A 144,179-nucleotide genomic window follows, 5' to 3' on the forward strand; every position below is an offset into this window, starting at 1 on the left:
ACCTTTTCCTCTTCTAAAAATGCCTGAACCAATCTGTGGTTTGAACAGCGTGCACATATAAAATGAACTGTTTTCACAATGAAGTCCATGACTTCCGTGAATTTCAAGTGTTTTGCACATAATGCCTCCGGATGTATGCTGCAATGATACATTTTTTAAGGACAGCTTTCGCACCCAAATGTCTTTTCAGGAAACTAATAAAACCATTTAGCTCCCCAACCATGGCTGGCACCCCATCAGTTGTCACACCTACTAGATTATCCCATGGCAAATTTAAATCATCGATGACTTTTTGAAAGACATTAAAAATGTCAACATCAGTAATTCTGCCGTGTTAAGATAACAGGGAGACAAGTTCTTGAAATACTTTGAATTTTCGTTTTTACCCCACAAATGAAAATTAAGAGCTCGGCTGTGTCACTCGCATCTCTGATCTCATCAAGGGCAGCTGAAAAGACATGTATGTCCTTACATTCAATTTTCTGTTGGTTGCAACACTTGTCAGCCATATCTACAAAATGTTGCTGACTGCTCATCCTTGAAAGGGGAACATTTGTAAAAGCCTCTTTTTTTCCATACCAACTGCCTCGCAAATCTCCATAAGGCGGTCTTTTACAAAATCCCCATTTATGAAAGGCCGTGCGAACATAGCAATAAGCTGCACAACCTTATAACTGGCACATTCAGATTCTTTTCTTTTCTGCTCAAAAACACTGTGTTCCTTGCTGAGTTGTGTTTTTAGCTCCTGCGCTTTCTTCATTCTTACGCCCCCCTGCAAATCCTTATATTGTGAAAGTTTAATTTCCCAATGCCTGAGGTTATTATATTCCTTGTGGACTGCAATTCGCTCGAGGTAAATAAGGCATGAGTTCACATTAGGTTTGGACTTAGTGAAAAAAAAGAAATTCTCAGTCCATTCAACCTTAAACTGACGGTGCCCCTGGTCAATTTAAATTTTTTAACAATCCTGGACATTGGAAGTGATATCTTTGGAGCACAAACAGTGATGCAACGCACCCTGCGGCCTGTGTACTGAGATGGCGTAACAACGGTAAATGGTTGGTACATAGGGAAAGATAGGAGCTCCACGTTTATGCTCCCACTATGACAGTAGACGTCTAGAGTACATAAAAATCATATGCTATGTAGACAAGCCTAGAAGCAACACAAGACACAATCAGATTAAGAAAATAGACTCACAGTCATTCACACCTTTTCATGCACTTATTGATGGATAGGTGCTTCATGAATAGTGGGCTGCATAGCATATGAAACGGCTATGTAAGAGAATAGGATTGTGAATGCAGGGAGTGCCTGGGGTTACTACAGTAGCCATTCATAATTCTGGAGTGGCAGAGCTGTGCCGTGCAAATGTCACCTTTGAAACAAACATTGTCCCAGAGCACAAAATGTACTAATCTGTTCATGTGCATTGTTGAAAGCACCTACTTTGGAGAGAAGTCACTTTTCGCAAATTTACAACCACGATAAGATGTACATGCCCTGGAAAGTTAGTGCTCAATGTGGGAGGGCAGTTCCCGGGGACAGTGTGGAGCAGCAGTAGTAGCACCATTCTGTGTTAATGCTGCAAACTTACCCAGACAGTGTGAGCATCTGCTTCAGAGATCTGGGTGCTGCTTGGAGTTTGCAGGACGAAATGTATTCTTCAGCGGAACAAGAGTGAACTGTCACACACCCGAGTGAAACAATGGCTGTCCAGTATACTTAAATGGTTTACAGAGAATATTTTTCTTGATTGCTCTTTTAACACCCCTTGGCACCTGCTGCATAAGAGTACAGCTAGGGGGAAATGGCATGTAAAGAGGGACACACAGCTTGCAGGTGTTTGGCTATTTGCCCACCCATTGACTGGCCATGGCCATACAAATCTATTGCCATTCCAAACCAGTTTCTGCCCCTCCCTACCTAAAACACCTCCTCATGGGAATCAGCCTGCTTTATTCAAGCCTTACCATCAAACTTTGCACTCAAAATAACTGTCAATGTTTATTTTTTAAAGCAGTCATCTTAGAGTTAATTTAATTTGAGCACCAAACCAGCTACTGGTGTAATACAAATGTCTTTACCAGGTCTGCCTTTGCAAACCATTTTGCACCGGCTACCATCAATGGCCTGCTAGTACCACTACGACAGTGTGTGGCAAGTGCCTTTACCATGCCTTCACAAAAGCCCAAACCTTTGGCATTGCCAATGCTTGCTTTGTTTATGTTTAGCAACTGCTTTGAAGTGTGATTCACCATTTACATTTGATTTTCCTCTTTCACAATAAACGTTATCCTTTCAAAAAGGCTCCACCCAAAAACTATCCACAAATATGCAAATAGCACAGAGCTCTGCCTGAATGTCAAATATGTCAGTGACAGCCATTGTTTGATATTATACCTTGCTGTCGTCCAAAGCTGGATTTCTAACACCTGCCTGAAGCTGAACCCCATGAAAACTGAGTGGTCCAAGCTTTCAACCACATCTCTGCACACCCTTCATGTATTGCACTGGTTACACATACCGAAAGAAATACGGACCCTGTCCTTCACAGCACACCTCGAGGGACACTGAGTACTTCGCTGGTGGGCTCCATTTCCTTCACCCCCAGCTTCTTTTCTATGCCACCCAGCCCCTGACACAGAGACCTCCTGTTCCGCACGTCCATGTCCCTTGCTTGGCTCGCGTTTGGTCCTAAGTGCCAGGCCAGAGCCCCCGGTTCGCCCCTAGCCAAGGGACCCCTAGTTCTGCCAGAAATAATTAGACACCAGTAACTAACGACAATGCACAAAGGAAATCAACTGCAACACTCTCCATGGCTGTTTAACATATGTTCAAAAACCTATAAACCACCAACAAGATCCAGTAGAATACTGGGATGGAAAGGAACAAAATGTAAATGGGGATCCCACAAAGGCTGGGGTGGGGGTAGAGTTTGGAGGAGTGTGTGCAGTTCCGAGGAGGCAAAGCTGGCAGCTGGACTCCTCTGAAAGGAAATGATCAGAATAATAGTACTGTTGGTAATGCAATAATTTGTAGTACATGAAGGGACCCATAGACCCGCTATACAATAGAAGACTATCAGGGTAGCTCAGCAGGTTTACAGATCATTCCTAAGATGTTATATGTTCAAAGGTTCTTGTTAATCGCATGACTTTTTGCAATTCCTTATGAATAGAACTTGCTATAAAATATGTTTTGCCAGGGGATGGGTTGGGCTGGTTGCTTGCTTATATTCAGGTGAGGTGGGGGTATCTATGCCCCTGTAATGAAAATCAAAAGTTGGCACCCATGAACCCACAGTTTAATTTCCGAATAACAGATGTCAGCACAACAGAAGCATTTATTTGTGATTAACCAGTTTGATAAGCATTTAACATCTTTATAAATGTGACCTGTGATAAAACACAAAGCAAGGGGCACACAAATTACAGAGGCGTTGTGTGGTAGTCCAAAACAAAAACAAAAAAAATCAAAGAAAACTATGATTGCAAGCAGCATTTTTGCATTTGGGAATGTCTTTTTTTTTATGAAAGTGTAAAATGCACATTTGGAAAACATTAATGTGCCAGGCATGCAGAATGCCTGCTTTTAGCAGTGATGGCCCCAACCCCATTGATATTCATGACCCATTGACCACCGTGGTTTCCATTTCAGAACAGAAGGAAAACGGGGTGAGCCAACTGAGCCAGAAAACACGCCAGTGATGGCTGGGGAAAGGAGCACAGCACAGATGAGGTCACCGAGCCCCCAGCTTCCCTCAGTGAAGCTGGGGGCTCTGTAAAACCGGGTCAAGGCTGAAGCAGGACGGATTCAAGATCCAGCTAGACATCTCAAACAGCTTCTCGGACCCGGCAAGAAACCAGCCCATTGACCAGCGCTGGTACAATCATGCGGTGCGGGGCAAGCTGCCATGCAGTGTCCCGCCCACCTGGCTGTTGGCCCAAATTAATGTTTGTTTGTATTTGGACATACTGGGTGGGCGAGCTGGAGGGTGGGTGAGCTGGAGGGCAGGCAAGCAGCTGATGGCAGGATTGATGACTTCTAGTGCAGCTGGTGTGGCAAAGTTGAAATACCTTCCGGCATCAAGCTTTATTGGCCACATCAGCCGCACTGCTTGCCCCCCATTGGTGCAGCACACACATGCACTATGTGACTCATAAGAGTCACTTAGTGTGTTTACTCTGAGCCAATGAGGGGCAGTATTTTTCCCAGCCGGCAAGGGAAATAAAGACTTTCTTAATGGAGGGCGTCCGTTGCTGTTTAAAGACTTTCTTAATGGAGGGCATCCGTTGCTGCTTGTGGGCCGCCTTCCATTAGGAAACTCTTGAACCATGCGGGCTGCATCCAGCAACATGCTGGGCTGCACTTGGCCGGCAAGGCGTATGTTGTGCTCCCATTCCTTACAATGTCTGTGAGAAGCTAAGAAATAGAAGAGCAGTGATTCTCCTCGCAGGGTAACATATGTGTGGCAGGTCTCCTCATGTTCCGGGTAGAGGACATGTAGAAATGTTCACAGGAGGATTATGGGTACAGCAGTGATTAAGTCTTCCTGCATGGTGGCGGTTACTGTGCGAAAGATGGAGACTCACAAAAGTAAATAATATGGCCCCGAATCATGAAATTATTTGCACGGCTCCAAATGACTTTGCACTGCTGAAAAGTGACTTTGCACTTCCGACACTACCCTGATTCATGGAAGTGTGCAAAGTGTATTTTTGCAGTGCAAAATCAGTGCAAAGTAATTTTATTTTGTACTGCAAAAATGAATTTGTCCTGACTTTGCACGGCAAAAATACACTTTGCCAATTCCATGAATCAGGATTTCTGTTGCAGTGCAAAGTCCTTTTCAGAAGTGCAAAGTCACTTTGAACCGTGCAGAATATTCCATGACTCGGGCTCTGAGAGTATACTGGGAGGAAGAAATGGCAAGGGGAGTTAATTCAGGATTACAGTATGGACATTTATGTTCTCTCTGTAATGCCAACAGGTTCTGGGTGCAGGTCACCCATCGCTAGAGAAGGACACATTTGAAACAGGAGGAAATCTGCAAAGACATCTTATTTACACGTTATTAACATTTGTTCGGCTGTGCCTTAAACCAATATGAATCTCCCATCTATACTTCATATTGTTGCAAACTATGAAATTATCAGAATTAAAAGGAAAACGGGGCATACAAATAATGCAGTCCATCTCACACTGGAGCTTTAAAAGTGGCACTTAAAAACTCGAACACAAGCATTACAGTCATTTCTTTAGAAAAACATGTATTTCTGGAAAGCAATGTTTTCCAGCACTTATAGAGGAAAGATGATAAGTGGTTTGATGGGTTTCTTTCAGCGATACCTTTCACAAGAACGTGCGTCCTCCTACACCCACTTATAACTAAAATATACATTGAGAAGAAAATTAACTATAGCAGCAGTTGAAACCTACATCTGGTTCACTGATGTCTTCATGTATATGGAGGGACAACAAGTTAACGGCTGCTGTCCTTCACTAAATGATGGTCGAAGAGAGGTCAAATAAGTTCATATAACCCAACATTTAGGCATTCTGTCTTTAGTCATTTAGTATACTGTATACAGATATGTTAAGGTTCATAGCAGGAACGTCATTTCACCAAAATGCCTGGCGTAGCGGAAGTGACATCACACAACACTTTACATTTTCGGACATCACAGGAAGGGATGTATATTTGACCCCCAAGTGGCATCACGCGAAGGGATGACACACACCTTTCACCCCTAGACAAAACAGGCATCACATAGCATTGTTCCAGTACACTAAGAAAAATATAGTTACCATATCACTGTGATATGATAAACATTTCATAGAGAATGGATCAGCATATGTAGCATTAATAACAGTGTGTATAGCGCCAACCAATGTAAGGCAATAAAGTGCTGTCAACCTGCCATTAACAAACTGTTGTTGCTGGAACTGAAAACAGTATATGAGGAACCAATATAGTGAGAAACTCTGAGATCAATATATTCCCAGAACAAAACAGTTTAAAAAAGCTTTTTACAGCCTGAAAACTCAGCCTCTGCCCAAAGAGAATACAGAAGTTGATCCCAGATTAGGACGCCCACTTTCGCCAGGCTTTTACAACCTGCTGACAGCAGACCTGCCATGCAAGTCTCCAGCAACTTGTGGGATTTTCAAACTAAACTAGGCTATCTCCTGCACTGCTGTAATTTAACATAATTCTACACCAACAATAGCCTTGAGGGAATGTCCATGCAAATCTCATTCTTTCTTGGGATAAGTTAAATGACTTCCCCAATTAAACACTTGTACCTGCTATTAAAATGTTTCTTACAAAATGGTGGATGGGGCAAGGAGGAAATCCAACGTGATCAGAAGGCATAGAATACAGAAATTGCAAGGGGCATGACTCACTGCTTCTGCTAATGTGTGTTTCTGCACAGTGGTATTGCGCACCTTAGAGCATCTGTGAAAATATGCTCCTTTCCATTTGGAAAAAAAAGTAGTATAGCTCTGTTTTTTTTTCTTTGTAATGCATTCTGGGAATTGTAGGTCTGCGTTTAGAATGGAGAAATCCAAGACTATCAGTCAAAGAATGCACGTAAAAACACATGACTGGAGTTACATCTCCCGATTGGAATGTAGCAGGTATATCAACCATTCTGTGAGGTGGCATTAGCAAGAAGGTGACGGCATGCTCTAATGCATAGTGCACACATTTCACTTAGAGCACATGTTGCACAATGCCTGTGAGCTTGAAGCAGCAGCTAACAGACACTATTTTTTACAACTAAGGCTAAAATGAGTGACAGAAGCAGCAAAGAAGTCCGGCCTTACAATGCCAGAGGGAAGCTATTTAAAGAGGAGTGCCTTTCATAAAGAAATGTGTGGAAAACATTGCCTGCAAGTAGTCATGGTGCACTTTTAGTTGCAACAGCCCTTTTGGCTATGCAATTCAGAAACACAGATAAATGCTAAAACAACCATGCAGGGTTTTCAGGAAATCACGACCAAATGGATTTGTCTAAGATCGTACCATTGGCTCAAGTGAGTAAGCCAGGATTAAAGCTAAGGTCTGTTTTTTCTACTGCCAGTTTTGCTATTCCTCTGAAATGCGCATATGGGTTATAATGCCTTGTGCTGAGGACCTTAGTGCTGAACAAAATAAAAAGCTAGAAATACAGTTTGGGAGCTGATTATTTGAGGTGTCGGCTGGCAGTGGTATTTGGTGTCACTATGAGTGAAATAAACAACCTCTAGCAATATCAGTTCTTGACCTTGACATCACTGCACTGACTGAAGATTAAACATCAGTAAAAAAGTAAGCATCATCCTTGACCTACGCAGTAGTATGTGATGGTTTATGCCACATATGCACACCAGGAAATTGATTGGGTGCGGGAGGGTTGATACCTTGACACATTTGAAGACAATGGTGGCAACCTCAAGTTTAATTCTAGCTGGTAGTGGGAGCCATTGAAGGTGGTTCAATATTTGTGTAGCATGGGTCCTGTAAAGTGCATTGTCAACAACCTTAGCAATCATGTTTTTAGCACCTGGAGTGGAGCCTTTGGATTAGATTTTTCAGGGCACTCTTACAGATGGAGTACAAGTACAACCACAACTACAATATTGGCCATGTGTGAGGTTGCAAAATGCAAATGTTGCCACCTACTTATTCTAGGTTGCCTGTCTCAGGCTTGTGGTTGACTTATGTCGGTCATCTCTCCACCCTTGTTCACTGGCAGAATTATGTCACAGTGCTCTGCGTTTAGCTCAACTAAACATGAAACCATGCCTTTTCTCTTAGGAGGATGATATTGTATCTGCAATCACTGGTTCCCTTTAGCGCCAACAGAATAGTCAAGGAATTAGCGCCACTGCGGCAGCCCCGGACGTCATGCATAACTATACATGTGGCTCACAATAACAGTCCTCTCTGTTCCCTCACAAGGGTCTGCAGAATTTCCCATGGGTCTATTGTGTGTGGGGGAAAATGGGGCTATTTGCCTACCTATCCCCCATCTTCCCTAACCAGTAAAGTCAGCCAGTCTGACTCACCTCAACAACGCACGCAGCTACGTCGTCTCATAAACGGCTCATTCACGCTACGCTCACCACCACCCACCACCACCTCACATGCTCTCTCTGACTGTGTCATCCTCACGAGTTAACTTCTTGGGGCCAGTGAGCGAGCCAGGCCGGGGAGCCACAGCATGCTGCACACACCCAATATGGGCATGGGACAGCAGGCAGGCCGGCAGGTGAGGGACAGGAAGAACTGGAACACTGCTGGTCCCTGCTAGGCAGGCCACACTGTAAAAGTAAGGAAATATCGAGGCTGAGTACCCCAGAAGGAAATACACCAAACACAGGCTTATAAAGATTCACAGATCTTTATTCTATTACTGTGCAGTTACAAAGAAACGAACAGATACAGATAGCTATGTGGCCCTCAGGACATCACAGTGAATACCAGCCATTCAGTGTGAGAAGTGAGAAGTACTGGACGTCTAAACTGTTGTGCATTTTATACATTTTCGGTAATAATGTCAGCCCCTCTGCAAGTTAGTAACCCATGGTCTAGAGTTCGTGCCGAGTTCACTTATGGTTTGTACGACAATATGCACATGGATCATCCTCAGTTTACATACAAACAAATCACAACGGCAACAGTGTATTCTTGGACTTAACAGTAAGCCTTAGCACATGTCCTTTACAATGCAGTTCAGCCAGTGTCCACGTTCGGTATTTGCTCAACATTGTGGTCAATGTATGTCCGTGGATCAGACTTATTGGCACAAACAATCCTTAGACTACATGTCAGACATGGGACAAGGTCTCTTTACTCAACCCAAACATTCGGCCAATGGACAGTTTGAATATTAACTATAGTACAAGGTTCAGGACGGCTCAGTTACAAGCGGGAATCACTGCCCACCATTTTAGAACATAAAGTTACATTGGAATGGAAATCAAAATGACGGATAGACCTAAAATGGCGGCAAAGTCGATCTAAAATCGGAACTTTGCAACGTGGTTTTCTTCGTAGAGCGACTGGGTTTAGGCCAATATATACAAGAAAGGAGGCACAATATGATATCCCGTTTAACAACACGTGTATCTTCCAGGATGGGGGCGGGCCGCATGGCGAAATTGCTACATTATAGCAAACGTACCCTGCGCGCCTGCGTGTAGCAACCCCCAAATGACATATCTGGTTTAGAGAGAAACTTTCTCCACTCTACTGAATGCATATGCATGAAAAACAAAACAAAAAATTATATATAGTAGTTCAGTGGTCATCGCCCTATAGTTAAAGTGCATCGGAATCCCAATCGAACCCCCCAAAAAAATGCTAATAATGTCAATTAGGGACTTGAGGCCCTCCCAGGCTGCATATTCTGCTAAAGATACGCTAAAAAATCCAAAACGTATTAAGAAAAAAAAAGAAGAAAATCTGTTTCATTTGTGATGTCATCGTTGATGTCCTCTGTGTTAGTCTTAGCAGTGCACAGTGGTGGCGCGAGGTATGGTTGCTTAGCTTACCACAACTGGTGAATTTTGGAGTTTTTTTGGTTTTAATTGTAACCATAAAGTCCCTTTAACAACATTTTTTCATTGAATTTCATAGGTATTTATTAGTGCAATTTAACCTTAATGTCCCTTTAAAAAAGTGTTTTCAGTGAAGTTCATGGGTTTTTACAAGTGCATGCTATTTCCCTACAACTTACTAATATCATATACAAATATAGTTTCAAACTCACCCCAATAGAGCAACATTTTTGATACAATTACAAAGTGTCACCTTAAAACTAGCATCATTGTTAACACGTCTACGCACGTTTTGCGACTTTTTACACTGTTTTTGCATCCGGCGTGCGATGTTTGCGAACATCTGAAGTCATTGCGGCCCTTCCAGACAGTGCCAGGTGACCATGCACTTGTGCATGGCATGATGACGTGTCTGCAAATGTATTCCTACTTTGCATTTGGGTCTGTGCTTTGAGGACAGTTCGGAACTGCATTTTCTACTGATCTAGGAACTTTCAAGCTCAAAATGTACCCTTGCACAGCTCCCACACATTAACTTATTAATTATCCATTAACAATCTGGTACAAAGCACATGCTTGGAAGAATAATAGCAAACTGCTATTTACCTTAAAAATGGCACCAGCTATTGTCATTGCTCCTCCCCAAGATCCACCACCACCAGCAGCTGGAGGACCTACAAAACAAAAAAGCGCCATACTTCCAAAGACAATGAAGACGACCAAGAAGATGCGGTAGAGAAAGTGCCTACCACTAGCAACCAGAGAATCAAGTGTGTGGCAGTTCTTTACCACTGTTTGTAATGTACCAAAGGCTAAAGAGACCTAAGTGAAATGCGCTGACTCAGTTGCAAACTACCTGGACAGTACTCCGACAGGACCACCTGCATGGCCAACTGCACCAAATCCAACCACCCCGATGTTCTCAGAAAGTTTTTTCCTTTCTTAGCAACTAGTAGGCTGTCTTCATCCACCTCATCTTCCTCGACGAATACTGTAACCACACAGCCTACTTCTGTGGGATACAAAATCCCACCAGCTACCTTGCAAGCAATAAAAGAGGCTGTTGATCCACATCTTTCGAAGACAGCAGTCCTCTGTATATACTGCAACACACCACTCTGCAGGGGAGTGCAATTTCAAAGCGCTTTGGAAGCTGTTATCAAAGAGCATGCGAAACACTGCCCCTACCATAGAAGTAACACACGCGCAACATCTCCCCCAGTCCACCTACCCTTCCATATTAATGCTTGGTGCTGTAGGGTATTTTGTGGAGATTTGGGGCCTGACGGTATTTTCTTAACGCCGAAAAATAACTTAGCAACAATCACTCCTTGTATTTAGATTGGGCCATGTACAACAATAATACAGTGGACATGCATTATTTCAGCACCCAGACATGCATATTTGGTATGCGTGGTTGGTATGCGTGGTTGGTGGTATTTTGGTGAGCATAATTCCCTTGTTTTATTTGTGGCCCCAATGTCCAGAATCCCTTATTTTTGCTTAGATTTTTCGTGTAATCACTAGAGAGACCTCAGGCCTACATTTCAGGAATACCACATTTTCAGTGTTAGTGTTAGTGTGCCACCATGGGCGATCTCACTGACTTATTTACGACAGAGAGCTATATGTGGTAATTTTGTGGTAATTTCCACTACCTTATATACGGTAGGGAACTATGTCCAGAGAGTCTCTCTTCCCGTTGGCTCATGTACCTCCAACGAGCTATGCTACAAACAGTCACTCACAACTGTCCATACTGAATATGATCATGCACACATCTGTCTTAAAATGACAATTGCACTGTTTAAAAATCTCCCCACATCATCAGCACTGTATTGGTAAATATAAAACACACCACCCATCTGCTTTCAAATATTTTTCTGTATTATAAAAGTTGCATTTAAACATGATCTCACTCTTTACAGAAATAAATAAAATAGCACAGTAACAGCATTGTCTGTGATACACTGAAAAGAGAGTGGCGGAGAAAAGAACTCAATTTGCAACATTAACATGTGATTAAATCACAGGAATCTCCTTTCCTACACTGACTGAATATTCTCGTACACACTCAGCCCCCACACTTCTGTAATTACCTTATCTGTTCAGCCCGAGTTTTCTTCAGCTGTTCTCTTTCTGAATGTGGCTCCCTTGAAGATTAACCCCGGTGAAAACAAGCGTCTTTCGTTCTCAAACCGGGGTTATTGCCTCGAGCTCTCAGCTTTTTCATCAGAAATGCTCCAACCAGGAAAACAGGTCCTTCTCCCAGCTCTCCAAATCCCGACTGTCCTCCCTCTCTCTTCAAACTCCTCCCAGCAAAACCCTCATCACTGCCTCTAGCATGATACTTGCTATGACGCTGCTCCAATCAGAAATTAATCATGCCACATCCTCCCTCTCTACACAATGGCTCCTTTTTACAGTAACCATTTGTAACCAACTGATTTCCTGTATCTTCGGGCCCTTGGCTTCCTAAGTTATGTGGACAGAGCAGCAGAGAAAAAGAAAAAAAAATTAATGTGTGTTTAAAAGTTCACTTTCAGAGTAGGCCTATTTCTGCAGTGGAGACACATTTTTATTAGTGGGTTATGTTAAATTCAGTTTTATTAGTCAGGTTAGTTATGAATAATGTTAGTTATTAATTTTCAAATGTGTCTCTTGCACCATAGGCATTTCAGGTGAAAAATAGTGTGCATTTTTGAATGTGCACGTGTGCTTTTAACTGTAAAAATAGATTTGCATCTTATATGTTAAAATCGTTTTTGACTGAATAGCCTGTCTTTCCATGTTAATCTGGTAACACATATAGCAATGCACCGCACCCATGTGGTGCTGCTGCATAAAAAAATTGCTACCTGTGCAGTAGTGCTGTACTCTGTGCTGTAACACGCCAAATATCCTTACATACCCTCCTTTTGTTTTTAGAACTTGGCTACAATCCAAGCCAATTCCTAAAAACAACTTGTTCTTTCTTTTTTCTTTTAAAATGCATGTGTATTGGGATATCTTTCTCTTCCTGACGTAGCTAGTAAAATCAGTAACATTTTCATTTTTACTGATAGCACAATCAACCATCCACCCATGATTAGCACCAGGACAGCCAAACCCACTATTGAGCGTTCCCCCCAGGTTCCCCAATTAAATCTTTCCACTTCTATTATCCCCAGATTACTAATTGTAATATTGTTTTTTCTCAAATTCATTTTTATAACATGTCTTTCTTTGTGATTCAATAAATATTCCACATCCGGGTCTATTGGAAAAGTATCCCTTTGAAAAAATCGATATTTTCCACTTGGCTTTCCCAAACATCATTTGTTACATGAAACAATGTTAACCCCCCAATTCACACAATTGTATCCTTTGGAACCTGTAAATAAAAAACATTATATTTCACCTGTTTAACCACGTATGTTCCATGGTTTAAATGTACTACCGTCATGTTCTTTAAACAGGTGCTGATCAACCATTTACCTCTGACCATCTTAGCCTGTGCCATTTCTTCACTCCCCATATTGCTAATAATCACTTCACATCCCTCTGATATACTTGGGTCAGATTTCAAACCACAAATAGCATCTGTGGCATCAGGAACAAACGGTTTACCTGGACACATATAATTTTGTTCTTTAAATTTTACACATGTTTCCAGGCTTGGTATTAAATAAACTTCAGGTTCCCATGACTGAAATGCCACCACTTCTGGAGTCTTAATCTTAATAAATTTGTCCTCTTGCCAAAATCCCACGTTGTGTACCCACTTCGTTTGATAAATAAGTTCAGGGGCTACATATGGGATGCATAGCAAAAATCCGATCTCTAGTCTTTCCAAGTCCACATATAACGGCATTGCATTACCCATTTCGAATGCAATTTTTACCTGTATTATATCAATTTCCCTCCTGGTCAATCTTTCTATCATTTGTCGAATATTATCCTGCGAAACAAAATACAAGGGGATATGTCCTTGAATCAATTGTGAAACTGCAGTTTGAACTTCTCTCATATAATTCGTTAATAGTCTATCAACAGGACTCATTATGTTCAATATTTCATTTAAAGTTCTGTCATGCTTAAGTATTATTTTAGTCGCCCGTTGCATTACATCCGCTTGTTCATTTAGAATGATTGCAGTTTCATTTATGAATCTTACTTGTTCATCCAGTCCCCCTCTAATTCCATCTAATGTTTTTTGTATTATTTCTAGGTCAATACTCAGTTGTTGCGCTTTAGTACTCAGTGTTCCTACCGAAATAGAATTGGCTGTTGATATTGTGGTACCTATTATGGTTCCAACTATAGACATTACCATTGATATCGCGAGCATCACCGCACCTCTCTTTCCTCTCTTCTTCTTAATGTCTGCTGAATTCACAAATGTTTTTTCCAATTGCATTAATATATCTCTTATTGACTGCTTAGTGTCCTCTTTTCTTATTTCCAGCCACTCTTTAGTCTGTTCAATCTTAATTCCGGTATTGTTCAAGTGTTTTTCAATCAAAATCTCAGGATTCAATGGTATGTATATATTTTGGAAAATCATCCTTCTATCACTCATGATGAATCCTGGTGCCTCTTCCACCGCGATACCAGATGCTGGTCCAGGTTCAATGACAACCTGTGCTTCTGAATTCTTGAAGATCCCTCCAAATATCATCATCATTAACCATATCATCGGTATCATCTTCAATGCTGATCGCTTTGCAGCCTTGGTCTTCACCCCTCTTTGGGGCTTTCCCGGAATCCGTCCACGTGGGCTCCAGGACTCCATCGTCTCCCGTGGGCTCTGATCCCGGAACCTCCGACCAAATAATGTTAATTTTCTAAATCAAATAGAAAATAAACACATTAAGTACATAGCACAATACTAACTTCACCCTTTTGCCAAAAATAAAACATGCTTGGTAAAAATATTTCGTGTTTTTTTTTTTTTTTCTGAAATTAAACACAAGTTAAAAGAAAACAAGCACATATAAACAGCATTCAATATTTAATACATTTTCTCTCTGCACACCAACCATGAGCTTCCATTATATATTTTTATTTATTTATTTATTTATTTTATATTATATATTTTTACATATATTACAGTGTTTATGTGCCATTATAACAATCAACTTTTTAACTTCTTTGTCACTGCCTCCTGATTGTACCCATTTATTTTCTCTTTTTGTGTTCAAGGGACTTTATCTGTTTCTACATGCTCAAGCTGCCTGATCTCATGTCTGGGATGGCATGGTTTGATTTGATTTACATGGACAAACTGCTCTATTGCCGTTTCACCTTCATTTTTCAAAATTTTATAAACTACAGGAGAGACCTTATCTATAATTCGAAATGGCCCCTGCCAGGCTGCTAGAAATTTAGAATTTTTCTGTTTACTTTTTCCAAAATGAAACTTGTACACCTGATCCCCTACGCTGTATTCCTTTACTGATGTATTTTTGTCATAATAAGACTTTGCACTGTCAGCAGCTCTTTCCAGATTTCTCTGCACAAAAGCAAATGCATGTTGCAAATGCCTCCTCAGTTCATCAATATATTCATGAACTGTGGATGCACTCACAAGTGTCTGCTCATGTGTTCTGTATAGTAGGTGTTGTGGTAACACCATTTTCCTACCTGTCAAAACCCCATGGGGGCTAACACCTGTTGCCTTGGCAGGAGTTGATCTGATTGCCATCAAAACCATTGGTAAACGTAAATCCCAGCTGGAACCTGCTTCTGCCACAAATTTCTTTAAAATATCCACAACAGACCTATTGCTTCTTTCAACTGTACCTGAAGACGCCGCCCGATATGCGATATGTAGTTTCCTTTTCACACCTAGTATTTGCCATACCTTACTCATTAGAGTACTTGTGAAATGACTTCCTCTGTCTGACTCAATTCTTTGTGGCAACCCAAACCTTGAGAACACATGGTTCACCAGCAATGTGGCTGCTGTGTGCGCACTACAATCTGGTGCAGGAATGCATTCAATCCACTTCGACATCAAACATACCACACTCAAAATATAACGGTGTCCCCTGCTCAACCTTTTTAAAGGACCTACATAGTCTATTTGCAAATCTGACCATGGGAGAGTTAGGCCTCTTTTCATCAATGGTGCTCTATGCATTGGTGAAGCAGGTTTAAATTGGGCGCATACTAGACATCCTCTAGTATATAATTCCACATCTTGGGACATATGTGGCCAGTAAGCATAATCTTTTAGTATTTCTAATGTTTTTTGTGAACCTCTATGGCCTGCAGTTATGGCATCATGTGCATGGTGTAGCATTAGTCCTCTGAATGAAAGGGGTACTACCCACTGTATTTGTCCTGTTATGGACTCTCTAATCATGAGTCCATCCTGTAATCTAATTCGTGTTTTGTTCTTTAATAACACCCTCAACTCCTCTTTTCCCATACAATCATTTTCTGTCAAAGAATTTTGTTCGGGATCTATCAAATGATTATAATAGATTCCCAAAATTTGATCATTCTTTTGTGCCTCAATCAAATCTTGGTCTGGCGTGTCATGACTCCACTGCACCACCGGTTGACCTACCTCCTTTGGTGCTTTAGAACGTGTGACTGCATCAATTTGTATTTCACCCATTAAATAATCAATAGGTAGCAATTCTCCCATCACAGCCCCAATCCTAGCCAGGTGGTCTGCCTTATCATTTCCCTCCTTATCCTCTCCTGGTGTTTTTAAATGCCCACAAATTTTTCTCCAGTATATTGTTAACTTATTCTCTGACACCAATTTGTCTATGGCTTGTATCATTTTTCCATGCTTAAGTGGCTTTTTGTTATATGTAACCATGCCTCTTGCTTTCCAACCAGGCAAATACTCCACAAAGCTATTCCGTGCATAGTCAGAATCAGTCACCAGGACAATTTCACTGAACTTTTTATCAACTGCAGTAGCAATTGCTTTATAAATGGCTGCCAATTCCGCCACCTGACTGTTCCTATCTCCAATCCTCATCCCTATACTGGGGACATCTTCACATTTCAACCAGACATTTCCTATTCCTGCCACTAACTGTTTACTACTGTCATTTTCAATGTGAAAAGCACAACCATCCACATATACAGTTGGCAAATCCTTGCATGTTTTTTCATCAAAAGCTTTGTGTGGTGATTGTTCAAATTCCTACAAACTAGTTTCTACTTCCATTTCATTTGGTATTTGTTCAGCTGCAGAGTCATGTAAGTCAGCTAACCCTTGAGCAATTGGGTTCTTTTTATTTTGTCTATATCTCACTTCTACGGGAAAACCTTGTAATGCCAGCGTCCCTGAAGTGATTCTGGATTGCGCTAGATTACCTGATCTAATTCTTTTACTCTCTAAAAATTGCAAAGGTTGGTGATTTGTTTCAATAATCACCTTTTCTCCCTGAACAATGGGGCGGAAATGTTGTAGAGCCCACACAGTGGTTAATAGAGCCTTTTCACATTCATTAAATTTCATTTCAACTTGGGAAAATGCCTTACTTGCATATGCAATGGTTTTGTGATTCAAATCGTGTTTTTGTGATAACACTGCTGACATACAATGTTCAGAAAAACCTATTTCTATAAAGAAATCCCTGTCCTTTATGGGGTATGCTAAACATGGTGCCTTTACAAGACATTCCTTTAATTTAGCCACTGCATCAGACTGCTCTTTTTCCCATTTCCAGTGAGTATTCAGTTTAAGCAGTTTAGTCAATGGTTGAGTGATTTCTGCATAATTTTCAATGAACTTTCTGTTATAGCCTGTCATCCCTAATAAACTTTTTACTCCTTTCACATTTTTAGGATCTTTTAATCTTTGTATGGCCTCTATTTTCTTCTTTTGTGGATTTAGCCCATGTTCAGTCACTTCATGCCTTAGAAAGTTCACTTTTTTCTTGCACCATTGTGCTTTTTGCAAAGATACTTTGGCGCCTGCTTTCTGCAATTGGCCAAGTACATGTCTTATTTCATCAAAATGGCTTTTCAGGCTTTTATTTTTTATCAGGACATCGTCCACATAAACTATTGTTCCTCTTTCCGCTGCATCCGGCATTGCCTTTCTCAAAAATATGCCAAATTCACTCCCACTATTGATGTACCCGAACGGAGCTCTAAGCCAGGCATATTGAGTCCTGTCAAATGTAAAGGAAAATAAATGTTGTATCTCCTCTGCCAATGGCACGCACCAATATCCAGAGGTGAGATCTAATGTGGTAAATACATTTGAACCATGTATCTGAGCTAGGCCATGATCAATGAATGGCAGTGGCCATCTAGATACTGGTACTCTTTTATTTAACTCTCTCAAGTCTGCACACAGCCGCCATTGACCATTTGGCTTTAACACACCTAAAATAGGTGTATTGGATGTGCTATGAATGGGCCTGATTATTCCCCGCGATTCCAAATTTTTAATAATCTCTGCCAATGATTCTAAACATGCCAGCGGTAGTCTATACTGGCGTACAAACACTGGATTTCTGCTACACCCTTCTGGTAGAGTGGCCACATGTAAATCAGTTAAACCACAATCATAAGCATCTTTTGCAAATACATCCTTAAACTCCATAAATATCTCCCTCAGATTGTCCCTCTCTTCATTGCTTTCACACGCATTCGCTAAGGAGATCTGTTCTTCTACCATTTTGGAAAATTCTGGAAAATCTTCTGGTAAGGGAATCTCGGCGCTTTCCTCTAACTGTGTGGCTGTGTCTTTTTGTAAAGCTGCCACTTTTAAATATTTTGGCATATCAGCTTCCACTTCAATGGGCTGATTTTCTGTTTCATTTTCATTTAAATTAAATATTATGCAATCCTCTTGATGGCAGCACACTGTCTCATTTGAATCATAAGGATACACAGAATGAATTTTAAATATTCCTTTGGGCTGAGAGTCCAGGTGTTCTAGCAACTCACCCTTGGCATCTACATACTTTTTTCAGGAATATTTCCAATCACCATGTTATTTAAATCTGCCGTATAATGTGATTTTTGTATGGCCATTCCTAATGGGGAGTTTTCCTCTAAATGAATATCCTGACAACTTTTATTATTTACCATAATTTTTACAGATCCTTCACCAATATCTACCAATGGAATGTATTCATAATCCAGGCCTTGCTGTTTTATGGATTCATTCAGGCATACAAATGCATCAGAACCTTTCATCTGCTGTCCATTTTTGCATTTCAGTGTTATTGCAAACTGTTTTGTAAATGCAGGAATAATAGTATCTTTCCTCATTTGTAATTCGATTGTATAAGGAACCAGTTGTGCACAATGATAAGCCCTTCTTTTGTCTTCAAATTCAGGTGCCGGACCACCTAGGCGTGACCATATTTTTTGATTAAGGAAATCTAACACCATACACATTCTGTGCATGATGTCATTTCCCATGTAAAATTCATTTTGTGCTCCACTCACTATCCATACATTATGGTAAATTCTTTTCTGCCCAATGCTAATTTTAAGCATGCATCTGCCTGCAATTCGGTATTCAAAGTCTGGACTGTCCAAGCCAGAAACATATTGGTTTTTAATCCTAAATCTCGGGATTTCTTCCCTCTCCATTATTTTTTGCAACAATTTCTCATTAATGAAACTCCTTTCATGTTCAAGCGCTAAAGTGGCTTTTATTGTTTTAAAATAGTCATTTATACCAACATGAACCCATGTTTGCTCATCTTCCATGTGTATTTCTGCCAGAGTGGTAATGTGTTTTTCTGAATCTGTTTTAGGAGTAATATTCTGTTTGCATGTTTTCTCTTTTAAATAAAAACGTAATGTGTGCTCATCTATGGCAGTCTGCCAATTTTTCCTTGGGTCCAAGTATATTTGTACAGGTAGTTTTTCATTGTCGCTCTGCATTTTGTCTTGACACATTAATATAACAGTGACACTAGGTATGCAGCTATTCTGGAGATATACCTCCACAGCATCATTTGTTTTGGCAACGATGTGACATTCATTTATATTGCTGTTTTGTGATTTTAGTTTCTTAGGCCTCAATGGTTTTTTGGTTAAGGACCACAGCACTCCATTCACCCCATCTATTAGAGGAGACAATCTTTTCAGACAATCTGTCCCCATCAGAAATGGAATTTCACAAATAGATGTGATCAATACCTCTTGTTTCATTCTGTGCTTTCCTATTTGTATGTCAACCTCAGTTACACCTATGATGGGCACCTCCTCCCCATTAAAGTTATGCACTGGGCCTTGATTTTCCTTCACTGTGATCTGACTCCGTGGGGGTCTCCCTTCATTGATACTCTTTACCAGCTCCTTGGACATAATTGTGGCCTGTGCGCCAGTGTCAATCATAGCAAAGGTGTGGCATTTTTCTTCTACAGTGATGGGTGCATAATATCTGTCCTCAACTTCCTCTAGTACACATAAGAAATGTGAATTCTTACTGATTTCAGGGCTCACCTTTCTCAGGTCTTTTTCACTTTTGGCTAAACACATTGGTAAATGGAAAGACATTTTCCCTCCTTTTTTACCATTTCTGCGCGATAGACTTTATTCATTTCTCCATGATCAGAGGTTTTTTGGAGTGTGGCCACTGTTCGCCCATCCATTTGGGTAACATCAGAGACCACATTACAACCTTCCAACTGAACATGTGTAACAACATCATTCATCAATTTGTCATTTTTTAATTCTGTGCATTTGTGATCATTTAGTGTGATACCAGCCCTTTCAGCCTCTTCAAAAATATGTGGCTCAAAGAATTCTTCAGGTGATTGACTTGTACCCTCCTTGTGAGTATTTCCTTTTTCTGTCTGTGTTTGGTCATTGTTTTGCTTGCCCAGGGAAGGAGCTATAGCATCCCCACTTACTCCCTGTCCACTGGTATTCCCCATGCATGAGTCATTTTTCTTTTGGAATTCCTAATGTTTCTTTTTCATTTGTACAAATCTTTACTGTTTTATTTAGCTCTAGATTAAACCGTACCTCTTTTTTAGAATTATTTGCACTTTCGGTCACAAGTTCATTTACTGGCACTTTCGCATTTAATCCATTAGACATCTCAGAGTCGTTATGCAAAATTATATCAGAGCAATCTGTCAGTTTGGCACTGCAGTTATCATGAGTACTTAGTCACTTTTCGGAAGCCCCCCGGTCATTGCTATGGCCATCAGCCCCTCTTTGGAAGGTTGTTTTTGCGCTGTACAGAGCTTTCCTATTTGCTCAGCTAACATTTTCACTTGGGCCTCAAGGCACTGGAACCTTTCCATCTCTCTAGGATCCTCTTTCTGTGGTCTAGGTCGATATTGGTTGTTTTCCCCCTGATTGGATCTATTCTGATACCTCTCAGGTGAATGATGTCGGTTGGGATGGTTTTTGAACTCTTGATTCATTTGTGGAGGGGAGCGGGTTGCACCCATCCTTTGATTATAATCCCCTGGTGGGGAATCATTGTACTGACGTGGATTGTAGTTCACGTTTTGCCTCATGTCCTGTCTTTCAGATTGTGGGTACTGGCCCCTAGGTTGATTTCCATTATCAGTAAATCGATCCACATATCGGGGCCTATCCTGATTACCATATATCATGGTGTCAAATCTGCTCTGTGTCCCCAATGACTGGTAGGGACCATCATTTCTTTGATCTTGATTTTGTCTCTGGTTATTGTTCATACCTGCCATATCAGGCCGATATCCTACCCGGGGTCTGTCCCCTAAATACCTAGGGCTGATGTAGCTCTCTCTATTACTAGGATCATGTGATTGGAACATTGGTCCAGGAAATGGCGATCTTTGTTGATTACCCCTTTGTTCAGGTGTCACATTATTTTTACCTTGGCTTTGAGCAGACTCAAGGGACATTTTGGCTGACCTGATTTCCATTACTGTGGCTGAGGGTTCTTTAGATTTAGGTCTAGTATCTTTCATTTTATCACTTTCTCTACCCTGACAATAGAGTACCTCATATAGTTTTGTGCTTTGATGTACAATCCATTCAAGGGACTTGTCACGGTCAAATTCACGGACCAATTGGGATATGATGTCTTTCTGTAGCCCATAGAAGTATGCAGTTTTAAACTCATTGGAATTTGAGTCAAAAGATACATCAAAGCGAGAAAATGCTCTTTTTAAGTCTTGTAAAAAATGGCGAGGGGATGTATTAGGTCCAGCAGTAATTGTGTAAGCGACTTTCTTTGCTTCCTGCAATGACTGAAAAGGAGAAAAATGACGCCTAATTTCTTTTTCAAACTCCAACCATGTCATATTCTGCTGTTCATTTAATCCCCTTATGATGCTGGCCGTCGGGGCATCTAAAGTTAAATAAAAATATTGTCTGTACTGTTCCTTAGGTATCTGGAGTGCTTTAAAAATGTCATGCACCGCTTCTAAGTGATCCTCAATGCAGCATTCACCTCCCTTTTTAAATGGTTTGATCTGGGCTTTAATGGATTTCATTATTTTTATGGGGCTACTTGTTGCAATGCATGGAATTGCACTATTTTGTGATTCAATCCTGTTTTCAGGTGTATGAGATTGGTGGCTGCCCCCAATGGGAGTATCAAATCCCCCAAGGGCGCTGCAACCAAGTTCAGTCACCGGCCCAGTCACTGGAGCACTAGCTCTTTGGGCAGAGCTAGAATTCACCTCCACTCCATTGAATGTGGTACCCTGCCGCCTCTCCTGGGACCTGGGAATGCACATTTGCTGTTCTAAGTCCTTACACTTTTTAAGGAGTCTGTTGGCTTCATCTTGCAAATAGTTGTTTTCACCATTCATCTTATTAATCACCTCCTGCATGTCGCACATTTGCATTTGGCATTCATTGAACTCTTTATTTCTCTTGTCTCTTTCTTGAATCATTTTAATCATTTCTTGTTCTGCGGTCTGGAGATCACATTCTTTTTCACAATGTTCTTTTTGTAAAATCTGCATCTCTGAAACAACCTCATCTTTATCCTGTCTAATGTGATCCACTAAGGCTTTTAAGTGTGCCAATTCTTGCTCTCTATCTTCAAATTGTTTCTTGCTTTTGGATAACTGAGTATCAAAGTCTCTGCATTTTAATTGCATGTCTTTTTGGCATACATCCAATTCTGCTCTCAACATTTCCTGATTTTTACTTGCCCCATCTAATTCAGTCTTTAACCTGTTAATTAGCTGAGTATTATTCTCTTGCATTCACAGGGACTTGTTTAAAATAAACCATATTTTGCCGCATAGCCGTATTAAACAGTCTTTCTCTGCACTTTTATCGGCTGCATTCAATAATCTTGTAAGGCAGACCTGAATTATGCTGCCTTCTGCAAAAATATTGTCTAGTTTTTCTTTCTGCACCTCACCCTGAATGCGGTTACTCCATTCTAACGTGCTATTCGACGACCAATTCCCATGTGCAAACAACTTTGCCTCTAAATATTGCACTAGATCTGAGAATGTGGTTTCCCTTTGTGACATTCTGAAATTCGTTTTTAGTGGCACACTGCTATTATAAAATGGGTTCCCTTTAATGTGCAAATGGCAGTGTGAGACACGCTTGCCACGCCCAGTAGGTACTCTATGATCACTTTCCCGGCCTGCAACACACCATAAATATGTAGGGTATTTTGTGGAGATTTGGGGCCTGACGGTATTTTCTTACCGCCGAAAAATAACTTAGCAACAATCACTCCTTGTATTCAGATTGGGCCATGTACAACAATAATACAGTGGACATGCATTATTTCAGCACCCAGACATGGTATTTTGGTGAGCATAATTCCCTTGTTTTATTTGTGGCCCCAATGTCCAGAATCCCTTATCTTTGCTTAGATGTTTTGTGTAATCACTAGAGAGACCTCAGGCCTACATTTCAGGAATACCACATTTTCAGTGTTAGTGTTAGTGTGCCACCATGGGCGATCTCACTGACTTATTTACGACAGAGAGCTATATGTGGTAAATTTGTGGTAATTTCCACTACCTTATATACGGTAGGGAACTATGTCCAGAGAGTCTCTCTTCCCGTTGGCTCATGTACCTCCAACGAGCTATGCTACAAACAGTCACTCACAACTGTCCATACTGAATATGATCATGCACACATCTGTCTTAAAATGACAATTGCACTGTTTAAAAATCTCCTCACATCATCAGCACTGTATTGGTAAATATAAAACACACCACCCGTCTGCTTTCAAATATTTTTCTGTATTATAAAAGTTGCATTTAAACACGATCTCACTCTTTACAGAAATAAATAAAATAGCACAGTAACAGCATTGTCTGTGATACACAAAAAAAGAGAGTGGCGGAGAAAAGAACTCAATGTGCAACATTAACATGTGATTAAATCACAGGAATCTCCTTTCCTACACTGACTGAATATTCTCGTACACACTCAGCCCCCACACTTCTGTAATTACCTTATCTGTTCAGCCCGAGTTTTCTTCAGCTGTTCTCTTTCTGAATGTGGCTCCCTTGAAGATTAACCCCGGTGAAAACAAGCGTCTTTTGATCTCAAACCGGGGTTATTGCCTGGAGCTCTCAGCTTTTTCATCAGAAATGCTCCAACCAGGAAAACAGGTCCTTCTCCCAGCTCTCCAAATCCCGACTGTCCTCCCTCTCTCTTCAAACTCCCCCCAGCAAAACCCTCATCACTGCCTCTAGCATGATACTTGCTATGAAGCTGCTCCAATCAGAAATTAATCATGCCACATCCTCCCTCTCTACACAATGGCTCCTTTTTACAGTAACCATTTGTAACCAACCGATTTCCTGTATCTTCGGGCCCTTGGCTTCCTAAGTTATGTGGACAGAGCAGCAGAGAAAAAGAAAAAAAAATGAATGTGCGTTTAAAAGTTCACTTTCAGAGTAGGTCTATTTCTGCAGTGGAGACACATTTTTATTAGTGGGTTATGTTAAATTCAGTTTTATTAGTCAGGTTAGTTATGAATAATGTTAGTTATTAATTTTCAAATGTGTCTCTTGCATCATAGGCATTTCAGGTGAAAAATCGTGTGCATTTTTGAATGTGCACGTGTGCTTTTAACTGTAAAAATAGATTTGCATCTTATATGTTAAAATCGTTTTTGACTGAATAGCCTGTCTTTCCATGTTAATCTGGTAACACATATAGCAATGCACCGCACCCATGTGGTGGTGCTGCATAAAAAAATTGCTACCTGTGCAGTAGTGCTGTACTCTGTGCTGTAACACGCCAAATATCCTTACAGTGCCCCTCCCCACCTCACGTTCTAACCTCTTCTACAAAAATAAAAAAAAAATAAAACATCAAACAACAACAAAAGGAAGGTTCAGACCACCTTTCACAGTTAAAAAAATAGAACTAAATACAAATCTTATAGACTCCATCTACTTTACATTTCTCAATAAAGTACAAAGACTCAATACGATTTTGCAACATTTCCATTAGCATTTTGTGTTATGTTAATGGGAATAATGTGGTGTTCATCCACCATTCCAGGGACTCGAATGGGGGATAATGGCCCGGCAGCCCAGGTTATTGGCCCATGCGAAGCGAGGGCAGATAATGAGGGCTTCGGTCCGTTATCCCCCATTCCAGCCCCTGCAATGGGGGATGAAGGGCATTAGCACCCCGGTATCGAAAAGCAGTAATTCGGGGTGCTAAAAAAAATATACTTTTATTCGTACACTGGGATGCCTGCAGAGTCCTGCTGTAGGAAGGAAAATCCTTTTCCAAGATGGTCAACATGGAAAGGGACTCCTGCAGAAGGCCAAGAGAGAACCCTATGACCAATTTTCTTTCCCTTTCAAACCTATCCCACTTTCGAATAACTTTACCACATAGGTGACATGGCCACTTTAACCCCGTTTGTCATCCCTCATGGTCTTGGCCAGTAGCCAGATGGTCCGGGTCATGACCTCATCCCATGTCCCGTACAATCTGGCCACTGTCCATGGTCACAGGCTATACCTCAGTCACCAAAAGTATATCACTATTTTTTGTACGTACATTATGACAAGTGTCAAAAAATAAAACACGGCACATTTGCAAAACCATACCTTAAGGTTAAATAAAGATAGGAGCGATATTGGGATATAGTATTCTCATGATGAATGTAGATGACACCTTCAATTAATAGATCACGGTAGTCCTGGCAACGATGTTGCCACTGCACCATAAGAGATAACTCTCTACATAAGTTTAAAGTGATCCAAGGCCGGTAAATCGCTAGCATCAATATGTTGTGACAGTAATCACAACAAGATGTAAATCAATTAGGAAGACACTTACTTGTGATACCCGTGGAGCGGTGTGATTTCAAATTAACCAAGTGCAAACCAGTGCGAAGAAAGCTGCTGTCTTGCCATCACAATATTAGTTGTATGTAACTATGGCAACTGCTTGTAGTGGTAAAGGAAGGACCACTGTTATAAACGGCTATTGAAAGAGGACCGCATCTACAGCCATCAGTCTTGCGACGTGAACTGAAACAGCCTCACTAGTGACAGAGTTATTTGGAAAAGTAGCCACCCTAGAAAGTGCTACTAAGAGAATGTATTAAATAGTCACCAAAAGTGAAATGTAGGTAGTATAGAAATAGCACACAAAAAAAAGATTGATGGTAAAAATGTGGCACGTGTTTCAAATGGTTTATGGAGTACATTATGTAACAAAATCATATATAGTTATATCTCTAATTTCCCATTTTAGTGTGATGGTTATTGATTAGAGCTACCTGTAACAATTGAAGGGTAAACTAATTCACAAATTAAACAAATATATGTCTATAAAGGGTAAATAAAGCCTGCATTTTAAATAATGGAATGCAAAGTAAACATACAATGGCATTCGTGAATTTTCAATTCACTCTCAATGTGTTAAAAGAAACATAATTTTGGAATACAGTACACAAATATAGTACAGAGATACAATACATAATTTAAAAAGGAAGCCTAAAATGAATGAAGTGTGACAATTAGGTATTGGGTCTGATAAACTCAAATGATTTAAAGGTAACTAGAAATCACTAGAATAAAAGAAATAGTGAACTGGATTAAATTCATTGTTTCATAGGAAACATAGAGGGTTGAATTCCTTGTTCATACCTCTGGGATATAGGGGGTCATTACGAGGTTGGAGGTAAGTAACTGTCCTTACTGGCATGGAGCAAATACCGTGTCTGTGTAGTAAAGAGCCCTCTAATAGAGGGCTATTACAACTTTGCGGGCACAAGCTTTGTGCCATGCCGGTAACGGCATTACCGGCATGCTGCTAAAGTCCCGAAAATGGCCCTTATTGGCATCATGTAAAGCGCAGATAGCACTACCGGCACGAATCAAGACGACATTAGCGGTCACCACTATTAGCGGTGACCGCTAATAACGGTCACCGCAAATAAGCGGAACCAGAAGTAGCGTCATTGCACAGGAACGGGTAAGAGCACAGCAGCCATCTTTAAAAACACAATCCATTACCATCCTCAGCACCCAGGACCTGGAGTAAATTGCTGTGTACCCACATCAAACCACAACAGGAATATAATGCCCAAGGCAGTGAAAAAAGGCGCCTCCCACCTCCGCAAGGAGCACTTTAATGAAGAAGAGTTCGCCATGCTGGCCCGATACCCTGGCTGAGAATGCCAATGTTGTATTTGCTCAGAGCCTCAAGAGGGAGGCAGTCATCAGGAAGAAGGAGATCTGGGCACTAGTTGTACAAAGAGTCAGCACGGTTGGCAACACCCCAAGCACAACGAAGGATGTCAGGAAGAGTCAGGATGACCTGCGCCTGCGCGCCAGGAATATCCTGGCCACAAACAGGAGCCAGACCATAGCAACTGGTGGAGGATCAAGCTCCCCGATAAAGTTGCCCAGTGGGAGGAGATATGTGCCAGCACGATTGGTATGGAGGCCATCGAAGGCGTGGGTGACATGGAGTGTGGCGCAACATCATCGGCGGAAGGAGGTGAGTGTCCTAAGAAAACACTGTGATGCAGAATCTGATGATAGTGCACCAATGTGTCTGTCTGAAGAAGCAAGCCATGCCCTAATACACACACATTCCAAGCCTACTTGTCGTCCGCAGCACATACACATGCAGATGCATTGAGCAAGGCAATGCCATACCTAACATAAACCACACTAAGATGTTAATGGCATAAGTCACACTGCATGCAGGCCACAACAGATATGCATGTCACATAGCACACGTCCGCCCCAACATGAGTGACCCCGACGGATGCCTGCATTACCCACCTAAATAGCAAGCAACGTGATCATCCTAACTCCACTGCCTATTCCCCTCTATTGTGTGGATGAGCAATTATACAAATGTATGCATGATGCTTCGCAAACCATCACTCATGCCGTCCCTCTCTTTGACCCCCTTAGGCTCAGATCCTGACAGCGAGGCCCAGGACTCACCACCACAGCTGACAACACCCTGAAAGAGGTCCCGGGATGAAGGCAACAGGCCTTTCACCTCCAAAGCCCCACACAAGCCATGGCAGGCACCGAAGAGCAAACTATCCCAGGATGCCACGGCACTGGTGCCGCCAAGCCCCGTCACCACTGCACCCACAACTCCAGTGACACTGACACAGGATACATTTGAACGTGCACTCTCTGCAGACAACAGTTCTGTTGGGGAGGCTGCAGCTACCACACACCTGACTGATGAGGACATGTGGGGACAGGTGTGTGTTCCTGTGGAGGATGACTACCCCGACCTGCCTGCCACACCAAGTCCGGTACCATCCCCCAGCTCACATCGGTCCACTCTGACCACATCACTAACCCAGAGCAGTCGGGGGAGGAATATATCCAAGGGAGCATGAGTCCCATAGAGGACACAATTGAATTTCAGCTAACACACATGCACCCTCCACCTCCACTGGTGTACAAGCAGGGGTGCAGCAGGCAGGGCACCCTTCGCAGCGGCAGGAGGAGCTAACTGCCCTGGTGAGACAGTTTGTCAATGACAATGCCCAAGTAAGGCAGGAGTGGCGCGAGAACACCGCCTCCCTGGGGAAGATCATTGCGGATAGCACCAGTAGACTGTGTGAGGAGGTGTCAGCCCTGCAGATGCAATTGAGGCTGAGCGTCCGGCGCCCCAAATGGAGAAGGCGGCCACTCCATCTTCACAGAGCTCCATGCAGACCAGCCCACTATGCAGGTCAGCGCGCACCCTGCGCCGCCCGGACATGCCACCACCAGGTGCAGGGAGTGGCAGGATGTAGACTGGCCAGCCTGATGAAGGCACAAGACAATTGTTTGGACACCATGTGTGGGGGAGTTGTGGGAGGAGGTGAGGAGGGTGAAGGTGTGTGGGGGAGTTGTAGGGGGAGGGGTTGAGGATATGTGGGGGTGTTGTGGGGAGGGGGGTGAGGGTGTGTGGGGAGTTGTGGGGGGAGGAGGATAGGGGGTGTGTGGTGGAGGGTTAGTGCACTTTCATCTTTGTTGGACAATTGAATACACCTGTTGTGTGATAAAAAATATCTTGAGTGGACATTCCTCATTTGGCATGTGTCATTTATTCAAATACAGTGCATAGTGTACATGTACTCCCACACCCAATGCCCTCTGTCCAACCATCATGTCAGCCTCTGCAGCCATGTGTGTCAGAAATATTGTGCAATCACTGACTGAGGCACAGTACGTCCCTCCTGTGCATCAACACCACAATGATGTGCAGTCACATCTTCTTCATCCCCTTCATCATCACCAGGTGGTAGCAGTTCAATGTCAGGGGCATGTTCTGTCGGATACACATGTTGTGCAGCATTACACATGCCATGATGATCTTGGCCACCTTCTCATGCCTCTAGAGGAGTGCCCACCCAACCAGCTAAGGCAGCAAAACCGTGCCTTCAACAGGCCAAGGGTCTGCTCAATGAACACACGGGTACGAGTGTGGGAATGATTGTAGTCCTCCTTGTGCCTGTTCTGTGGGTTTCCGACAGGGGTGAGGAGCCATGGCTTCAAGGGATAGCCACTATCACCAACATGGGAGGCAAAAAAAGGTATTTGTCAGTCGATTCATGATGGACAGCTGTACTAGTCACACATGCCTGCAGATTATCGTTGGTCACATGCACATGTCCCTGGTTGTATGCATGCCATTTTTATGCCCTCAATGTGTCCTGTTATGATATGATATGATATGGTATTTGTAACGCGCCTATACACAAGTGTTTCAAGGCGCGACGAGGCAGGGAGGGAGGGAAACAAGGGGAAGACAGACAAACGATCCTACTAGGCCAGGTGTCATTCAGATCGCGCAAGTGCAGAGGTAAGGGGAAAAGGAGGAAGTGCAGGGGGAGGAGGTGGGGGGGAAAGTGCAGTACAAGGTAAGTAGCGTAAAAAATAATAATTAATAAATAATAAATAAAAAGGGCCAGCTGGTGGCAAGTGCGAGGTAAGTGCAGAGCAAGTGCTGGGAAGGGGGCTGTAGGGTACAGTGACAGTCCCACAGTGCACGGGGAGCCAGGGAGGCAGTGCAAGTGGAGAGTGGCTGGGCCCTGGACCGAGGTTGCTGAGAGTGGCCCAGATGCAGGTTTAGTGCTGAATTCAGTGGGGGGTTAAGCAGGTTTAGCAGGGGAGAGGGAGAGAGAAGGCAGAAGCGAAGAGGAAGGTTTTGAGGTGCTTCCGGAACCGGAGATGGTTCTCCTCAAGTTTCAGGGAGGCAGGAAGGCTGTTCCAGAGGGAGGCCCCTGCTGCGGAGAGAGATCTACCCCCAGCTCGTTGCTTCGAGAAGCGGCTGACCATGAGGGAGTTGGAGACGGATGAGCGAAGGGCTCGTGAAGGAAGATATTTAGGAAGAGAGAGTTGAAGGTATTTAGGTCCCTGGCCCCAGAAGGCCTTGTGGACAATGCAGAGGGTTTTGAACTTAATCCTCTCAGCCACTGGGAGCCAGTGAAGGGATTTCAGTCCTGGAGAGATACGGTCCCTGGGCTTGAGGCCAAGGACAAGTCTCGCAGTTCTGTTCTGGATAAGTTGCAGAGGGCAGAGAGTGGAGGCAGGCAGATTAAGATAGAGGCTGTTACAGTAGTCCAGCCTTGAGAGAACCAGGGCTCGGGAGACAGTGAGCTTCTGGGGGAAGGAGAGGAAGGGAAGAATACCTGTGAGGAGGTGCAGCTGGTAGTGTGACTTCTTAGAGACGTCAGATATATGAGGAGAGAAGGAGAGTGTGGAGTCGAAGATGACCCCGAGGTTTTTAGCCTTGCAGGTAGGGGCAGGAAGGGGGCCAAGGGAGGCCGGCCAGAGAGCTGCAGGGAAGGAGGGAGTGGGTGTACCGATGAGTAGAATCTCAGTCTTACTGGCGTTGAGGCAGAGGTCATTGGCGGCACACCATTCCTGGATAGCAGACAGACAGTCGGAGATGAGGGAAGGAGAGGAGGAGGCCGAGGGTAGCTTGAAAATGAGCTGGGTATCGTCGGCATAGCACTGGAAGTAGGGGCAGAGAGCGGCGATGCGGTGGGCAAGGAGTGCCAGATACTGGTTGAAAAGCCAGGGAGAGAGGTTGGAACCCTGGGGGACACCACAGGTGGAGAAAAAGATGTCAGAGAGGAAGGAGCCCATTTGGACCTGGGAGGGTCGACCGGAAAGGAAAGAAGTCAGCCATGCCAGAGCCTGACCAGTGATACCCAGGTTATCACGGAGACAGTTGAGCAGGATGGCATGGTTGACAGTGTCAAAGGCAGAGGAGAGATCGAGCAGAATGAGAACACAGGGAGTGTTGGAATCGAGGTTCAGGAGCAGGTCCTCACGGATGTTCAGGAGAGCAGTTTCCGTGCTTCTGGCCGCTCTGAAGCCGGATTGATGGTCATGAAGATTACCAACAGATTCAGCATGGAGGTTAAGCTGGGAAATGGCCAGTTTCTCCAGGAGCTTACCCAGGAAGGGATTAATGGAGATTGGGCGATAATTGGCCGGGCAGGAGGGGTCGGAAGAGGGTTTCTTGAGGAGGGGGTGCACAAGGGAGTGCTTGAGGGGGGATGGGAAGACTCCAGAGGCGAATGAGTGGTTGCAAAAGTCAGCCAGGGCAGGAGCCAGGGAGTCGATGTGGTCCTTGATGGTTTTGGAGGAACAGGGGTGAACCTGTTTAGACGAGGCTTTCATAGATCGGACTTGTCTGGAAACCTCATCAGCAGAAAAAGGTGGAAAAGCAGAGAAGGAGGGCGGAGGGGCGGCTGCAAGAGAGCAAGAGGAAGAGCCGGGAAGAGAGGGAGGGGGGAGAGAGGAGGAGAGCGAGGACAGGATGTCCTGAGTTTTTGAGATGAAGTGCGAGGCCAGTGCAGTGCAGAGGGCCTGGGAGGGGACAGGAGAGGTAGAGACTGCAGCAGGGTTGGCCAGCTCCTTGCAGATTTTAAAGAGTTCGGCCGAGTTGTTAGATGCCTCAGAGATGCGGGCTTGGATAAGGGCTCTCTTCTTGGTGAGAACGGAGAGCCGGTATTGCCTTTGGAGCAGGCGACAGGCCAGTTTGTCAGAGGATGAACATGAAGCACGCCATTTCCTCTCTGCCACCCTGCACTTGCGTTTTAGGGTGACGAGATCCGAGTCATACCAGGAGTTACATTTGGCTTTGGGCTTCAGGCGGATTCTCATGACGGGGGCAAGGATATCGAGAGTATCAGATATAGAGGAATAGAGCATGGAGAGGGCTGTGTCAGGGTGGGAGTCAGCCGAGGGGGGAGGAGGGGGCGAGAAGGTAGCAGCGAAAGCCTCAACTGACACGCGCTTCATGGGTCGGATGACCGAGAAGGTGGGTGGCAGTGAAGAGGGTGGCTTTGCCTGTGGGGAAGGGAGGGAGAGGTGGGAGGATAGGAGAAAGTGATCGCTCCAGGAGAGAGGAGTGGAGAGAGGGAGGGAGAGGCGAAGGTCAGAAGAGATCAGAGCATCAAGAGTGTGCCCTGCAGAGTGAGTAGGCCCAGACGGGAGAATAGAGAGTGAGAGAGAGTTGCAGAGTTCGCGAAAGAGACCAGTGGGGGGACAGGAGGCATCGAGGTGGATGTTGAAGTCACCGAGAAAGAGGAGTTGGGTGGTTGAGGACAGGAGTGAGGAGGAGAGGTCAGCCCATTCAGAGAGGAAGGAGGAAATTTGACCAGGTGGCCGATAGATAGTAGCCACGGTAAGGGAATGGCTAGGAGAGAGAGAGAGTCGGCAGACAAGGCATTCAAAAGAGGAGTAGGTCTGCGTAGGAGTGACAGAGGCAGGAATCCACTCAGGGAAGATAAGGGCAACACCACCCCCTGAACGGTTAGGCCTGGGCACGGAGAGGATCTTGTAGCCGTCAGGTAGGAGTGTGTCGAAGCTGGTGGCAGAGCTGGCTGTGAACCATGTCTCAGTGAGACCGAGGACGTCGAGGTCCAGTTCCTCAAGAAGGCGACAGATATCAGAGGAGTGCTTGATGGCAGAGCGAGCATTTAGAGTGGCAATGTGGAGAAGGTTGCCACCTTTGAAATACTTCCGGGGAGGGGTACAGATCAGAGGTATGCCCTGCGGAGGTGTTAGAGAAGGAGTTGAGGAGGGAGCAAGAGAAGGGGCAGGGAGGGAGGGGAGAGGCAAGGTAGCCGAGGACAGAGGAAGGGGGACAGCGGGAGCGGAGAGGAAGTTGATGAGGCATGGGAGGCGCCTATCAAAGAGGTGAAGGTTGGCCTGAGGGCCTTGGACCAAGACGGTCCCGTTAGCATAGACATTAATGATGGCCTTAGAGGAGTGGAAAGGGGCCAAGAGGACATCCCAACGGGTGCCACCATTAATGGGAGAGGAGGAGAAAGGAGAGAGCACAGCGACCATGTGAAGGGTCCATAGGTCAGGTGAAGGCACGAAAAAGAGAATGTCAGTAAGAGTTTCCTTGGAGCAGGCGCTCGTGTAGGTGTCAGCGATAGGGAGGCCTGGGTTGGAGACCAGGATGTCCTTTTTAAACTTTTTCCTACCGGATTTAGTGAGGAGAGCAGGATAGTCAATAGAGAAGCAGTTAGAGTAGATAGGTGAGATAGAGAGCACCATGGAGTAGGAGGGGAGGCGGATGACACAAGTATGCAGACAGGAATTGAGTGGAGGGCACTAGTTTAACACAATACAGAGCAAACAGTAATGCGTAGTAGGTCAGGGCCACCTAAGTTTGAGAATCCTGCGAGGGGAGAAAAACACCCTAGTTTAACACAATGCAGAGTAGGTCAGGGCCACCTAAGTTTGAGAATCCTGCGAGGGGAGAAAAACACCCTAGTTTAACACAATGCAGTAATGCGTAGTAGGTCAGGGCCACCTAAGTTTGAGAATCCTGCGGGGGGAGAAAAGCACCCTAGTTTAACACAATGCAGTAATGCGTAGTAGGTCAGGGCCACCTAAGTTTGAGAATCCTGCGGGGGGAGAAAAGCACCCTAGTTTAACACAATGCAGAGCAAACAGTAATGCGTAGTAGGTCAGGGCCACCTAAGTTTGAGAATCCTGCGAGGGGAGAAAAACACCCTAGTTTAACACAATGCAGAGCAAACAGTAATGCGTAGTAGGTCAGGGCCACCTAAGTTTGAGAATCCTGCGAGGGGAGAAAAACACCCTAGTTTAACACAATGCAGAGTAGGTCAGGGCCACCTAAGTTTGAGAATCCTGCGGGGGGAGAAAAGCACCCTAGTATACCAATAAATTGGAAAAGGGGGGGCGAGGCATCATGCGGAAGAGGTGGGCAAGGTGAGGAGGGGTGGGCCGGAGAGCAGAGGAGCTGGCGCCTGGCGTCCCCTGCGGACACCTGCAGACACACAGGGAGCCGCAGTCTGTAGGAGCCGCCCTTTGCCTAAGGGGCCCTTGGCCTAGGGGGCTGCCGGGCAGGGGGGCTGCCCAGAGGGAGTGGGATATAAAGCAGGGGGAGAGGAAGGGGAGGGGGGTGTGGGCGGGAAGGGAGGCGGGAAGGGAGAGGGGAAGGAGGACCAGGAAGTGAGGGGGAGGGAGGGGGCAGGGGGCACCACACAGACGCGCACGGAGCGCTAACAACAAAAATAAAAACAGGAGGCTTAACTGGAGCCCAACGGGGCTAGGGAGGCAGCCTCAGCAACAAGCCACACGGGGCTACGGCGACCGCTCGAACCCGCTCTGGCTCAACAAAGAAGCGAGCGTGGTGAGCGGTCGAGCCGTAGTCCCAGAGCGGCTGCAAGGACAGCCAATCAGAGGGGGGGTGGGCGGGAAGGGAGGCGGGAAGGGAGAGGGGAAGGAGGACCAGGAAGTGAGGGGGAGGGAGGGGGCAGGGGGCACCACACAGACGCGCATGGAGCGCTAACAACAAAAATAAAAACAGGAGGCTTAACTGGAGCCCAACGGGGCTAGGGAGGCAGCCTCAGCAACAAGCCACACAGGGCTACGGCGACCGCTCGAACCCGCTCTGGCTCAACAAAGAGCTGTTCCATCGACTGATGGTGTGGGTTGCATCTTCAAGATGATACATGGGGTGCACTGCCTTGATGTTACTCATGCATTGTGGACGCATACAGCTGTGTTTGTGTCAAATTTGTGATGTGTTGTGTTCTGTAAGATTCACTGACTGGTAGTGTTGGCAGTAGGCTCTGCAATATTAGGCATTCAGCGCTGATTTTTCCCCTGGTGACGTGCTGCACTCCTTTGGTTGTGGTGGCCCTGTGACAGACAGTGGATTCCCTTGTTGGTTTTGTTCAATGCACTCTGGTGTGGTGATTTGCTGGAGACAGCAACATAGTGCATATTCACTGCATGTTGCTGGATGGTGTTACGGGGGGTGAGGTCCACTGATCAGTGGTGCACGTGTTGTGGGATGTGGAGTGGTTTACTCTTTGGCATGTTGTGATAGGTGTCGAACTTACTTCAGTCCTATGGCATTTGATTGTCATGTTCTGTTTGGGATGCTTTGGGGCACAGTGTTTACTGATGTGCACATTGTGCTGTCACACCAACATTGACACCATGGTGGTGTGTGCATCTCTCCCCCCATTTCACTGCCATGTGCCTGTCATGCAACTTACCAAGCAGCCAGGCAGTCGTCCTGCATGTCACTTCATGTAGCGTGGTAGCGTGGAGTTGCGCAGGACCATTGAGTCATGAGTTGATCCGGGATATCGGGCACAACAATGTGTGATGATCTGGCTGGTGTTACATACCATCTGCACATGATGGAGTGGTATTGCTTGCGGTTGCGGTACACCACCTCCATGACATGCGGGACCAGCAACACCACGTGGGTGCAGTCGAAGGGCACCTATACAATTTGGCATGCCTGCCAGTGCATGGAAGGCAGCTTTTGTGTCAGAGATCTCCTGGGGAGTCCGTGGTAGGGATATGTAGTCCCTTGTGTGTTTGAGGAGATTGAGGAGAGCATCCAGCACTTGGGTCAGGATGCGAGAAAATAAGGGTTGTGATATGCCATGCATGTGCCCCACTGTGTGTTGGTAGGTGCCTGTGGAAAGGAAGTGGCGCACCAACACTACCTTGACTAGAGGGGGGATGGCGGTGTGTATTTCGATGAGGCTGACAATGTCGTTGTGTATCATGTCCACGATGGTGGTGATGGTGTCCCGGTCCAGATGGTACAGGGTGTTTATCTGCTCACGGGTTAGGTTGAATGGGCTGGCTATGATGCGAGGGATTGGGGGATGCCTGCATGGTACCACTGGCTGCACTGGAGGGGGAATGCTGGCCCTGTCTCATCCTCCTTCTCCTCCTGCGTCTCCTCTGTGGTGTCTGCTGTTGTTGTTGTTGTTGCTGGTGTTTCAATACAAGCATGTCCTCCAGCCCCAGTATTGCTACTACTAGTGGAATCATTTTGGTGTGGGAAGGGGTCTGGTGTGTGGGTGTTGCCTCCACCTGTGCTGATTGTGTGCACCTGTGGCAGTTGGGAACAATGCACATATCATTTTACGGTTGGGCCGTGATGCCGGTATTACCGGCATGCTGGTATCCCCTATTAGCGCATTCATGGTGCCAGTATTTGCATGTCCGCCTGACGTGTGATGTCCCCCCATTAGCGGCATACCGGTATTGCTGACATGATGGGCTGTGTGCGTGCACCCATGCCGCTATTAGAGGCACCGTTATTAGCAGTGCCTCTAATACCGTCTTGGGTCGCAATAGCCCGGAGCAGTATGCAATGCCGGAAATCCTTTACCGGCATCGTTTTTCCATTACCTCCAACCTCGTAATGACCCCCATAGTCTGTCCAACAAGTGGATCGATTGAATTTCCCTTTGTGGTAGTTTCTTCAGTTTATTGCCACCTCTGGATGGGGTGTGTACTACTGCCAATATGATAAATCTAATCTGAGATAGATTGTGTCTGTGATCTTTAAAATGTCTTGCAACCGGGGATTTAGTATTTTGTGTTCTTATGTTGGATTTGTGTTCAAGCCTTCTTTCCCTGGCTGATCTGTTGGTTTGTCCCACATATAATAGTCCACATGGGCATTTGATAGCATAAATCACCCCTGTGCTGTTGCACGTGGCAAAATCTCTAAGCAGTATCTTCTGACCAGTAAGGGGATGTTGGATAGTGTTCCCTTTAATCACATGGCTGCAATTTCTTCACTGTAGATAGGGGAACATCCCTTTCTTCTGTGTAGCTAGTGTCCTCTGTTTGTCTGGTAGACCCTTCTCAGTTTTAATCAATCTGTCCCTTATGGCCGGTTTTGGTAGGAGCTTTAGGAGAAGAGGATCATGGTGCAAATGTTTACAATTTATCAATATTATTCTTCTCAGATTTATACTTTGGAATTCGGATATATACAGTAGAGTTATCCCTTTATACTTGGGTATGGGGTATAGTAAGCAGTCTCTAGAGATGTAGTCTGCTTCCGTCAATGCCTCAGTTGGGTATCCTCTATCAGAAAACTTCTTATGTACTTCTTGATATTCATTCTCAAGTGTAACATTGTCTGTTGTAATTGTTTTGATTCGCAGAAATTGGCTGTATGGTAAACTGCTTACCATTTGTCTAGGATGGAAACTCACATAGTGCAATATGTTATTAACATCAGTGGGTTTGTGATAGATTTTAGTTTCTAGCCCAGTGTTGGTGAGGTTGAGTTCAACATAAAGAAAGTGTAAAATTGAGTCTTCTATATACAGTGTGAATTTGATCCTGGGATGTATGTTCTTAAGAAAATTATGAAAATTGTTGAATTTGGTTACTGAACCTTTCCAAATTCCAAAAATGTCATTGATATAGACTTTCCATATCAACAAGGGTTTGGTCCATCTTGTGATGTCCAGTATATGCTGTTTTTCGAGGTAATACATGAAAGTGTTTGCATATGATGGAGCCATGGCCAAGCCGATTGCCGTGCCTGAAATCTGAGCATAGTATTTATTGTCATACCTGAAATAGTCATTATGCAGGATGATGTAGAGTAGATCTATGATGAACTGTTTGTCAAATAATGCCAAAGTTATAAGCTGCCAAAAAAGTATTCTTTCTATAAGTTGAGCAACTTAACCAAAGATATTATTACCATTCATTACATAAAAAATTATCACAGACAAATATCACTATTGGTTCTGCATACATTTCTCTGTAGATGAATCCCTGTATATGGACTTCATGTCCATTTACATAGAGCAATATTGTACTAGGATAAAAGGTATACAGGGCGTATGTAATACCATTTTAGAATCTATAAGCTGCTCTATTCTGGATTTGGTGAATTGTCCAGTGAGAGAGAAGTTATCTTTGTATCAACATGACTTGATGCCCACTTTGGAGACATTACATTCTTCTCCATCCTTAGCACACTTGAGGAGTAATTTTAAAAGGAGCGGTGTCTTGGCCCTGTTCCTCAGTATATATTCTGATGAGCAAACTTGAGCATGTTTTCTTCACTTTCGATGGAATTTGATCTACTCCAAGCAAGTTATGGTAACATATGGTAAGATTTTGCCTGATCAAAGCTTCTGCAGTTTTTGCAAACAAACAGGAACTTTGGAAAGTATTAAACATTTGGTGCTGGAATGAGAAGTATTAGTCCATTTGCGAATGGTGTATTTGGGAAAAGTTTTCCAGCATAATTCGGAAATTGAGGAGGACTCGATCTGGTAATACTGTTTGGTGGGACATACCACCTCGATAGTGATTGGCATCCCCATTGGGTTCCCCCTTCCCAAAAAAAGATAGAGCTGTTTAGGTTATTTACCTAAAACCATTTATTTTTAGAAATGAAACAACCAACATTTTGTTTTTCTTTCGATGTGACCGATATCCGCGGCTATAGCCGAGGATATGAGAAAATGAAATGCAGTAAAAAAAGAAAGCTATTTGCAGGTCACAAAACATGCAAATGCCATCAGGGTAGAGGTGACTAGAGGGCACCAAGTGAAATTTGGGACTTGGAGGGGGTCTAGGGATTGAGTTTGCAATACAAAGCTTTCTGTAGCCTTGGCTGTAGCTATGAATAGCCAACATCTGAAAGAAAACTGCATCACAGAAACAGCTTGTGTTGTGGGGGGCAAGGGAGAGGGCAGGGGAGGTGAGGAGGCCCTCTGAGGAGTGGTAGGGGCAATTGGCAATGTCTGGGGGTAGGAAAGGTTTTATTGATTTTTTTGCCGTTTTGCTGATGGTCGTAGCTATATTAGAAGCTATGAAGGACTACGGTTAGCTGACGTTATGTGTAGTTTAGTATCTGTGGCTACATATTTTGGGGTGTCAGTGTTTCAGTACTTTTTTAAAGTACTTTGTATAGGTAAAGTGATGTGGGGGGTGAAAATTACTGGCTCTGGCCAAAGGCCGTGGCCAGTGACCTTGTAGATATTAGGGAGTCTTTTTATTTTGGCTGTGTGTTTTCAGGCTTTTGTATATGAGAGAGTTTGGAGAAAAAGAGAAGAAAATAGTTTGAGAAAATTAATATAAAAAGTAGGAATCATACTCTAGTTTTAGATGCCCCATAGAACGTATTTTAGGTTGTGTATTCGCACTTATGTATTATATTGCATGGCTGTGAAATGTTTTCCTACCCAGTTTACTGTTATGTATTATTCCCTGCTTTATTTATCTTTTGCTACTTTACATAAGTACATGAGTAGTGTTGTGCTGTATTGATCTTTTAAGTTGTATTGTAGTATAAAACCTCAAGTAAGCCCCCCTTTTAACCAATGTTTGTAACTGAAGGTAATTATAATTGTTTATTTATTGAGAGCTTATACATAGATGGAGTGCTTCAAAGCGCTTCAAGTCCGGATGGGAACAGGGAACAGGGGAATACAGAGTCATTCTTAGGCCTTGACATTTCTGAATGATCTTGCAAAAAAAATGACTAGAAAACTTGGGCAGATGGACTTACTACAAGTGCAAGTGTGAGACAAAAGGAGGAGTAAACAAGGAGGAGAGGGGGAAGAGCATACAGTCCTTAAGCTACCATGTTTGGCCAATGACGTTTCAAATAGTTTGTGAAAGATTGTAAGTCAATAAGGGAGGTGGGGAGAGGAGAAGACCTCACTGAAACAAAAAACTTCTGTACTAAGCCTGGCAGACCAGGCCCAGTCATTCTTTGTAACGTAAGGGCCAAACAAGGAGTGAAAGGGATCGGGAAGGGAACACATATGCCCAGTCCATGGCCCTGGTCTAAGTGCAGACAGGCTACCAGTCTCATGGAATGAGTAAAGAAGTGCAGAAGTGGTGGGTGGAGTGCAGAGGCCTGAGGGCAAGTGTGTGGACTGGGAGCCTGACACCTGTGTGGCTCTGGATGAGCAGCCGGTGACCGGTCAGCAAATGAAGCTGAGTGAGGGAGAGAGGGGGAAGGGCAGTAGGAATAGAGAGGGGGTTAACAAGGGAGAGGGAGACAGACCAGGAAGAGAAGAGGGAGGTCTTGAAGAGTTTCCGGAACTCAATGGTGATCAGGGTCAAGATAGCGAGAGGCAGCACAGCTGTTCTAGGGGGAAGCACCGGCAGAGGAAAGGGATCTAACCCCATATCTCTGTTTTGAAAATCGACTCACCCTCAGAGAGTTAGAGGAGGAAGAGTGGAGAGCTCTAGAAGGAGAGTATTTAAGGAGAGAGAGTTTTAGATAGTACAGACTCTTACCCCCAGAAAACCTTGTGGACTATGCAGAAGGTCTTGAACTTCACCTCTTCACCTGGCACCTCTCGCCCAGCCGCATTGCCGCTCTCTGCTCCAACTGTCAGTGCTCATGGATGACACTCAGCTCGTTTTCAGGCTCACCTCTTCCACCTCTTCTCTTTCCCTCATCTCTGACCATCTGTTTGCTATCCAGGAGTGGTGTGCCACCAATGATCTCTGCCTTAAAGCCAGTAATATTGAGATTCTCCTCATCGGCCCACCTGCACCCTCCTTTCCTGTCACTCTCTGGCCAGCCTCCCTTGGCCCTCTTCCTGCTCCCACCTGTGAGGCTAAGAAGCTCAGGGTCATATTCTAGTCCACACTCTCCTTTTCTCCTCACATCTCTGTCATCTCTAAGAAGTCAAACTACCAACTGCACCTCCTCAGAGGTATTCTTCCTTTCCTCCCCTTCCCCCGAAGCTCACTGTCTCTAGAGCTCTGGTTCTCTCTATGCTGGACTACTTGAACAGCCTCTTTCTAAATCTGCCTGCTTCTACTCTTCGCCCTCTGCAACTCATCCAGTACAGGACTGCAAGACTTGTCCTTGGCCTCAAGCACAGGGATCGCATCTCTCCAGCACTGAACATCCCTCCACTGGCTCCCAGTGGCTGCAAGGATTAAGTTCAAGACCCTCTGCATTGTCCACAAGGCATTACGGGTCCTGGGTCATCAATATCCCAAACTCTCTCTTTGTAAATACCTTCCTACTCGAGCTCTTTGCTCCTCCACCTCCAACTCCCTCAGCGTCAGTCGCTTCTCCAAGCAACAAGTTTGTGGTAGATCTCTTTCTTCGGCTGGGGCCTCCCTGTGGAACAGCCTCCCTGCCTCTCTGAAACTTAAGTAAACCATCTCTGGCTGAAGAAGCACCTCAAGACTTTCCTCTTTGCTTCTGCCTCCTCTCATCCTCTCCCCTGCTGATTTCCTGTCTGATACTACACTGGTCACCTGGCTATCCTCTAGTTTCGGGCCCAGGTCCCTACCCACCCAGTTGCACACCCGCACTGCCTCCCAGTAACCCTTGCACTTTGATCTGTATCTGCAACCCTACAGTCCCCCTGTCTGCACTTTTCGACACCTGCTGTCTGCACTTACCATTGCACCTGACACCTGCTGGCCACACTTCTTGGTAGTGTTTTGATCCCATGTACAGCAGTGCCCCCTACCCTTTCCCCTGGCACTTTTCCCCTCCCCTGCCCTGCACTTGCGCAATCTCAATGTCACTTGCCCTAGTAATATAATTCTCTGTCCTCCCTCTGTTCCCCCGCCCTTGCCTCATCGTGCCTTGAAACACTTAAATATAGACACGTTACAAATACCATATCATATGATATCAAACCAGGTCTAAAATTATCTTACTGCGAGATCAATCTTAGGTCTTAACGACCCTAAAGATGTCAATGCATCAGCACTGGCCAACAGGATATGTGAACTAGGCTTTCAAAACCGTATCATCAAACCTACCCATAACAAAGGTAGAACACTTGATTGGATAGTAGATTTAAACTGTAATATAAAGATTCTCTCGAATACCCCCTTTGCCTGGTCTGACCACCATGTGATTACCTTCACCATCCAGGATAACCCTATCACATATATTGGCCTCAGCATGGCACCATCAGCCCTTACCAGAAACAAAGGTAATATTACAGCCAAAAGATTATTACAATTACTACTCCCCATCATTAGCCAGAATAAATACAACTAAGACCCATCAGCGATGGTAGAGTTGTACAACTAAACCCTTTCACATGCTGTAGACAAGGTGGCACAATTAAGAATGCGCAAATCTAAATAGCTGGCTCACCTAAACACTTGCTTATGTTATGTTATGTTATGTTATGTTATGCTATGCTATGCTCTGCTATGTTATGTTATGCTATGCTATGTTATGTTAGGGTAACTTGTAAAGCGCAGCGTTCACCGGAAGGTATCTTGGCGCTAGAGAGGGCAGAGACTGAAGAATACATGAAGCAGATAGGCATGCGCTAGAACTAGATGGTTTTGAGTGCTTTCCTAAACTCTAAATGGTTTTGTACTGTCCTAGGGAGATCGCGCCATATCTGGGCGGCAACAACCGAAAATGCACGACCCACAATACAAGATCTGTGGAACTTAGGAACGACCAAAAGGCCGGCCTCAGCAGAGCAAAGGTGTCGGACAGGGAAATAGCAGGTGAATTTAGCTTATAGGTATTTAGCCCCCTGCCCGTGCAATGCTCTGTGCTTAATGAAGGCCTTATCCGCTGCATAATGGGGAGCCAATGAAGGGTGTGAAACACAGGGGAGATGTGAGCCCCAAACGGGGTTCCCGTGGCCACCCTGTCAGCTAAGTTCTGAAGATGCTGCAATTGTACTTGGTACACTACGTACTTAAAAAATATGCGTATTATCAAGAGAGCAGCAGAAGGGAATTGGAGAAAAAAAACTATGATAATGAACAAAGAGAAGTTCAATACTGCATCTAATAATTATAAAGTGGCCATCCACCGAACTAAAAGCAACACCTATAACGAAAGAATCACAAATTCAAACTCAAGCACCAAAGAATTATTTGCCATTCTCAAAGAATTAAAATCTCCTTTGCCACCACAAGAATCCTGCATAAAAGACTCAACTTGGTGTTCAAATATCCAAAAAGCACTGCTGGATAAAAACTCACTTCTTCAAACAAAAATTGAAGCAAAAAAACTTAGCCTTCCACTAGACTCCCAACTCTTTGAGTCAATAGAACCTACCACAAATTTGCTCACTCTATTTGAGTTTGCGCCCATTTCTGAATCTGAAGTTAAAAAAAATTATCGGAAGACTCAAACCATCAAGATGTGAAGGTGACATTTGCCCAGCCACTGTCATTAAAGATGTGGTAGAGCAGCCTGCTCCATTTATCTCTACCTTAATAAATGCATCCTTTCAAAAGAGTATGGTCCTGATCAACCTCAAAGATGCTTGAGTACACTACTAAAAAAACATACACCAGACCCTAACACCCCTACTCATTATCAGTCCATAACAACTGCACCGTTCTTACTCAAAATCTTGGACAGGGCGACTTACCTGCAAATTCAAAATGATCTAGAATCAAATAACCTCTTGGGCCTTCACCAATCAGGCTTCCGACCAGGTCATGGCACAGAATTAGATCTTATAGATTTAAAAATACAAATGGACGAGCTAAAAGACAAAGGCAACATAGCGCTCCTGCTAGACTTATCTGCATTCTTTGACCTGGTCAACAACAAAGTCCTTTGCAAACACCTGACATCGGCAGCACACTTTTCTGCAAAAGCCTCTTCTTAGATTGCATCTTTCCTCTCTAACAGAACGATGAGGGTATTCACCCCTACAGCAACGTCTGACCCTCCTCCAGTCTTGTGCGGAGTACCACAGGGATCCTGTTTCTCCCCCACTTTGTATAACATTTTTACAAAGCATCTATTTGACCACCTTGACCATTTTGGTGTCACCTACACTAACAATGCAGGTGACACCCAAATCCTTATTCCCATCACAGGTTCCTACGATACTGACTCTAAACTATTGAATGAAATATATCAAACCATACAGGCATTGATTGGCCATCCAAAGCCGACTGAACAATCTAAATGACCAATTCAAATAATTTGTTATTGATAACATCACCATTAAAGTCTCAAAAGATGTCAAAACTCTTGCTATCTACCTTGATTCGACTCTCTCACTTACCAACCAAGTTAATGCAACAGCCTCTGTGGCAGCCTATACTTCAAAATGTTTCACTGACTACATATTGGTCCTCTCTTCTGACAGTTGCATTACCTTGGCCAGAGCCCTCCCATCATCCAAATTGGACTATTGTAATGCTTTGTATGTTGGGACGAACAGCCGTAAACTGAAAAAAACTACAATTGCTACAAAATAATGCCTTAAGAGCGGCCCTCAATATCCCTAGAGCCAACCACATCACATCTGCCAGACACAATGTCTACTGGCTAACAGTGCAGGATTGAATCATCTTCACAACCCTATCACTAACCTACAAATGCCTTTTTAATAAAGCCCATAAATAATTAAACAGCATATTTACAAGAAAATCAAACCAATAGACCTACCAGATCCACACAGGTCAATCTACTAACGATACCTAGATACAAACTAGAAAAATCCGGAGGTAAGAGTTTCCCGGTAATATCCGCTAAACTTTGGAATTCCATACCTTCAGCCCTAAGAGTAGAGCCAGCCTTCTTTTGTATGTTGATGTAGCAGAATATGTTTATGTATCATAGCATTTGTAACGTGGTACATGTAAGGAACCTATTGTACAATAATTGTAGCTTGCAATGGGTGCCCATATTCCTGTGGGTTAGGTGTGCTTTATAAATAAACAAATAAATACATTTATCATAATTAGTCCTTAAAAGGACTGTTTTGGGATACAGAGAGTGTAGTATTTTATCACATCTGGAGCACTGTTTTGAAGGAACACCCCATTTTCTTCATCAGTTTGGTGGACTCTGTCATGCATATAGAAATTGGCCCTGTAGAACGGTATGCTGTTGTTCGAAATACATAATTGGTTGGCGCCTCTACCGAATGTTAAAACTGCTTTATTAACATTTCTCTGGGATTTCTTGATTTTACCATTAGAGCTGGTGGTCCAACTCCATTTTTGCCTGTCAGATTGGAAAAGATAAAGATGATGTGAGGAAATAGTTGTATTAGTTTTCCCATGTCTTGTTTCATCATTAAAGTAAGTGGCACACCTCATGCATTCCCCAAATCATTGCCTCCACAATGAATTAGTATCATGTCTGGCTGCCCTGTACTTCTCAGACTTAACAATTTTTGAAAAACCTTGATCCAATGCATTCCCCACAATCCAAACCATGTTATTGTAAAATCTCTTAAAGCTAGGTCCATATCTAGTGACACAGTTTTGCAGACTTGGCTATATTATGGCAAATGGGACGTTTTTTATTTGTAGCCGCTTGTATTAAAAAAGTATGTGAGAGGTCGCGTTGATACTATTCACCATTTTATTCCTTGTGGCTGGAATAGCAGGTATATCTAAAACTGCATCTATAAACATACATTTTCTGTGCAATAATCATATTCTTATGTGGATGATACAGTACATACAGGATTGTTTTCATTGTGTTATTTTATGTACTTAGTTGTTAACTTATTTGATTTGAAGGTTTGAAGGACAATTTAGTTTGATTTTGGGCTTGCAGAAAAATGTACGTATAGCCATGGATACAAAGCAATGTCTGCAGCCATGTCTAATCATTGCGGCTATGAAAGAGGCTGGGTGACGAAAACATGGATTTCTATGACTTTCATTGTTTGTTATTGGTAGTTGTTACTGTTCTGGTTGTGTAGCCCTTTGTGACTGGTTGTAGTGAAAACGTGTCATCCATTTTTGTAGTTGTATTGATATATAGCCGTCTTTTATGGCATTCATTTTGGAAATTCTAAAAGCCACCATTTTCTGCAGTTGTATCCTTTTGATTCCAGAACTCTCACTGTGCACATGGCACGAGTGTGGCTGATGTGAAAGTAAGTGATACTAAATATGTACATGTTTGAAGGTGTATGTGCAGTGTTGGGTGTATTAGTTATATTAATTACTGCTATCACATGTTGTTTATTATCAATTGTTTCACCTGCTCTGTCAATCAATGACATTTATATGTAGGCATTTAGATTGTGTATTCATGTTAGTGAGGTTTAAGGTTTCTTTGATTGTATGGGTTGTAATTTTAATGCAGTTTCAGTTATGCAGTACTCTTAGCTGTTTTGAGTTTTCTGTGAGGTAGTACAATTGATATGTATTGTAAGTTCATTTTAGTCATTATTTATTTTTGTATTATGTTTCACCTGTATCTTTCTCATCATCCCAGTGGATTTGCAGCAGATGTTGGTAAGTTAGCTTCTGTGAAAGGTCAACCTATACTGAAAACATAATGTTACCGCCGGAGATGGAGCAGCACATTTATAGACAGTTTATGAAAAGTCTTCTTTTTGAACCTCTCTAGCATTTCTGATGATTCTTGAGTAATGCAGGTGTTTCGAGTTTCTGATTGTTGGTGGCAGCACCTTTAATGTGTGGAGTTTAATTGTGCACAAACACTTCTCACACCTGGCTTTTACATTTTTCTTTTTTTTAAAATTCATGGTGGATTGCTTTTCCCAGTGATTAGTATGTGGAGAGAGAACAACAGTGTTGTATGCACAAATGGTGTATCTTATATAGTGCATACGAAGCACTGCATACAAGATAAGAGGGTCATACAAACGTGTGTATTAAATTGTGTTTCTTAAAGTGTGTGTTTTTCCTAACTGATTATGTTTTCTTTTTTTTTTCAGATAGAAGGATATTATTTTTTTTTTAAACATAGATGAATAACCACAGCTACGGTATTGCCCAATGGGCTGTTGAATTTTGGAGGTGTGGCTAACCGCAGCAACGACTGGGAAGGGTCATAGCTGTGGACCATACCCATGGCTATAGGCCTCAATGTGTTAAAAAGTAGACTTATTTGTATCAGAAACAGTCCCTTTAAACACTGATCTAGTATGTATTATATTTCTAAGACAGATCTATTATGTATATATTAATTAAAATAGGCAGTAACCAAATCAGTCAACTGTCTCCGATCAGCCAAACAGTTTTCAAACCAGCCATGATATCTGCAGTATTTCTTTGTTTCCAGGAAAAATTATTCTAGTTTGGATTTCCAGTAGTTTGTATGAGCAGGGTATGCATGATGTATGTGTTTTCAAGTATGTAATTGGTTGAGGGTACTGTTGTAAATATCTGAGGCTAACTAGCAGCCTCTCAGTGCACAGCATTGCTACCCACAGGTAAATGTGATACCATCTACCCACGGCTATATTTGAGCAAATGGAACGTTGTGTGTTTGTGGATGTGTGGTAACCGTGGCTATCCAACACTTTGAGTGGAGTAGCATCATAGAATCATTGAGTGTTTTAGGGAGTGGGAGAAACCAGGGGAGTGTAAGAAGGCCATGGGGATTGGAGGGGGGTTGGCATGTGTGTTAGGGACACTTGTTTGGAATTTTGGGGAGTGGAAATACATTTTTATGTCATAGTTTTTCAAAATAGCAGCGGCTACCAGCAAACACTGTTTTTTTCTATAACCTTGTGTATAAAAAGAATGTGTGTAAAGCGCATCAAAACTTTTTGTCACTTTATTGGTTGTGTAAATTGGCTTGGTTATATTTCTAGCCACATATAAAAACATACATTTTCTATGCAATAATCATATTGTTATGCGGATGGTATAGCACATAATTGTAACTGTGTGTGTTATTTTGTGTGCTTAGGTATTGTCTTTTCTTATTTGTCGTTGTCTTATTGTGCTTAGGTATTGTATTGTCTTATTTGAAATTTTGATGGTTGGGTAAGGCACCCGCTCGCACAACATGTAGTTTGCCGGTCAAGAAACAACAGTACCGGAAAACTTTCTGGTACCGTTGTTTCTGGACCAGCACATTTATAATGAAGCGCATTGTCTTTTATATATTTCCTATTTTCATCACTAGTTGGGCATTTGAATATGTCTATCATTGTGCTGGCAAACATTAAGATTTTCTCCTTCCAATTTTCTGTCAGAAAGTTCAGGAAAATAAATCATGATAAATCATTGGGAGTGAGTTTCCTGTGTTGATGTGGATGATGCATATTGGATATTGCATTAGATGGTCTGCACCATAATGGTCTGCAGCATTTTTTGGCTTATATGTGGTCTTATAACTTGACAGGATTGCAGCAAACATTTGTGAGGAGCATCAGCAAGGACCTCAAAGGATGGTTTAGGAAATTTGTCCTGTGTTTTACTTTTCTGAAAGTGTGAAAAAGTAAGTACAACAAATTGTGTTATAACTTTGCTGCCCGGGCAGTGGGCCTGGCCCTCAGCAATGACAAATATCTACTCTCATTTGCCTATTGGGGAATGCAGCATGGCCGAAGCCCATGCCCCATGGATTGTGGAGATTGGCCATGCAAGCCATGAGCACCTTTTGAGGGTATAGTGGACACTTAACTAGAATGCAGGGTAGGTTCAGTGGCTAACAGGGGTGGTTTGGTGAGGCTGTAGTCATGGTCAAACCTCATGCCCTAGGCAATTCAACCATGACTTGCATCCCCAGCATGTTCTGCTGATAATGACACACATCAGTATGCATTGCAAAATATGTTTGTTAATGGAGATTTTTTTTGTTTTTGTTTAATTGGTTTAATTAAACCTTTAAAAAAGGAAAAAACAGAGTACATCGCAATCACAAATCACAGAGGGGCCCTATCCCATCAATATCAAATCATCAGTTAATCGTCATATTGCTGAAACTTATCTTTAAATTATTTTTATAGAAGAATGTGTGAGGCTCACACAGTTACTGTTTTCAAAGGTTTTTTTTTCTCCGCGTCTAAGCGATCTTTTAGGACTCGGAGGAACATCACCAATGCACACATCAACGGTCTGTGTGAACCATCAAACAGAGCTTTCCACCATTCTTCTAAAGTTAGTGTTTGTTGTTTACTGATGATTGGGTCGAAGGTGGTTTTTCTGAGTTGGAGGAGCCCAGGGCAGATCATTGTCAAGTTTTTCAGAGTCTCTTTAGGGGCACCACAGAATCTGCATATTAGAGACATCTCAGCAAATTGCATCCAGGTGCTTAAGCGTTCCTTAGTTGGCATTATGTTGAGACTGAAGTGCCTATAAAGAGCTCTCGAGTGCTGATCAGGAAAACAAGTCAAGTAAGTTTGCAGCTTGCCGTAGGCTCTTGCTTCCCCAGGTACATCTGTCATCAATTTTGCTTTCAGCCTTAGATCACAGGTGTTAATCCAGTCGGCTCGCCACAGTTTCTTCTTGGCCTGCCCTGGATTGTCAACGAGAGTTTGTAAAGTAATGTCGTACTGCTTTAGAACATCAAAACAGAGTGCATTCCATTTTGAAAGAATCATGTACGTTTTGTCCAGATGCGGTTTGTGTAGAATACGAATTTGGGGCGCTGAGACCAATAGCATCGTTTTTCTATACAGGCTCAACAGGTTCCATGATACTCAGTTTGTATCTTATGCAGACGGTTGAAGAACTCTGGCAAATGCAGCACTTTTGTCCAGAAAATATTTTCAAGTGAGTTCCATAGTAAGCTTGAGCATCCAAAAGCGTTTTCCCTGCCGTAGATGAGGGCTGGGATAGCTTTTTGTTGGAAGAAGATGATAGTTGGCTTCAGTGAAAATTTACCATATTTTTTGTTTATCAGTCAGCTGACAACATTTACTTTTAGCGACCTCGGCCCATGGTGCATCATTACGACTTGCACTGAATTTCATGCCCAAATAGGAGGTGTTTTTCACAATCTTGACTAGTTCATTGGCAAGATACCAACTGAATTTATTCCTATTCATTCTAGTACTGTTGTTAAATAGGTTTCAAGAATCATGAACTTCCATTGGAGGCCTATTGGTGTGAGGTCAATTAAGATAAGGTAATCTGCGTATGCCAGATAATTAATGTAGGTGCTATGTATTTTTGCCGGAAACACATTTTCACCATTAAAAATGTTGATAATGTCCGATATGAACAAGTTGAAAATTATAGATGCCAAAGGGCATCCCTGTTTGACACCTTTAAAGGTGTTAATTGGAGCTGATAACGTGCCTTTTCTGTCAAGTCTGATCTTAATAATGGTGTTTGAGTGTAACTCCCAAATGGCGGCTAGCAGGATGGGCCGACAATTCCATGCATTCAGTTTTTTCCACAGCAGTTCTCTATTTATGCTGTTGAATGCATGTGAAAGATCAATTAAGTCTAAGTAAACTTTGGTGTTGGCTCCGTGAGCTTCCATTTTCAGCAGATTTAGTAGTAACAGGTTCACTCCACAGCCTACCCCCTTTACAAAGCCTGTTTGTCTAGGGTCCACGTGATTTGATTCTTTGGCCCAATGAAGTAATTTTTGTTGCAGGAGGGTTACGTAGAATTTCCCCAGCACGTCAAGCAGGGCTATCGGTCTATAATTTTTAGGGTTCATTCTGTCTCCTCTTTTGGAAATTGGAACAATCACAGCACTCTTCCATGATTTCGGAGTGGTACAACACTTGGATATTCTGCCAAACAGTGTGACACAGAAGTCGGCCCATTGTTCAGGATGTCGCTTAGTGGTATAATTTGTGAGGCCGTCCGGTCCTGGAGCTCGAGAGGCATTAGCGCCTTTGATCACTTGAAGAATGTCATCTCTTTCGAACACTAGGTCCCAGTGAGTCAGTGTTGGCGCTTTCCATGCCTCAATTGATTCATCCTTACAAAAGAGGTTATTATAGAACGACGCCCATTCAGTCTCTGAAACTGAATTTGACTGTAGTGCATCTTGTGGGGCTAAGCTGTTATTTATCAGCTTCCAAAAATCAGCAGAGTTTTTGTTAGCCATTTTCGATAACATAAGTTCTGAGTCATTTTGGAGCATAATGATCTTTTGCGACTTTATCCAATTCTTGTAAGTTTGTCTAATTAGTCTTTTGCACTCAAGGATGTTATCGCTCAGATTTTTTTGAGCTTTTCTTAGTTCTTGTCGCATCAATCTTTTCCGTTGTGGTATTTCAAGATCAAATTTATGCTTTGGCTTAAAATCCACATGTTTGGAGATGTTTTTATGTTCTTTGAATTGAGACAACAGGTATTCATATTCAACAGCTCGCAATGTCGATTGAAAATCTGAGGTGATTGTGTTTACCTCGTCATCTTGAAGATGAAGACGAAGCCTGCACGCATCGGTTCTGACGGCGTGTGGGCAAGACTCTTGATCACGTTGGGTATGGTAGGTGAGTTTTAGCTTCACCATATAATGATCACTGTGAGCCATTTTGATGACTTCAAGGTGGATGGTCTTTATGTGGATAGATTCTGATACAAATATGTAGTCCAGTATCAAACTTTGTTCAGTTCTGCACCAGGTCGCTTGGGCTGGGATGTCACCGGTTGTGTTTCTGTTCAGCATTGTGAGCCCACGCAAGTCCATCTCGAGACACCATTGATTTGCTAGCTGGACTTGTCGGATGGTCAATTTCCTGTTGTCACTGGCGCGGTTTTGCAGTCGAATGCAGTCAATGTTCAGATCACCACATATGATTAGCTCATCCGGATTCTCTTTGTCAATCAAGTCATCAATCGTGGCTGAGACTTGATCAATAAATGTCGTGCCACCTGTTGCCAAATGGTTCCGGTATAGGTTTATGATATAAAGGAAAGGAACCTGAAGATTATCAAAATGAGTTGCGCTGACCACAGAAACCTGAATATATGGAGAAATATTCACCGATCGATCCTAAATTCGGAAGCTTTCTTCACTGCCAATAGCAGGCCAGCCATGGGTCTGCCCTTTGCTTTCTTTATGGCTGGAGTGATAGCTGTCTCAAAGCCTTCAATACCTGGAACTTCGGATAACCACGTTTCTTGTAAGCATATTATATCCAGGTCTTCTGTCCAAGCAGCCGAGAAAAGATGCAAGAAGCCTCTTGTGTTCCAGGAGCCCATTGTGTAGTTCTTCAAACCACAATGGGCCTGGCATTACTTATCTTGGTTCGAATTCAGGGCTCCGGCAACCCAGGTCCAGTCGTTAGCTTGCATTTCTGAGTTGGCGACCAGCTCTGTTCCATCGCGTTCGGCGCTTGGTCTTTGAGCCACTTGTATTCTTATCCTTATAATATCTTCCAACTGTGAATTTGCAGATGAGACATAGTTTTTACTGTCGGAACTCAGAACTGTCGTCGAAAACTGTGCATTAGCTAGATCTTTAACTGATACATGTTTTGCCCTTTTGGCTTCACATGCATTTCGTGTGGATCCAGACACAGAACGGTCTGCCACTTTAGAGATGTAAAATCCCAATGACATCAACACTGGGCCAGCCTCCAGCAAGGTTTCCACAATCAATTTAGATTGGACATGTAAAATCACAGCGTCATTTTTATTTTCATTGAAGAATTCCACCACTTTCAGGTCCTCAGATTCAATCGCCCTAAGTGTAGGCACAAGATGACATAACCACAGTACATTGTGGCGGTTCAAAATTAGATCATCTGAGGATTCAATGCGTTCTAGTAGTACTTGATGCAATTGCTGTGTTTTTTGTGTAGCCAAATTAGCCTTCGTTCCTACAGTTGATTGGGGCGTGATTCTCTTAGTTTCAGATGAGATGGGTTGATTGTTCATAGAGGCTTGTGTAATGTCGACTAGTTTACATGTGTCGTGTCGAGCATTCCACCACAAGCCCTCACTCCCTTGTGCCTTTCTATTGTTGGAGTCCTTAAGGTGTTCATTTGGTACGCCAGTGGCTTTATACTTCAAAAATGAAGAGGTGGTCAGCTTCTTTCTTTTCTCATCAAGCGTCATGAACGTTGTGGGAAGTTGGGGACGATCTTCTTGTGGTGTAGTTGGATGATGTATAACTTGACACACTCTTCTTGGTATGTTAGATGGAGGTAGGCTCTTTATTTCTCTCGGCACGCCCTTCTCAGGCTGATTCGTGGTCGCTGGTTCAATTTTATCATCATTGTTCTTAGGCTTGGGTTGTTGCAATTCAACAAGATTTGCGCCTATGTTGTCAAGAGGTAGCCCTTTGTCAGCACTTACTCCCTTAAGTCTTAGATTGTCTTGAGGTTCAGTTACAGTAGGTTCTGTCGATGAATCGTCTTCAGTTGGATCAACAATATCAACATCCTCATAAATTGACATGTTCAACAGGTCCACAGAAGTGTCGCTGGAACTTTGGATGACAGTCGGAGCTTCAATATCCACTAGAGGTCCTTCCTTTACAGCTGTTTTCAATTTATCGCTTTTTTCCTTTACGACTGTTTTGTTTAAAGTCACATTTACTGTTTTAATGTTACGTAAAAATTTGCGCGAGTCAATTCCTTGTTTTTTTCTCTTTAGAGGTTGATTTTTAGATTTTTTTCAGACTCACACTCATCACTTGAGGTTGTATTAAATGCTGGTCTTGAGTATTTACTAGTTTTTTTAATATGTCATATAAATTAGGTATCTTGTCATTGCCATCCCTCATTGAGGGCAAGTTGAATGTATTAGAGCTCTGAGGATTTAGGCAGGAGTTGGATGTTGAGGCTATTTGAGGATCTTGCAAGGCCAAGTTCCCTGCGGCTTGGCTCTCTTTTAAGATTGTACTGAATTGAGAAGGTTGCTGATTCTCAGTCAGCGGTGTGTGAACTTTCAATGACTTAGGGGCTCTCACTTCTTTTTCAGCAACAGGTATCAAGATGTCAACTAGTTTTACGGTCGGTTCAGTTGGTAATGACTTATCTTGGATCAGAATTACTTCATCTGTGGGCGAGCACTCGGGCTTACCACTGTCTTTATTTGAGACCTGTTTCAAGGGAGACTTCCCTGACTTCTCTGAATCTTTGTTCGGTGTGACTGCTGGCATGGTCTTATTAGCAGGATTTGCTTGGGTTGACGGTGAAGAAGAGTGACAATCAGCACATATGCATTTAGCACACAAAAGTTTTTCCTCTTTTTTTTTTGAAAGATGTTCAGTAGTTCTTTGGCTACTTCTCCTAGCAATTCTTTGTCCAAGTTAGTTTTTTTAGTAAACGCTGCCATTGTATCCAAGGCCCAATCAGTCTTCTTGGTCATCCGATGTAGGGCCTCCTTCTGGGCGCTACATGTATTTTCAAAAGACAGGAGTTTAATGTTCATAGAAGAGGTCTTTAATATTCTAATTAAGCTGTTCATACATCTTAATGAAAGGTGCCATTGAGATTGACATGGACAATATTATGGTAGCTTGCAAGTCTTTTGAGTGTTGCGCTTTTCTTGTTAAGTCATCATGCACAGTCTCATAATGGATGCGTCGCCTCTGGTGGTGAGCCGGCTGTCTGATCTTTGGGAAAGGCCGTTCCATTATGGATGACTCAGAAGATGATGTCTCCGATGACGTAACGACAGATGCATTTCTGTCTTGCATCATTTCTTCACTTAAAGAGTTTGCTGAGTTTGTGGACTTTGGGTTCACCATTTTTTTTTTCCTGTGAGCATCTGATGTTGGGAGAAAAGCTTGAGTCGACTCTCCTTCGTTTGAGAAAAGGCGTTGCGTCCGTGATTGTCACTTGTTGGAACTTTTCCACATTCAGGTTTAAATTTACAGGCGGTTCAATGGGTGACTCTAACACAGCAGCAGAGATTTTATTAGAGTTAGATAAAGTCCTTTCTTTGTTTAACCGTGTGAGGTCAAACAGAACTTTATTTACCACATCCAGTGAATTTCTTATGTTTTCTATGCAGTATGACACTTTACATTCTGTTAAATAATAATAATAATAATAATTAGGCTTTTATATAGCGCTACAAACCCTCAGGTATCTGAGCGCTGCTTATTATTACCCACGGTGTGTGGTGCTCATTTATCGACCTCGGAAGGATGAAAGGCTGAGTTTGGCCCCGCCGGGATTCGAACCTGCGTTAACAGGCTCTGCACGGGTGTCAAAGCGGGCGCTCTACTCGCTGTGCCACTGTTGCAACTAATGGCAGCTGTGTGTGAGCAACACTTGGTGATTTGAGCACCCTTAATTCCAGCTGGTCATGCGAGGGGCAAAACACATTGTCCACATCCTCTAGAGCCGTCACGCCTCCTGTGCTGCTCAGTGGCGATGGTGCAAGATTTTCCACCGTGCTAAAGAAACGAGCATGCGGGGAGCCTGAATTTAGACAACTGTTCGTACTTAGACGTACGTTTGAAACATTCACCATGAGTGAAGCGCCCCTTTCGTCCACACCTCCCGCGTTGTCATGAGAGTCGTTCGCACCCCCAATGTCAGCTAGTGCAGGAGCGTGTCTGTTTAATGAACCCCAAACGAGATCACGCAGGGGCGCAACGTCATGGGACTCAAGCACAGCCGAGGTGGGAGAATCACTGACTCACTGACAACAGAACCCAAGAGCAGGGCTGAATGAATACTTTCAGCTGACGTATAAAGAGCGGGCAGTTTACATTGACGGACCCATTTGCTCGGGGTGATTTGTGCAAGTTGTTGTCATTTACAGCCACTGTGCTAATCAAAATAATGTCATCCTCATGAGGCGTGCACGCCATGTAATCACTTACTTGAGGCAGCTGCAATGGAGCGGACGCCGATGCGGTGCATTCGGAAATGCACTCGGATGAGGTTCTCTGGGTCCCCGAAGAGGCGGCTTCAAGTTTTCATTGGGCGCATGTTTTTGAGAACGACGCCAGTTTGGAAGCGTCTCTCATTCCTCCACGGAATCACGCCAAAGGCGCCAAAGGCGAACCGGACGGGAAAGCCGGCCGCCAGCAGCAGAGCACACAGGTACATGGGGCAGCCGAGGAGGGAAGGAAGGGAAAGGGAAAAAGGGGAGGGAGGAGGCCAGAGGGGGAGGCGGCGACAGCAAAGAGAAGGGACGGGACAAAAAAGAAGAAAGAGGGGGCAAAGGAGAGAGAGAGAGGGAGAGGAGAAAGGGGAGGGAAGAGGAAACGGATAAAAGGAAAGGAGTGAAAGGAGTAGAAAGGGAGGGGGAAAGTAAAAAGGAAAATGAAAATGTAAGGTAGGAGGGAAGAGGAAGGAGGGACAAGAGGCTGTAATCCACGTATGAAGCCAAATGAGGCAAGTCAGAGAAGGAGGAAGAGATCACAACTGTCCAGTACTCCAGTACTCCAGTACTCCACAGACTCCCTCGGACTCCTCAGACTCTACCAGACTCCGCGCCAGCTCCGCGGGGGGAAACAGTTTTAGTAGCAAAACACGCCCAGTGTGATAGACACAGAAGCATTGAGGCAAGGTATCCAGGAAAGCAGACTCCACTCCTTACACTCCTTACACTCCTCAGACTCTGCCAGACTCTGCCAGATTCCGCGCCCGCTCCACAGGGGGAAACAGTTTTAGTAGCAAAACAGGCCCAGTGTGATAGACACAGAAGAGTTGAGGCAAGGAATCCAGGAAAGCAGACTCCACTCCTTACACTCCTCAGACTCTGCCAGACTCCAGCTCATTCATATATGTAATGTTATGTCCTGGGTGTTAACCTTAGCAGTGCGCAGTGGTGACGTGAGTTATGATTGCTTAGCTTAACATAACTGGCAAATTTCTGAGGTTTTTCAGTTTACTTGTAACCATAACATCCCTTTAACAAAAGTTTTGCCTTGAATTTCCCAGGTTTTTATTATTGCAACTTAACCATAACCTCCCTTTAAGTAAAGTTGTTTCTGTGAATTTCAAGGGTTTTCACCAGTGTACCCTTAATTTCCTACAACTCACTAACATCATACTTACCCCAATATGGCAAAATGAGTGTCCAATTTACAAAACGCCCCCTTAAAACTCTGCCATTCATCACCTTCTAGCACCATTTTTAACACTTGTATACTTTTTTTGCAACTTTTTGACTGGTTTTGTGTGCGCCGACATTCGCGAATGTCTGACATCACCGGGACTTCCCGGGCAGCATCACGTGACCACACCTTCACAGGCAGCATGATGGCATGTCCGCGAATGCGTCAGCACTTTGCGGATGGATCCTTGCTTCCCGAACAGGTCGGAACTGTGTTTTCTGCTGATCTAGGAACTTTGAAGATCAAAATGTACCCTTGCACGGCTCCTACACCTATTTTTACCCATTGCCCATTAACAATCTAGCTCAGAACACATACTTAGGAGAATATTAGTACAACTCCTATTTATCTTACAAATGACATCAGTAATTGCCATCCCTCATCCCCAAGAGTTAACACCACCAACAGCTGGAGGACCTACAGAACAAAAAAATCACAGTACTTCAAAAGACAATGAAGAGAAACAAGAAGATGAGGTAGAGGAAGTGTCTTCTCTAGCACCCAGAGAGAATCATAGGTGTGGCAGTTCTTTACCACTGTTGTGAATGCACCCTGTCATCACAAACATCATAAGGTTATCTAACACAGAACGAGGAACTTAAACACACACATCCACAACAAACACAAAACTTGTATTTCTTTTCATGAAAATGATAGGATCAGGGTTGGCTCTAGGTATCGAAACAGCCTGTGCTAGGCTCCACTATTGTCCGAGACTAATAAATTGTTCTGGCGTTGCAAGATCACAGGAGCTGTTGGGGTCTAGCCAGTACTCCAAGTTGTTAAGTAGATAAAGGAAGTTTTTCTCCTGGCTATCTTGCTTCAGTGGATGAAATAATCGTTTTAACACTGTAGTTAATGCGATACAGGATTCGCTTTTATTAGTGATAGTGTTGGATTGTTTTTCACATTACATTAATAAGCGTCATATACACATAAAGGCAATTGTGCGCTCTGAAGGAGGAGCCACAACGGACCTAGGATTGCAGACGCATACAACGGCCCAACAGGAGCCACGCCTGTCAACAGGACAGCACCCATACCAGAACCAGGACCCCACGGGGGGCTCAAAAATGTTGACAATACCCTTGATAAAGACCCTTCGGGTCGAAACACGTGTCTGCTGACAAACAAGGCACACAATTTCCTTTAAGTGTATATGACGCTTATCAATGTAATGTGAAAAACAATCCAACACTATCACTAATAAAAGCGAATCCTGTATCGCATTAACTACAGTGTTAAAACGATTATTTCAACCACTGAAGCAAGATAGCCAGGAGAAAAACTTCCTTTATCTTTTTATGAAAACGATAGAAACATTTTATTTTGAAAAAAACAGCAATAGTCGGGACAATAACACGTACTTTTCATTTTGACACAATGAGGAAAACATTCAATTAAGTCCACAAAAACACGGTTAACTTTTTGGAACCCAGTTCATAGTGTGAGAAACCTGAAGGTCTCTCACCAGATAGTGGGTTGTGTATGGCAGAGGGACATGGGCTGTAGTGGCCAGGTGTCCGTGACAGTACAGTCAGTTTTCTATAACATTTGTTTTCTTCATCAGGCTCTTCCATATATACCAGACACGGATCATGCCTTGGTGGTCTGAGCTCTGGTCAACTCCAAATTAGACTATTGTAATGGACTTTTGGCCAGCGCTGAGGCCAAGCAGATCTATCACCTACAAAAGGCGCAAAATTCCAGTGTTTGACTGGTGTTTGGGGTATCTAAAAACACCAAAACCTCGGGCTTGCATTGTTCTCTTCAGTGGCTAACGGTGGAGGACCACATTAAATTCAAGATCGGGTGTTTAGTATTTAAATGATTAAATGGATTGAAACTAATTTATCTAGAAAACACACTAAAGAGGTACCACCCCACTCAGGCTTTAAGATCAGAGGATCAATACTTGCTCACTCTTCCTAGGTCAAACTGTGTGCAAGCGGTGATCACAGTTTTTCAGTTGCTGGCCCCAGGCTATGGAATAGCTTGCCTTTGAAATTAAGAAGGGAAAACTCCTTACTGACCTTTAGAGCAGGTCTAAAGACATACCTATTTACATAGCTTTTATGCCCCTCCCTGGCTCTTATTGGTAACTTCTGTGGTTGGTTATTAGTAACCGACTGATTCCCTGCTTATGCAAGTTAAAATTCCATCTGCCCCAGGATTCGATTCAGTTCGTTGTGTGCGCAATATAAATGCTTCAAAATTCCAAATTCCAAATTCATAGTACTCAGGGAACTGTCATCCATGTGGCCAGGGCACAGCTATTGCTATTGGATCCAGTTCCTGGAGGTGGACCAGTGCAGGAGGATCACCGGGATGAGTGGGTTCGGGGAGTGGTAGTGGGACACTATCAACGTCCCTGTAACACCTTTTCCCCATCCTAATAGATAGGATACTGGGAAGCCCAACCCCCCACCTTTCCTGACAAAAACACTTTCTCATGAACAGTTCATTGTGAGCCACAATGGACTAACACCAGAACTGTATACCTGACATGTCCCAACACAAGAATTAGGCAGAGTCAGGTAATTACTGATACTCACACACACACTTGACTTCCATCACACTTCCCAACATGGATAAAAGGGGGGACACTAAAGCACACTCTGAGCAAGGCAAAATGCATGAGAAAGCACCAATTCCGAGATGGCAGTGTCAACCGAGGAGAAAGGCAGTGAAACCAGAGAGGGCTGCAATGAGGGGACTACCCTTGACCTTTTCGGAGAAGGACCACAACTTTCAAGAGGCCTCAAGGAAAGGAAACATAAGAATCTGAATTACAGCTGAACAACAGTGCAATGTGTGTAGAAGCTACACACAACCCTCCCACATTGATAGCCAAGGCGGGGAGAAGTGATTGCCGCTATGGTACTGTCTTTGGCTGCAACAACAAAGTGCCAGTGAATTTAGCACAGCCAGTGAGTCGGAGAGACTGATAGCAGACCGGAGTGTGTTATGCTCAGCGTTGCAAGTGGCAACACTTTATGAGGAAACATGACTCATATGAGAATGAACTTTATGAAATGAAACAGGTGCCAGATACAGTGTGGCCCAGCGCCACGTTGGTTCTCATTCGAAGTTATCTGTTTGGTACCCCCAGAGCGTGTAAATATTGAATGGTGAAATTGAAGGGGTCCTGCAGTGGGTTAAGTTAAATCCTGTGCACATTCGAAAACCTTTGATTGTCTACAAACTGAAAATGGTCTGAGCCCAGGAGAGGGGGACTAATTGGTAAGAAGGGGATCTGAGCCCAGAAGAGGGGGTTCCAGGGTGAACAGTAAAACTCAAGATATTGTTGTGGTAATTGTGACCCCGACTGAGGGATGCCTGCAATTTAAAGTTGGTCTGAACCTTGCTGAGGGAGACTAATTGTGAAAGAAGGATCTGAGCCCGGCTGAGGGGGTCCAAGGCGAATAGAAAAGTGCCCTGACTTGAAGATTTGAAAGGAACTTTTCTTTGTTGGTTTTGGTGCTTCAGGCCCTCTGAAGCAAGAGACTTTGATTAAAAGAGACTTGAAAATAGAAGATCCTGATGTTGATAAAAGGAATTGCAACCTTGTGCCGAGAAGCCCATGAGTGTGCTGTGCTCGAGGGACCTGCCTTGTCCCATGCTAAAAACATGGGGAAGGGAAGCCAACGGCCTAAACATTCACATTTATCATTTTGTGAACACATTTCTTTTTCTGAACATTATTCCACACTGTTTTGTAGCATAGCGGTAAGGATTGGCAATCTTTTTTTTTGTTTTTAGTATAGGCCCTTTTCATTTCAATAGACTCCACTAAGACTGTATTATTGTTATTTTATGGTCGTAGCTTGCTCCCATCCTAGATTTAGGTATAGATTGGCAATTTACACACCCCTGATGAGATTCAATAAACCCCTTGAACTGTGGTCACTTGTGTCTGTCTTACTTTGATACCATGCCAAAAATGATGTTCCATGGCCGATAAGTAATCTACGCACATGCTGCTCCATTACAGAGGAGAAAAAAGTGCTTTAAAATTGAAACAAATGCAACACGTTCACATCCACACGTTTCTATATGGTCCCAGGTAGCTCCTTGCTACTGCAACTGCGAAAGGACATATTGTTGTCTGGTGATGTCCCAGATGATTATCACATATCTGTTGTTGATATTTATTGTCTAAATACTGTTGAAGAAGCCATCGCCGGTAGACTGTACCCATGACAAGCGCACATCAGTATTATATATCAAGAATACAAAAACATATTTCAGTAACAACTTTATAGTTAAATATACACAGTACATTCTTATTTTAGCTAAACATTTAAGTTAGAATTAACACATACAATGTCTTTTCTTTGCGTCAAATTTAACATTCATCCATCAGAATGTTCATCAATTGGCACACAGCACACTTTGAATCCCCACTTCAATACATATTATTTAAAATCTTTCTTACATTGAGTTTTTTTAATCCATTCTTCTGATGTAGTGGAGGACCAACCGCTTCAAAACACACTTTTCTAAAATAGAAAATGTACTTTGCGATTGTCACGCCCCCGTTAGTACCGCCCTCAGCCTCTACTTCTGACATACAACAAACACCCACACAGGTTTGGTCCCGCATACCCCTGCAGGTCTGCTGGCGAGAGGTTGGCAATGATCGCCGGCCAAAACATCTGCATCCACCACGTTCTCCGTATCTGCGCTGGGGAGCGCCATGGAGGCTTGCCACAGGTTTCCTGCAGCGCCTGCAGCGCCGACATCATGGGAATTCCTCGGATGCACCACACAGCGCCTCACGTGACCACTGAGACGCTGAGCGTCTGTCGCGCAACAAGGAACTACTTAATACGGAGCGCAGTCACGTGACCTGATCATGTGGTGTCTGCTGCGTTCAAAAGCAACGCGCAGACTGCAATTCAGCGCTTCACAGCTGATCCTGTTCATCACTGTTCGGTGTACTGCAGATTGTTTGTTTCTTGTTATATCGACCACGGACTGCTTTTGGATTCTGCTTCTGGATCTCCTCTTGGTACTGCTGCTTGGATCTTGTACTTCTCCGGACTCGACCACAGCCTTTTTCCCCTGGACTGCCTTTTGGATTGCCCTTCTGCTTTAACCAGTCATTCCGCCTTTTTGACCTCGGACTGTTCCTCGGATTTGTTTCTGGATTCCCCTGCCTTGTTGGCTCATAGTTCTAAGTATCCTTCATCAGGTGGTGACGACATCCAGCCGAGTGCCCTCTATCATCAACCTCTGCCGGCTGCCTCAGACCCCATTTCCTTACACCTCATTTTGGGTTTTCTGCCATTTATACTGGGTAAGCTCCATTGTAGGTACATTGTTTACACTGGTTGAGATTGTGTGCATTGTTTAACGTAAGTGTTTACCTTGCAGTGGTCAGGGGGGCATCATTCCGGCGTTCCTGGTTCCAGCCAACGGCATTCATCACCTGTGGCCTCAAGTATCGCACGGGCAGTATAATTATTGTCTGCTTGTGTGGTACTTGGGGACGGAGGTATCATCGTTTACACGACCATCAAGTCCTGACAGACTGTGAAGCCCCTTTTATGGTCGTCCAGACGATGGAACCCACTGCCGGGGACCCCGTGACTGCTCTAATGCAAGCTGTTGCGTCCCTTAGAACAGAAATGGCGGCTGCTACAACTGCAATACACCATCGCTTAGATTCTATACAAAGTGCCTGCAACCCCTTACCGGCTGATGCTGAATTCGGTGAACTTACACCTCCAACCCCGGGTCCTTCCGCACCTCCTACACCACCGACACCTGTGGTATTACCTACCCCATTCCCTCTAGCAGCTCTTGAGAAATACCAGGGCGACTCCAGGAAATATTGTACCTTTATCAACCAGTGTAAGCTCCATTTTCTTTGTCATCCCTAGGTATTCCATGACTCTACTACCAAGGCTGCATTTCTACTCTATCACCTGACAGGAATTGCCGCTACCTGGGCTAACCCCTTCCTTGAGAACGATCACCCTGTTCTTTATGATTTTGACCTTCTGGTGAACGAGATGGCTAAGGTTTTTGATACCAGGTATAAAGCCCAGTCTCGGGATTTGGAGCTATTGGATCTTGCGCAAGGAAGACAGACCCTAATAGAATACATCACGCGTTTTAACCAGTTGTCATCAGAGACTTCATGGCCTGAAAATAAGAAAGCCGTGGTGTTCTACAGGGGTCTGTGCAATACTATGAAGGACGCCCTTTCAGTAGTCCCTTCACTCCCAGCCACCTACTCTGATCTGGTAGATCTAGCACTTCAGGTAGACGCTTGGAGGTCTCAATGTCGTGCAGAGACAGGCTTCTCAGCCAATCCACCTCCTCCCTCCCTAAATAATGCGGGTGAACCCATGCAAATAGGAGGATTACGAAGCACCATCACCCAAACTGAAAGGGAACGCCAGAGAACTGATAATGCATGTTTCTACTGTGGTCTCAACGGACATATGTCAAAGAGTGCCCACGACGCCCAAAGAATAAGAACTGGGGATTTCCGAAAGCTCGTCCTGGAGTACGGGGGACAAGACGAGCTTGATTCACAACCCCGGGAAGGTTCCTACCTTCGGCCCTGAGAGACCAATTGTCGTCCAGGCGGTACTCCATCCGGCTAAGGATTGCTCACACTCAGTCCATATTGTTATCGATTCGGGGGCCACCGGTTGTTTCATCGATATCTCTTTGGCCAAATCCATGAATCTCCCGTTGGTAACCAAAACACATCCAGCGCCAGTCCAGACTGTTGACGGGTCCTCCCTCGTCTCCGGTCCAATTAAACAACAGACCGCTCAGATGGACGTGATCATCCAGGGTAACCACAAGGAACTGTTGTCTTTCGATCTTATCTCGACTCCACAGTTCGGAATAATCCTGGGCCTTCCCTGGTTAAAAAGTCATAACCCTTTCATAGACTGGGGTACTAGACAGGTCTCTTTCGAATCTGAGGTGTGTCAGCACTTTTGTTTACTGGAGGAAGAAGGCGTTACCAACCCTGCAAGGGAACTTGGGGGGCTGCATTAGGTTTCTATAGGGGAGGGTGGTCCTTCTGAGACAACACATACAGTGGGAGCTACTATATCTGGAGTGCCCTCAGAGTACAATGATTTTCAGGTGGTATTCGATAAAGCATCTGCCGAGGTCTTGCCCCCTCACAGACCATACGATTGCCCCATCAATCTGGTTGAAGGGGCATTGGTTCCCAAGGGCCATATCTATTCTTTGACGCCATCAGAAGAGACGGCTCTGAAGGAATATATACACCACGCTCTGCATCTGGATCATATTAGGCCTTCCACCTCACCCGCGGTTAGCCCCATATTTTTCGTTCCCAAGAAGGAAGGGGATCTTCGTCCCTGTGTGGACTACAGGCGGCTAAATGCAGTCACCATAAAGAACCGCTACCCCGTCCCGCTCATCTCGACTTTGTTAGACAAACTGACCAAGGCTTCAATATATACCAAGTTGGACTTCCGTTGGGCATATAACCTAATTCGTATGCGCTCTGGCGATTAATGGAAAACGGCTTTCTGCTCTCGACAGGGATTGTACGAATTTACGGTGATGCCCTTTGGCTTATGCAATGCCTCAGCTACCTTTCAGCGTTTCATAAACGATATATTTAGCGACATCTTGGACACCTATGTCGTGGTATACCTAGACGATATATTGGTGTTCTCTCATACACTTACTGAACACATCCTTCACGTCAGAGAAGTACTTACATGACTCAGGAAGAACTCTCTATATGCTAAACCCGAGAAGTGTATGGTTCACACAAAGGAGGTTGAATTTCTTGGGTTTCACATCTCACCTGGGGGGCTGACAATGAACCGATCCAAAGTCCAAGCCATTACTGACTGGCCGGTCCCTGTCACGCTGAAGCAATTAGAATCCTTTTTAGGTTTTGCAGACTTTTACCGGCGATTCATCGCTAATTTCTCCTCCATTGTGGCTCCCTTAACCACCTTGACCAGTCCTCAGGTATCCTTTGAATGAACTACAGAACAACAAATGGCTTTTGACACCCTTAAAACCTCGTTTACCACGGGTCCAGTCCTACAACATCCAGTTCCGGAGCTCCCTTTTGTTGTAGAAGTTGATGCATCCTCGTTTGCACTAGGTGCTGTCCTGTCCCAGCCATGTCCATCCACCGGTGCACTACACCCGGTGGCTTACCATTCCAGGAAATTCACACCAGCTGAAACACATTATACGGTCACTAAAAAGGAACTCCTAGCCATTAGAGATGCTTTCCAAGTCTGGAGACACCACCTCCTGGGGGCAAAACACCAGACTGTCATTTTCACAGACCACAAGAACCTGCAGGATCTGGCATCACTAAAGTGCGTAAATAGCCGACAGGTCCGTTGGCACCTTTTCTTTGCCGCTTATGATTTCCTTGTCAAACACAGACATGGGGTGGTTCACGGTAAAGTGGATGCCTTGTCCTGTTCGCCTGGGGTGGTTCCTCTTCTATTTTACCCTGATACGCTCTTGGGTAAAGGGTACGTTGTATGTGCATGCTCTCCACCACCATCTATGTTAACGGCTATACGCCAATGGGTAGTACACCACCCCCAAGCCATGACCGATTGGGATCCGGTTTTTCAGGAAGGGTTACCTTTTGTTCAAGGGAAACTGCTCTTGCCCACCAGTGACAACCGCAACCAAGCCCTGGATTGGTCCCACAATGACCTTATTAATGGCCATCCAGGACAGCAACGCACTCTGGAGTTGTTGAAACGCTGGTGCTGGTGGTCATCGATGCGGGGAGACGTGGAAACGTACGTGAACACATGCTCAATATGCGCACAATGCAAAACACGGAGGGGTCGCCCTCTGGGATTGCTACAGCCGTTACCCATTTCCCCGAAACCTTGGCATACGGTCTCGATGGACTTAATCACGGACTTACCTCGCATACAAGGTTACGATACTATATGGGTTGTTGTCGACTCGTATACAAAAATGGCCCGCTTCGTACCTTGTATAGGCATCCCTTCTGCTCCCTCTTTGGCTCGGATGTTCTTTAAGTCCGTATTTTGTCTGTTCGGTTTACCTTATGTCATTGTGTCAGACCGTGGCTCGAAGTTCACGTCTCGTTTTTGGGTGGCCCTTACCAAACTATTGGGCATTGATGCACACTTCTCCTCTGCTTACCATCCCGAGAGTGACGGCCAAACTGAAAGGGTGAATCAGGCATTGGAACAATACTTACGCTGTTTGACTCTGCAATTCCAATACACCTGGTTTAACTCACTCCATCTTGCGGAGTTTGCATATAACAATGCCTTACATTCATCTACTGGTTTCTGCCCGTTTTACTCACTTTATGGCCAGCACCCACGTACCCTGCCCTTTCCTGATTTTGCCCTTACCGGTCCCCCTGCTGCTAATGATTGTGCCCGGGATCTTGCATTCGTCCATGCCCAGACCCTCATCCATCTCCAGGAAGCCCATGCTTCAATGAGGACTGCCGCTAACAGAAAGAGGACGGATGCCGGGTTTGGCTCTCTACACGCCACTTACGTATACCAGGGTGCCGTAAATTGTTGCCTCGTTTTGTTGGCCCGTATAGGGTCTCTAAGGCCCTGAATCCGGTAGCCTATCACCTCAGTGTTCCAGTCTCATGGAGGTTGCACCCTGTATTCCATAATTCTCTACTCAAGCCTTGTCCTGGCCCTACTCGCATTATGTCCACTCCTGGCCCTGTCTCAGTGGTTTCCCAAGATGAGTACGAGGTTAGCGCCATTCTGGGTTCCCATGTTTTTAGAGGCCGTCTACACTACTTAGTGGACTGGTTGGGTTATGGGCCTGAAGAGCGATCCTGGGTCCCCTCTTCTGATGTTCATGCTCCTTTATTGGTGGCTCGGTTCCATAGGGAGTACCCTTCTAGCCCACGTGGTCATGGGCCTTTGAGGGGGGGCTCTGTCACGGCCCCGTTAGTACTGCCCTCAGCCTCTACTTCTGACACACAACAAATAGCCCACACAGGTTAGGGCCCGCATACCCCTACAGGTCTGCCGGCGAGAGGTTGGCAAAGATTGGCGGCCAAAACATCTGCATCCATCAGGTTCTCCTTATCTGCACTGGTGAGCGCCATGGAGGCTTGCCACAGGTTTCCTGCAGCGCCTGCAGCGCCGACATCATGGGAATTCCTTGGATGCATCACACAGCGCCTCACGTGACCACTGAGACGCTGAGCGTCCGTCGCGCAACAAGGAACGACTTAATACTTTGGTCACGTGTCCCGGAGCACGGTCACGTGACCTGATCATGTGGTTTCTGTTGCGTTCAAAAGCAACGCGCGGACTGCAATTCAGCGCTTCACAGCTGATCCTGTTCATCACTGTTCGACGTACTACGGATTGTTTGTTTCTTGTTATATCGACCACGGACTGCTTTTGGATTCTGCTTCTGGATCTCCCCTTGGTACTGCTGCTTGGATCTTGTGCTTCTCCGGACTCGACCACAGCCTTTTTCCGCTGGACTGCCTTTTGGATTGCCCTTCTGCTTTAACCAGTCATTCCGCCTTTTTGACCTCAGACTGTTCCTCGGATTTGTTTCTGGATTCCCCTGCCTTGTTGGCTCATGGTTCTAAGTATCCTGCATCAGGTGGTGACGACATCCAGCCGAGTGCCCTCTATCATCAACCTCTGCCGGCTGCCTCAGACCCCATTTCCTTACACCTCATTTTGGGTTTTCTGCCATCTATACTGGGTAAGCTCCATTGTAGGTACATTGTTTACTCTGGTTGAGATTGTGTTCATTGTTTAACGTAAGTGTTTGCCTTGCAGTGGTCAGGGGGGCATCATTCCGGCGTTCCTGGTTCCAGCCAATGGCATTCATCACCTGTGGCCTCAAGGATTGCACGGGCAGTATAATTATTGTCTGCTTGTGTGGTACTTGGGGACGGAAGTATCATTGTCTACACGACCATCAAGTCCTGACAGAGATATCAGCTTTCAATATAATAAACCTTATAATTTCTTTGCACATTTTTGACACATGCAGCGTTCACAGAGTGCCCAGGTCAGTTTCGTTTTTGGAAACATGTGCCACAAAATTAACAATATTACTTCCAATCAGTGTACCAAAAAACAACTACATATTTCAAGTAAACCACATGTTACAATATTTACTTCCACTTTATGGGTATCAAGGCGCCTGTTCCCAATACATTTACGTTGTCTCTCAAAGATAACCTCAGGCGCGGTACACAGAGGCACAGATTTTTCTATAGATAAATAGTGATCTGCCCCAGCTCTCGGCTATGAGAAGTGTTTCCCCAGCAGAGATTCAGAGCAAAGTGCCAGGGGGACAGAATGGGGAGAGTGCAATAAGCAACCTCCAGTAAGTGACGCCGAAGTGGCCAGCTCCAACTAAGTGCAAATAGGCATGACATCATGGGGTTCCAGATACAGTCCATAGTGCGTGTTGGGCCGGGGCACAGTGCAGGGGGCTACTGGTCATTAGGGAACCTGGTCCCCATAAGGTTTAGATGACAAGAACATTAGCAGGAGAGAGAGAGAGAGAGAGAGAGAGAGAGAGAGAGAAAGCAGGAGTATAAAGGAAAGTCTTCAATTAATTCTGGAACCTGAGGTGTTCCTGCTCAAGTTTGAGAGAGGCAGTGAAGCTCTGGCAGAGGGACTCACCTGCTGAGGAGAGAAGTTTAGCCCCCCAGGCTCTATCTAGAGAAGCGTCTAACCCTCAGAGAGTTGGAGCTGAATGAGCGAAGGGTTCAAGAAGAAAAATTCTTAGGAACATAACGTTGCATGTAGTGTGGTCTCTGGCACCAGAAAGCCTTGTTAATAATCCATAGGGTCTTGAATTTGATCCTTGCAGCTACCAATTAGAACCAGTTCAGAGATTTCAGGACTGGAGATATATCATCCCTTGGCTTAAGGCCAAGGACAAGTCTTGCAGTTCTGTTCTGGATAAGTTGCAGTTGTCGAAGAGTAGAGGCAGGAAGATTTAGAAAAAGGGTGTTACAATACTCCAGCCTAGACAGAACTAGAGCTCTTGAGACAGTGGGCTTCTGGGGGAAAGTGAGAAAAGCAACAATACCTTTCAGTAGGTGCAGCTGGTATTGGGACTTCTTAAATGTATCCGTAATATGCAGTGTCCGTGGACAGCTACGACACTTGCCCAACTTTTTTCAATCTACAAAAATAATCTCATATCATCTTTTTTCCACTCCCGCACCCTACCAGGCCCTCTTTCCACCACCACCAAATAACTCCAAATGTGTTTTCCAGATGCCCCCCCCCATTGTGGTGTCCGCGGGCGTGCCCATTTCGCTTCGAATCCAACATGGCGGATTGATGTGATGTCATTCATGACATTTGTGATGTCATCTTTGATGTTCTGGGTGTTAGATTTAGCAGTGCATGGAGGTGGCACAAGTAACTGGCAAATTTCAATTTTCTGTTTTACTTGTAACCATAACATTCCTTTTACAGAGTTTTTGCACGGAATTTCATGGGTCTTTGTTTTAATCCAACTTAACCATAATGTCCCTTTAACAAAGTTTGTTCAGTGAATTTCATCGGTTTTTACTAGTTCACTTTTAACCTGCTTCACTTTAACAATTACAATGATTCCAATTGTCTCACGGCCTACATTTTTGGATGCCCGCGGACTACCGTGCTGTCTGTGGACTTTGCAGGGTGCAAAGGGGCCTGCAAAGTCCACAGACAGCGCCTTATATTATACTTCCCGCCCCCAATATAGCAGATATGGAGTCTGCAGAGAGCACACTATTCCTCGGTCATAGGGGCAGCATTTACAAGGCTCAGAATCACAGGGAAGGCCCAAAAAAGATGTAGCCATCAGCCTTCAAACAGATGTACCTAAAATAACAACTCATTTTTACAACATGCAAATATACCTTTTTGTACAAACACTCAATAAAAAATACTCTTTTTATGTAACACACATTGCAATGCAATGCACCAATCACAAACTATAACTGTACACTTCATATAATCTCCTCACTGTACTCTGGATACAGATTAACAAAACACCAGGTGCTTATTGGACAAAACATTCTCACTAAATTGTAAGTGCATTGTATATATTTCTCTTTTATTAGCTTTCATTACATAAACAGGTTTTATAAGACATAAGCCCTTTTTTTCTCACGGAAATGGCAAGCACACTGGAATGGTTAGAGGAGAACTTCCCAAAAGAATAAATGAGCAGTGATAACACCTCCAATTATATGTAATAGATATTTTAATTAAAACAGATAATGTATTTTGTACACACCTTAATAAAATAATACATTCTATTTCCCTTACAGTACATAGCTTTCATGAAGACACTTTGCCCCAGTTGAATTATAACCAATCCCCAGAATCAGAAAGAAAAGCCATATCCCCAACTGTAAATCATCAAATCATGAACTTGTCTAAAAAATTAGATGAACTAAGTAATGATTTTAACGATCTTTTACAGTATGTGAAAAATCATGCGATTAAAAATGTCACCTGTCACGGTCCTTCTTGCAACTGTCCCCATGTCCCCAGTAATCAACCCCATCAAATTCTGAACATGTTAATGAAAGACCCTTTGATGAAACCTCACTCCCTTCCACCCTTCATAATCATTGCACAAAAGTTCCTGATTCTACCCATTATGTTTCTCATACCGATACCCCATCCCTTTCTTGAATAAATATATTTGTTGTAATATAAATGTTTTTTTTACTGTTGTGCAATGTTTCCTACTTTTTTTAAAACTCCCACTATGATTCCATAGACTACGCAAATGCCTGGGTTATCCGCACACAAAATGGAGGTGGCCCTGGACAGGCGAGATGCCCGGACATGTCCGTTTTTGCATGAAGCACTTTTAATTAGTTTGCGGACAGCATGCCTGTTCCCTCCTGGCGGCTTGATGAAGCTGTCCGTGAATGGTGTCTGTGGCCGCAGATAGTTTAAAAGTCCTTTTCCAGGCAATTTAGGGTTGTTTAAGCAGAACAGTAAGCTTGCACAGCTCCCAGACCCATTGTACGTTCTTCGGGCAACTTTTTACAATTTTTCAAGGCCTATTATTGACTCAGTAGTCCGTGGACAGTAGGACTGTCCACAGATGGCTCCTCAGAAAGGACAAGCCCATTACTTTTCCTCATTCTCATTCGGGCAATCCAGGAGAGGGCACCGATTTCACTGCTTGGCACATTTAATTTGCAGAACTTCTTCTTCTTCTAGAGCATGGCATCTCTTACGGCCATTGCTTCTTCTCAGCCACCCCCACAACCACCACCATCATCATCTGGAGGGCCTGCAGAGGGGAACAGGCACAGTGATATGGAAGAAGAGGAAGAAGAGGAAGAAGAGGATGAAGTGGAGGAAGTCCCTGTCACCAGTACTCTGAGTGAGGCCTGGGTGTGGCAATATTTCACGACCGTTGAAAATGTCCCAAAGGCTTGTGCAAGCAAAGTTGTACTCAGTCACAGAAAACCTGGCTTGTATTCGTATGGGACTACTTCCATGAGGCGCCACACCAAATCAGCCTACCAGAGTGCTCTGAGGAAGGTGATACCTTTTTCAGGTAAAAGCAGGTTGACTTCCCCCACCCCATCATCTTCATTTGCTCCTGCCACCATAACGGATTCTCCTTTGGGGCAGAGGATCCAAGCAGTGGCTTCACAGGCCATACAGAGCACTGTTGACCCCTACATGTCGATTGTCATAGTGCTATGCATGTACTGTGAAGCAACAATATGTAAGGGGAGCAGTTTCAGAGTGCTTTCGAGGGTGCGGTCAAGGAGCATGAGAAACACTGCCACCTACCTGATTAAGGCTCACCCAACATCTTACTCTCTCCAGCTACCCCTTCCGTCCCTGTGGTTGGTGCCCCTACCCTCCCTTCCATCCCTTACCTTGCCTCCCCTGAGAAAAAATACAAAAAAAACCACAAAATTGAAAAAAGGCTGAAAATAGGTTCCTTAACCAGCCACCTTTCACAGTTAAAAAGTAGAAGTTTTAGGCCCCTTTGCACCCTGCAAAGTCCACAGACAGCACGGTAGTCCACGGGCATCCAAAATGTAGGCCGTGAGACAATTGGAATCATTGTAATTGTTTTGCATTCAAAAAGGATGGCTCTTGAAATAACTTTTTGGGGGTGTTTTTGGCTTTCATATTTTTATTTTTATTTTTAGTTTTACAAACTGAACTATGAAAACATTTAACTGATTTTCATTATTTTTTCTCACTTTCACAAAAACGGCTTCAAAGCATTTTGAATGTTTCCCACAAAAATCTGATTGGCTACATCAGTTATATGGACTCTGTCTCCTACAACTCACTAATATCATACTTACCCCAATATAGCAAAATCGTTGTCCAATGTACAAAGTTTCGCCTTAAAACTCTGTCATTTCCCACCTTCTAGCATCATTTTTAACACTTCTATACACTTTTTGCAACTTTTTCCACTGTTGTTTGCAACTGTCAATGTTCAAGAACGTCTGAAGTCAGCGTGGACCTTCCAGACAGTGTCATGTGACCGTGCGCCCAAGCACGGCATGAAGACATATCCGTGAACGCATCCGTAGTTCGCGATCGGGTCTGTGCTTCGCAGATGGTTTGGAACAGCACGTTCTATTGATCTAGGAACTTTCAAGCTCAAAATATACCTCTGCGCAGCTCCTACGCCTATTCTTACTCATTATCCATTAACAATCTAGCACACAGCACATAGTTGGAGGAATATTACCAAAACTGTGATTTATCTCTAAAATGGCATAATATATTGTCGTGCCTCCTTCCCAAGAGCCACTACCACCACCACCAACTGGAGGATGTATACAACAACAAAAAAGCGCAGTACTTCAAAAGACAATGAAGAGGACCAAGAAAATGAGGTACCGCATGTGCAACATATTCCCCTGTCCACCTGCCACTCCATAGTACTGTTTGATGCTTCTTCCCTGATTTCCCTCACCACCTTACTTCTGACCTTTCCAACCAAAGGGACCACCTTTCACAGTTAGAAAATAGAACTAAAAAAAAGAATCTTACAGAATCTATCTACTTTACATTTCTCAATAAAGCACATAAACTCAATAAGGTTCTATCGGCCAAACTTTAAAGGCCCTCGCGGCACTGATTACATTTGCACGCCCCTAATGCTAATATAACTATATGCTTAGAATAAGCTCCACCTATTTCAATGATGTTAGTGGGCAGCATAGCCAAACGTACCGTTATCATCAACATCATAAGGTTATGTAACACAGAACAAGGAACTTAAACACAGACATCCACAACAAATGCAAAACTTTTGTGACTTTTTACAAAAATGATAGAAACATTTTGTGTTGCAGAAAACAGCAATAGTCGAGACGTAACAAATACTTTTCATTTTGACAAAGCGATAAAAACATTCAATTAAATCCACAACAACTTTGTTAACATTTTCTAACACAGTTCATAGCCACAGAGCTTCGCAACATTCACATTTTCAGTTAAACTGTAAAGGGTAATCTTCTACTGCCAAATCCGATCATCGATCCGTCAATACAAGTCTTTGAGTTTTTCACCAAAAATTATCTTCCATAGCCGACGAATAATCTATGCACATGGCGTTCCATTACTGAGGAGAAATTCCTGCTTTAAAATTGAAATAAACGTTAACATCCACACTTTTCTAGAATCAATATGCTCCCATGTTGCTCTGTCCTACTGCAACCATGAAAGGACAAATTGTTATCTGGCAATCATCCCAAGTGATTGTTATCACTTATCCGTTCTTGATCATTATTGTCTAAATACTGTTGAAGAAGCTGTCGGCCGGTAGACTGTACCCAGGACACGCACAGGAGTATATCACTACGTACAATCGAGAATGCAGAAACATATTTCAGTGATCAATTTATAATTAAATAAACACAGTACATTCTTATTTTGGCTATAAATTAAAGTTACAATTAACACGTATGGTGTCTACTCTTTGCGTCAAATTGACCAATCATCCGGCAGACTGTACATTATGAAATGGGATTCAATTACTCTTTTCAGATGTTGTTTCCTTATCGCACTACTTTGTGATGATGCTGCACTGGTGAGGTCATCTCTGGCCTTTCTCCAAGACGCTCTGCCCCGGTCATCGGTAAGCACCTCGTCTAACTGCTCAAAATAAGTTACAGTCACATTATTTTTCAGTTTGCCCTATGGCTTAAAACTTACTCTGCAAGCAATCTTGACAGAACTTAACACAGAACAAATTTATTTCAAACTAAAGATCTTACGTCATTATTTATAATTTTTATGTCTGCTTCCCCACTGGGTCAAGTTGTTGTGTTTTTTTTTCACCCTGAGGAAGGCCACTTTTGGAGTTAATTGCCAGACAGGTGGCTTATTTCCCAAAACGTGTCACAGATGTCTATTCAATTTATTCATTATTAAGTTTTGAAAAATGCTTAGGAAATGACACTTACACATAGGCAGACCTGTTCAAAATAAGCAATTCAATTTTACAGCCCATAAGTAGGTATTTCTTCACAATTTATGTTGGTTATTACATCCAAGCCAGATGCAGACACTGTTTTTTCTTTTTTTCACTTTACTGTCACCAGTAAATGACTTTTTAGACTCTTTTGCTTAACTTCAGACTTTTTACCGTCTTATTGCTTAACTTCAGACTTGTTCAATAATTTCAAGACTGTTTTTATTTGTTTAAATTTTGACCCCTGAAACACAATTCTCACGGAAATAAATGTAGCTTTTTTTATCATGAGACTATCTTGACTGCTTTCAGAGTCTGACACAGCCATTCATTTGTTGTTTAAGTGATATCGTTAAGATACACTCAATATTGAAATCATTATTTATAAATATTTACAATTGAATTATCAGCAGTGTGGAGCTTATTGTTTTTTACACTTCAAAAACTATTATTTAAAATCTTGCTTACATTGCGTTTTGCAAATCCATTCTTCTGATGTAGCGGGGGACCAACCTCTTCAAAGCAGTTTCCTGAAATAGAAAATGTACTTTCCGATGTCTGCTTTTAATACAGTGAATCGTATAATTTCTTTGTGGATTGTTTGCCCATCTACTCCTTCCAATTCTTAGGTGGTGTATTGAAGGACCCTAAATGAGACCCTTCATGTAGCATACATAGCGTGCCTGAGTCAGTTTCATTCCTGGAAACGCATGTCACAAAAAAGAACAATATTACTGGCAAACAGCAAAAACAACCAAATGTTTAAAGTAAATCACATATCACAATATATCACAATATTTACTTCTATTTTGCCGGTATCAAAGCACCTGTTCCGAATAATTTTACATTTCCTTTAAAAGATAACCTCATGCGCGGTGCACACAGGCACAGATTTCCCTATACATCAATAGTGAAGTGCCCCCTACTCTCAGCTATAAAAAGCATTTCCCTAACAGAGACTTGGAGCGGAAAGATTTATTGTATCATGAATAAAAGTAGTTTGTCAGAAACAGCTGCAGCTAGTGTGTTCCCACACCCAGACAGCCTTTTGGATAACACAATGGTCTTGAATTATATCCTTAAAGCAACCACCAAGGCCACAGACGTTGTCCAGCATAATTGCTGGAACTTGAAGCAGTAATAGTGCTAAAAAAAACAAGCAAAGTGATCACGTAAAAGTGTAAAAACACAAACAGTGCAGTACAAGCTTGTACATCTATTTCCGCAATCATATCCATTTCTGCATTCATGCATACACAACCATTCAAGGTTTCTTAAAATTATGATAATGTATTGTTTTAGTTTCCCTATACAAAACAAGAAATACACTCCCTTTTCATCTTGTGCATTTCCAATTTAGTATCCCCTTATAATATTTATAGAAGTCCAAAAAGTCCTAAATCTATTTGTAACCCACAAAAACAAGAGGTTTACTCTTTTCCTTTTCTATATTTGTCGTTCTACTGTAATAGTAGTATTGTATTGATATAGCATCTTAGCAGAAGAGTATTAGTTTAAGCTTTATTTTAAAGAGCAGGACTGTTTGTATTCTTGTTTGTTCACTTGTTGGTACACTTGGGGTTGTGTTCTGGATCCCTCTGGCTCTTTTCTGGGGCTAAACACTTCTGTGTTCTCAAGTTGTGCACATGGGCATGGTTCCCAGCATCATCATTAATGGCAGTTTTTATGGCCAACCAGCAAAGAGAGGAAGAAGGCTGGCAAAGGAGGAACTCTATTTTCTCCTTAGAAGAGGAATAGGAATTACGCATGAATGACAGGGGGGGTGGGCCTCATGCACCTTGTGGTTTCCGGTTCACAGATGTGAAGGGTCGGAAATGTGAGACAGACACACAGATATACTTTGTTGACAATTCACCATTTATATTAAATAAAAAAGGGGTGAAACAAATACCTATTGTTCCCTAATCTTACAAGGATGTTTCTACCTAACAATCTAATTCTGAAGAAAAAGTGCCTGACCCCCACATTAATATATACAACAAAATAAAACAAGATTTGGTTGGCTTTCGTAAATCCTACCAAAATAACAATGTTATATATATATATATAACCAGTAATTATTGTGACAAGGGTTGGATTTCCTTCCCCTGGATCAATTACAGAATATTCAGAACAAAGTTCAATTTCAGGAAAGGCCTGTATAGTAGCAATGTTCCATTCAATGCATCATACAAAGTCTTTTCCATTAAATGTCTACTTTCACTTGGCTAAGTGTGTGTTTCTATTCAAAAGGCTAACTCACAATGGCCCTCATTACGACCCTGGCGCTAAGGGGTCTGCGCCAGCGTTAGCTGCGCGGACCCCTTACCGCCAACTACGAGTTTCTGGAGCGCCATGGTCATTTTTCCGCCCGCTTTTTGCGGGCGGAAAAATCCATGGCGCTCTGGGACCTTGGTGTTAATTACGCCACCGTATTTTACGGTGGCGTAATTAACTCCTTCCCCACTCCCATTGAGCCCTATGGGGCCGAAATGGGAATGGGGAAGGGTAAATGGGTCAATGGGGACTTACCGCCCCGCCGACCTCGGAATGGGGCGGTAAGTCCGCCATCCGCCATGGCGTAAAGGGACTTTGCGCCATGGCCGGAAAGTCCGTCGATGGCGGAAAAAATCCGCCAGGGTCGTAATGAGGGCCAATGAAAGCCCTTTCACTTGGCAAAGTGATTGTCTCTCTTCCAAAGGTTTGGCCACAAATAAAAGATTTTGTAAATATTCAGAACTTCCTGTTTTGAAAAACAAAAGTATTTTCCTTCCAAACACAGAAATCTACTCTTTCAAACATAAATTCATACATCAAAAGTAAGTGTTTGGAAGCAACTGTTCTTTTCTAAACATTTTAGTCTGTATGGTTTCACCAATCACCAATCACTTTCTGAAATGCAGCAGTTTATCAATACAAAGTGAGGGATTCAACATTTCTTTTCCATCACAATCTTTTACCACAATCACAGTACTTAGAATCACTTCTTCTTCCTGGTCCACTCGCCTGGTAGGACTAACTACAATTGTTCCCATTCCTGGTTTACTAGCCTGCCAGGCTAAAACTCCTACTACTATGATTATATACTCTGTAGTAATGCTTGTTCCAACATCCCCACACAAGAACCATAAAGGAGAGGATATAAACCAACAACTGCTTCTCTTGATCAAAAGAGTTTACTTCTTTTCAAAATTCATATTCTACAGAAGGATAATTGTTATCTTGCTTGTCGTTCGGCAATACAGGTTACATTTCTCTCCTCCTTGGTCTCTCACAATAAGGAGGGTGTTGCAGCCTTTGTTTTCTGGTTGTACAGCTTCTTGGCTGCAGGAAATGCAGATTACAATTGTCTCCCACTTGACATCTTTTTCTGGGAGAGTTATACCCAATTTGCATTGGTATTACACTTTTGATGATTTGTCAATAAAGGTTATAATAATCTCCTAATTGGTATCCCTGTTCAGGAGAGTTATGTCCCATTTGTTTGTATATCAGCCTCCTCTTCCTTTGGCAATGCGGGTTGCAATGTTCCCCTATTTGGAATCCCACATTAGGAGAGTGCCGCTCAGTTTACCTGATGATCGATCTTCTCTGGTTCTGGCAATTTTAGTTACTATGTTCCCCTATTTGGAATCCCACATTAGGAGGGGTGCATCCAGTTCAAAATAATTCTAATCACTCAGCTGTCTCCTTCAGAGCTCCGCAGGATTCCCTGTTTCAGGCAAACTCACTGGTATGCTTTGGCATTTCCTTCTGACTCACTGGTGTTGCCTCTTCTGTCTACAAGACCTCTTCTGCTCCTGACAGCTCCTCTCAGTCTGCCGCCATGCCCGCCAACCTTCTTTGGAGCTCTCGCAGCTCTGCACACTACCTGGTGTGTATGAAGCACCGGAGCAGTTTACAGCGTGCTGGGAGCATTTCTCCCACATGGCGTGGCTCGCTTAAGTACAACTTCCGCTGTGCATCCTCTGGGCAGCCACATTGTTCCGAACTCTGCCAGATCTAATATAGAGCTTCTGCCTCTTCCTGCTGCTGCTTTTCTGGCTGTTTCCTCTCTCACACCTGAAGGGCCTTCAAGTTGTAATAGTATACCAGAGGACGTGGGGAGGTTTGTACAAATAATGCCACAAGTTAGCACAGTATTTGGTGCCCATCCTAACCCTTCCCCCTGGCAATAATGGAGAACTCAGCCATGGAATAAATAAACCATTTGTATTCTCCAAAAGATAGGGATCATACAGGAAACACAAAATCACTGGCAATCACAGCTCCTGAGCCTGCAGCGCTTGGTTTTGTTTCTGGCATTTTGCATCCGCTATGCTTCTTGGGAATTGGAGCGCTTCTATTAGTCTGTCCAGTAAGAGCGTGTGCTGCACTGGCAACCCATCAGCACATCAGAAGCCCCTCCTTAGGCAGCATGACAGTGCAGAATGGACTCTAGACATCACGTAGGCTGAATCTGAATATATTGTCACTTCCTTGTTCGTACTATTTTCTAGTGCTAGTATTAGAGCTACTAGCTCTGCAGCTTGTGCTGAAAAATGTGATGGTAAGCGTGTGCTTACTAATACCTTGCTTGTCCCATTCTCCTTGATCCTCAAAACTGCCATCCCACAATGTCTCTCCCCCATGGTCTGGTCTATAGTTGATGACCCATCAATGTAAAATACTTCTCCCACCTCAAGTGCATACTCTCTCACTCTCAGGATGTCTTTGTAGCTTTCTATATTTGCATTGCAGTCATGTACATAATCTCCCTCCTCTATCGGCTTAGCAATGAATGTCGCTGGGTTCACCAGTCGGCATTTTACTACTTTGATGGCTAGATATGATAGTATCACCTCATGTCCTGAATCCTGAAGCCCTTTGTGTAGTCAGTGTACTTTATGGGCATTTTAGTATTGTGAAGAGGGAATGGTCCACAAAAAGAGTGGTGCTAAATCCCATGGTAATATTTGCAGATTTTTCCACTACAAATGTGGCAGCAGCTAGTGCCTGCTCACAAGAATAGTGACCTCTCAGTGCTGGGTCTAGTTTCCCGCTACCGAAAGGTAATGGCTTGTGACCCATGGTTGTCTTCTGCGGTCATTACTACTCCATTAGAGTGAGAATAATTAAAATGTGTCTCGATAGTCTGGGATCCCTAACACTAGAGCCGTTCATATTGCTACCTTCAGCTCCTCAAATGCTCGGGTCATTTCTTCTGCGCTGTCCCTTCTTGGTGCTTCGTTTTTAGTGTGCTTAACAAAGGTCTTGTATATGTGCTGTAGTCGAATACCCATTCCCTGCAGCAATTGCATAGACCTAAAAACTGCTGTATTTGTCTTATTTTCATGGGTTTTGGAGTCGTGCGAAATTGCCTGTGCCCTTTCTGGTGTCACTTTTTGTCCCTCTTGTGATATCAGTTGTCCAATGTATAACACCGCTTTTTGGCAATGTTATAATTTGGCTTTGTCTACCATATACCCCTTTTCTGCAAACACAGTCAAAATGTATTCTGAGTCATTTCCACGTTGCATTTCTGTGTTGCTGCAGATCAAGATGTCCTGCCATTTTGCTGTGTTGTGTATGGTGACTGTGTATTATTGTGCATCTGCTGTGCAGATGGTAACTGTGAGTAGGGCTGTGCAGGCCCCTGTTTTTGGGGTGTCTGCTTCATAGGCAGGTATACTTGTGTGTGTGCGTCCGATGCCTTCACCGTCGCTGTGTTTGGTCTGTGGCATAGTAATCAATCTGTTCTTCCTGGTATATTGGCTGATATTGCATCCCCCCTGCTCCTACACACTTGAGAAATGTGCCCTATTTGTAGACACATCCACCCAACACTGGGATGGTCCTTCCATCTGTCTCTGATATGCCCCTGAGAATAACTCTTGACCATGCTGCATCTGACACCCATACCCTTTTCCCCTAGGTTGCCCTCCTCTTCCTCTAAACCTGTGGTACATGTCACTTATTCCACACTAACGCCACCTCTTCCTGTTTTCTTTCCTCCTGCTTCTTCTTCACATTATTATGCATTAACCTACAATAGTGCACTATAGTGAGTTGGATTTCGGACCATGGTTTAGCCTCCATTCCCACCAACTTCTTAATCTGCCTTTGTACCTGCTCCGGCAACCAGTGACATAGTATATGGTAAAATAACCCCACTGTTTGTCCCACAATTCTTGTATTTCAAGTCTCTGTTTCTCTTTAATAGCTTGAATATAATGAAAGGGGTCTTCGTCCTTCCCCATTTTGCGTGCGCTAAGGTCTGAGGTACTGTACCCACAGTGTGCGCCACACAGCTGACCAACAGTTGTTAAACAGTGAGCCATCGTGCTCCATATTTTGCATGATTACACCTGAGTAGCCAGCCCTTTTCCATACATCATCAGCAAACACCCCAAGAATGGCCGAATGTACACTTTTCATGTCACCCACCATTAATGTCTTGACTGCTGTTAGTCTTTCTGTCTCATATATCGATTTCCCCGTGGTCAACAAGGGTAACTTACACCTCAAGTTGTCTTTGTCATATGTTGCAATGGCATGTATTGAGGTTGCTCCCTCCCTTCTCTAATTGAGTCAGTGCAGTCTTTCCACCCTGTCTCCCTGTGTCTTTGGCGCCAATAAGCGCCCTCACCGATTCTCCCTTCCTTTGTGCTGGAAGGGCCATGAGACTTTGCATGTATGGGGTAATGCCATATGTGCTGCGCTATATGTCCCTACACTGATGTGACCCTCACCCCTGTCCTCTCTTAGCCCATCTGTGGCCTTGTCCTCACCCCAGACTATGTCTCGGTCTGGGCTCTTCCCTTGATGATGGTGGAAAGACTACTCTATTCCCTCATCCTCGCTCCCTAATAAATCACCATCGGACCCTGTACCGTCACCTTCGATACTGCGCCTTCATGCTGCTCGTCTTCTGTGTTATTTGCGCTTCCACATTCTCCGCTCATGGAGGATACAATGTCGTCTCTGTCTAGTAGTGGGGCCACACTGCTATGTCTACTGCCTCGGTTTCGCTCTCGCTTCCCGTGCTTCTCCCCTTCTTTGTTGTTGTCACTAAAAAGTGCTAAACCAACATTATTTGCACTTCCCTTACAGCACGCTTATCTTTGTCTCTGTGCTGTCTCGCTCTAAGGAGCCACTCCACTTCCAACTTCCTCTTGTCCTTTATTTTCACTTGCCTTTCCCTTTCTTCGTCGACTCTACTTCTCGCCATATCCTCAAGCTCTCTTCATCTTTGCGCCTTTCACTCCTCACGTGCTTGCGGTTCTGCCCTTTGTTTCTCCCTTAGTGCTCTTTCATGCTCCTCCTTTTCCTCTTTCTCTCGCCTCCCTACTTCTTTCATTATTGCTGTCCATTCTGTTGCTTCACTCATGTTACTTCTTGAATATGGTATCTCATTCTCCCGCTACCTTCCCATCTAGTTTAAGTAATATTTGTCCATCTACCCACTCGTTCAAAGCGATATTCTCTGGTCCCTCTTTGATTCCCTCTATTCCTCTATCCCAATGTCATTCTTTTTTATGCGTGCCTGGATCTCACTATGCTCTATCTTTTCACTTCCTAAATATTTAGCTTCCTTGACTACTTGTCCAATCTTGTCTAGCCCCTCCCTCTTGTTGTATCTGGAGGTGCAAATATTGGATTTGTATAACCCGCTGCTGCTCTTACTTCACTTGCTTGATATAATCCCTGTGCTCCCTCTGCTGCGCCTTCACTCTTGTGTTCGGGAGGAGGAGGGGTAGGGGCTGAAGGTCTTTGGCCCGTGGCATCCTGTTGTTTCAGCATCCAGTGATGCCGTGCTACATCCCCTCCATCATCCTGGAACATTTTCCACAACTCGAATATAGCCATCTGCGTGCTCAACTGCTTCTCCTTGTAAGTCTTGTTTATATGATTGTGTAATGGTTGTGGCATACATTTGGAGAAGTTCCCTCCTTTTGGCCATGGCTTAGGCAGTTTATAACCTCAAAAGTGATGGGTGGAAGGTTTTGAATAAATCTGAACCACTGAAATTGCTCTGGGCAACCTTCCACACCACCGTTTTTTAGCCCGTCTGTGCCATTGAAAAAGGGGTGCAGCCATATGCAAATCAGTTAGGTACTGCCGCCAATGTTAGCAACCCAACCCAAACTGCTAGGCCAGGTCCCATCTGCACAGAAACACAAGCAACCCAGACATGTTTCGGCCTTGTTGGGATTCCTCAGTGTGGTGCAGCTTGTTTCCCTATGGCGCAGCAGGCAAGGGACCCACGTCTGGGCATACCCTCTCTCACATGGTGAGACAAACTGTAACCACAAAGTGATGGATGGAAGGTTTTGAATGAATCTGAAACATTGGCATTGTTCTGGGCTTCATGTCCATTCTGCGCTATATTTACAAATGTTGTCCTCATATGGCGGAAGGGACTTGCACATGTGCTGTAGGGGGGTGTCCCCCATGGTTTTGCCACAGTACATTACTTTAATAATTATTTTACCCCAAATCTGGGTTTCTGACACTTCTGCTGTAATGGAACACGTTCACTTTATTTTTCCTTGATACGAAATGTTCAAATCCCAGTTTAAGCCACAAAAATCACAAGCCTCTTCGGCTCTCAATGAATGACCTTGGAGTACTCTGCGCACAGCCCTTCTGCAACTCTTCTCCTTCGTAGGCACACCCACCAAATTGCGCATGGCCTTCCGCTCACCGTCCCAAAACACAAACAACACCTCTACTCCTTGATCATCATAAAAGCTACTGCACCCCTTGTGCTTTCCAAGTCCTATACACAAACCTTACTGGTAACATCACCTCAATAATGCAGAAGGAAAAGGGAAAAAAACAGAGATTGCCAATACCTTCCCACTCACAAAACTGACCACAACATTTCCCTATAACACAGAGACCCCAACAAATACACACAACATATATACACGGCTGTCTTCCTGCCTCCTAACAGGGATACCAATACTTCACTTACTCAATCAGTACCTACAGCGTTGCCTTGTAGATAAAACACCTCTGCAAGACTTAACCAGAAGAACACCTTCCGTGATTCAAGCTAGCTCCATTTGCTAAGCCCTATACATGGTGATACAGTCATCCATGACCTGCGTTACAACGCCAGACTCAAAGGAAATTCATTATTTACATAGTTTTATCATCCATGCCGTCGAGAAGATTTAACTTGTTCAATTGGTCGCCTCAAGAGCAAATGTTCCCTAACCATGAACAATTAACATACAGCATGCGTCCTCCCACCCCACAATATTCAACACCACCCCACACCCAACATCTGTTCACCACGTCCCCTATTTTCTGTTTGGCTGAGTCTATACTTAAACTCCATGATCAGCTGACAGCCCTTGGACACCTGCTCTCCCCCAATGTGCCACTCTGCCCTTCTGGTCTGCTGGGCGTCCCATGGATAGCAGGCATGATTTTCTCCAAGATGGCTCCTGACAGCCTCTTCACGTGGTGCACCATCAGTGTGATTCTCGGTCTCCATGGGTCACCTCACAGCCTCCAAATGTTGCAACGGGAAGAGACGGTATTGTGCAGATCGAACATAGCCAAACATCCTGTGCTACCACTTTGTGGTAGTATACCAGAGGATGGGGTGTGTTCGTACCAATAATGTCACAAGTTAGCATAGTATTTGGGGCCCATCCGAACCCTTCCGCCCAGCAATAATGGAGAACTCAGCCATGGGCCAAATAAACCGTCTTTATTCTCCAAATGTTAGGGATCATACACGAAACAACAATATCTTTGCAATCACAGCTCCCGAGCCTGTGTCACTTGGTTTTGTGTCTTAGTGAGGTCACAACCACCAACCCCTCCCAAAAACCTAAGGGCCATATCCATTGCCTAGCTCGGTGGACACCACCTACGGAATTCCCCTATGTGAGTCGTTCCATTGGTCTTCTCATGTCAGGTGGGTTCACCTGAGATTTCCTTAAAAAACGATCTATTACTTTGTTTCAGGGTTTTACAATGATCATTGGCCCCTGCACCAGGATACACCACTCCCAGGTTGGAGTATCTGGATTGGCTGGAGTTGATCTACCCAGGCCTGGGACCCTGTTCTGTTCACAGGGCTCAGTGTACCTTTTCAAGGTGATGGGAAAGAATGTGTGTCCTCATTGTTGCCACTGATATAGCCACCTAGCCTGGTAGAGTGCCTGCAGGTTGCAACATTCTGTGGACAATACATGTATCAGTCTTGTCTGCTGTTAGGCAGAATCATATGAGGTACCCTTTGGAAACACCACATATAATTAAGACTATAAGTGTAAGTAAAAATTCACCTTTGGTACAAGCTTGTACTACACAGTAAAGTGGTAGCAATGGCTGAGCAGCCAGACATCGCAAGAGTAAAGTGAACAGTATAAGAAGTTACACAAAGGACAGCAATTGCAATGGTTCAAACAAACACTGACTCAATGTTTCTGAGTAAAAGAATATACATGTATTTACACCATCAGTTATAAAACAATCACTATTATAAAGCAGCAGAAAATCACAATCTTAATATACTACACAACCCCCAATCAATTCGGGACAAGTTAAGCTCAAAATGAAGTGTGAGCAAAATGGCACTCCAGCAATTTAAAAAGGGAGGGAAAGGCAAGGTTATTTAAAATCAAAGAACACCAACAAGTAAGTAGGCAGGGCAATCTAGAAAAGGCTTACTACAACTAGGATTCAAATCAATAGGCCTGAGCCAATGTTAATGGTTCAGAGTCTTTGCAGAGGATCACACAGTTCAGAGTAGTTTGCAGTTAAGACTTTGCCAAGAGTTCGAAATGAAGTTGGTCGGAGGAAAAGTTATTTAAAAGAGTACAGAAGGACAAGCCCTCAGATTGGCGAAAGATTTAAAACACTTTCACTGCGGTCAGACGGAACAAACAACCGGTTTTGAACAGTACCTTAGAAGAAGAAGAATGCTGTAGCTGAGACAGAAGTTCCTGGCAGGTGCTGCAGGCTCACGGTTCCTGAAGAGACTGTCAGACGGACACAAAGGAGGAAGACTGGAGGGTCCTGCACTGCCCTGGGAAGAAACCAGCAGCAGAGCAAAGCAACAAATAAAATTTGTGCTCCTTAAAACCCAAACAGGGTCCGGTCCTCTTGGTTATCTGGTTCACTGCAGTGATGCACAGCAAATTTGACCAGGAGAGGGAGGCCTTGCTTGGTGTTTGGCGAACTGTCTCTGTCATCGACGTTTAGGAGATTCAGACCCGCAGCAGGGCTTCACTGGGAGTTTCAGTAGTTGTAGCAGTCCTCTTCCTTCAGCTTCTCTTTGGTTCTCTCAATCCAGTGGCGACTCTGCCTTCCAAGTCCCAGAGACCTGCTTTTTATGCAGATTCCCCCCATTCACACAGCCTGGCTGTCAATCACACAGCAGGGTAGCTGTCCTGGCAGGACAGTCACCTAGCCAATCAAACAAGAGTGCGACTTGGGTATCCCTGGAGACCCTGTGCAGGGGTTCTCAAACCCTTCCCTCACATCCTGTCCACCCAGACATGCAGGCGCCTAAGGAGGGCTTCTGTGCAGAAGCCCACCAAAGGACGGCGAACAAAGGAACCAAACCTGGTTTGGCATGCAGAGTAAAACACGAGAAACTCCTTTACAAAAAGAAATGGTGAATAAACCCAGCCGGAACCATATAAAAGTAAATGGGGTCCAGTGGGTTGCAGTTTGAGGCTACAAACATAGCCTAAAACAGTACCAAGGCTATTTTCATAGACCGTGGTAGGATAAATATGGTAGATACCACTGCCACCAGCCAAATCTTAAAGAAAGAGGAACAAAATAATGTTCCATGAGAGACAGACAAAAAGAGATAACTATTAACCCTTTCCAGTACTCTATGTAAGGTTATTTGTACTGGGTCTGTGAATTTAAAAAGACTAATAAAGTCAATGGCAACTTTACATGTCCTGGGAGACAGTAGACAGTACCAGAAAATGGAGTTTAGAGTGGGAAGTTTGAAAAAGACAACCCTGTGTCACTGCACTAAAGGTGCTGTGTGACACACAGTAAAACGATGATGTCTATTGAGTAGGTGAGGCTCCACAGTCTATGAACACATAAAATGTAAAACACACAGCAAAACACATGTAAGAGTGGGTAAAAAGGCGCACACTCTTACCAGGTCGAAAGAATAAATCCTAGAAATCCAGCAAAGTTGCTGAGGGACTTTGTAGGTAAGGGAATTTAGCCATTCTGGAGAATTCTCCCTGACATCTGCTACGCTGAGAACAGCTCCTCTTCCCACCACGAGTATGTGGCCATTGTTCAGCTTGGCTGGGACCATGAAACTGAGCCTTTCGGTCTGCAATTATTGAGGTTTGTATTCTGTATTTCGCATGTGGCTCACTGCCTTGGAAATCAGGAATTTTCCACCCGCCCTAGTCCTTGGCTGTGAACAATGACTCTGTGCTTTGCGCTGCAGAGTCTGCATCTCTTCTCCCCTATTTTGAGGTCTATGGCTTCATGCAAAATCACTACAGTCCTTCTATGATTTCTCTATATGTTCTAATCTTTCCTTTAGTGATTAGTATTGATGGAGCCCTTATAGGTTCCTTATATGTCCCTGTAGCTCCTTATGGTTAGTTGTGATGAAGTGCCTGCAGGCTGGCTCCATCTATGCTTTGCTGTATTGCGTTTCAGCATTTGGCTAGTGAAATTGATAACCTTTTGACACTATGTATATGCTTCAGTCCTCTATCTATACAACGGTGTAGGCATGTTCTTCGTGTGTGCCTGTGTGTCTTTGTGACTTTGTGCAGGCGGCAAGTCTACTTCGTGACTAACCTTGCCTTGTTGTGTTGTCACTGGTGACATCAGCTTGGCTGGTTGATATTGATATTGATATTTTATTTCTATCGCGCTCTTACACAAGTGTTTCAGAGCGCGACAAGGGAGGGGAACAGGGGAGAACAAAACAGCGATCTTACTAGGCCCAGTGACACTGAGAACGCGCACGTGCATGGGAGAGGGGGAGGGGAAAAGTGCATGGAAGGGGGGAGAAGTGGAAAGTGGAGAAGTGGAAAGTGTGAAGCAGAGGATAAACAGATAAATAACAATAAATAAATAATAAAGGCAACAAAAAGTGGTATTGCAGCCAGCAATTTGCAACTGCTAGGTTTAAGGCAGCAGACAGGGTAGGTCTGATAAGTACAGGAAGAAAAAGGGGGGGCTGTATGGGTACAGATACAGACCCCATTGTAAAGGGTGGCCCGGAGGCAGTGCGGGAGGGAGGCATGGTGAGCAGGTACCTGGGCCCAGAGGACAGAGGGTAGCCAGGTGCACGGTGCAAAGAGAGAACAGATCAGCAGGGGAGAGGGGGAGCAAAGGCAGAAGAAAAGAGGAAGGTATTGAGGTACTTCTGGAAGCAGAGATGGTTCTCCTCAAGTTTTAGAGTGGCAGGGAGGTTGTTCTAGAGGGAGGCCCCAGCCGAAGACAGAGATCTACTCCCAGGTCGTTTTTTTGAAAAACAACTGACCTTGAGGGAGTTGGAGGTAGAGGAGCGAAGAGCTTGAGACGGGAGGTATTTGCGGAGGAATAGCTGAAGGTATTTTGGACCCAGGCCCCAGAAAGCCTTGTGGACAATGCAGAGGGTTTTGAATTTAATCATTCCATCCACTGGGAGCCAATGGAGAGATTTCTGGGCTGGAGAGATATGATATCAGGACCTGAGGCTAAGGGCAAGTCTTGCAGTCCAGTTCTGGATTAGTTGCAGAGGGCGGAGAGTAGAGGCAGGTAGATTTAGAAAGAGGCTGTTACAATAGTCCAAGCTAGATAGAACCAGAGCTTGGGATACCATGAGCTTCTGGGGGAAGGAGAGGAAAGGCAGAGTACCTCTGAGGAGGTGCGGTAGGAAATTTGACCTTTTAGAGATGTCCGAGATGTGGGCGGAGAAGAAAAAGGGTGGAGTCAAAGATGACCCCGAGGTTCTTAGCCTTGCAGGTGGGGGTAGGAGGAGGGCCAAGGGAGGCCAGCCAGAGAGTGAGGGGAAAGGATGCTGAAGGTGTGCCGATGAGGAGGATCTCTGTCTTGCTGGCATTCAGACAAATATTATTGGCGGCACACCAATCTTGAATGGCAGTTAGGCAATCAGAGATGAGAGAGGGAGAGGAGGTGGCAAAGGGCAGCCTGAAAATGAGTTGAGTGTTGTCAGCGTAGCACTGGAAATTTGAGCAGAAAGTGTCAATGCAGTGGGCGAAAGATGCCAGGTATTGGTTGAAAAGCCAGGGCGAGAGGTTAGACCCCTGGGGAACACCACAGGTAGAGAGGAAGATAGATGAAAGGAAGGACCCAATTTGGACCTGGGAGGGTCGATCTGAGAGGAAAGAGGTCAGCCAGGCCAGAGCCTGATCAGTGATACCCAGGTTTTCACGGAGACGGTTGAGCAGGATTGTATGGTTGACCATGTCGAAGGCAGAAGAGAGATCGAGGAGGATGAGGACAGAGGGAATATTAGAGTCAAGGTTGGAGAGCAGTTCTTCAGTGATGTTCAGGAGATCAGTTTCCATGCTTCTGGCAGCTCTGAAGCCAGAGTGGTGGTCATGGAGACAGCCAATAGAATTGGAATGAAGGTTAAGCTGAGAGATGGCCAACTTTTCTAGGAGTTTGCCCAGAAAGGGAGTAATAGAAATTGGGCGATAGTTAACTGGACAAGAGGGATCAGATGTGGGTTTCTTGAGAAGAGGATGCACAAAGGAGTGCTTCAGAGTGGAGGGGAAGGAACCTGAGGCAAAGGAGTTGTTGCAAAAATCAGCAAGGGCCAGAGCAAGGGTGTAAATGTGGTCCTTGATGGTTTTAGAGGAACAGGGATGAACCTGTTTTGATGAGGCTTGCATAGATCGGACTTGTCTAGCGACCTCGTCAGGGGAGAAAAGAGGAAAGGATGAGAAGGATGGTGGGGGGGGGGGCTAAAGGAGAGTTAGCAAGCACAGATGGAGAGGGGAGCGTAGGGGTGTGGGTGGAGGGGGTGGACAGGATGACCTTGGTTTTTTAAATGAAGTGAGAGGCAAGGGCATTGCAAAGAGCCTGGGAGGCAACAGGAGGGGTAGAGACTGCAGCAGGGTTGTCCAGCTCATTGCAGATTTTAAATAGTTCAGCCGAGTTGCTAAATGCCACAGAGACACAAGCTTGAATTTGGACTCTCTTCTTGGTGAGGACAGAGAGTCGGTATTGCCTTTGTAGGAGGCGACAGGCCAGTTTGAGTCAACCTGATCCAGTGGTGAAGCACCTGTCTCCACGAAGGTATCAGCTGAATATGGTTTGAATGGTTGTCTAAAAGAATATCTGTTCCCATATGTGGGATACAATGATTCACCAGTGTTTTGCCAACTAGCCACTGGCACCTCTTGCTTCTAATCCTTCGCCTGACATGCTCATAGGGGCCATGAGGGCCATTCCAGGGACCATCTTTTCAAAGTTTTTCAAGTTCCCACTCAGGTGTTCTACAATATAACAAATAGACCACTCATATCCATTCTTTAACACTGAGCCCCTCTTCCACATCTCAGTACTAAAAGCATTATGGGACTTGAAATCTATAATGTTCTTACTTGTTTTATTCTTAGTTAATCCAGTCTGATTGGGTAACAGAGTGTTCTGATTTAGGGAAGGGTATTAAAGGTGTAGAGGAGGAGCCAAGTACCCCTACCTCAACCATCTCACCCATATTGCCTATATGTTGGGAGCCTGGATGTGAAAATCGTATGGTACCAGTGAAAATACTGATATCTAAGAGAATCCTGGAGGCAAGGTTTCCATTAAGAAAACCAAACCTGCATACAAGAAAATATGATGGCCGTTTGAATGAAACCCCGGAAGAAGCAGGGCAAACGAATGGTCTAGATGAATGGTGATGGCATGCAGAGCTGGGCTGACGTTCCTAGAAACGATGCAGAGACCAGAAAATGCAGATATTCTATAAGGCATCAATAAAGTATCAAGGTTAATTGACATCTTTGGATCCAGGTATAGAAGCTTGTGCCATAAATTGGATGAGGATATCAAGTCAGTTTACACGTGTACAGATGCAAAAGAAACGCAAGCAGACAATGTATTCTTGAGGCTGGCTTCATGGTGAATAGACTGTGGCATGCGCCAACATATGCATATATGCATAAAGAGTAAATGATGGATGTTTCCACTACGTGTTATAGCAGAATTAGACTAAAAAAGAAAGGCCTCTTCTCAGTGTGTCGCATAAGAAAACACATTCATTAAAAGTGAATCTCGAAAAGGTGAGGCTGGATGAGCCATGAAGCCAAGCCAAGTGCCAAGGTCTTCACAGGATGAAGTTAACTAGCATTGGATACAAATCGTGAGAAAGAACTCCTGTTCAAAAGACATGAACAAACAAGAAAGATGTGAGAGGTCTATTAAAAAATTGTATTTTAAAGACAGTGAAAACTAAAATTCATGGCCCTCATTCACGTGGAAGGATGAAGTTGGACGAGCAAGATGTTCACACCTACGCATAAGGGCAGAGCGTGACTTCACTCCCCTGATTCTCCACAGTACAGAACACAAGGGCGAGCTTCAAAAAACCTAATTGACTACGCTGACCACTGAGATGATGATGGATTGATATGCTATTTGGTGGGAAGCTGGAGTTAAGACAAGCTCACCAGCACCTGGAAGTCCAATGTGCGTACTGCTAGACGTAGGTGGAAAAGTACTGACAGAGGTTAGAGTGCCAACCAATTGTAGAGGACCGCGTGATTAAGGGTCCTATAGTTTGTGTAGCCAATGGGATGTCATATATTAGTGATGTTCATAGTGGCCATTTTGAGGGGAGGGCTTAGTTGCCTCCCCTGATATTAAGCAACCAATCACTTTCACTCACTATCCCATACTAGTATAGATCATATGCTTAGATGCTCAATAAGAGTCTAACACAGTTGCTATAAGGTTTTTGTAGTTTGCCATGTAGGATGACGTTGGTAGTGACGCAAGTCAACGTCAATGACGATGAGTTTTTGATATATGAATCTCGTTAAGTAAGAGGATTGTGCAAATTCGTTGATGTTCGTTGTGCTCCCTGTTTTAGACAATTGCAAATAAATCAGTTATCCTTTTTACCAACTAATTGAGTCATTTTGATTATTAATGTTTGAGTAACGTCTGCATCCCCATCCATCTCCATGGTAATTGCTACTCATCTTAGAGGGCTGAGATTATTCAGTTCAAAAGGGTTGGTACTTTTCCTTTTGGGTTTGATCATTGATATAAGGCAGCAACATAACATCTAGAGGATGTGATTTTAACTTCCTGATCTCCAGTGTACCATTTTCATGTTTATAAAATGGATCTTTGAGTTTGGTACTTTCGTTAAACCCAGGACAGGGAATCATACAGTGACAACATGCAATTAGACAGTTATGCATTATGGAAATTGTCTCCTCAGAAAAGGATGAATACTGCAGCCCTCCTAACAGAATCACCACTTGACAGCCATCTCCTCCCATGTGATCCTCCCTCATGATACCACCCCAAGGGTTATAATCAGTTAGCAGCTGCATTCCCCTGGACACATGGGTTGGGGTTTAGTGATGACTCCACAGGATTCTTCACACAGGCCATGGCTTATTCTTTGAGTTGGTAGGTGAGGCTGAGGCATTGATCAAGGTCTCAGAAATTGTAGAAGTGTCAGGGCCATCAGAGGAAGCCTTAGGAAGGCAAATGGCACAAAAGCAGGGGAGGCAGGGCCACCTGTGGATGCTCCACGGAGGCAGTGGAAGAGCAGAAGGGTTTGTCGTCATTTGGAAAGACAGGATCACCACAGCAAGTGCTCCTGTCTCAGTGGGAGGCAAAGAGGAGGAAGTGGTCTCTACCCAGAAGGGCTGAGGTGTTGCTGCACTTGTAAAAGAAATCCTTCAGGAGGATGCTCCATGGGAGGTCTATCCTGCAGAGGTGCCTCAACAGGTTGAGAGGAAAAGAAGGCAATAGATTAAGGGTTAATGATACATGAGCCACTGAATTCTCCTGCCATAGGTGAGCAGTGACCTCACCCCTTACCCCCCATTTTGCTCTACAAAAAGCGAAGACCATCAGGGTTAAACTACTGTGGTTCTTTTCATGGTACAGGGCTATAGGAACAAAGTCATGCATGGGCAGAAGGGCATATGCACCCTAGGGTTTACAGCCATGAATTAATAGGTGTACCAGTAGCAAATGAATGTGTACCAGATGCTTGAGACCTCCTTGATGGAGTGAACTAGCAACCATGCAGCTAACACCACACCTTCCACTGGTGGAGAGTAGGTGTGAGAGGTTCCTACCACATCTCAGCAAGCAATTGAGTACAGCATGGCAGCAACATCAGGCACCAGGTGCCCACAACAAAGCATGTGTCAGCCTGCCTAATTGGTGCCAGTTGCACTGGATACCTTAGTCTGTGGCATGACCCTGTTGTAATTTCCACCTTGACAAGTGACTGGGTACAGTGCATCACCGGCAGCACCCATCTTTAGGCAAGACCCCCTTCTCTAGATCATGAGTCATGGGGGGACGCATGCATTTATTATAGGGACTCCATTAGCAAGGGGACCTGGACCATATATTCGTGGCATGACAACCTTAGGTGACATATATGACTCCACTGCTTTCCCTCCTGTAGGGCATTGTGTGGGAGGGGAGGCATGAGGCATTCATGGCGGGGCTGGACTCAGAGGGACACTCCATCAACAACAAATGTTTCAGCCGTCTGTGGTAGTCTGTGGGAGAGCTGGAGAAGCCAAGGGAGCACAATAACCTTTGTTGGTTCATATTTACTATGGTAGAGGTAAGCACAATAACCTTACTTGAATCACTGCATCCTCTGAAAGAGCCAAAGTACCTTAATGGGTGGACACAACCTGTGAAAGAGTTTGAGAATCGTAGTGGATGGCTGCACCCTCCGAAAGAGAAAGATAATCTTAGTGGGTGGATGCACCCTGTGAAGGATTCCAAAAATCTTAGTGGATCCCAAGAACATTAGTGAGTGGATGAAACCCTGGGAAGGAGCCAGAGAACCAGCACCCTGTAGGAAAACATGAGAATGTTTGATAAGTGTGTGATCATTATTCAAAAACATTACTTGCTCTTCAGTCGGTGGCGCAACGGTATGTATAAGCAGCAAGTGTCAAGGACCTCTCAGCCATAGTTACTATTACTACAACTATCTGTTTTTCAACCATACTCACAACGAAAGAACCCAATCCATTCGTCAGTGTCTCACATGGTTTGGGTGTGAAATCATTGTCATCATCAACATCATCATCATTATCCATGTGAGTGTCATTCCATAGTCTTCCGCATTTAAGTACTAGTTGTTTTTTTATGAATGTCAGCTGTTCAATGTGCAACAATCTGAGGCATCTCCTGCAGTTAGAGACAAATCCCCAACATAAATAAAACTCTCTTGTGCTGTACCATTGCAGGAGGGCAGCCCAAAAATGCTACAGCAAATTGCACAAGTGCTAAATGCCAGGTAGACGGCTTGTTATACCAATATTGTAATGGTCTTTCCTGCTCTTAAAGTGTAATGTAGATAGACATGCAGTATATGTGCGGCTGATGGTCCTCTGTATGTGCCTTTTGGTCAGGTTTGGCTTATTCAGGTATAGATCCTGATGCAGGGGAACGTTGTGATGGCTAACCGTCTTGGTGTTCTCCTCAAACGGTTTTAGTCACATTAGACATCACCCACTGTTAATAATGCCCATCTAGAGCTCTGATGTGAGTGTTACAGTAATCTGAAATTAATCATACCATTCGAAGGTTTACAATTGCTTATAAAGCATGTAACCATGAGGTTAATGACATGTGCAAAGCAGGGGATGAGTATTGTTTCACCAATGTGTAAGGCTGCAAGGACATTCACTCCGTTGCTTGGTGCAACACAGCCCTAATGCACACTATTTATTCACTGTGCTTCCATCTCACCCACCTTCGCCTGGATGCCAACTTTCCTGTGGCTTCTGCCCTAAAATATTTCATGCAGAGGGTTGCCTGGTAATAAAATGCATAAACTTGTTGCCTCCTTGAATTACTCTGTGATTCTTCTTAGATGTTGGTGAAAAGAAACAACACATCGTGTGTTGTGAATGCCATGTAGTCCGTGCTCTGATTACTGGTCTACATGTCCATGTTGAAGTGTAAATATGCCCCACATGCTACTATAGTACAAATCACACTGTAGCCAGAAACAGTGTGTATAGTTCTTGTGCATGAAAACAAATTTGGTAAAGAACTTCTTAGTGGTGATCAACTTTTCCCATGAAGGAGCAGAATCTTAGGGTTTCAACAAATGAGTAGGACACAATATCTGGCCTGTCTGATATACGACTTCACATATTGTGGGTCATGGCCAAATGCTTCCATAGCACTGTACTGATGCAATGGAGGATGAATTACGGCCACGGGTAATTTTCAGAACGGTTTCATTATGCGTGCCTGATGGCATGTGGAGGTATGCACCTGTGATCTTTTGTCTTCTTGCGATATCTGTACATGGGGCATCTGCATAAGGGATTGCATTGATGTGATACCCAAGTTGGTCCCTGCCTTCTACCAGCTCAGCATTTTCAGGACAGATTTGATTGCCATGTGTTCTCTTTAGAGTACTGCCACCATTTTATAGTGGGATAGTACATAGGCAGGGTTCATCTGCACAGGATGGTGCTAGTGGAGGTGGTGCTGGTGGTGTTCTGGCTGCCACATATTGATATGATGTGCTTTCTGAGTCATGATTTGAAGGTTCTCAAAGACACTGTAGATATATGCAGAATTGTCCTCTTCAGCAGCAACACTTGCTCCCATCTGGGCTCTGATAGAGGATACTCGTTGCACATCATCCATCTTATCATCCTTACTGTCTGACCCAGTTGTCCAAATATGTTTCATCTGCCTCCCCGATCTCTGCTGAGGCCTCCAAGCCAAATCGAGTAAGTGTGTCTGTCCCACAATCATGCCTCATCAAATCCCAGCTGCCCACGCTATTCCTCCCAGGTGTCAACTCATTGTACATGTCTCATCCACTTGCTTACTGGGTGCCCATCCCAATACCTGCCTCTTCCTTCCAGTAAAATCATGCCTATCCCACAAACTGCACTAAGGGATGATCTGCCCCTAGCATGCCTCTTGGTAGGTGTCACCCAATCTACTCACTTCATGGGATGGACAGTCACGAGTCACCTCTCCAAATCTCTGGTGATGACACTTGTGTTCACTGAGTGTTTCACTCACTGCTGGTTCAAAGTCATTCAGTACCTCTCCCTCACCTTTTTCCCATAATACCTCTAAATGCACTCCAGTTTATCAAGCCTTCCCTAACTTTCCCAACCCTGCCTCCAGAAATGCCCTTCGTTCTCTCTTAAATAAGCCTAAGACCATGTGTCCTCCTCAAGCATGTGGTCGAATTTCAGATATACTTTTCAAAGAACTTGTCAGATGTTTTTCCAGGATGAAATTTGGGATGTGCCTGAGCACTTCCAATGCAAAAGTATGGCTTCCATGAAGAGACAAATGCACTTCTGTTAGGAAACAAGTTTATAGCATGCTTTCAAATGGCAGGGGCTAGTCAGTTCCTTACAGCTGAAAAACGAATCCAATTATCCGATCAATACAAAATAGCAGCTTATTTACAGTTTAAACAATTTGCATAGTCACGGATATTTTGTTACAAAATCATCATCCAACCCTCCATTGGCTAGCACTAATACAATCGTAATCCCCCTGACTCTAAAATTCCCAATAAATATGTTCATAGGGTACACCGCTTTTGAGATGCAATCTTCTTCCATCGTCAGAAATGATGTATTTCTACATGATACATATATTTTTCATAAATAAACAAGTGCATTATTATTCATACCATGTGAATGAAACATATCAACTTCAGATGGTGATTGTACATGGCTATTATCCCTTTGTAACAACAATAAAACGTAAAACCTGCTTGCGTCTTTGTATTATTTTTTCCATTATTACCTCATATAGACTTACTTGTCACTGACATCTCTGACCATTTCATCTTGAACCCACAACCTGCTTATCGCCTTCGGAGCTCATAAACCCCTGGGCTCACATGTGGTTTATTAACTAACCCTTCCTTCACTCTGTCATGCAGGAATCTTTGTGAGCACAAGGAAACTGCCTCTTGTATCTACAATTCAATCGATGATAAAGACTCTGAAAACATGGTTTTGCATCCGTCTCTCTTCTTCGATATTATCACAGCTGGGAATATGTGGCTTGCTTCCATCCCGCTATCATGACCTGGCCTTCTAGGCCAGCCAAAAATTCCATTCCCTGCAAATTGACACATTCTGCAATTTACATGGGGCCTCATTACGACTCAGGCGGTAAGGGTTTTAAGGCGGCGTAAACAGCGCCGACCCTTACCGCCTGAGTACGAGGTCCCTTAGCGCCATGGAGGTTTTGGTGTTAAAATCCATGGCGCTAAGGGACCATGGAGTTCATTACGCCACCGTAATTTACGGTGGCGTAATTAACGCCTTCCCCACTCCCATTATGCCCTATGGGGCAAAATGGGAATGGGGAAGGGAAAATGGGAAAATGGGGATTTACCGCCCCGCCAAGGTTGGAATGGGGCGGTAAATCCGCCAACCACCATGGCGTAAACGTAGTTTACGCCATGGTGGTAAAGTCACGGCCCAGGCGGTAACTTACCGCCTGGGTCGTAATGAGGCCCATGGACTTTTAAACTAAGTGAAAAAACCCTTGCACGTTCCAAAATGTCTTAAAATACCATGTTTTTTACATTTTAAGCTTTATCAATCCCTTAAATGTACAATGTTCAGAATTACACCATCTCCCCACGTTAACTTCCTTTTGTTCCATGTGTGCGAACCTTCCGACTGTGTGCCTCAAAGCGCTACAAATGGTGCATTGTGGTACGGTACTGTACTGTAATTGTAATCTATGAATACAAAGTAATCCTCTAACTACATTGAATCACATGTGTTAGTGCCTACATTGCCTTTCAACTCTACTGCACTGGGACCATACACACTTTGAGCACTTAAATCTTTTTCCCGTGTTGGGACTTAAAATGTCTTCTCCATAAGAACCACCTAATATTTGAGTGATTCAAGTTTGTATTGGGAAAGTCAGTCAATGTCTTCTTGCTGCTACGGGATTCCATCCTGAAATTACAGCCCTTTCTTCATGAGTATTGCTTACTTAATCTTCTCAGACAGGTGGTGGCCCTATTTACCATGGATGATGTACAAATGTTGGCATCCCTTTACAGCATTGATGGTGTATCCCTCTGTCATTTTCTCCCTAAACATTTATATTTGCTGTTGAGCCTCTGTGGGCCTCAGACGGATGGCATACAAGTTCAAGGGCCTTTGGCTGGAAGGATCATAACGCACAAACACCAAGGAATCGTTGGACTGGTCTAAATTTGTCTCTCTGTGGAATAATCATTAGACCTTTCTCAACTGTTCTTTCCATGATTGTATAGGTGGCATACACATTTGATGGCATCTTAGAAAAGTCCTGTAGGTGTTTTCCTGTAAACCACATTCCTTGTCTTTGGGAGACTGACAAGCTGCGTTCTGTGTGCATGGCTGCCTGGGTCACAGCCTATTTGCCTTTTTGCTCTGGGCTCAAGTAAGTTTATAAACTTTTCTTTCTAAATTTCACAAACTCAGATAGTAACGTAATAAACTGTGTGCCTTTCTGTTGGATTACTGTTTTTGCATAGCATGGAATGTTTGTTACATAATGTACTTTGGAGGTTTGATTTTAAATACTCGTGATGGTAAGATTTTAGAGGTTGCTGATGGTACAAAGACTTAAACAACCTTGATTCTTTATTTACTATGCACTTATACACAAGTGTTTCAAAGTGCAACAATGCATGCAAGGGGAAGACATCTGGAAGACAAGACAAACAATCTTAATTGGTATGGTACATTCAGATTGTGTAGGTGCACAGAACAGGATGTTCGTGGGGGTCAATAGGGACCAAGTGCTCCCAGTCCTGTCAGAACACGGGTTTAATGCAGAGAGATACCACTCTCATTGGTCGCAACCTAAGTGCATTAGTGCTGCGACAGGCACTAGTACCGGGGGCAAGTGCAGGATACTGGTGAGGAAAGCTTGGGAACTGTGAGGTTCTGAAGGTACACCAGGCTGCCAGTCAGCGAAACTGAGCAGAAGTAGAGGACAGAGAGTGAGAGAGCAGAAAGAGGTGTTTATCAGGGGAGAGGGAGCACGAAGGAGGAGGCGGAGAGAAATGTCTTGAGGAGTTTCCGGAACTTAAGCAGATCTGGCTCCAGAGAAAGAGAGGCAGTGAGCCTGTTCCGGAGGAAGGCACCTGCAGTGGATAAACATTTCTGCTTGGAGAAGCGTATCACCCGCAGAGAGTTGGAGGAAGATGAGAGGAGGGCTCGGGCAGGAGAATATTTGGGAAGAGAGTGTTGCAGATAGAGTGGGCCCAGGCCCCAGAAAGCCTTGTGGACAATGCAAAGGGTCTTGAGCTGCAGCCGTAGGGAGTCAGTGAAGGGATTTCAGCACAGGAGACATGCGGTCCCTAGGCTTGAGGCCAAGGATAAGTCTCATGGTTCTGTTCTGGATGAGTTGAAGAGGACAGAGGGTAGAAGAGGGAAGGTTGAGAAAGAGGCTGTTGAATTAGTCTAGCCTAGAGAGGACCAGGGCTCTGGAGATGGTGATCCTCTGGGAGAAAGTTAGAAAAGGTAGAATACCGCTGAGAAGGTGCAGTTGGTAGTGGGACTTTATAGAGATGTCGGCGATGTGAAATGAGAAGGAGAGAGTAAAGTCGAAGATGACACCCATGTGTTTTGCTGCATTGTTAGGTGGAGGCGCAAGGCCAAGGGAGGCCAGCCAGAGAGAAAGAGGGAAGGCGGGAGCAGGGGTTCCGATGAGGCCAATCTCTGTCTTACTGGTATTTAGGCAGATGTTGTTTGCAGCACACCATGACTGAATTGCAGACAGACAGTCCGGTATGAGTGACGAAGAGGAAGAGACTGAATGTAGCCTGAAGGAGAGCTGCATGTCAACCGCGTAACAGTGAAAACTGGTGTTGAAGGTGGCTATCATACAGGACAGGGGGGCCATGTAGCCATTGAAAAACCAGCGGGATAGGTCTGATCCCTGGGGACACTGCACATAGAGAGAGTGATAGAGGACAGAAAGAACCCGAATTCCAACTGGGACAGGCAGTCAGAGTGAAGGAGGTTAGCCATGCCGGGGCCTGATCATTGAGGCCCAGGGTATCATGGGGACGTGTGCAAAGAGTGTTGTGGTTCACTGTATTGAAGGCAGAGGGCAGGTCGAGTAGAATGAGGACAGAGGGAGAGTTAAAATCAAGATGTGACAGCAGATCTTCACGGGTGTTCAGAAGAGCAGTATCCATGCCTCTGGATGCTCTAAAGCCAGACCGGTGGTCATGGAAGCACCCAGCAGAATCAATGTGGAGGGTAAGGTGAGAAATAACCAACTTCTCCAGAAGTTTGCTCAGGAAAGGAGTGATAGAGATTGGGTGATATTTTGCCAGAATGGAAGGGTCAGCGGAAGATTTTTTGAGGAGAGATTGCACAAGGGAGTGCTTAAGAGCGGTGGGTAAAACTCCAATGTTGAAAGAGAGGTTGCAGAGGGCTGCCAAGGCTGAGGCAAAATAGTCATTGTTGTCCTTGATGGTTTTGTGGGACAGGGGTCCACCTGTTTGGAGGAGGCTTTTATAGACTGGACATCTCTAGTGACCTCCTCCGTTGTGACATGGGAGAGAGAAGAGAAAAAAAGGGGAGCCGAGGGGTGGGGTGGCCAAGGGTGGTTCAAGAGATGTTGGTGCATGAGGTGGTGAGGAAGAGAGGATAGGATGTCCTGTGTTTTTGAGGTAAAGTGTGCAGCCAAGGCCGAGCAAAGGGCCTGGGTGGGTGCAATGATGGAGGAGGCTGAAGTAGGATTGGCTCGTAACTTGCAGACTTTGAAAAGTTTAGCCATGTTATTGGATTCCGCGGAGATACAGGCTTGGATGAAGACTCTTTTCTTGGAGCGGATGCCGAGTCTAAACTGCCTTTGAAGGAGGCAGGAGGCCAGTGTGTCAGAGGGTGCCTCTGAGGAATCCCATTTCTGTTCGGTTGCCCTGCACTTGTGTTTGAGAGCGGCCAGTTCGGAGTCGTACAAAGGGTTGCACTTTTTGGTCAGCTTCAGTCGTACCCTCATGACAAGGGGCAAGAATATCAAGAGTGTTGGAAACTGAAAGGTTAAAGTTAGAGAAGGCTGTGTCAGGGTGGGAGTCAGCCGCAGGAGTAGAAGGAGCAGAGTAGGTAGAGGCAAAGGAGGCCACTGACATTCCTTTCATGGGTTTGATGACCTTGTAAACGGGAGGCAGTGCCAGGCTTACCGATGTAAGATGTAAGAGGAGAAGAGAGCTACAAGTGGGAATAGAGGAGATTGTTATCAGTGCAGGAGAGAGATGTAGTGAGAGCAATAGAGGGATGTCAATTGAGATGAGAGCAGCAAAGGTGTGTCCAGCAGTGCACATTGGGCCAGAGGGTAAGGTAGAAAGAGAGAGAGTAGCAAAGATTGCAGAAAGGTTCTAAGGAATCAGGAGAGTTGAGATGGATGTTGAGATCACCCAGTAGGAGGAGTTGAGAAGAGAAGGAAAGGAGATAGGGGGCCAGGCCAGCCCTTTCCAAAAGGAAGAGGGAGGGCTGACCAGGTGGCCAATAGAAGGTGGCCAGCAAGAGTTAAGAGTTAGGAGAGAGGGAGAACCTGCAGACCAGGCACTCAAAGGATGAGTAGACCTGAGTGGGAGTGGCAGATACAGGGATCCACTCAGGGAAGATCATTGCTACTCCCCCACCTGCTCTTGGTCTAGGCAGAGAGAGTATATTGTAGCCTTCTGCAAGAAGTGTGTGAAAACTCATGATGAGCTATCCTTGAACCTGGTTTCACTGAGGGCAAGAACATCTAGATCCATGAGATCAAGGAGTTTGTAAATGTCAGAGGAGTGTTTGACAGCTGAGCGAGTGTTGACCGTGGCAATGTGGAGCAGATTGCAATCTGTGAGAGACTTATAGGGAACTAGGGACATTGGTCCCCCCATACGTTGTGAGAGTGCCTGGGGGACAGAGGTAGAAGGGGGAAGACGAGCCAAGGCTGGCAAGGGAGCTGGAGCCTCAGTGGGTGAGAAGGTAGCCAGTGCAGGAGGGGCCGCAGGGGGCAAGGGAGCCCCAGATAGGGTGTTAGTTGGTGGCAGGTTCACCGAAGAGGAGGAGGCTGACAAGGTTGTCAATGTGGGGGGTGGCAGAAAGGAAGCCGTGTCAAGGGTAGAAGGATGGTTAGGAGGCGGCAAGAAAGCCAAGGTGGGCACAGCCTGCAAGGGAGCCAGGGATGCTGAAGGAGCTGGTTCAGAGGGAGAAGGAAGGTTGATAAGGAGTGTGATGAGACTATCAAAGAGAAGAAGGTTGGGTTTAGGACACTGCACCATGGTAGTACCCTTGCGGTAGACACTGATGATGACCCTGGAGGTAGAGAAGAGGGCAAGAAGGACCTCCCAGCGGTGGTGTCACCATTAATGGGAAAGGAAGAGAAAGGATAGAGAAGAGGGATCATATGGAGAGTCCATTGGTCGGGTGAGGGAACGACAAAGAGGATGACAGTCAGAATCTTTCTTGCAGAGGCACTGACATAGGTGTCTGCAATCGGAAGGCCTGGGTTAGAGCCCAGTATGCCCTTCTTGAGTTTCTTCTTGCCGGACTTAGTAAGTGGTGAAGGGTAAGAGATAGAGAAGTAGTTTGAGAAGATAGGAGAGATAGAGAGCGCCATAAAAAATGACAGAGATTGAGGTACACTTAATCAAGCTGGCCATAGGGACGCGGGGAGAACAGTAGGCAGGGAGGGTGGAGACAGGGCACACAACTGGGAAAAATCACTGGGAGCTGTGGGGAGGTAATGTGCATGGAAAACAGTGAACACGCAGAGGAAAGGGGATAGCGGGTGTAGGGCTGAAGGGAACAACAGCTCAGCGAGACAATGGGAACTGAGGGGGATGAGGGAGTAGGTAACAAACCAGAGCAGAGGGCAGTGGGGGTAACCAGTCACTGTAATCCCAACAATGAACAATGTGAACGCAATGGGCGATGACGAGGGTGAGGGAACATACAGCAGACTAGACAGAGAACAGAGGGGGTGGTGGACTTGTCAACACATGTAAATACAAATGTATCCCACCCTAAATCAAGAATATCTGAAAAGAAATTTAAGTAATCACTCGGTGATGCATTCGCGGGTGACCTCTAAGTTCCATCAATCATCCAATTCAATTACTCATAGAAGTCTTGCATAATTGAGCTGGTTGGAGAGGGAAAACATTGTTTACTCATATGTGCTTTTAATTCACATTAGTAACGTGCATTTATACAGGAAATACAAAAAGAGTTAGAACTCAACAGTGATGTCTGTATAACATTCAATAATCAGTAAATCATAATAAAAATAAATCTTTTGTCTTCATGATTTATGACACAAAAACATTAAACAACATAACAAACAAAAATTAAAGTTTCAGAATGTGACCTGGAGAGTGAGTTTAAAAGAGGAAAATTTAAATACAGTTCCCTTATCGTACACCCTATTGTGGGTGTCATGGAAGAGTATCCCTGTATCTTTCCCTGGCAATTGCTCTGTTTGGTAAAGAGGCAGGAATTTGTAAGGGTACAAGAATGTCCTCGGGCTTCAATGTAGCCTGGTATCTGGGTCTTTATGGTTAAAGAATTCTTTGCCTACGTGGGGCTTGATCACCAACCAAGCTCTTCATGTTTCGGCGGTCATTAGACGTTTTGTTAGTCCACCTTCATCAGGGCGTCTCATTTGAAGACCCTGCCGATACTGAAAACCCAAGTCTTGGGTCGTGTCTGGTCTGGAGTACTAGGCCATCCCTCTACCTCCAGGGTGGCTGCTGCTGCGCATCGTTATTTCAACAGGAGGGATGCAGCTTTGTCTGGGGCCCTTTCCTAATGGTGTTTGGTTGGGTCCCTGGGTAAGTCTCCAGGGTTCTCATAACATGGAGTGAGCCAGAACCAACTGGTTGGGCATGCCAGGAGGTAAAGAAATCGTCTCCCGCCTTCGTTGTTCCTATGGCGTTCGGATGCAACCGCACATGGTTAGCCTGCGGGATGCGCTCTCCAAAACTAGTGTAGTGTGTCCGGCGGGGTCCCCTGTGGTCTGTCAGCCTTATTAGCCCATGTAGGTCCTGCAGGGATCTGGACACACGCGAATGTGTCTGTGTATGCCAGCGTCCGCGTCTCTGTGAGATTGAAGGCGTGCTCAACACATTCTCCTGAAAGGCAAGATGTGCACATCTACATCCGATTTTAAACAGCCGCAAGACAATCAGGATGTGCGCACAGCTAAATTCGATTTTAAAAAACAGCAAGACAATCAGGATATGCACACAGCTAAATTCGATTTACTTTCGAGGTCAGACAGGTATAATGCATAACAGTACAGGGGTGTGGCAGTGGAGGTGAAAGTCCAAGAAGGAAATGGTGTTAAGGTTTGGCGATTGGAGACATAAGAGATAACAGTCAGTGCCTTGTGAGGGTAGTTTATAGAGATTGTAGGGAGAGGCACAAAGTCCAGTGGATGATGTAAGTAGCCAAGATATGGGCCAAACTTATGTTATGTTATGTTATTTGAACTTTTATAGCGCAATGGTCCCCAGAGGTATCTTGGCGCTGTGAGAGAGAGAGAGAAAAGGAACACCAGTTATAGACCACCACTGGTTAGAATAACTGAGTCTTTAAGGACCTTCTAAAGGCCAGATGATTTGATAAGGCCTTAATCGAGAGTGGCTGATTATTCCACATTTGAGCAGCGGCCACCGAGAAAGCCCGACCTCCAATTTGTTCACGACGATAGTAGGGAACCACCCACAGACCCAAGGATGCTGAACATAGTGAGCAGGAGGAGTAGTAGCGAACAAACTTGGACTGAAGGTATTCTGCCCCCAGTCCATGAAGCAATCAGTGCACGATGCAGAGTGCCTTGAAATCAATTCTCCAACAGACAGGGAGCCAATGTAGGGTGTCCAGCACTGGGGAAATATGCGCGCCATAGGGTGACCCGATAGCAACACAGGCAGCCAGATTTTGTATGCACTGGAGACATTGGATTAGACCTATAGGCTGTGCAAGATATAATGAATTACAATAATCAACCGGCTGAGCACCATGGCAGCCACAACTGGTGGATGGAGAGAAGCTGATAGAAGTGGGAGAACCCTTTTCAGAGTCTTAAGATGAAAATGACCCACTTTGCACATGGCAGAGACTTGGTCATTCATTGATAGCGATGCAGAGAGGGTCACAACAAGGTTCTTGGCCTTCATCACTGGAACGGGTAAGAGACATAAGAAGGAGGGCCAAAAAGAGGGGAGCGCCCACCACCATCACTTCTGCCTTGTCCCCATTCAAGTACAGCAGCCAGGAACTGATGGAAGCATGAAAACACCTTAGTAGGATCACAATCAAGGCAGATCAAAACCTGGGTGTCGTCAGCATAGGAATAGAACCTTGCGCCGAGGGAGCGGCTGAGACTGGTAAGGGGCCAGATGTATATGTTGAAAAGAATGGGCGACAAGGCAGAACCCTGTGGAACACCACAGGTGAGGTGGAAGGAGTGAGAAAGGAAAGGGGAGAGAGAGAGAGAGAGAGAGAGAGAGTATCTGAATCTGAGTGGGGTCAGCCAGGAATGACGAGCACCAGGCTAGAACCTGACCAGCAATCCCAATCTGAGACAGCGGGTCAGCAGGGTGGGGTGGCCTGACAGCATCAAAGGCCGCTGAGACATCTAAAAGAATCAGGGCCCTAACCCCACCAGCATCAACCAGCCTGGTCATGTCATCCTGAACTGACACCAATACACTGTCTGAGCCCCGACCAGGCCTAAAGCCTGATTGGGCTTGATTTAGCAGTGTAGAAGATTTCAAAAAAGAAGAAAGAAGAGGGATACCAAAGATTCCAACAGTTTCATAGAAAAAAGAAGGAGAGAGATGGGACAGAAATTGGAAGGAAGAGAAGGGTCCAGCGAGGGATTCTTCGGGAGGGAGATCACAGTGGCAATCTTAAGTTCAGCTGGAATGATGCCGAGCTGACAGGAGGTATTCACAGCTGAGGTAAGTTCTACAAGTAAGTCACCAGAGATCCACTTCATGACCACTAATGGCACGACTTAATACTCAGTATGGCCAACATAACCATTTCCTCAGTGAAAGGTTGAAAAGTAGACCACTCTTTCACTTTAGTCAGGCCACGGATAACAATAGGTCCACCTTCAGGAACAGGGGGCAAAACGGATGCTTGGATCGTGGTACGAATATCCTCAATCTTTTATATGAAGAATTGGGCCAGAGAATCACATCGACCCTGGGAAGGCGTGAGCACAGGAGTACGTTTCTCAGATGAATACAGAGATCTGACCACTGAGAAGGGTCCCTTGGGCTGACATAGAGCCATCTCCACCTTCTGAGCATAATAGAGTTGTTTTGCTTCAAAGAAAGTGGAGAAATATGCAGCTGAACACTCTCTATATTGTGCTCTAGCATTAAGATCATAGGCCACGTGCCACTCGCGTTCGATCTGTCTGAGATTAAGGTGTGTGGCTTTAAGTGAAGTAGTAAACCAGGGCTGAGTGGGGAGTCGACGCGCTTGAATAAGCCACCGGGGAACCAATATGTCAGCAGCTGCCAACAGGGAGAGAGATAGGGTGGAAAGAGAGGAATCAGAACCTGCCAGATATTTAGTTTTGGCCAGCGAAGCAAAACCCTGCAAATCTGCAGAGCGCCAGCCACGATGCCAATCTTGCAAAGGGTGATTTATGGGCAGATCCCAGTTGTTTTTGATTGTGCATGTAACCAAAAAGTGGTCAGACCAAAGTATCTGTTCTATGGATGGGGCGGTGACTAGGTTAATATTAGCCAACACTAAGTCCAATGTGTTGCCCAGTTTATGTGTAGGTCCTACAGTGATCTTTACGTGATGTCTGAGGGTGCAATCAAGAAGTCCAACACCGCCTGGATAAGAAAATCAGCATCCAGGTGCATAGTGGAGGTTGGCAAAGTATTGGAGCCCACAACACCCAGCCAGGACCGGATAGTAGCTTTAGGAGTGGGGCCTTGGGAAGCGGGCCAGCATTAGCCTGCCGGTTATCTGTTTGGGCCTTTTAAGGGACAGAGGCCCAATCAGTGATGGACAAACTAAAGGTCAGGCACTCCACCCCCAGCAGAACGAGATGCCATGCTTGAAGGGGCGCCAACTGCAGCCTCAGAATGGATGCTAAGCACATGACATAGTTAAATGCAAATTCAGAGTTTACGAATATACTTTCCATTTTTATTTTTATTTTTATTTTTTATTGTAACATTAGTTTAATACAAAAGAAAAAAAATAACTTTAAGTTACAGTTCATCACAAAAAAAAAATTCCAAGATTGTCACTCCTTGTTATTTATCATCAAAGCATCCATGAAATTTATTATAGCACAGGTTAGCTGGGTATGCCTCTTGCCTGATCCTGTTCGTGTTTGATTCATGCTCCGGAGTCATCCTTAGATTCAGTTCCGCCTTTCATGTTGTTGCTTTGTTTGTTTGTTGTACGTTTCACAGCGCCTTAGGGTACCTGGTTGCGCTATATAAATGTTAATCATAAACATAAACATAAACATATTGAATCCTGCAATCAGATAACTCCACCATGCGTCCATGTTTCCTGACAATGGTGCAAAATGTGCTAAGTGCAGCGAGCGCTGTGCTGTGATCGCCTCACATTCGATAATTAAATGTTCATAGATTCTATAGCTTGTTTACAAAACCGACACTGTGAGTCCTGGACGAGCGGATCTCGCCTCATCACTTGTAACTCCTTTGTTTTGTAGAGGTTAAGACGTAAGCGTAGGAACATGTTCCGGTGGTAGCGTGATGGAAGTTTCTCCAAATATTTAGGGATCACGCCAAGTTTGTTCAAAACGCTACCAAAATCTAACGATGTTACAAGTTTCTTTCGGTTTTCTTCATTTATTGTCCAGTTTCTTAACCGCAATTTCTTTTTTGCTTCTTGGGGGCATAGCAGCACAGTATCTATGGAAACGTCAGCGTTGTCTAATACAAGAAGCAGTTTTTTCCCCCACTAATTCAACAGTGAGGCATAGGGATGCTCTCCAACTGAATGTAGTATTTCATAGGGTTTTACAACTCACTCCAAGCGTTTTCCGGTAGGTAGAAATTGATTTCCACAAAACTGATCCATAAAGAGAATCGATACATAACTCATACCGTATTGCAATGATTGAGGAATTGTTCGGTAATCTTAGCACCTTGCGCCAGAATTTCCCTTTAAGCTTGTCCCACAGATCTTGTGGAATATTCCAACTTGTTTCACTCCCATAAGTTATCGCCGGACCCACTTTTTGGAGATAAAATGCTAATATCGGTTTGAGAGTGAATTTTCCATAGGCTGCATGCAATTTCGCCCCCTGTAACGCAAACAGGTCTTGCGTCCATTTCCACTCACGTATTGAGGTGTTAAATAATACACCTAAATACTGTATGCTGTTTGTCACCTCAAAGAGTTCATCTTTTATCCTCCATGCAAAGTTGTTAGATCTCTTTAAACTGCCTTGGCCAACCACAATGATCTTAGACTTTTTTGTGTTGATTTGTGAATCATTTTGCAAGCAATAGCCTTGTAGTGCAGTGAACAATCGCTGTAGTCCAATTGGAGTGGAATCTATAAGCACGATGTCATCTGCGTAGATGGCCCAACTTTTTTTTTGCCCATTTACTGACGGGGTAAAGACCCTTTGGTCAATTAATGTCAGCGACAGATCTGAAATGAAAAGTTTGAATAGTTGTGCAGCAAGGGGACAGCCTTGCTTCACTCCTCTTTTTGTTTGAATTTCGTCAGACAAGTCACCTTGCTCGTTCAGCCGTACTCTGATGGACATATTTGAGTGTAAGGCAATCAGCGGAGACAGCAGCTCTCTTGGACAATTCCAAGCATTTAGTTTTTTCCATAAAAGATTTTGATTAATGCTGTCGAACGCCTGACTCAAATCTATGAAGGCGATGAACAACTTTCTCTTCCGCTTCAGCGTGTCTAGTTGCAAGCTATTCAAAAGGACCAGATTAAGCTCCACTCCCACTCCCTTTGTGAAACCTGTTTGACGTGAATCAACCACTGCGGCCTCCTCGGCCCAGACCGCAAGTCGTTTCTGAAGGAAAGATGCAAAGACCTTGCCAATTGTGTCCAAAAGGGCAATCGGGCGATAGTTGTTGGGATCGTCCCGATTGCCCTTTTTGAATATCGGCACAACCACCGCTTTCAATCAAGACTCAGGCAGCACTTTCTCATATGCAATTCTTTCAAAAAGGGTGGTCATCAAGTTAGCCCACAAGGTACTATGAGTTTTCAGCATTACATTTGAAATGCCATCTGGACCGGTGTAATAAAGTCTCTTATTAGTAACACGGGACACACAGACCAGCTGTGGACACTAATGTTGTTCCAGGTATGCTTTATTGGTACAATATGTACAGTTCCAGTTACTCTCAGGTATTTACAGTGTTCTGGATGACAGGACAAGGACAGGGATAGGTAGTACAGTACACATGAAGGAGAAGACCCACCGGCCATCCACTCACTCCAGCTCAGGCCCCCAACTGACTCACTCAGAACATTCATACACTGATGCACTCAACATTCTCCTGGCTGCATCATACATCACATTCTATTGGCAATCACTCCAGGCCAGTGACAATGTACAAGACTATATATAACATCTCCCTTTCTTACCAGATTCAACCACAACTTAACATCTCCCTTTCATACCGGATGTACCCACGCGTGACATCTCCCTTTCATATCAGGTTCATACACACAAACATCATCCTTTCATTCGGGGTGGAGGAAGGTCAGCCAAATGCACATCACTCGCCCACTCATAAATCTAAACACAACCACAATCTCACACAGATGAACTACATGTAACAGATGAGGTGCTCCTGGCAGCACCGGAGGTCTTAAGCTTAAAACTATAACTAAAGGAACAATGGTGAATGCTTAACAGTAACTAATGCAAAAGTGCGCACTATATATATACAGAATGTACATTTGCCGGCAATAAAAGAAGATTTTTCTTTTTTTTTTTTTTTTTAGGCACAACCCTTGTTCAGTCAGTTGGCCAAACTCTTTATGGTGCAACCGTTATTCAGTCAGCTGCCCAAACTCTTTCATGACGCAACCCTTATGCAGTCGGTTGGCCACTTAAGCATCTCACATTAGAGCGTACGCATATAACATATACCTCAAAACCTCAAAACCTCAGAGTATACATACCGCCACATTTTTCTTTGTGGCTCTGGTGGAAATTTAAAATTCTCACCTGGCTTCAAATATCTCCAAAACTAGTACTAGTACTAGTACACATTAACAGGAATATCCATTAATTAGTACACATTAACAGCACTACCCTGCACTGCGACCATGAACTACAACACGTGTGTCATGGCCGGGATGGAACACATAACAGTGGGCCACAACATCACACAAACTGAGCAAGACAATGGCCCAAAGTCAATTGCAGGGTATCTGTTGTGTTTTACCTATCCTGACTATGTGGCTATTCCCTGTATGTATGTGTGCCTGAGTCTGGAATGTTTGGTATGGAGTGTTCTGGTTGGAATGTTTGGATGCGAGTGCCTGTGTTCCTTTATTGCCAGTTGGAAACTTGAGCTTGGCACAGGGGGACCGGTGGATGCTTCTATCCTATTAACTTATCCTGTATTATTCCTAATGTACTTACCTGTGTTCCTGTGGACTTACTAAAGATACCTAAATCTAACAAGGCTCCTGAGTGGTTATTTATAACCCCAAACCCATAACTTAACAGTATCCAATGTAACTAATGTTTTGTTCAACAACTCTCCAAAGGGTAAATCAGACCCTTAACACCATAACCATAACATACATTATTCAGTATATAAACATTTCTTGATGATGGAGGAAATTTGAGAAAATAAAAAAAATTCGTTTTTTCATTTATATTGATAAGTGTTGCATAAGTCCATGGTGGCTTTTCCAGATTCATTAAGAAAAAAAATAATCAAAATAAAGAAAAAAATGTAAATTGTCATGTTTGCATTATTGCCAAACATAATTCAATCCAAAATAATGATGCCAAGGGAAGGGGTATCCCGTAGCTTATTTCACAAATATGCTGCTTGCTCACGTTGTGCCTTTAGTTCCGTTGATGTATATAATAATAAAGAAAATGTCTTGCACAATGTTCCTTTCAGCTCCCCACTTGATGTATATAATGATAAAGAAAATGTCGTGCAAAATGTTCCTTTCAGCGCCCCAAACTAAAGCTTTCTTAAGGTACGCACACGGCAGCAAGTGTTTGCATATTTGCCAAAAACCATTAACTCCACTATTTTGGAACCAACAGAAAATATATTTTCTTGAAGCTTCTTTTACTTATCTCCCCCACGTTGTAATTTCAGTTCTGTTGATGAAATAGCATTTTGTCTTGCAAGTGTTCCTTCCTGCACCCAATACCTCCAGTTTGTTTAAGGCAATCATTGAAATTATTCATTTCCCGGACATGTTTGCACGTCACGATGGCGAACTCAGCATCTTTTTTCTCCATTAACCCATATTAAGTTGAAGGAACGAAATTGCCACACATCACAGGCTTCCATTGTCTGCTCCGCATTCCATGGATCACCATCACCCACTGAATGTTTACACACGTCATCATTCACTAGAAGGGCTGGAGGAGGACAGACCTCACTGGGCCTGTGCTGTCAACCGTCCTTTCAGGGAGAATTTTTTGAAATACAGGCAGGATCTTGGATAAAATCAGAGATTCAGAGAATGCCCAGGTGTATCTGTACTGCAGAGTCTTTAGGCTTCAGTGTATGGATGGTCCTTTGTACAGATAGTGACCTCACAATGGGCTGGGAGCACAGGTTGGCTGGTTCAGGGAAGACCTGATGGAATGTTCAGTTGTGATGTCACAATGGACCAAGATAGTGAGTGATTAGTCCCGGAAAGTCAGAGTAGCCATTGAGAGAATGAAGACTGCTAATGCTGTGTGTGTGTTGCTGGGCAACAGCTAGCAGCTTTTGAAAATGATGCAGGGTTCTGCTCAGGGCAGCAGTGAGGGTTTTACACAAAAAAAATGCCAAATGAAAGGAAAGTTTAGGTTTCACTTCGTCCTCCCCCCTCCTCTGACCTTATGTATTCATTTTCACAGTTAATATTCTGAGTGCATGGAGCTCTGGCGCCACCCGGTGGTTTGCAGAATGTACAGGGTGGTCAATGAAACTGTAAAATGCTCCATGAAGTTATTGCATTTCATTGACACACACTGCCCCCAACTCCTACGCTGAGAGTTATCTTTTTACTTATTAATTTGAACGGGGCTCAAAAAGTCAATTCCCAACCAGCAGGGCCCTTTTTGTCTCCATTAAGATCTCTGGGGCATATTCCTCTTTTTTTTTTTATTTTATTTTTTTTTTGCGCCTTTCCATGAGGGAACTCTGGGGAAATGTTTTTGGTTGCTGGGGACCTCCCTCCCAGAGTCCAGTGTCACATTATACATTTTCAACCCTGGAGCTGGCAGGATGTTATTTTTTAGAGTCTTTGGGGGAACGGTGGGTCACTCTTAGGCTGCTTCCCCCCCACAGCTCTCCTTACTGTACATTTTTGTAGCTGCAGCTCCTCAGTTGCACTCTGTCCTTTTAAGTTGTATTTGTCCATATTCCTGGGTTCTTTAACTCTCGTCGCCAATGTAATAAAGTCTCTTATTAGTCACACGGGACACACAGACCAGCTGTGGAGACTGATGTTGTTCCAGGTATGCTTTATTGGTACAATATGTACAGTTCCAGTTACTCTCAGGTATTTACAGTGTTCTGGATGACAGGACAAGGACAGGGATAGGTAGTACAGTACACATGAAGGAGAAGACCCACCGGCCATCCACTCACTCCAGCTCAGGCCCCCAACTGACTCACTCAGAACATTCATACACTGATGCACTCAACATTCTCCTGGCTGCATCATACATCACATTCTATTGGCAATCACTCCAGGCCAGTGACAATGTACAAGACTATATATAACAACCGGCAGCCCTAGAGGACTTTAGCTTCTGAATTGCCCATTCGATGTCTTCTTCCGAGTCGGCCACATTGCACCTTGCAGTAGTTAACGTTAATGATGGGACATCAATGCAGTTGTGGTCGTCGAATACATTCGAGAAATGCTCAACCCAACTAGTCCCATTTACCCGGTATGACATTGAATATGTATGTTTCACGCTGACTGTATTGATGATCTCCCAAATGTGTCTGCTGTCTCTTTGTAAGATTAATTTTAGCATCTGTTCAGCTTGGTCTTGATCCCGAATCAAATTAAAGGAATTAATCCAATTCCGGTATTGCTGTCTTCGAGTTTTTATTTGATCAATGCTGCTGCCGGGATGATTTTTTTTCAGAAGTCTTATATCTTCCCGTATTTTTTTCTTTGCTCTGCTTATTGATGAGCTGAAGGGATGTTTTACTGCAATTTCAATGCTCTTATGGATATTACTCCTCACTTTGAATTGTTGTAACAACATGGGGTAATTTATCCTCGAAGTAATTGAATTGGCATTTATAAAGTTCGATGTCATCAGGGCCAGCTGAGGTGCATTCAGGCGTAGTCTATTTGCTCCATTATTTATTGTGATGTTGTCTCTGTATTTGTTGTTCACAGTTTTTGGAGTCTTTAGCCAGGACAGCATCAATGCATCATGATCACTCTTGTCTGTCTTTATGACTTTGAGAGATATGACTTGATCTAGGAAGTTCCTGGACACCCAGATGTACTCGAGTGTCTTCTTACACTCACCTCGCTTCCAGGTGAAACCTGGGGGGATGTCGCCTCGTGTGCATCCATTCAGCATTGAACAGTCTCTCCGAGCGATCTCGTTGGACCATCGATCTCCACGGTCCAATGTTGAAGCATCAGTCTTTATTCCAGATGTTTTGCACTTTGTCTCTGGACTGTTTAGCCATGCGTAATTGAAGTCCCCACATATTAGAATTACGGGATCATTGAATGACAATAAGCACTCATCAACTGCGGACATTACAGCTGCAATGAAGATGATTTGTGAAATCATTGCAGAGTTCCAGTATAGATTAACTATCAGGATCACTTGATCACGTGGATTTAAAGGCCTGGTATTTTGGATTGTTGTGACTTGCACAAACATGTTGAGGTTTTTAGAAGATAAGATCTTCCAATTGTTGCTGTTTTTTAGCATTGTAACTAGACCAGAGAAAGGGTGACCAAATAGATTCTTTCCAGAAGGATTAAGGAGAACTGTATAACCATCGCACCCCGGATATTCGCGTAGCCATGTTTCTTGCATACATATAATGGAGTTTTGATCAGAAAATTGCCATTGTTCCTGAAAAGGTGCGCAAAGCCTCAAGTGTTCCACGACAATAGCTGGTGACTAGAATCAGCAGTTTACACTCTTGGCTATTGGCTATTTTGGTTTGCAATCTTCGGACTAGGTGTGCGCTTGATGCTCATCTGAGCCCACAGTTCTTTCCTTCTGTTTTCATTTTCTGTTTGCTCCACTAACGGGGAGTAATAACTTTCGTCATCTCGGTCATCCGCACAATAAACTTCAAAGCCGAAGAACAATAAGTCTTCAGCGGCTTCCTTTACAGCTGTCCTTAGCGTTCTAGATTTCAGATGTAATCTGACCCAGTACAGGTGATCCTCGGACATGTATTCGACCACCGCTATGTCATCTGATTTTGTTGCTCGAAGCATTGGAATGCAATGGAGGAGTTTTAGTATGTTCCTTCGGTTCAGCTTTACCTCTTTTTGTTCGGACAAGATGTTATTGATTTGAACTTTCCATAATCCCAGATCTGTTCTTGAGTTTTGTTTGTTACACCACTCATTTGAACCTCTCTCAAGTTTTTCGCTTGAGCTCTTGTTAATTTCGGATTTAGTTTTCTGCACAGGGCATTTGATTGGTCAGGTATGGCTCTCTCATGTTGACTTAGAGCTTTTTTGTCCTTGTTCGTTAGCGGCATTGTGATCATCATCACTTTTTGTTTTTTGCCGGGCCGCCGACTTGAGGTGCTTGGCTCCCCCAACTGAGGCGTATTTACCTTGCCTTTACCAACGGCAGTGGGTGAACTTTCCACCGCGGTGGCAACACCACCATCCCCGTCTTCGTCATCGATCGAGTACGTTGAGAACTCACATAAATCAGTGGATGCTTCAGGGATTGCATCATCTTCACAGTCAGAACCTTCTCTGGCTCTTTTGGAGCATTTTTGAGTGGTGATTTTTTTCCTGGTTCATTTGTGGAATTATGTATGGGCTCCTTTGTTTTCTCGGTACGAATAAATATGGATGAACGTGGAGGAGTTGGAAGATTCCTTATGATTTTTTTTGCACCAGTAGTGCGTGCGCGTTTAGCCAGTTGTTTCTGGTTTGAGCGTTTCTGATGTATTTTTATACCACCATTTATTTGCTGGTTTTGGCGTTCATTCACATGCTCTGGGATTGCTGTTTTATTAAAAATCCCAAAAGACAGTTTCTGTGTTAAATTGCCTAAATCCGCATCGACCACCCCTTGTACGGGCTGCCCATCACCGTTTGTCAATCCCAGCTCCGGCGTGGCAGGCAAGGCATCACCGTTGCTGGTTAGGTCAATGGCTGCCTGCTGTGGCATGAGATTGGTATGTTCAGGGGTCATGTAACTCTCGCTGACTTTGCTTATCGTCAGGCCCTTTTTATGAGAATCAGTAGATAACTTTTGAGGTTCTGTTATTGAGCATTCAGGATGCCCATGGACCGCTCTGCTGCCAGACTCACCGATGATCCCTTGGCGGTTTTTAATGACCTTGCAAAACTCTACTGTTTTTACTTCTGAAGAAGATGTTGGTCTAGGGAGGATATCATACACTATACTTTCCGTACGCTTTTTTGTTGATATATTATGACGCATCCACTTTGTACATTCAATTACAGCGTCAGTTAAAGATGCTTTGTCCCCGTTTGCCTGTTGCGCAAAATCACATAATCTGCTTTGCCATTTTGAAGATGTTTCAGCTCCGTTGTCGAGTCTTTGAGCAACTATTTTCGAAAAAGATTCCAAGGTAGAAATCTTGGAATTAACAGAGGCTAGCAGGGACATTTGGTCAAGAACAGTGTCGCAAAGTTTTATGAAGGGCAATAAAGCAATCTATGTTGCATCAAGTACGTTGGTGTGATTTTGAATGCCTGCTGCCGTGGATAGAGAGCTTTTAGAAGGTTGTTCATTTCTTACTTCCTCTGGAACTACATTTTTCTGAGGGTTACTGGCAGTATTCTCGTTTAACAGTTCCGACAAGTTTGGATCACTCATCACGGCTCTCTTCTCAACTTCCATAGTGACTGAGGGCTCCAAGCTTCCACAAGGTCTTGGTGAAGGTGAGTTCTTGAGCAGAGCCGAGGTCAATGCTTCTGATTTTTTACGTGGTAATTTCGGTAATGAGCTGTTTTCCTCGGTCTCCATCCTGTTTGTTGGGGAATGTTGATTTTGCAGGAAACTGTCATTTAGACGTTCATATGTAGCCAGAAAGTCTGCTTTTAATCTTGCTGTTAGCCGTGCTTCCCTTGCTGAAAATTCAATAAAAGCAACATCAGGAGGGGGCTTACTTTTTGGAGTTTCTATGGTGTTATCGGTCGACCTATGTGGCTGCTTTATATTCAAGTCATTTCCTGAAGCAGCCTCAATGAGAACCTTTTGTCTTAATGCCATCTCCTAAGCTGTGACGTTTCCATGTGTGTTCGGAATAGGAGTGGGTTCGGTGGACCTCCTCCCCCCAGATGTCTTTTCTTGGGTTGTTGCAATGTTGCCAATCTTCTTTGTCCCATTGAACGTCGGCAGAACCACCGCCGACATGTTTTTTTTGGCAACGGGGTGTTTGGGACAAGCAGTACACACGGCTCACCAAAACTTCGTGAGCAGCTTTGCTTTTCTGACTGGGGAGACTGCGCCAGCGCCTCCTCCTGGCTTAGAACGCTTGGGAGGTTAATTGCCAGCAGGTCGGAGTCAGTTAGTTCAAAAGGGGATAAGGGATACTTGTGCAACATCACTGGCATCGACATACACAGACGGGGAAAGTAATGCAGCCGGCTCAACTTCGCAACTGTCAAGGCATGCAACTGAGGGAATTTTAGCGCCATCAATACCAGGAAATAAGTTTGCTTTCGCCGCCATGGAGGGGGCTCCCAATAATGTTAGTGACAAGGAGGCAAGCGAAGGCACAATACCTTTCTCTATGCATGTAACATCCTCAATATCAACCTCAGTTTCGTTTGAGTCAATCGAGTCAACTTGGCTTACCTCCTTTAAAAATCTCTGCGGTAGCTTCCTACGTGATAGCATAGATTTATGACAAGTCTGCGGGCCCACTTTCGGGCTCGCAGTCACCATGCTACACAGTTCTTCAGCAGCTCGAATACAGCTGATCTTGTTAAAGGGTGATGGCAGGCTTGCAACGAGCTGCAGGCAGTGGACGCGTGGCGGATTGCGTTAGATTGAACTCGTCGCCGAACTCCGCGCCACGCTCTGCGCTCTAGTGGCTTTTGAAGGCAGGACCAAAAATTAAAGGGGCAGCAGTCCACACAACCAAAAGTCTGTCGCAGCAGCTCCTCTCAGGGTGCAAACAAGCCAAGTATCAGCGGTAGACTGAACTCGTCACCGAACTCTGCGCCGCGCTCCGTGCTCAAACGTGGCTTTTGAAGGCAGGACCAAAAATTAAAAGGGCAGCAGTCCACACAACCAAAAGTCCGTCGCAGCAGCTCCTCTCAGGGTGCAAACAAGCCAAGTATCAGCGGTAGACTGAACTCGTCGCCGAACTCCACGCCGCGCTCCGCGCTCGAACATGGCTTTTGAAGGCAGGACCAAAAATTAAAGGGGCAGCAGTCCACACAACCAAAAGTCTGTTGCAGCAGCTCCTCTTAGGGTGCAAACAAGCCAGGTATCAGCGGTAGACTGAACTCGTCACCGAACTCCGCACCATTTTTCCATTTTTCCCATAGTTAACTCCAGAAAAATTAAATCAGCCACTGCTCAATGCTCTTTGTGCACTGCTTGTGCAGGCATGGTGTTAATGACTCCCAACCTTGATGGTTTAATACCATGACTTGATGGGGTTGCACGTCTCTCGGATCCATCAGGTTGCAGTCACAGCAACCCAGTCTATTGTGGATCTCCCCCTCACATAACAAGGGGAGTTCAGTCAACTCACCACACTACCAAGACTTTTTAATCAAGCCCTTACGTAAATACAACTGTGATTTGTTGTCATCAATTATATTCTCCTGGAAGCCCTTCCTATAGGAGGGCAATACATAGTTTGACCCTTCCGAGGCATTCTAATCAAGCCCAGTAAGGAATAGCAGAATCTACTACTCTTCGGTTGGTGATTCAAGCTTTGAAAACTATTGACCCTAGTAAAGCGGTAAGGATGGCTTAGCAGCAGAAATAAACAGTACTGCTGGTTTTCTAGCTGATTCAACTATCTGGGAGCTGTCCTCCCTCTCAGTACGATTTGTATATCGCAGTCCTTTCGAAAAAAAAAGACAAGGACCCACTTATTTGTTTTCCCTTCTAAGTGAGCACTTAGATAGACCGTGATTTATTTGAAGACTCTTTCATTGCTACTTCCTCTTGTCATTCTGGACATGGCATGTCCTCATTAACATGGCGTCCTCTCTAGATGATGCATAACATAGCACAGACATTATTTTCTCCCATTGACATTACTGTAGGCACATTGTCACAACTGGTCCCTATTTTTCTGGATGCTGAGACAATGTTTGATCAATTCAGCTGGGACATACTGTGGCCCGTTATGGAAACACTGGGCATCCCTGTATCACTCCTATCTGAAACCAAGTCCCCGTTTTACAATACCAGGAAGAGTTTAGTGATAGTGGTGGGCAGTCTAGTAATATGTTGATTCAAATGGGCAAAAGACAGGACTGATCCCTGCCATCTCTTCTTTGCATGCACTTTATGACACCACTTGCACATGAGTTGTGCAGTTGTGCAGCTGTGTAACTATGCCTTGTTTTCAACACATTTGCTGATGCTTAGTGTAAATTAGTGTTACACACTTACTAATGACAACTTCTAATCCGTATTGGGCATATCTCCAGGTCCTGGCCCGATCACACACCTTTGTTCAAGTGTTCGTTAGAGAACAGGAGCAAAACTCAGAGAATGCGTCATAATCTTTGTAATAATGCCAACATCATAGGATAAAATGGAATTTACTGGGGCATACAATTAACAGTGGATTCCCAAGCATACACGGAGGAAAAGTATTCTGAAGGTGGCTTTGCACTACCAGATTTTCAATTCTAGAATTGGACATTACAAATCAATTAATTTACGCTGTGTTGGTCTTGTTCAGAGCCACTTTTCAGTGTATATTAGCCTCCTTTGTCAATATCTTGGGAAACCTAGGCATGTTTACTTCTGTGCGAAATCGTCATGGAGAAACTGCCATCCAGGGAATAACTACAAAACTGGCATGACAAATCATAGCTGGCTGTTCTGGGGAAATCATGTGCTACCTCATACTTTTTCAGACAATTCAGACATGGCAATTGTGCCACTGGCTCAGTTTTATTATGACCATCCACTTAAATCGCCTGAGTGTTAACATTCACAACATTGACTTCCATATGTGTTGAATTGCCAACATTGATAAGGTTATTGTTTTCTTTAAAAAAGTTAAGGTTTGGCTGTGTTCTGATCAAGGAGCCAAAAAAAATGTGATGTTCAAAGAAATCAACAAAATAAGGTATCTGCGGATTTATAGGTTATTTTGGTATGATTTCTTCTCTAACCCAATACTGTTGCTGCTCTCTTGATTAGACATATGATATGATATGATGTGGCTTTCACAGCGCGCCTGTACACAGTGTTTCTAGGCATGACAGGACAGGGAGGGGGATCAAGGGAGGACAACATAACGATTTTACTAGGCCTTGTGTCATTCAGATGGCACAAGTGCTTGGAAGAGGGAAGGGGAGAAGAGCCAGGGGTGTGGAATGGGGACGTGTAGTTAACCCACAAGTGCAGCCAGCAGGTGGCTCATAAGTGCAAAGAGAATGGACTGTAGGGTTACAGATACATACCCTTAAGTGATGGGGAGCCCGGAGGCAGTGAGAGGGCAAATGGACATGTAGGAGCCTAGGCCCGAGTTCAGAGGGTGATCAGGAGACCAGTGTGTGAAGCAGTCAGGTGCATCAGCAGGGGAGAGGAAGAGAGAAAGTGGAAGCGAAAAGAAAGGTCTTGAGTTGCTTCCGGAACCATAAGTTTGAGAGAGGCAGGGAGGCTGTTCCAGAGGGAGGCCCCAGGTGAGGAGGAGATAGATCTTCTCCGAACTCTTTGCTTGGAGAAGCATCTGACCCTCAGAGAGTTAGAGGTGGATAAGCAGAGAGCTTGAGAAGGAAGATGTTTTGGAAGAGAAAGTTGGAGGGAGAGTGGACCCATGCCCCAGGAAGCCTTGTGGACAATTCAGAGGGTCTTAAAGTTGATCCTTGCAGCCACGGGTAGCCAGTGAAGAGATTTCAGAGCTGGAGAGATACAATCCCTAGGCTTGAGGCCAAGGACAAGTCTCACATTCCTGTTCTGGATAAGTTGTAAAGATAGAAGGGTAGAGGCAGGAAGATTTAGAAAGAGGCTGTTGCAATAGTCCAGCCTAGAGGGTACCAGGGCTCTGGAGACAGTGAGCTTCTGGGGGAAAGTGAGAAAAGGAAAATACCTCTGGGGAGGTGCATCTTATAGTTTAGCTTCTTGAACATAGTTTGAATATTTCCCAGAAAAGTGCACATTGATTATTAAGGTACACTGAAAAACGTCCTATATTTTGATCAAATATATCTTACACAGCAAAACTGAATGTCTGGAGCCAAGTGCTAATTGAGAGCTGCCTGAGGTGTCCATGGGTCCAGGTAGACCTTACATACATGTTTAAATTGTGTCCGTTCTTTAGAAATACTGAGCAGAATATGCAGAGTTCATTACAAAGATACTTAGCTATCCCTTGAATCAGAGACAAATATCATAATATTTGGGGGTACTTTCCTTCAACGTGACAGTCAATATGTTTTCTTTTCTAATGGTATCATGATGTGCACACCATAATTGGATGGGCTAGAGAGCAACCAGCCATCTGACATATCTGATTGACTTAACACATATGTTTATCTGAATTCCATCAAACATGAGATACTCCGAAATAATGACCTTAAAGAAAATATGGAGTTCATTGATTCCTTTTTTGAAGTCATTAGATAGGAGTAAACTTAGCTACAACCCAACAAAGTTAAATCAACTTATCCAAAGAGATCCTCTGCAACACAACATTTTGGATTACATGTTACTTTTCAATATTCAATATTTGGTCTCCTGGTGATGCATTCATTGGTTGTAATAGCTCTTTACGTACCCACTTGTGCCTTTAATAAAACAACAGATGAATCCATCTTTGAAGAGTTTGGAGCGCATAGCTTCATCCATTATTTCATCCTAATTTACTCTGTAGGAATTGATGCAAGAATTCAAATATTAAGACTAGGAACTATCTATCGTACACCAATACAACGTGGACATTGCACTTCTCCCTGCTTTGGAATAGTAAAAGCAGCATGCTTGGACTAAGCACAGTTCAGGTATTTGCACAACACATATGTGGTTTTGAGAACCCAATTAAGTGTAGTCCAATGCATGAAGCAAAGAAGTTTGATGGAAACATTCTGTAGAAATTATGTTTTCATTACTTGGCCTGGCAATGCAGTAACATGGTTGGGTTTCGCTTCAGAACCACAAGGCATATCTCATTGTGAGATAGGATGAACCTACACCCTGGAATCGTTTCCTTATATATTTGTGCAATAGGAGAAATAATTAGATCACCCACACAGATTTTACAGAATGAGACACTCAAGCCAATTTGGCCCCAACAGACTCATGTCCCTCAGAATGTAATTAATTAAGCTATTGACAGACACCATTTGAGATAAATACAGTTCTGATAGAATAAGTATTTGTGTGTTGCTTTATTTCAAATGGACAGTTTGCTGATATGTATACAGACGTGTGTAGTTAATCACACTGAAGTCTTTCAATAGGTGTCTCTATCCACCCAAAGGGAGAGAGGGAGGCACTGTAGTACTGCACAGTTGTGTTATTTTATGTCTCATGATCTTATAAAGTGATAAAAACTACAGAGCACTATTGAGCTGGAGCCAAGGCGGGGGCACATTCTTGGGGGTTAAAGAGGGACATGATAAAGATCGAGATGCTGACAGGAAATAATGATTTTTGTTATTTATTTTTTTAAGTGTTTGAAATGTTTTTCTGCCCTAGGATATCCTCGCAGTCAGTTATAGTTTATAGCGTCTGGTAAGATGTATGTTTCCCCAATGCAAGTATATCATATTATACCTGGCAGGAGTACTAAGTGTCAGCGTAAAATGACAAAAAGGTTTGGAAGTTGTATATGGTTGTAACCTGGTAGGCAGATGGTGGCACACAATGTGAGTGGCATAGGACCTAAAAGGTAATTGGTGAAAGTCCTAGCGGCAACTATAGACTCCATAGACTCCATACCATAGTCAAGTTTGGCTCACAATACAGAACTGGTGTCCAGTTGGGATTCACAAAGATATGCCTATATCTGTTTAAACAGCCAACCATAGTAGATAGTTATACAGAACAGTGCATTAGCCTAAAATGGCAGGTCCAGGTGGGAGTCAAAGATGATGACGAGTGTTTTCAATTTGGCAGGAATTGCTAAGACCAGAGAATATAAGGTTAGTGAGGGAGGGTGATTTTCTTTACTTTACTTTATTATATTTATATCGTGCAACCACTGACCAGGAGGCTTACAGGCAGCCAAAGACAAACAGACACAAAAGAAATGGTCAGAAGCAGGGAAACGGCCAAGGGCTCCATGCATTAATGGGACTAATAAATCATGAAAAACCAGTGAACAATCTCTCTAAACAAATAGGTCTTAAGCATCTTCCTAAACAAAGCAGTGGAACTTTCTTCCCTAATATCTAAGGAGATTAAGTTCCATGGAAGAGGGGCTGCCACAAATAACGCCCCTTTTTTACCTGGGACATCCTAAAAACTGGGATTCTTATTCGATGTGAAGTTATGTACATTTGATTTTATTTCCAACACTTCACTCAGAAACAGTGGCGATGAGCCTGTCGGACACTTAAGGTAAACAGGGGGAGACAGAAAATAATTCTATGTTACACAATAATCAATGCACGTTCTTCAAGATACGACGTAGGACCATGTAGGTCCTAATTCTCTAAACAGCAGGGATACAAATGTAGAGCAACATGCGTTTTTTGTAGACTCGCCATTTTTTGGGAAGTGCGGGTCACCGTAGTCACAATGATGAAAGTATGCCTTCCAAAGTCAGTGAAGTGCGTTCCAGCCCCATTGTATACATTAGTGTATGGCTCCCTCCTGAAGCCACATAGATGTCGTGGTCCCATTTCAAATTGGTCTTAAAGATCCTGTCATTGTCAACTGGCAGAAAAACTAGACAAATGTGCTCCCTAGTTGAGGGATACAAATGTGGGCAGCATAGCACAGTTCATATCACTGCTTCCAGTGAGTAGAACATGTAAGGCATTGTCACGAATGACTCTCGTGTGCATTGCAAATCCCCCTGTGTTGTGACAAAAGGGTCCAGGGGTGCAAAGCTCCTCCCATTTGTGAATTCAAGTTGTGCTTCTAAATGCACAAATATGCACCCTTCACCCACCTGTTTTGTGAATTTTGCAAATGGGAGGAGGGACATGTGGAGGCAAACATACGATTCAGATGCCCTTGATGAATTGAGCAAAGCATGTTTTGGAATCAAGTGAAAGGTGCAGCACTTCACTTACACTAAAGGATTCCTATACATCCTGCATTTACATGGCACCGCCATGCTGGACATTTCAGAAGCTTACTTTCTGTGAGCTCTTTCTCAAAGTGCAATTTACTTTCTCTAGTTATGCAAAAGCTGGACTTGCAAAAGACTCGTTTAAACAACGCAATCCCAGAATTAATATTTGAAACATATGTATTGTATAATAGTGTCTATTAGTTCATCAGAGGCATATATTTTCCTTAACATTTAAAACAAAATAATGAGCAGTAATGAGGTTTCCAAACTATTTCTGTTCATCCCGTACTTTCCACTAGTCATGTGTCAGCACAGGCCTATCTTTAATCCTACAGGAGAGGTGGCAAAAGGTTATTACAAGTAATAGCCAATTTAAAGTTTTAATAGCTGTAAACTGCAAACGCTAATGGTGTTGCAAACACTCAATAAAATCATTGTCACAGTTAATTTTGGAGTCTTTATTTCAAGCTTAATAATAGGAAACTCAACAGAGAGGATATTACACGGCCCATATCACTCTTGAGTGCCGCCGGCCTGAGTGAGTAGTTATTTTGCTCGTGAGTGAAATAAAATGCAGATTATACTACTTACCATAAAGAGTATTGGTTTAATTGAGGGCTATGCATGTTGATGAAGTGGGGGTGTGGGGAGGAGCTCTCTCATACTTTATTCTCTTTAAAGTCGCAAACATGATCTTTACATTCCTTTTCATGAATGAATGTGCTACTTTTGTAGAAGTTAACATTCAACTGAATCATCATTCGATGTTCACTTAACTGTTCACTTAACTTCTGGCGGCCTATCTATTTCGAGCATCCGCTCGATGTTTGAAAGTATCGTCTTCGTACCGTAAGCAGAGCTTTGATGGGCCGGTAGCGGTGCAAGTGCAATTTTACAGCAGTCTATAAGCCCAAGTGCAAAAATGTGCATAACTGCAAAAACCATCCCGTTTTAACCCATTTCTGCAAATGGGAATTGTTTGTATCTGTCTAATAACGTTCACTGTTAGCCCTAGTACTTTACAAAATGGCACTTGCACAAGTGCACTGTTTCTGTGAGACAAGCCGAGGAAAGTGCAAACCCCGTTGGTTTCAGCCTTTTGATCAAAACATATTCGTTTCCAGCAATAGTGTGTAATTACAATTAATGCTAGCCTTAGTGTTAGGGATCATAACTAAATGGTTCTCACTTAATTTCTAATTTGCCTTTTTTTGCTAAACCATGATTAAAGCATTGACATGCAGGGTCCGATTCAAAGAAAGTTTTACACTCCACAAAGGCACTTACCCCAAAAAAGTTCAATTTGCGGCACGCAAAACACATATGAATGATTCATGGATTGGACTTTCGGTGGTCTTTTACTACTTTGCGTGAGACACTGCGCAAAGTGTGGGAAAGACGAGTGCAAAAAAGAAATAGGGGGCAGAATATGAGCATTCCCCATTCCTTGCGCAAAATGATGAAGAATAAGGAATAACGTGGGCGGGTTGGTGGACGGACCATGTAAAAAACGAACACACCCAGTCGAGTGCAAACATAACACAATTCATGGATTACTAGCCGCAACGTCCCGGAGTGAAAAGGCACTGAACATGATAGCACAGGTCAATAGCCCTGTTTCAGTGTCAGCCTACTTCATACGGCTACTATCACACGATGGCCCATTTCTTCCTCAAAAGGTCTGTGAAACAGTTGCCCGGTCTTTATTTCATCCACAATTGATTATTGCAACTCCCTATTAGACGGCATTGGCAAAAGAGAACTGGTGAAACTCCAAGAAGTGCACAATAGCACCATTATAGTGATTATGGGGATGCGGAAATGTGAGCATGTGTCAGAGGTGCCGAGAAGTCTGCATTGGCTGGCTGCCCATTGTAGCTACGATACATTTTAGGCTACTTACTATTACCTATAAATCACTGGCAGGACTTTTTCTGGAATACATAGCCCGCAGACTTAAAAATAAACCAGAACCTCGCTCCCTGAATTCAAGCAGTCTGAAATTGTTGCAAATACCGAAAGCTTCCCTTGAATTAGTAAAAAAAAGGGGCCTTCCGGGTGGCTGCTTCCTGCAAGTGGAACGTCCAGCCTTGCCTGTTGAACTAAGAAACTGCTTGAAACTGTTTAAAACGTACCTTTTTGGATAAACCCCCTGGCTAGTCTGGTCTGTTATTTAGACATTGTGCCTTGTTCATTCTCTTCGGTGGCCGTATCTGGGTCACTTTGGTAGCGCCTTATAAATAATTTAAATCACATGCAAACCTTGTGATCTCAGCACCACATGATATGCGACGCAGCGTACAATGCCCAAAAGATACGTATGTTAGCACGCAATGCACACCCTTTCAAAATTGCACTTCCAGAATGAATTGCTCTGTAGTGGCAATGATGATACAGGTTCATGGAAGAAGGAGGAGGAAGAGGATGGTGAGGGACAGGATTTTCCATCATCGCACAATGCTTTACGGGATGTCAGATGATGCAGTGTATGCAAGGTACAGACTCCCTCCTCTCCATGTCATCCTAGTCCTGGTCAGGGAGTGTGAGGAAGACCTTGCATCGCCCACCATCTGCTCCCATGCACTCACACCCCTGGGGAATGTGATGACAGCCCTGCATTCTTTGGGTATTGCTCATTGAGCACACTTCTGCCATTGTTGTGGGAATATCGCAAGTCATTCAACGCAGGTGCCTACACCAGATATTGCGCTGCATTACATCACATGTTCGTAGACACATATACATGCCACAAATATCACAGGCAAGGCAGAGAGGGTACCGGGAGTTGTATGCCACAGTACACTTCCCAGTGGTACTGGGAGCCATTGATTCCACGCATGTTGCACTATAGCCCCCCCGAGCGACCGAGCACATGTACCACACCCGGAAGCATTCACATTCAATTAATGCATTTGTCATCTGTGATGCAAAATTAGTTATTATCCATGTGAATTCAAATTTCCCTGAGAAGACCACATGATAGCTTCATTTACCGCTGTTCACCACTATACTTGGCTCATAAATGAGTATCAACTATCACACCCATGCAAGCAGACACATTATACACAGAATTACAGCCCATGACAATTAAAGCTAAAAAAACAACCATTTCCACATTTGCGGGGGACAGTGGCTACCTGCTCTCATCGTTCCTGCTCACTCCATTCAGGAAGCCTGCCACCGCAGCTGAGGTAAGGTACAACGCAACACACATAGTCACTAGGGGCATAGTGGAACACACATTTGGAGTGCTGAAGTCACAATTCCGCTCCCTTGATCACTCTGGTTGTGTATTGATATTGTCCCAACCAGTAGTATGCAAGATCATTGTGACATCTTGTGTCCTGCACAATGTTGCCACACAGTGTGGTATACCAGTACATTTGCAGCAGGGACAACACCCTCAGCCACAGGCACAACCCATCCCCTTGGCAGGCCAAAGGGCACATGGACAGGATGCACACAAGCAGGTGGTGAAAACCTATTTCACCTGAATAGTAGCACCTGTGGAGCACACACAGTGAATTTACATCCTTTGTGCCCTTCCTTGATGAATCAGGGCTAATCCACCTAGCCCATAACAACAACCTGAGAATGTGTGCCTGGGAGAGGCAAGCTCTATGTATCCATAGCCATCAAATCAAGTGCAAAAACAACTGACACAGTAATAGCTAATGGAAACAAAAGTATCCTTGTTGCTCACACAAAAGCACACAACACACACAATGAAATCTGTATTCACTTTCACATGCTCACCCAGCAGAAAAGCACAGAATATCATGCAAGCAGGAACAAACACCAATTGCCAACAATACAGCTCATAAAACAAATACATGTATGAGAAGTCATACAGACTGGGAAAAGTGCAAGTTCAGTTCAAGAAAGATGCCCATCTCACCTCAGCTATTTTCCCTTGAAAGTCTGCTCCACCTGTCCTCATTCATGCAGCAACACACTTCTCTGTAGGTGCTGAAACCACCATAGACTGCCGAGGTGTGGCGTGCAGGCATTTTACAGTCCTGTGTCCTTACATAGCTGCAACTATCTTCTCGTCAGAGCTGGTAGCACATCTCTGCACCCAATGACACTGCACCCTGTGCCCTCTGAGTGCCATGCAACAACTGCAAGCAATGACTCACCAGCCTCCCATCTCCATGTCTCCCTCTGCACCCATGTAGCTGGGCATGCTCACCTCAGGCCAACTCACTCAAAAACACCCCACACAGTGACATCATCCCCACCCACACCACCACCACTGTGTGCCCTCCTGAGTGCCATGCAACAAATGCAAGTTATGACTGACCAACCTCCATGTCTCCCTCCACACCCATGCAGCTGAACCTGCTCACCTCAGGCCAACACACATAAATACACCCAACACAATGAACACATCTCTGCCACCAATGTCACCACACCCTGTGTTCCCCTGAGTGCCATGAACCTGCTTGCACAAAGTACATCTGAAAGTGACCAAGATACAATGCTAAGGGACAATAAGATGGGTAACCCAATATAGCCAAGACAGCTACAAGCTCCAGTGATTCATAAATAAGCACTGTAACCTACTAGCCATTAACAAATACATTCAGAAGGATCTCAGCCAAAGCACAATTTTTTTTTATGAAGGCACCAACCCTAAGAACCAACCTAAGCCCATCATACATGACACCAATTTCAGTAACCTGTCAGAACTGGTTCACTGCTACCCAATCGGTGGGGTTCCACAAATGTGGCACCTGTTATATGTGTCCATATGCACAACATGCAAAGCTAGTCAACTTCAACAACAACCAGTGCCACAAGATTGCACAACTAATCAACTGCAAGTCCAAATATGTTGTGTATGCTATTATCTGTTTGTAAGTCAGTGTACATTGGGAGCACTATCCGGGAACTAAGGATAACAATCTGTGAACATTTCAGCCTGTTAAGCTCCCAGGTTACAAGATGCAAGATATCCACTGGCTGCACACTGGCAAGACAAGCGCCAACTAGAAAACAAAAGAGACATCCAATTAATCAATATGGAAACAGTCAAATGTTGCACAAGAAGATTGCGTGCTATGACTGCGACAAAGAGAGCAAGACCTATATGCACATATAGATGTGTTAATAATGGCTTGAATACTGAACATGAACTCAACATTTTCTTGTGAACCACCATTACTGTTGGTCCCTAGTATCATTCTCAACTAGCTTGTCAAGCATGCACAACATAACATGATGTCCACACATTAGCATAGGTCGGAACACGACCAAACCCCTAACACACAGAATCTAGTTCAAGCTAATCCTGGCCCTTCACCCACCCTTCATCACTGCAAACACAAGCCGTGCCTTTTTTGATATATCTCGCTTATGGAAACCTGTGCCTTCATTGGCATCTCCAGCACACACCAGGACATCCCCCTGGGGCACACAATACATGAACTTGACCACCCCCACAGAATCGACTCACATTACATTGCCACCACATGCCATTATGCTTCCCACCACAACTGAAGTATCCCATATTCTCCCAGGAACAATGTATCAATGCAGCTGCCCTCATTATATTTATTACCACATTAACCCTGCCTAGTATACTCCAGCAGCAATTGCTGCCCTGCATTGACCCCGCTTTCACTACCGTCCCACATCTACATGTGGACTCAAAGGCAATTAAGCAGCCTTCAATGATTGTTTGCACCAACCTTGTGCTACACTACCTTGCGGTTACACGCCTAGCAGCCAATATTTGCCCGCACTTACTTATGCACAACTCATCATGTTCCCTTAGTACGACTAAACACTAGTGCCCCCCATCATGGGGCTCTTATCATATTTTTTGCTTTTTGTCTTAAGGCATCTCTTTGCCTTCATTATCATGCTTGGGGCGTTTTCTCCCCATATACAAATGTTTTCAATATTGTTTTTCATTCCTGCTTGCAGGCCACCCTGGAGGTGCCTGTGAAAAATCTTGTCTCTGGGCCAGCGGATGCATCTGTATGCACCTGCTGGGAATCCTCCACCCAGGCCCAGCCTCTGGTGTCAGCTGCAGAGACCACACCACATTACCATCTGCTGTTGCCATTCAGGACTATGTGATACCCCTGAAGGCCGGGATGGCGAGGCGTACATCCATCATACGTGATGATGTGCAGGCTTCACGTAGACTGCTTGCATGTCATCCCGATGAGGAATGCTGTCTCCTCAGCTGGCTTGCAACATTCCTGGCCCAGTTTGTGCTTTGTGGGCTGTTTACTAATGCAACCCCCTCCTCGTCTTCCTCCTCTGTGTGCCAGTCGTCCTCCAGAGCGCCTTCCGGCCCAGATACCACCAGGGCCCCCTGTGCACCAGTCCCACCCATATTGCCCAGTCTGGTGGAGTCAACATCCCTGCCCGAGTTGGTAGTTGAAGGTCAATCAGCTGAGGTGGTCACTGTGCCTACCCAGGCACCGACAGGGTCACTGGCAATGGAGGGACAGCGGGCACCCAGAAGCAGGGCATGGGCTGTACGCCCCAGGTATCATCATCAGACCGCAGGGCATACACATGAAGCAGGCACTGGGGCTTTGGCAGCAGCAGGCTTTAAGGAGGAGGCTACATGTCTCAAGGCCAACCATCGCAAGAGGACAGGTGCTCAGTGTGAGGCGGGAGGAAAACATGGACCTCAGACAAAGGATGTCTGGTGCTATGGGCAGCAAATAGAAGCAGAGAGGCAGTGGGCTCGGGAGGCAAGGGTTTTTATGGCCAGGGCTGAGTTTTCACTGTGTCGGGAAAGGAGGCAGACTGCCATCATGGAGGCCACTTGCAGGGAAGCGGAGGTGATAGAGACACATATGCTGGAGGCCCTTCAAGACCTCCCGGAAACAACGGAGGTCTGCCTGGGGGAAAAGGACGTGGCGCTGGACGATGCCCTGGTGTAGAGACTGAGCTAGATTGGGGATGAGGAGATAGACTAGCCTGCTGCCTGTGTTTATAGTTATTTAGGTGTAGGTTTCCTTCATAAATTTCTTATTTAAATCAGACTTTTTCGACATTCCTTCCCTTTTTTACAGTATATAGTTATTTAGGTGTCGCTTTCCTTTATTTATTTCTTATTTTCACCAGACTTGGTACATTCCTTCCCCTTTTTTACTGTACATAGCGATTTAGGCATAAGGATTATATTTTTACAAAATTTAACAATGGGCACCTTTATTTTTTATTTTTACATTTTTGCTGTACATATTTATTGAATATATATAATTTTGTTTGTTAAATTCCCTGCTTCGTGCAGTTCATTTGTGTGTCGGCCTGTTTGCTAGTTCTATTTTGAGCCAGTGCATCTTTCCATTGGAAGACATGTGTCTGGTTGCGCGCATGCTTGTGTATTGTTGTTTCTGGAATGGTTGCGGATGGCAGGATGCACATGTGCCTGACATGTGGGGGTATGTCCATCAGACAAATGGGTATGCACTGTCTAATGGGATTTCCATTGACCTGTGCTGCATCATTCTGTGTTTGGCATCATTGTGGTTGAGGTGGAGGGAGGTGGGCTAACTGTGGGAGAGTTTCATGGTCACCATCATAGCACATGACTTTGTTATTGCTGTGTAAACCACATGTCGTCCATACACCTTCAGCAGCATGTGGTATCACACAATGCCTTCTCTCAGGTTTTGATCAACCTCTACCACTGGAATGCAGTAGTGACATATTTTTGATATTCCAGAGTAGCTGCACAATGCACCACTCTCTGTGAGTCATGCTCTCTCTGACTGCCCTACCATCACCCATACATGGACCGGTCATGTGATAGTTCCCTGACAGGTATTTTGCCACCCAGAGCACTCACACTCAGGCTGTGACACGCCTGGCCACACACAGACACATACGCACTCACACACATCTTGGAGAGAAACTAGAGTTATATTCACTTATCCGCAAATCATTGGAGGACCAGCGGTTAGACCACTTAACTATTAAGCTAGCTGCTGGTAAATCAGTGGGCTTGTTCCTTCCCACCAATGATTTCCAATTTTCAATTTTTCTACACCCACTTGTAATCATGATAAATTTGGGGGAAATATGAAGAGATCTCTAAACCCCGTAGAGTGGAGGACAGTATTAATTGGCTGCCCACCAGCATGTAACACCCATACTGCATTCAGTGAAGAATATAATTTTTGGATGTTGGTTTACATGCTGGTAAAAAAAAGAATGACCTTGCAAAATCCACTCTATGAAGGCTATTCTCTAAAAAGTTGAACGTTTAACCCCTTCCTCATCCCATTCCCTTTCGGCCACCTGTGTGGGTTGTGGCCACTGGAAGGATTCTTGGGTGCATGGCTGTATTATGCTGTGGTGATTGTGGCCAGCTACTGGACTCTTGGGTGCATCGCCGTAGGCCATGCACCGAAGAGTCTGCCCACTGGCTTCAAGTACTGTAATAGTATGTGTACAGAAGTGGACAAGGTGTGTGGCAGCTGGCTTAATGGACTGCATCGAGATTCTTTGGTGTGTGACAGGCTGTGCAGTTGGTGCAAGTAATGTATTAGTATGTGTACAGGAGTGGATAGGGCCCCAGGTGGCTAGCTTATGTGTGTAGGATGTGACCACAGGGCAGATTCTTGGGTGCACTGCGGTATTATGCTGTTTTGCTTGTGGCCAGCTACTAGACTCTTGGGTGCATGAGCAAAGCCCATGCAACCAAGAGTCTGCCCACTGGTTGCAAGTACTGTAATAGTATGTGTACATAAGTGAACAGGGTGTGTGGCAGCTGGCTTATTGGACTGCCCTGAGTTTCTTGAGTGTATGACAGTCTGTGCAGTGGGTGCAATTAATGTAATAGTATGTGAACTGAAGTGGACAGTGCCTCAGGTGGCTGCCTTTTGTGTGTGGGTTGTGGCCACTGGGCATATTCTTGGGCGCTTGGCTATATTATGCTGTGGTGATTGTGGCCAGCTACTAGACTCTTGGGTGCATGGCCAGAGGCCATGCACCCAAGAGTCTGCCCACTAGCTGCAAGTACTTTAATAGTATGTGTACAGAAGTGGACAAGGTGTGTGGCAGCTGGCTTATTGGACTGCCCCGAGACAGTCTTCGGTGTGTGACAGTCTGTGCAGTTGGTGCAAGTAATGCAAAAGTATGTTTACAGAAGTGGACGGGGCCTCAGGCAGCTGGATCATTGTACCCAAGAGTCCGCCCACTGGTTGCAAGTAATGCAATAGTATGTGTACAGAAGTGGGTAGGCTCCAGGTGGCTAGCTTATGTGTGTGGGTTGTGACCACGGGGCAGATTCTTGGGTGCATTGCTGTATTATGCTGTTTTGATTGTGGCCAGCTACTAGACGCTTGGGTGCATTGGCAAAGCCCATGCACCCAAGAGTCTGCCCAATGGCTGAAAGTACTGTAATAGTATGTGTACAGAAGTGGACAGGGTGTGTGGCAGCTGGCTTATTGGACCTCCCCGAGATTCTTGAGTGTATGACAGTCTGTGCAGTGGGTGCAATTAATGTAATACTATGTGAACTGAAGTGGACAGTACCTCAGGTGGCTGCTTTTTGTGTGTGGGTTGTGGTCACTGGGCAGATTCCCAGGCGCTTGGCTATATTATGCTGTGGTGATTGTGGCCAGCTACTAGACTCTTGGGTGCATTCAGAGGCCATGTACCCAAGAATCTGCCCACTGGCTGCAAGTACTGTAATAGTATGTGTACAGAAGGGGACAAGGTGTGTGGCAGCTGGCTTATTGGACTGCCCCGAGATTCTTGAGGGTATGACAGTCTGCCCACTGGGTGCAAGTATGGTAATAGTATGTGTACAGAAGTGGACAGGGCCTCAGGCAGCTGGTTTATGTGTGTGGGTTGTGGCCATGGGAAGATTGTTGGATGCATGGCTGTATTATGCTGTGGTGGTTGTAGCCAGCTACTAGATTCTTGGGTCCATGAGTCTGCCCACTGGCTGGATGCATTGTAATAGTATGTGTACAGAAGTGGACTGACTCTTGGTCACTTGTCTTATGTGTGTGAAGTCTGTACATTGGGTGGAAGCACTGCAATAGTATATCTAAAGAGGTGGACAGTGTCTTGGGTGCCTGTATTGTGTGTGTTTGGGTTGTGGGCAGTGGCAAGATTCTTGGGTGCATGGGTGCATTATGCTGCAATGGTTGTGGCCTGTCCTAGAGCCTTGGGTGCATAGCTGTATTAGGCTATGATGCTTGTGGGCTGCCCTTAGAACTTTGGGTGCATGACAGTCAGTCCACTGGTTGCAGGAAGAGTCATTGTATGTGTACAGAAGTGGATAGGGACTCGGGTGTCTGGATTATGTGTGTAGGTTGTGGGCACTGGACAGATTGTTGGGTGCCTGGCCGTATTATGCTGTGGTTGTTGTTGTCGAGGCCCTAGACATTTGGGTGCATGGCCAGAGGCTGCAGGCCATAGGCCATACACCCAAGAGTCTAGGGACTGGCCACAACCACCACAGCATAATACGGCCATGCACCCAAGAATATGACACTGGCATATGGATTTCACACACATGTGTATAGAAATGCAATTTGCTGATTAGAAAGAAGCAGAAGCATGACACTATATTGTATACTCACTGTATATATTGTTGAGACACTTTGTACCTTTTTTGAACTCAGTGATAGAAAACCTTTGAAGTGGCAAAAGCACAATTGAATATTGTGGCACTGGTCAAATATTTTCTGTGTTGCATATGGAAATGCAGGCAAAATCTTTGTTTCATTGTCTGTGATAAAAAAAGAACATAACATGTTAGGGAAGGCACTTCATAATGTCTTATTGTACTCAATTTCAGACATGTATGTACTTTGTGGATGTTCATAATTAGAACATTACAAGTACTATTCTTCAAACAAGTGTACTGTGCAATGTGCCCAGTTCCTGTGTATGTTTTCATAATCATTGGGTCTGTGGGAAAGAAATCCATGCAGGAAATCTTTTTTTTAATTTAAATGTTGTGTGTGTTTTGCTTTTTGGAAGTGGTGGTGATATGGTCGCAGTTAGATACCACTTGGCATAGTCTAATTGTTTATCTGTTTCCTCTTTTTAACAGTATCTGTGTATGCTTTTTAATTGCCTTTGGTGTTTTCTAAGTACTTTACTATTGCAAACTAATATTGCTGTATTCTGGGGGCACTTAGATACTTGTTGGTGTATTGTAATAGTTTGAAAGTTGTACAGGGTGTGTTTTTTAGCAGTTTAACTGCTGGAAGTAACATTGTCGTACTGTGGGTGTACTAAGATACCAGTTGGTGTATTCTGGTTGTTGATACTTAATAAGTCTTGAAGGGTTTCCTCAGAAGAACTTTCATTTTTGCTGGTGGATTTTAAATTGTGTAGTAATGGGAAGTAATATTGCAGTATTATGGTTGCAGTTAGATATCAGTTGTCGTAGTCTAACTGTTCACAGTTTCACCGTTTTGCAGAGTATGTTTTAAAGCACCTTCATTCTTGTTGGCGGATTTCCATCTTCCACCATTGCAGTATTATGGGTTTAGTTGCATGCAGTTGTGTATTTATTGTAGTGGTATGGGCATAGTTAGACAGATGTTGCCCTATTCTAACAGTTGGTCGTTTTACAGGTCTTTGAGGACAGTTTGTAGACCCTCATACTCAGTACTTTTGTTTTTAAGTACTATGGGTGAAATAATATTTGTGTGTGTTTTCAACAGTTGTTGTTTCTGTGATTATAATCATTGGGTCATTGTGAAAAAAAACTGTATAGCAGTACATGCATTTTTCCACATGTATGAAATCTGGAAGATTTCATTTATACATATGTTTTTGTTTTCCAGTACTTGCATTAAGTAAATTAGAAATTCTTGTGGATCTTCTTGTGTGTGTATAGTGAATCTCACCATTTGTTTGAAGAGGTACTTCTCTTTGTTTGTGCAGTTGGATATGCATTTGCCTTTTCACTACATCCTTCTGTGGTTTTGCAAATTGATTGAGTAGCAGCTGCTTACAATTTTTTTAATCACTTATAAGTTGTGTGTTTTCACTAGTTTTCTTTTACCAAGTTTTCATTTTTGAGGAACAGGATACATTTTGAGATGGGGTGTGTAGAGTGCACATAGTCTGTTGTACTTTACGATGCAAGGAATGCCATCCTTGACTTTGCTTGCATCAAAATTGACTAGAAATAGTCCTTCAAGTATACGTAGGTGTGACAGTGCTATGTAATTTATGCCTTCTTTAAAGATTGTGCTGTCAATGTCAATGAATGATTGATCTAGGGTTACACCATGCGATTTGTGAATAGTGACTGCATATGCAAGACACAGAGGGTGTCATTCCGAGTTGGGCAGTAAGGGATACCAGGCACCGGTAAGGAGAACAGTGCAGGTAAACCCTTACCACCCAATTCCGAGGTCCCTTAGCGGGAACCGTAAAGGACGTGTGGTTTGACCACATGTCCTTTACGGGTCCCGCTAAGGGACCAGGGTGCTAATAACGGGCCTGCTATTAGCGGGCCCGTTATTAGCGCCTTCCCCATTCCCATTGAGCCCTATCGAGGCTCAAATGGGAATGGGAAAAGGTTGGTTGAATGGGGCCTTACCGGTTCCTCCAGGGTCTGAATGCCCCGGTAAGTCCCCATTCAACCAGACCGGAACAGGACCCGGTATGGGAGGCAGCCATTGTCCTAATAGCACCATGGCTACCGCCCAACTCGGAATGACCCCCATAGAAAACTGTTCTCTGCGCACATACATGTCTTTGAAAAGAAGGAATCGGGCTGTTGAGCGTCCTATCCTTTGAACTTCTGAAAGTTTGCCAAAGTGGATGTTGACAAATGGAATGCTGTTGTCACCTGTGTATGTCTGGAAGTCAACAACTGTACCAAATGATCCAGTAACTAAACCTTGCTACACGTCGAGGTTATGCTTTCGCATTACTCTACAGTTATACACAATGTTAACATTTTCTCCAAACAAGCTGTGTTAGAGATCGAGTTTTCTAAGCTATTTAGTTGTGCTGTTGCTTGTTGGCATATAGGCACTGTCATACAATGCACGTCCAGTTTGTCTGTGGAGTACATTTGCAGTATTGGTTGCATTTCTTTTTTCAACATTCTTTCATTGAATTGTGCACAACTTGCCAGGTTTGGCATTAAGAACATACATTTTACAATTTTGTGTGCTACTTGTTCCATGACATCAGTAGCAGATGTGTTATGCCCATATGGATGAGTCTGCTATTTAAGACTGTGCTTCCTTAGAAAACGCACCAATCCGAATGCTGTTCAAAATGTTAGCATAGAAAAGGTCTTCAGACTGACACATGTTTTCAGTTAGTTTTCTGTATTGGAAATGTTGCCAGAGATTTACATTTCCTATGCTGCCAAGTGTGCTAGGGCACAGTATATGTCCTAAGGTTTTAAAAGTAGGTTCACCTTTCACTGGTGTTATTTGAGGAAGATCTCCAAAAACAATAACTTTTTTTCCTCCAAAGAGTTATTTGTAGTTCAATTTGAGGACCTCTTGAAATCTGAGGTGTATCAAAGGCAACATTAGGTTGGAGACCATGCTCACCTCATCTATTAGGAGCATTTTCATTTTTTTCAAAATTCTGCATAGCTCCATAGCAGCTTCTGCTGAAAGTTTGTAGTAGTCTAATTTGTTCTGGTCTTCTACTGGAATTGGTGTAACATAACACCACCTATGTTGTAGGCAGGTACACCTGTGCGGGCAGTTACAACAGCTGAAAGCTTGTTGTTTGTCAATTGTTGGAGGAACTTGCTGATGATTTTTATTAAGAATGTTTTGACTGAACCAGCTTCACCACTTACATACAGGAGTACAGGTTTATAGTTTTGACATGAAAAGTTTTAGTTTTGTGCTGCACACAATGTTCAATTTCTTAAGTTACTTCAGGGAAAATGCTACGCTGTTCATCATTCAGTTGTGATTTCAGTAGAGCAAAGTTTCTTCAGATTCCTCATAGTGACAAATGATGTTTTCTACTTCAGTCATGGCGAATTCTGCCTCATTTACTGTTGTGATCTTGGCGATCCGCCTTGATGGTCGTGCAGTTATAAACTACCTCCGTCCCCAAGTACCGCTCGAGCAGATAAAAAATATACTGCTCTAGCAATCTTTGAGGCCACAGGTGATGAGTGGCGTCGTCAGATACCGGGAACACCGGAAGGACCCCTGAGTGCTGTAAGGCAAAGGTTAGGATCAGGTACGCTTTGAACAAGAATGGCAGTGCAAGCAGACAAGGAAAAATGACAAAGCTTACCCTGGGGATGATAGAACCGGTGGGAAACCTGAATAGACAACAAGGGAAGACCAACAGCAGGCTGGGATGTGCTGCAGTTCCTCCAACTCACACCTGCAGCCAGAGCGTGACCAGAGAGCAAGAAGGTCCAGGTGGTTATTAGTTTGCCAAGACAGAAGGGTGATCCAGAGCAATTCCAGGGCCAGAAAGGGGGGTCAAGAGTTCCAAGGGTCCAGAAGATACGTCGAATCCAAAGGGAAATCCAAGTCCAAATAACGTTCCGTGGTCGAGTTCCAAACTGTAGCTAGAAGCAAAAGGGTAATGCCGAACAGGTCTCAGGTAGGAACAGCTGTGAAGCGCTGAGTTCTTCCTCTCGGCTCCTTTTGAAGGGAAGCTAGGTCACGTGACAGGGCACGTGACCGCACAGGAGCGTCACGTGAGGCCGGACGCCATCAGTGATTGGTGTTTGTCCAACGTGGAAGCCGGCGTCGGCTGCAGACGAAGAACCCGTGACTAGTCACGTGCTCGTCTGAGCGAGACGCGATCGGGTTCTCCCGAGCGCGGGAGCTGGAGCCGACGACTCCGGAGCCGTCGGGCGTGGATGAGACGCCAGGGCAAGTGCCAACACGGAAACGGGCGGAAGGAGGTGGTTCTGACCCCTCTGACATCCCGCCTGCCGTGTCTTCCCTGTTGGTGTGGGTGGTGGGTATGGGAACGGATGGTGCCGGGTAAGTGTCGGGAGGAGGGCACGATTGAGGACGTGACATTTACTACGAGTGGCTCTCCAAGTCATTCTTGGTTTCCTGTAAGAGAAGGTTGACTGCTCTCTGGAGTGTCTACATTTGACCCTCGCCCAAAACTCTCTCTGGCAAACCCATTGGCAAGGTGGAGTCAGGTCTCGGCTCTCTAGAGCCTGACATCCTCTTCAAAAGCCCTCATGGGGCCAGTCCTGGCACCTATACGCCAGGCTCATACACCATGAAAAACAATGTGGTTGGGAACCTCTTTATTGTATTGTCAGCCAACATGGAGGCATCCACATATCTTGGTTCCTAAGAACCAAGCTATGCGGTGTAGTGTTTTGGGTGTGGTAGCCTAGGGACTACTTTACCTGGACTATTTTGTTGGGGCTATTTGAACCACACCCGAGCAAGACAACACGCTTCGCATTACTTTGCAGCTTGCAACGTGATGCTCACCATGTCCAGCTATTCCCTCGAACCTCGGAGAAGCAGAACCTGCAAGGAGACAAAAGGAACATCATTAGCAGCAGCATCTTACCTGCAGTCTTCATCTTTAAACACTCGCAGCTACTGAGAACAGCTTCCTCGAATCTGCACGCCTACTGGACAGAACGACCTGAAAGAGGAAGATAGAGGCAACATTAAAGAAAGCAGTAGAGACATTTACAAATTACAAATTGCTCAAAAGGCTTACCTGGCTGGTCGCCTCTCGGCTGGCACCACTCCGGACATTCCACTCGCGCTGAAGAACACCTCAACCTACAAGGAAGGAAAACAGAGGTTGGCAAAGGCAAGACTTTGCAGCGCTACGCATAGCGGTTACTTACCGAATCATAGAGCTCTTAATGCACCATAATTGACCAGCGGGGTTCAACCAAGCATACCCAAGGGAGATAAAAGAGACATTTTAAACAAAGAATGGCATGCAGGATAGCAACAAAACTAAAGCACAGCAATAAGACCTACCTGAACAATATCAAACGGGCCGGTGTCAGTGAAGTAACTGAACCGCACTCGCCCATGAAAGACAACGCACCCCTGCAAAGAAGGCAGGACAGAGAGCATGCCTAATTCTACCACAAGGTGAGGAGAGGGTGCCAGAGGGACTGAAATCATACGGGGAAGGAGGGAGGCTACTTACCCCAGTCGGTCAGTCTTCAACACAGTCTTCCTGTATTTTCAGGCAGAACCTTCCCCGCAGACCACATCAGGGCAAAGCTGAGAAGCATACCAGTGAGTAACCCGCCTGGGTGGCGTCCCTGTGGATACCAGGTGAGTGTAACAGAACGCGAAGCCTACCATAACAAATCCACCTGGGCCCCATGGAAACATCAGAAATGGACCAATTGGCCCAATTACTAGGAGAGCTTCGTGCTGAGGTTCATTCTGCTTGACCAGAGACTAATGGCCTCGGGAGAGACCTAATAGTGACCAAAGAATGCTCTGAAGAGATTAGCAGGTAATACTTGCAATCACAGGCAGGACAGACACCTCTACATGGAAGCAATACAACGATGCAAAACCCTGCCATACCACATACTCCGGTACAGATCACGTTACCTGGAACAGTGCCCCTGGCACCACCAGAAAGGTTCTCAGGCGACCCACGGAAGTATGCGGCATTCATCAATCAGTGGCGCCTTCATTTTCTTTGTAGGCCTGGAGCATTTCCAAACGACTAAGCTTGGTAGCTTTTGTCTTATCATACCTGAATGGTAGTGCAGAAGATTGGTCGGTGCGGTTGGTAACCCATGACGATCCTCAATTACATGACTTTTGGGGGTTCCAGAGAGAAACGGAAAAACATTTTGCTCGCCATACCTATACCCAGGAACAAGCAGTGGACAATGAACTGGACTTGTTAACGTACATTGCTACCTTCAACAAACTGCTTGCCGAAGCTAGGTGGCCAGAAGACAAAAGAACCACGTTATTCCATCGAGGCTTACGAAGCGAATTAACGGACGTCTTAGCCTAGGTGGTTGTGCAGCTAGACCACCGGTTGCAGGACCGAAAGGCAGAACGGTCTGAGACGGACCCTCGGACCATGTATGTTCGACCAAGGGAAAACACACCCTGTGTACCTGAAAATGCTGTAGAACCCATGCAGATTAGAGGGACACGGCCTCCACTAACACAACAAGAGCGGGACAAAAGAAGACAATAACAGCTTTATTTGTATTGTGGGAAATCAGAACATTTCCTGAAGGACTGTCCAGTAAAACCCCTTAAGAAGAACAGTTGGGGCCACAGAGAAGGATGAAGCTAAGGAATCAGAAAACTACCAAGCTCGACAAACGTAGAGGTCAGTTTGTCGAGTGAGAAGAAAGAGTTGTTGACCTCGCACTTTGCAATACCAGTGATCTTAATTAACCACCAACAATCATCAGGAATGCATGCCGTTGAAGCATACATCGATAGCGGAGCAGTTGGAAATTATATTGATCAAGAACTGGCAGCAGAGATGGGGCTTCCTTTGTGCTCTAAGCCAACTATGGACAAGGTAACCACCGTGGATGGGACAGAAATTGCTTCCGGACCGGTAACCCAGTGCACATTGTGGGTAACCTTGCTGTGCCAGGATGGACATCGGGAGTCTATTTCATTCGATCTCATCAAGGCACCTCAGTTCAGGCTAATACTTGGGATGCCATGGTTGGTTGCTGACAACCCTTTGATAGACTGGCGGGCACGAAAATTAACCTTCCCCGGTGACTGCTCCCCTGCCTGCTATTACCAAGAGGAGAAACCCGACGTCTGTATCCCCATGACTCCCGGAGCGACAGTATCAACCCTGGGAGAAACTAATACCTTGCCAAGTGAATACCATGATTTCCAGGATGTTTTCCGAAAGGACCAGGCCAATACATTGCCACCGCACAGGCCCTATCACTGTCAGATCGACCTTGTTCCTGGTGCACAAATCCCTTGCAGCAGGATCTACGCTCTCGCAGAACCAGAAAACCTTCATTTGAAATCCTATTTAGACCAGTACCTTGCAAACGGATTTATCCATCCTTCGAAGTTCCCCGCAGCCAGTCCTTTGTTCTTCATACTGAAAAAGGAAGGAGGCTTGAGAACCTGTATTGACTACCACGCATTGAACCAGATCACCGTAAAGAACCGCTACCCCTTGCCACTTATCCCTGAAATGCTAGACCAAGTTAAAGATGCCCAGATTTATACCAAATTGGACCTTCGAGGAGCGTACCACCTGGTCTGAGTCAGAAAAGGAGATGAATGGAAAACTGCCTTCCGTACTAAGTATGGCTTGTTTGAATATCAAGTCATGCCCTTCGGGTTATGCAACGCTCCTGCGGCATTCCAATATTTCATGAATGACGTCTTAAGGGAGTTAATTGATGTGTGCGCCTTAGTGTACATAGATGACATTTTAGCATACTCAGCCTCAGAACAAGATCATGTCAGGCACGTTCATTCAGTCCTCACTAAGCTCAGTCAACATCGCTTGATTGCAAACCTTGAAAAATGCTTTTTTCACATCACTGAAGTAGAAGTTCTTGGTTTTATCCTTACTCCAGGAGGAATCAGAATGGACGTGCACAAGGTAGATGCAATTCTGAAATGGCCTTCACCGGTGTCTCTGAAAGGGGTTCAAAGCATGCTGGGCTTTGCGAACTTCTACCGCCGGTTCATCCCAGACTTCTCTCAGGTTATGCACCAAATCACAGTACTATTACAAAAAAACAATAAAAAGTTTGCTTGGACCGAAGAAGCAGAAAAAGCCTTTCAGGAACTTAAACAAAGGTTTACCTCCGCTCTAATCCTGCGACATCCTCGTCCAGACCTCCCTTATGTCAATGAAACTGATGCGTCCAGTCTCGCAATGGGGGCTGTCCTTTCACAGAGAGACCCGGAGACCGGCCAGCGACATCCTGTGACCTTCTGGTCGAAAAAGTTCTCACCTCCAGAGATTAATTATGCCATCATGGATAAGGAACTCCTGGCTATCAAATCTGCCTTTAAAGCGTGGAGGCACTACCTTCTGGGGGCCAGAGATACCATTACAGTCATCACAGACCACCGAAACCTGCAATATCTCAAAACAGCCAAGGACTAGTCCTCGCGCCAATTACGGTGGGCCCTTTTCTTCGCTGAATATGATTATGTAATCACATTTTGACCAGGAGTCAGAAACGGAAAGGCGGATGCCTTATCTCACATGGGCATAGATGAAATAGTATATACAACTCCAGACCCAGTACCTATTATACCTGAAGACAAACTCTTGGGTATCACGACAGCCTTAACACAAGCAGAACTACGAAAAGAAATCCAACGGACAATGAATCCTGATGCCTACCTCGCATGGCAAACTCAAGGAGAACAATATACCATCAAGGACCATCTACCCTTTTATAGGGATCGCCTATATGTACCCAAGAAGGAATTACAACAGCATATTATTTCAAACTATCATGAATCACTGATCGCAGGGCATCCTGGGATTGCCAAAACCCTAGCTAAGGTGAAAGAGAACTTTTGGTGGCCTACCTGGCATAAGGACATCATTCAGTAGATTCAGTCCTGCAGTGTCTGCACACAAAATAAATCACAGAAACAAAAACCATCTGGTCTCATACAACCATTGGACATTCCTCCAGTTCCATGGCACACTCTTTCCCTTGACTTCATCACGGATCTACCTCCAAGCCAAGGGTTCAACACCATCCTTGTAGTTGTGGACTTATTCTCAAAGATGCCCATTTTATTCCTCTCAAAAGCCTCCCGGATGCAGCCATTTTAGGAAAAGTGTTCCTGGAGGGCGTAGTTAAGCTACATGGCTTCCCTTTGGTTCTGGTCTCTGATCGAGGCAGCCAGTTTGTTTCAAACTTCTGGAAAAAATGTTGTGCAATGGTGCAGATCGACATTCGGCTATCTACCAGTCGCCATCCCCAAACGGATGGCTAAACGGAGAGAACCAATCAGACACTCAAGCAATATTTACGGTGCATGCTGCACCACGAACAAAGGAATTGGAAACACCTACTATGGATAGCCGAATATGCATATAACAATTCTTTGCATTCAAGCACGGGACAAACGCCCTTCTATACCCTTTTTGGCAGACATCCACGTACCTCTGAACTAGACCTTCCAGCCAGCTTGGAAATGCCAGCGGTAAAGACACTACACACAACCATTATTCAGGCTTTCAAAAGGGCCAAGGAACACCTTATTCCTGCCAAAGAAAAACAAAAGAGGTTCACCGGAAAACACTGGAAAAAGGCCCCTGATTATCAAGTAGAAGACAAAGTTTGGGTAGCCGCTAATTTTCGTACCCATCAAGGGAACTGGAGCTTTCATCCCAGATTCTTAGGACCCTATACCATTAAGGCAATTATCAACCCAGCAGCCGTGAAACTGGATTCACCACCTAATCTACACATCCACCCGGTATTCCATGTGTCCCTCCTGAAACCAATGCAACCCGGCACACGGATTGGGACACCACCTAAACCAATACTTGTTGACGGAGAACCAGAATTCGAAGTCAAAGATATCTTGGACTCTAAATACTCTAGGACCAAGCTATATTATCTTGTCAATTGGAAAGGATTTGTACCACACGATAGATCCTGGGAAACACTCGCAGCTACTGAAAACAGCTTCCTCGAATCTGCACGGCTCCCGGACAGAACGACCTGAAAGAGGAAGATAGAGGCAGCATTAAAGAAAGCAGTAGAGACATTTACAAATTACGAACTGCTCAAAAGGCTTACCTGGCTGGTCGCCTCTCGGCTGGCACCACTCCGGACATTCCACTCAAGCTGAAGAACACCACGACCTACAAGGAAGGAAAACACAGG

Source organism: Ambystoma mexicanum, chromosome 1q (assembly GCF_040938575.1).
Source record: "Ambystoma mexicanum isolate Mex_15411 chromosome 1q, UKY_AmexF1_1, whole genome shotgun sequence".
NCBI lineage: Eukaryota > Metazoa > Chordata > Amphibia > Caudata > Ambystomatidae > Ambystoma > Ambystoma mexicanum.